General features: G+C 37.1%; 14 protein-coding genes and 3 pseudogenes across 26 annotated transcripts; 11 read left to right on the top strand and 6 right to left on the bottom strand.

The window, feature by feature from the left end:
- The first annotated feature begins 3392 nt into the window (after nucleotides 1–3392).
- On the top strand, nucleotides 3393–5522 carry LOC147522499 (Pyridine nucleotide-disulfide oxidoreductase family protein). The gene is made up of 2 exons (XM_086593894.1): nucleotides 3393–4612; nucleotides 4950–5522. The coding sequence occupies exons 1-2, from the start codon at nucleotides 3588–3590 to the stop codon at nucleotides 5383–5385; spliced, it is 1461 nt and encodes a 486-aa protein (XP_086450020.1). The 5' UTR covers nucleotides 3393–3587; the 3' UTR covers nucleotides 5386–5522.
- A 10103-nt stretch (nucleotides 5523–15625) lies between these two features.
- On the top strand, nucleotides 15626–15847 carry LOC147522500 (cytochrome b-c1 complex subunit 7-2, mitochondrial pseudogene; annotated as a pseudogene).
- Nucleotides 15848–25520: 9673 nt separating this feature from the next.
- LOC147522501 (Ribosomal L18p/L5e family protein) lies at nucleotides 25521–28141 on the top strand. Of its 3 annotated transcripts, none has more exons than XM_086593900.1 (4): nucleotides 25521–25824; nucleotides 25895–25986; nucleotides 26726–26878; nucleotides 27484–28141. In XM_086593900.1, the coding sequence occupies exons 1-4, from the start codon at nucleotides 25719–25721 to the stop codon at nucleotides 27640–27642; spliced, it is 510 nt and encodes a 169-aa protein (XP_086450026.1). In that variant the 5' UTR covers nucleotides 25521–25718; the 3' UTR covers nucleotides 27643–28141. The 3 variants fall into 3 exon arrangements, with proteins under 3 accessions (XP_086450026.1, XP_086450035.1, XP_086450031.1); XM_086593909.1 differs by having other exon boundaries at nucleotides 27499–28141; XM_086593905.1 differs by having other exon boundaries at nucleotides 25523–25824; nucleotides 27495–28141.
- A 12775-nt stretch (nucleotides 28142–40916) lies between these two features.
- LOC147522502 (protein DMP9 pseudogene) lies at nucleotides 40917–41909 on the top strand (annotated as a pseudogene). Its single transcript, XR_015195342.1, has one exon. The product of XR_015195342.1 is annotated as a protein DMP9 pseudogene (transcript).
- A 1097-nt stretch (nucleotides 41910–43006) lies between these two features.
- On the top strand, nucleotides 43007–45782 carry LOC147522503 (uncharacterized). 2 transcript variants are annotated; one of them, XM_086593919.1, is made up of 2 exons: nucleotides 43007–44502; nucleotides 45339–45782. In XM_086593919.1, exon 1 carries the CDS (start codon nucleotides 43301–43303, stop codon nucleotides 44483–44485), a length of 1185 nt encoding a protein of 394 aa, XP_086450045.1. In that variant the 5' UTR covers nucleotides 43007–43300; the 3' UTR covers nucleotides 44486–44502; nucleotides 45339–45782. The 2 variants fall into 2 exon arrangements, with proteins under 2 accessions (XP_086450045.1, XP_086450050.1); XM_086593924.1 differs by having other exon boundaries at nucleotides 45369–45782.
- A 1522-nt stretch (nucleotides 45783–47304) lies between these two features.
- On the top strand, nucleotides 47305–53209 carry LOC147522504 (3-isopropylmalate dehydrogenase 2, chloroplastic-like). The gene is made up of 11 exons (XM_086593913.1): nucleotides 47305–47575; nucleotides 47654–47783; nucleotides 47884–47995; nucleotides 48231–48306; nucleotides 48426–48514; nucleotides 50643–50729; nucleotides 50890–51006; nucleotides 51360–51467; nucleotides 51617–51670; nucleotides 51808–51960; nucleotides 52797–53209. Exons 1-11 carry the CDS (start codon nucleotides 47347–47349, stop codon nucleotides 52872–52874), a joined length of 1233 nt encoding a protein of 410 aa, XP_086450039.1. The 5' UTR covers nucleotides 47305–47346; the 3' UTR covers nucleotides 52875–53209.
- A 5830-nt stretch (nucleotides 53210–59039) lies between these two features.
- On the top strand, nucleotides 59040–64938 carry GALT1 (galactosyltransferase1). 6 transcript variants are annotated; one of them, XM_086593936.1, is made up of 10 exons: nucleotides 59040–59230; nucleotides 59305–59371; nucleotides 59556–59592; nucleotides 59748–60840; nucleotides 61048–61277; nucleotides 61378–61659; nucleotides 62752–62880; nucleotides 63507–63686; nucleotides 64175–64282; nucleotides 64405–64938. In XM_086593936.1, the coding sequence occupies exons 4-10, from the start codon at nucleotides 60096–60098 to the stop codon at nucleotides 64612–64614; spliced, it is 1884 nt and encodes a 627-aa protein (XP_086450062.1). In that variant the 5' UTR covers nucleotides 59040–59230; nucleotides 59305–59371; nucleotides 59556–59592; nucleotides 59748–60095; the 3' UTR covers nucleotides 64615–64938. The 6 variants fall into 6 exon arrangements, with proteins under 6 accessions (XP_086450062.1, XP_086450058.1, XP_086450054.1 ...); XM_086593932.1 differs by lacking the exon at nucleotides 59556–59592; XM_086593940.1 differs by lacking the exon at nucleotides 59556–59592 and having other exon boundaries at nucleotides 59090–59230; nucleotides 59760–60840.
- Nucleotides 64939–65641: 703 nt separating this feature from the next.
- On the top strand, nucleotides 65642–67993 carry LOC147522506 (malate dehydrogenase, chloroplastic pseudogene; annotated as a pseudogene). The gene is made up of 2 exons (XR_015213116.1): nucleotides 65642–66052; nucleotides 66363–67993. The product of XR_015213116.1 is annotated as a malate dehydrogenase, chloroplastic pseudogene (transcript).
- A 445-nt stretch (nucleotides 67994–68438) lies between these two features.
- Nucleotides 68439–70388, bottom strand: LOC147522507 (extracellular ribonuclease LE-like). Its single transcript, XM_086593960.1, has 4 exons — nucleotides 70203–70388; nucleotides 69958–70113; nucleotides 68949–69147; nucleotides 68439–68795 (listed from the first exon to the last, which is right to left on the bottom strand). The coding sequence occupies exons 1-4, from the start codon at nucleotides 70302–70304 to the stop codon at nucleotides 68572–68574; spliced, it is 681 nt and encodes a 226-aa protein (XP_086450086.1). The 5' UTR covers nucleotides 70305–70388; the 3' UTR covers nucleotides 68439–68571.
- Nucleotides 70389–71166: 778 nt separating this feature from the next.
- LOC147522508 (Pentatricopeptide repeat (PPR) superfamily protein) lies at nucleotides 71167–75615 on the bottom strand. Its single transcript, XM_086593963.1, has 3 exons — nucleotides 73338–75615; nucleotides 72461–72747; nucleotides 71167–71450 (listed from the first exon to the last, which is right to left on the bottom strand). Exon 1 carries the CDS (start codon nucleotides 75380–75382, stop codon nucleotides 73637–73639), a length of 1746 nt encoding a protein of 581 aa, XP_086450089.1. The 5' UTR covers nucleotides 75383–75615; the 3' UTR covers nucleotides 71167–71450; nucleotides 72461–72747; nucleotides 73338–73636.
- Nucleotides 75616–76227: 612 nt separating this feature from the next.
- On the bottom strand, nucleotides 76228–78203 carry LOC147522509 (uncharacterized). Its single transcript, XM_086567921.1, has 4 exons — nucleotides 78100–78203; nucleotides 77818–77954; nucleotides 77346–77731; nucleotides 76228–76677 (listed from the first exon to the last, which is right to left on the bottom strand). Exons 1-4 carry the CDS (start codon nucleotides 78201–78203, stop codon nucleotides 76318–76320), a joined length of 987 nt encoding a protein of 328 aa, XP_086424047.1. The 3' UTR covers nucleotides 76228–76317.
- A 2380-nt stretch (nucleotides 78204–80583) lies between these two features.
- On the top strand, nucleotides 80584–83325 carry LOC147522510 (uncharacterized). Of its 2 annotated transcripts, none has more exons than XM_086560212.1 (5): nucleotides 80584–80718; nucleotides 81688–82094; nucleotides 82302–82496; nucleotides 82646–82714; nucleotides 82785–83325. In XM_086560212.1, exons 2-5 carry the CDS (start codon nucleotides 81716–81718, stop codon nucleotides 82835–82837), a joined length of 696 nt encoding a protein of 231 aa, XP_086416338.1. In that variant the 5' UTR covers nucleotides 80584–80718; nucleotides 81688–81715; the 3' UTR covers nucleotides 82838–83325. The 2 variants fall into 2 exon arrangements, with proteins under 2 accessions (XP_086416338.1, XP_086416345.1); XM_086560219.1 differs by lacking the exon at nucleotides 80584–80718 and adding an exon at nucleotides 81332–81650.
- A 712-nt stretch (nucleotides 83326–84037) lies between these two features.
- Nucleotides 84038–84939, top strand: LOC147522511 (uncharacterized). 2 transcript variants are annotated; one of them, XR_015213119.1, is made up of 2 exons: nucleotides 84038–84411; nucleotides 84607–84939. XR_015213119.1 is itself a non-coding variant. In XM_086593975.1 (2 exons), the coding sequence occupies exons 1-2, from the start codon at nucleotides 84069–84071 to the stop codon at nucleotides 84789–84791; spliced, it is 534 nt and encodes a 177-aa protein (XP_086450101.1). In that variant the 5' UTR covers nucleotides 84038–84068; the 3' UTR covers nucleotides 84792–84939. The 2 variants fall into 2 exon arrangements, 1 of the variants encoding a protein (XP_086450101.1); XM_086593975.1 differs by having other exon boundaries at nucleotides 84601–84939.
- Nucleotides 84940–85023: 84 nt separating this feature from the next.
- Nucleotides 85024–86806, top strand: LOC147522512 (Pentatricopeptide repeat (PPR) superfamily protein). The gene has a single exon (XM_086593967.1). The coding sequence runs from the start codon at nucleotides 85179–85181 to the stop codon at nucleotides 86745–86747; it is 1569 nt and encodes a 522-aa protein (XP_086450093.1). The 5' UTR covers nucleotides 85024–85178; the 3' UTR covers nucleotides 86748–86806.
- A 923-nt stretch (nucleotides 86807–87729) lies between these two features.
- Nucleotides 87730–90144, bottom strand: LOC147522513 (amino acid transporter AVT1I-like). Its single transcript, XM_086593972.1, has 3 exons — nucleotides 89945–90144; nucleotides 88708–89315; nucleotides 87730–88246 (listed from the first exon to the last, which is right to left on the bottom strand). The coding sequence occupies exons 1-3, from the start codon at nucleotides 90054–90056 to the stop codon at nucleotides 87734–87736; spliced, it is 1233 nt and encodes a 410-aa protein (XP_086450098.1). The 5' UTR covers nucleotides 90057–90144; the 3' UTR covers nucleotides 87730–87733.
- A 461-nt stretch (nucleotides 90145–90605) lies between these two features.
- Nucleotides 90606–92391, bottom strand: LOC147522514 (protein EMBRYO DEFECTIVE 514-like). Its single transcript, XM_086593980.1, has 2 exons — nucleotides 91948–92391; nucleotides 90606–91287 (listed from the first exon to the last, which is right to left on the bottom strand). Exons 1-2 carry the CDS (start codon nucleotides 92203–92205, stop codon nucleotides 90952–90954), a joined length of 594 nt encoding a protein of 197 aa, XP_086450106.1. The 5' UTR covers nucleotides 92206–92391; the 3' UTR covers nucleotides 90606–90951.
- A 13641-nt stretch (nucleotides 92392–106032) lies between these two features.
- Nucleotides 106033–106917, bottom strand: LOC147522515 (protein FAR1-RELATED SEQUENCE 5-like). The gene has a single exon (XM_086567928.1). The coding sequence runs from the start codon at nucleotides 106915–106917 to the stop codon at nucleotides 106033–106035; it is 885 nt and encodes a 294-aa protein (XP_086424054.1).
- Nucleotides 106918–130839: the final 23922 nt, after the last annotated feature.

Genomic DNA, 130839 nt, shown 5'->3' on the forward strand with positions numbered 1-130839 from the left:
TCGACGGTGAAACCGTAGGAATCTAACTATTACTACTAGATCCTCCCCATAACCTTTGGTTATATGCAATTCTTTCTTCTCTAGACATTTTTCCTATTTTTAGCTTGGTTGTGGGGAAGAAGATGGTTGTGTTGTTTGTTTGATCTAAAAGAAAGAAGAGTAAAACGAAATATGAAAGGTAAGGTCACATATGATAAGGTCACATGTGATACTTCGATTTTGGTCCACTTACCAATTGACAACACATTTTATTAGATTTTTGTTCACTCTCCAAGTGACAACACATTGTATCCAAATGTCTATCCAAATGTACCCTCAATAATTCCAAATGGGCCACCATCCCCATCCATTATTCCATTGTTTGGGATAGTAAAATGTGCAGTGAGGAGGGATTAACAACCAGACGGGAATAGGTATTCTCATATCTTGTCCCTGAGAAGTAATCATGCTCCAGTGCCAAAGGTCATCATCATCAAATATCTGTGGAGTTCTTTGCGGCATCCGAATATCATGAAACACCCCTGGTGGGATCGTGGCAACTCCACTCCTCCCTGGAAATGAATGTCGGCCTCAATGCTCCGTATAACCCCTTCAAAATTGGTGCCCCGTATAATGCACCTAGCAAGAGACCTCGACCAACCCTCTTCCAATATAAGTCATAGTCGCCAGTAAAACTGAAAAGTCGATCGTCCCGCCACTCATTTGGGTTTGCTCTATAGTGTGAAAGAACAACAGGAAGAATATCGAGGTCATCATATCTATAGGTGGTGGGTAAGGTATAACAATCTCTTCGGATACTTGCGCCAACATCCGTCCCCTTAAGGTACCATCACGATTGGTGACGACCTATAAGTATCATTCGGCCGAGAAAGAAACCTTGCTCTATGACACATATATGATAGTCTACGGTACTCAGTGTTCTCTGGAACATCTGGAATATCCGCATAAGGGGTCTGAAAGATGAAGGACTCGGCCCAGGGTTGCCACTCAATTCGGGTAGCTCCTAAAAGCTCAATCTGCTGACGAGTGTTATGAATATTATGCGATAAGTCCCCATACCCCTCGCGCCACGATGAAGCCCCCATGCTTGAATACGTGGAATCAGGTCATGAGTCTCATCCTCTTCCAACCTCTTCAACACAGGATGCATCACACGAAAATGTTCATACCACCAATACTGCCATCAATAGATAAAATACAATATCAATATATATATAAACATGTCAACATTAATAATTAGATAAATAAATGAAATGAAACAATAACTTAATAAATAAGACTTACCGGTATAATCCAAACAAAGCCGCTGGAATTGCCTTTAGCGGCTTTTCGTCTCAACTCATGAGGTCTAGCCCGGTAAAGGTATGCCAAGATGGATTGACCCCGGTCATAATCCCACATCCTCTACGCCTAAGACAAATGCATCCATCCACCGATACGTAAATAACTATCGGCATATCTAAATAATACCGCACCAACAAAGTAGAAGAGGAAGGCACGCACATACTTTCGTGGATCGACTCCTCACCAATATGATAGTCTTTCGGCTTTTCCTCGAGTCTATTCAAATATCTCAAGTAAACCAACTCATATTTATAGCTCCTCCCTTAAACCGCTTTCGGCCGATAATCTCAAAACTTCGTCTTGCTCATCATCTTCAACCAAATCAAAACCTTCAAAGAAACTTCATCGCCAGTAGTAAAACCTCTAAAGTTTCATCAAAAGGAACGGCATCTCCATAACCAATTGGGATACTCGTGAGCATTGTGAAATCAAGAGGGTAATCCCAAGCTCACCCCATGGGAAATGGAATGTGTGGGTAGTTTGCCACCACCGCTCAACTATCCCAAAACAACAACGCTCATTTTGTCCCAAATTAGAATTCAAAAAGCTCCCAAATGGTGTGGCGGATATAATGTCGGAATCGTGACAAAATTAGGATCCGTTTTGATTTCATACAACGCCACCACGACACAACATTTGAAAGTGCACAACGCACTTTCCATAAGTGTACTTCCTACATTCAACAAACACGCACGCAATACGATATAATTACAAATATTTTTTTTAAAACAATGCGACAAATTCAAACTAATTACACAACAACAAACTTGATATAAACTAACATAAATAATAATAATTAACATAAAAAAAAAAATCAAAAACTTACTTGAGACTCCGCCACTCGATTTGCTACGTGTCGGACCGATGTACTTGCTAATGATGGGTGTTCCTCGATTTCACAACGCGGTAGAAAATTGAACCCAAGTTCAATTTCATCCTCCTCGCCCACATTACGCGTTCTCGACGACGATCCTTTTTGCCCCTTTTTTTTGGAAATTTTAACATTTTCAAACCATCGGGAATGCTCTTCATGTGGTGAGGTTGGTGGGGATGGATTGGGGGGTTGAGAAGTCATTATGAATGGAATTTTGTATGAAAAGGTTGTTAATGGAGGCTTCAAAATCGAATTTTGGGTTTGGAAAGGAAGTGAAAATGGAGCCCGCTTATCCTTTGGTATTGAGCCATCGACGGGATGTTACATCCCGCCTCGTTATAAAATATCGACGGGATGTTACATTCCGTCTCAGATCAAAACTCCGGACGGAATCTAACATCCCGTCCGAGATATTTTTTATCACCTTTGCATTGCACAGCTTCACCTTGTTTATCACCGGGTTGGTGAAAAGGGGGGTGAAAAGTGAGGAGGTGGCGGTGATAGAGGGGGAAAAACTATCACCTGCATTGCAAATGCTCTTAGCAGAATCCAGAATACAAATGATTTTGACATAGCAAAATTGGATGTACTCCGATCAAATTCTATGTTGCAAATTTGCAATCCCAAATCACAATCTCAAATGGAAGTGGGATCCGAGTGATTGCTTGCAATAATTTCGACAGATCACTAGCTCCAAAACGTCAGCGCATATTTTGATAACATTGTATGAGGAATTGGCATTGAAGTTTAGTCTAGCAAATGTCAAATTACAACGGCATCTAATTTTTTTTTTTCGTTTCAAAATCGTATGCCAACAGATAACAAACTTTGAGGGCACTTCGAGAGTTTTCCGACTCAGGTACGACTGTAAGAGGTGGTGCTCTCAAAGCCACTACTTGCCTACTTTCAAAGCTATTCTTGCACTGGGACGTTTCTTTGAGCAACGAAGTGATTAGAGTTGCTCACTCAGCAAAGTCACCTCGCACTGGTCACTGGAAATGCTCTTAAGTCTTAACACCATAGGCAGCTTTGGTCCACTTCCAATGCTCCTATGATTGACACGTGGCCAAATCTAAGTGGCTATTGGTACTTACAGTGACGTGGCTCAACAGCAATCACTAAAAACAACCCAAACAAAGTCTATTGAACGAAAAATCAGACTCAGTTCAGACTCAGTTCACTAACCTTTACTCAGAACGAAAAATTCTATCTCTTTATCCAATTCAAACTACAACCGTCAATTCTCACTATCCAACGGCCGAATTCACAAAAAAATCACACACCATATCCATCTAACTTCTAACAAAACAAGCCCAAAAACTAATACACTCCTCACTCCCTATCCCAATTCCAAACAATCACCAAAAAAATGGCGTCCATTGCCATCAATGCCCATTTCACCACCACCACATGTGACCGTAAAACATCAGAAATCAGTCGCGAATCACTTAAATCCTTTGTTGGTCTCCGTAAAAGGACTATCGAAAATAACCAATCCATCTCACTAACCAAATCACTCCCAATTCACTTAACCAATAGAAAACTTAACATTGTAGCTAGCAAAACAAGTCCAAAACTAACGGGCCGAAATCTTCGTGTTGCGATAATTGGTGGAGGCCCAGCTGGAGGTGCTGCTGCTGAAACTCTAGCTAAAGGTGGTATCGAGACTTACGTAATTGAACGTAAGCTCGATAACTGTAAACCATGCGGCGGTGCAATACCGCTTTGCATGGTAGGAGAATTCGATTTACCATTAGATATTATCGATAGACGTGTAACGAAAATGAAGATGATTTCACCATCAAATGTAGCTGTTGACATTGGCCAAACACTAAAACCACATGAGTACATTGGTATGGTTCGTCGCGAAGTACTAGACGCCTACTTACGCGAACGTGCAGCTAAAGCTGGTGCAAATATTCTCAATGGTCTTTTTCTAAAAATGGACATGCCACAAGAACAAAATGCACCTTATGTTCTTCACTACAGTTTATTTGATGGTAAAGCTGGATCAGTTGGCGAAAAGCGTACTTTAGAGGTGGACGCTGTGATTGGGGCGGATGGGGCGAATTCGCGTGTGGCTAAGGCGATTGGTGCTGGAGATTATGATTATGCTATTGCATTTCAAGAGAGGATTAAAATTCCAGATGATAAAATGGTTTATTATGAAAATCTTGCTGAGATGTATGTTGGTGATGATGTGTCGCCTGATTTCTATGGGTGGGTTTTTCCAAAATGCGACCACGTCGCGGTTGGGACAGGCACTGTGACGCATAAGGGTGATATTAAGAAATTCCAGTTGGCAACACGAAACCGCGCCAAGGATAAGATTTTGGGTGGGAAGATTATTCGCGTCGAGGCACATCCTATCCCTGAGCACCCTAGGCCGAAAAGGTTAGTATAGTAACAAAGTTCAGATTCAGTAATAATTTAGATAAGAATTTAGATTAAATGAATGAAGTGAATATAATTGCTATAAAGTTAAACAATTTGACATAATATTTAGAAAATTAGAACCGCATTGATGGTATTATAGCATCCAGTACAAGTTTATGGGACCATGGATTGTATGGTGCACTGTAAAAAATACAAACGTGCAGTACATAATTCGCAATTATCATTGTCAATAAGTAGATACGTAAATGTATTAATATTGGCTCGAGTTTATTTAATGCATTGATGGTTGAAGTTCAAGAATTGCTTAGAAGTGGAACATGTTTGTGTTATGCAGGTTGGCAGGGAGAGTAGCCCTTGTAGGTGATGCAGCAGGATATGTGACAAAGTGTTCTGGAGAGGGAATCTACTTTGCAGCAAAGAGTGGGAGAATGTGTGGTGAAGCAATTGTTGAAGGATCAGCAAATGGTACTAGATTAATTGATGAGTCTGATTTGAGGAAGTATTTGGAAAAATGGGACAAAACTTATTGGCCAACATATAAGGTGTTGGATGTGTTGCAAAAGGTGTTTTATAGATCAAATCCAGCAAGAGAAGCTTTTGTAGAGATGTGTGCAGATGAATATGTGCAGAAAATGACTTTTGATAGTTATTTGTATAAGACTGTTACACCTGGGAATCCTTTGGAGGATTTGAAGTTGGCTGTTAATACTATTGGGAGTTTGGTGAGAGCTAATGCACTTAGGAAAGAGATGGACAAGATTAATGTATGATGAATTGATGATGAAGCGGTAATTGCTACATGTGTAAGCTTAGTTCACTTCCTTTTTTTCTTGTGAATTGATTAAGAGAAGAAGGTATTGTACTTGATGAAATTTGTCTATTTTGAATCAATTCGTTTTGAATTTGATTTGTTATAGTCATTTGATCGATATTCACCTATACCTCTCTCTACAAGATGTAAAGAAACTAAAAAAGGCATTCAATGGTGAATCTATTTCATTCCCTTCTTGAAGGTTTGCTTTGATTCATTGATAAGGGTGGAAACTGGAAAGAGACGCACTCACCCTATTAATCATGGTATTTGTTACAGACGGACTATTTTGTGTTGGGCAGACTAAAAAAAAAAACAATTATTACAAGTGTGTCATTGGTCTCAAAAAGTCTAAAAAAAAAACAATTATTACAAGTGTGACATTGGTCCTAAAAAATTGAATTTGAAAACCCCAAACTTAAACGACCCGACTAGGTCGTTCATTGTGCAAACCAAACGGTCTGATCACACCGTCTAGACTAAGTCCAAAACAATGTGGTCATGTCGTTTGGGATTTGGACTTAGAAAAAAACTTACCGGTGTGGTCACATCATTTGGACTAAGTCCCAAACGACTTGGCCACACCGCGTTTAAGACTTAACCCGGCGGTGTTACGGTCAAGAGGCCAAAAATGTAACTTTATATTTTTCAAAGTTCAAATCCCAAACGGTGTGACCATTTTCGTTAGTGACTTAGTCCAAACGATGTGGCCATATATCGTTGGAGACTTAGTCCAAAACAAATGGCCATATCGTTGGGAATTTTTTCTATCGTTGAAATTTTCTAAGTCCAAATCCCAAACGACATGGCCACATCGTTTTGGACTTGACTCAGACGGTGTGACCCGCACCGTTTGGTGTGAACGAATCCACCCAGCCAGTCGTTTAAGCTTGGGGTTTTCGAATTTTCTCATTCAGCTACTGTACACATGCATATTCAACCCTAGTCACGTGCATATTTAGCCCTAGTGTTTAATGTTAGTGTTAGGATATAATTTTCATGGTTTAAGATTTAGGATGGTGGAAGAGAATAGAAGAGAAGGGCTGAAAAGGGAAATTCACGTTGGTTTGGGAGGTGCCCAACACAAAACAATTTTTTGGGACCAATGACATACTTGTAATAATTATTATTTTTTGGACTTTTTGGGACCAATGACACACTTGTAATAATTGTGTTTTTTTTTGGTATGCCCAACACAATATGGGGTTCGTCAGTAACAGGACCCTTAATCATTATACCTACTTAGGTTTTGTTAACTTGTTTTGTTGATCCGAGCAAAACAACAGCAGCGATGGTCTAATTGCCTAATTGCTCAAACACCTTTTTCAGATATATATAGACTTATAGCAAACCGCATTTCCCTTGGGTCGACTGATTCCATTTGTTGTTAAGGAGTTTTTAACAATAAAGGGAATAGCCCAGCGGATGAGGCCCTCATGAGTGGCAACGCTTAAGGAGGGGAGGGTGGGTGTAGGAAGCTTCTTCTGCAAGTAAGAACATTCCCAATGCAAGCAACAAGTTGTTACTGTTAGAACTTTTTCCTCTTCAGGTGTACCTACATAGATCATACACATTACACAATGTTAATTATCAAACTACGTAGTGTGACATTGAGAAGACTCACTAAACCGTGATCTTAAAGTAACATGACTGAGTCATTTACATGTCTCAAATCACATGTGTCAGGTCATGACACATATATAAAATGAGTATGGGCTTAACTGTATGTGCAGATACTTTTTGGGATTAAGCGTATTTCTATTATCATGATGGGCTATAATAGAAATACACCCATAATATATAAGTTGAGGTTCACACTCCAAATCCTATTTTGAGTCTCATAGTTTTCCATCTATTGTAAGAAAACACAAAAAAGGGTTTTAGAGTGGAAGACAACAATGTTCCACTGCTTATAGGACTTGCTTAATCAACGATATTGCTTCAGGTATGTCCTATTACAATTAGGTTTTCTTTATTGATTGGCATGCGATTCTGGGTTATGAAGAAATGTTAACAATTGGTATCAGAGCCTAAAATAGTTACTTATGCATTCAATAGTCGGCCCTAAGGAAGACTTATTGTTTGGCCAAGCCTAACTTTGTTTTACATATGTTGATTAGGCTTATGTGTTTAGAGAAAACCACTGCTTGTCCAAATACTTGAATTATAACGGTGTTAGGTTTCTCATTAAGGCCCACTACTAGAGTTTTATAATGTTTTATTTCTTGTCATTTGTCTATTTGATTATTATTTTTCATTTAGACTAATGCATGCATGATAATATTACAGTTTATTATTGTCTATGCATCAAAGTAAATGACATATGTATTAATGTGAGTTATCTTTTGTATTATGTTCAGTGAATACATCTTCTATATCTGCCAATTTAACTAGTATTCTAGTTCTTACTGGTTCCAACTTTACAAAATGGGAAGAGCATGTTCTAATCGTTCTTGGATGTATGGATTTGGATTATGCATTACGTGTTGATGAGCCTGCTAAACTTAAGGATGATAGTGGAGCTGAGGAAAAGGCTAACTACGAAAAGTGGGAGCGCTCCAATCGCCTTAGTCTTAGTATAATGAAGCACTCTATTTTTGAAACTTTTCGTGGTGCAATGCCTAAGGAAGAAAATGCCAAGAAATTCCTAAGCCAAGTTGCAGACCAATTTGTTGCATCGGAAAAGGTCGAGGCAAGTACGCTCCTTAGCAAACTTGTCACCATCGTTAGGTATCTTGGCAAAGGAAATGTTAGAGAGTACATTATGGAAATATCTAATCTTGTTGCCAAAATGAGGGCACTAAAGTTGGAGTTCTCTGATGATCTCCTTGTGCACCTCATTCTTATTCTCTTCCTGCACAATTTGGTCCCTTTAAGATCAATTATAATACTCAAAGGGAGAAATGGACTCTTAATGAGCTCATTGCTCAGTGTGTGCAAGAAGAGGAAAGGCTAAAACAAGAGAAGACTAAAAGTGCTCACTTAGCAACTTCCTCTAATGGCAATTCAGGCACTAAGAAAAGGAAATGGAATAATAAGGGTAAAGGAACTGCAGATAATGCGACACCACAGGTGAATGGACAAGATAAACAGGTTCAGACTACTTTCTATTACTTTTGCAAGAAACATGTAGGTCACATTAAGAAAGAATGTCCAAAGTATATAAAGTGGATAGCAAAGCAAGCAGGTAATGGATTTAGTTTTGTTTGTTCTGAATTAAATCTTGCCGAAGTACCTTCAAATTCATGGTGGATAGATACGGGAGCAACTATTCACATTAGTTTTTCTATGCAGGGTTGTCTAAGGAGTCGCAAGCCAAGTGATACCGAAAGGTTCATTTACATGGGTGATGGCAATAAGGCATGTGTTGAGGCCATTGGAGTCTTTAGATTAAAATTAAAGTCTGGTTTTTATTTGGATTTAGATGAGACTGTTTATGTACTGTCTTTCAAACGGAATTTAATTTCTATTTCCTGTTTGGACAAATCCGATTATACTTGTTCAGTTGGAAATTAAAAGGAATATTTAGTCTCTTTCAAAATTCAAATCTTATTGGTACAGGCTCTTTGATTGATAATCTATACAAGTTAGACTAGGATGCCTCTCACTTAAGGTTAAATGAAACTTTGCATGTTAATAACTATAGTACTAAGCATAGATTAATTAATGAGAACTCCTCTACATTGTGGCACAAGCGTTTGGGTCATATCTCTAAACAAAGAATTGAAAGGCTTGTGTCAAATGGAGTTCTTGGTGCCCTTGATTTTTCAGACTTTAAAGTTTGTATTGAATGTATAAAGGGTAAACAAACAAATATAAGGAAGTTTGGTGCCAGCAGGAGTTCAAGTGTCTTAGACATGATATATACTGGTATTTGTGGCCCATTTCCTACGGCTTCTTGGAATGGTCAATGCAGGTATTTCATCACGTTTACAGACGACTATTCTTGTTATGGGTATCTATACTTAATTCATGAAAAATCACAGTCACTGGATGTATTTAAGGCCTGTAAAGCTGAAGTTGAAAATCAACATTCTAAGAAAATTAAAGCTATCATATCTAACCGTGGTTGTGAATAGTATGGTAGGTATGATGGAAAAGGCCAACATCCAGGACCATTTGCAAGATACTTGGAGGAATGTGGCATCGTTCCTCAGTACACCATGCCAGGGACTCCAAGTCAAAATGGTGTATCTGAGAGACGAAATCGGACTCTAAAAGACATGGTTAGGAGTATGATTTGTCATTATACCTTACCAAAGTCTCTTTGGGGCGAAGCCTTAAAGACTGCAGTATATATCCTTAACCGAGTAACTAGTAAAGCAGTAATTAAAACCCCATATGAATTATGGACTGGAAAGAAACCCAGTATAAGACATTTACGTATTTGGGGTTGTCCAGCTGAGGCTAGGCCATATAGGCCTAATGAAAGAAAACTGGACTCAAGAATAGTTAGTTGCTACTTTATTGGTTATTCGGAAAGGTCAAGGGGTTTCAAGTTTTATTGCCCCTTTTCCAATACCCTAATTGAGACGGATAATGCCAAATATATTAAGGATGTTGAGGATAGTGGGAGCACACAACAAAGGAATATTGCTTTTGAAGAAGAGTATGTTGATATTCCTTTAGTGGATATCCATAGAGATGAGTTGATCACACCTGTCATTAGGCAGGATGCGGTTGTAGATCAACCAAATATTCCTAAGTTGGCCCCTACTATTATAGAAGAACCTCAACAAATTCAATTAGAAGTGCCAATAAGGAGATCAATTAGGGAGAGGAGAGCAGCTATAAATTCAGATGAATATATATATAGTCTATCTCCAAGAGCATGAGTTTGATATAGGAATGGAAAATGATCCTACTACTTTCATTTAAGCCAAACAAAGTGCTTACTCCTTAGATTGGATGAATGCCATGATAGAGGAGTTAAAGTCTATGAAAGACAATGATGTTTGGGATCTTGTCGAGTTGCCTAATGGACTCAAACCCATTGATAACAAATGGATTTTCATAACCAAAAGAGACTCAAAAGGCAGCATTGACAGATATAAAGCACGTCTTGTTGCAAAAAGCTTTACTCAAAAGGCAGGCATTGACTATAAAGAGACTTTACCTCCAGTTTCATCGGAAGACTCTTTTAGACTTATTATGGCACTTGTAGCTCATTATGATTTAGAGTTACACCAGATGGATGTTAAGACAACTTTTCTGAATGGTGACATTCAGGAGACTATCTATATGAGGCAACCTCATGGTTTTGAGTCCAAAGGCTTTGAACATTTGGTTTACAAATTAAAGAAATCCATCTATGGCTTAAAGCAAGCATCTCGTCAGTGGTATTTAAAGTTTGATCACACCATTTCCTCTTTTGGTTTTAAGGAAAATGATGTGGATCAATGTGTTTATCACAAGATCAGTGGGAGTAAATTTATTTTTCTAGTGCTATATGTTGATGACATCCTACTAGCGAGCAGTGGCATAGGCCTTTTGCATGAAACCAAGAGATTTCTTTCGAGGAATTTTGAGATGAAAGATCTTGGTGAAGCATCTTTTGTGCTTGGCATTGAAATTCATCGTGATAGATCACATGACATTCTGGGCTTATCACAAAAGGCTTATGTTGAAAGGGTGCTAAGTAGGTTTGGCATGCAAAATTGTGCACCAGGTGATGCATCCATTGCTAAGGGTGATAAATTGAGTTTGCTTCAATATCCAAAGAACGATTTAGAGAAAGAACAAATGAAAGATATTCCTTATGCATCAATAGTAGGGAGTCTTATGTATGCTCAAGTTTGTATGCGTCCAGATATTGCGTATGTAGTTGGAATGCTAGGCAAATACTTAAGTAATCCAGGCATGGATCATTGGAAAACGGCTAAAAAGGTGATGTAGTATTTGCAAAGAACAAAAGATTTTATGCTCACATACTGAAAAACCAATCATTTTGAGTTGATTGGGTATTCGGATTCAGATTTTGCTGGTTTCCTGGATAGTAGAAAATCCATGCCTGGTTATGTTTTCATGTTAGTTGGAGGTGATGTATCATGGAAAAGTGTCAAACAAACACTAGTAGCCTCCTCCACTATGGAAGCAGGATTTATTACTTGTTTTGAAGCATCAAATCAAGTAAAGTGGTATAGAAATTTCACTTTTGGGCTTCATGCTATGGGTTTCATTGAGAAACCATTAACGATTTATTGTGATAATAAAGCCGCTGAACTTTATTCCAAGAACAACAAGAGTTTGTCAAAGTCTAGGCACATTGACATAAAGTTTCTTGTCGTGAAAGAGAGGGTTAAAGATCATCATATGACAATTGAGTACGTTAATACAAATCTCCAGATAGCTGATCCGCTAACTAAGGGCTTACCACCTAAGGCATTTAAGGAGCATATAGCTCGTATGGGGGTGGTTAGTCCTTGTGATGTTTCCTTTTAGTGAGAGTTTGTATTAATTTTTTGTTTACTAAACTTTGGCTGTCACTTCAGTAATTGATGATTTTGAAATAAAGTTATCTACTTATTCATTTATGGTTGTGCATATAAAGTTTGATTAAGAAGAATAAAGAAAATCATTATCTCAATTAGTAGAGTACACCATAATTAACATGGACATTTAAATTGTACCAGCCTTTTTTCTTCCACTAAATACCCTTGATAAAATATTCAAACAAATTATTCAATGTCTTTAAGAATGACTATTTTGTCATTTCAAAATTTACTACCATTTATACCCTTAAGATGATATAGTACTCTTAAGGACGTATGTGTAAATTCAAGTCAGAAATCAACTACACGCCACTAATCAATTGTTCGCGACTAAGGCCTCACATTAATTGTCGAATTTATTACCATTTATACCGAATTTCAATGGGCTAGGTAACTAAACGGTCTTTCTCCCTTTTCCCCTCCGTCTCCGTCTCCCTCTCAATCCCCACTCCTACTCTGCATCTCCCACTTCTCAAAAAAATAAAAAAAAATAAAAAATTTCTCCCTCATTCTCTCTCTCTTTTCATATTGAGTTCTCTCATTACAACAAATTCGGTCCAGCCATTCAATCAAAGAGCAATTCAATGGAGGTAAAAAAACTCGAGAAAACTATATACTATTTGTTTGCAGGTCGACCTATCAAATTCTTAGTCACATACGTTATATCAGGAAACATGAAAGTTTTGCTTCTCTATTTACCTACTTTGCAATTTTGTTTGGTTAGATGAAGGTCTGCTAAAATAGCTTATATGTATAGAGTTATATATTTATAGTAATAAGTTTGTGGACATTTGACTAATAGGTAGCTAGGTTGGAAGCTATGGCGGTTGCTCACCTGATTACCTATGGTGTAATCCCATTAGAACAGAGGCTTCTATGGGTTGACTGTGTGGAGCTCATCTGGGTTACCTTTCTATCAACGTAAGTATCTAGCATAATTTACACATATTGAACCAAGAATCATGAAAAGGGCAAGTTGTCCGCACACTTCCCCACCTGGGAGTAATTGTTAATTCTTAACACCGACAACCGCTCTTTTTAGTGCCGCTTATTCAAATGAGAAATCAGAGGCAAGAACTTCTGAAGCATCAATAGAGACAGATTCTAAATCTCCATGAGTCAGCTCTCCTGAGTATAGCACATTGATAATGTTATAGATCGTGTTAATTCATACTTGTGGACCAGATATAAAGCACAAGTTCACAAGTTCAGAAAAGTTGTCACAAAGCTCTATGCTATTGGTGACTTTGAGGAATAGACGACCTTGGGCGTTGGACTGAGAGACATACAGATGGTGAAAAGAAAATGGCTCAACAGATTGGTTATATTGTTCAGCGTGCACTTGCACCCATGTATCTTTTTTGTTTATTGGATTAAAAGACAAACAAGGGAGTGATGAAGTTCTTAGTCGTGTGTCTTTTTAATTCAACTATGCAATGTTTAGGTAGTTTTTGGTTAATTATAGCTTTCACCTCCTCAAACTGTCGCTTCAATCCTTTTGATAAGTAAGCCTTGATGTTTGCTTCACGTTTCTATTTAATTTTTGGCCTGGTTGCAAATTGAATTATTTCGTCAAGACGTTGAGTATAGTAGTCAATGTCCATTGCATTTGCATCCCAATGTTTTTTTTTTTTTTTTTTTTTTTTTTTGAGTGGTGAAGCAGCTTAGTTTGCAACTATTTCAGCTAAGTGCGTGAGAATTAACAATTTCTTTCTGATGTTCAAATGTATGCATTATATTTCAGATACTTCTTACAACAACATCTAATGATGGGAAATGCATAATCTTCTCTACTTTTATTAAAGGTGTCGACTCTAGGTACATTTAAATAGATTAGAGGTTTGAAAATTTTCTATCACCTCTTTGAGTATCCTCAAGTCATCTATGTGGTTCTTGACAGGGAATCTCTATCAAGCTCTTCTTTGGATATGTAATTTGGGGAGGTAAATATGTGTTCCCTTATTTTTAAGATCAATGTTATGCCTGTGTGTGTGCGTGCCTTTCTCTTACTTCCCTTTTAGGTCTTTGTTCGCATATACTTCCAGTTTGGGGCTTATTAAAATGGGTTTTTTTTTTTTTTTTGAAACAACAAATTGTGCAACTTGATCTTTCCTTTAGCTGGGCATTTGGTGTTAAGTGGCCTTAGATCATAGCAAGTAATTTGGTTGATGTACTGACACAAACTCTCCTATTCTCAACAGATGGATGGGTAGCACCAAAACTCTCTAAGAAAGCCGACAGATTCATGCTTTATATGCTTATTGCTGGCAAGAAAGCCTTGGCGGATGGTGGGATCACAAATGAAGTAATGATTGAGTTAGATAAAGCTGATGTGCGGTGTTGATTGGATCTATAATGGGTGGTATGAATGTTAGTTTTGAGTTATTTGTTATTTCAAATGCGAACTATAATGTTGAAATGGGTCAATTTTGAAATTTTTTATTTTGGTTTTGAATGCTGAAATGACTTACATTGATTATCCATGATTTTCTATGGCTCTAACAATTTTTATTTGGGTTATCCATAAATTAAATGGTCATGGGGTTCTCAGTTACTCATCCAAAAGTGTGCTATTGTTCCCCTTTTGTTTTTTTTATGGTAGTAATGGTATATGACAGTTCAACCGAATGTTTAGTGTATGAGATTACTGCTCACTGCTAACTTATTGTTTTTCGTGATTTTGGGTAATCAAAGTTTCACTCTCTTGGTTTTTTTTTGTTTACACAAAGAGCATGATCATGTAACATTTTAGACATATATAGTTTACTTGAAAAAAGGAAGTAGTTCATTCATTTTATTTTATTTTTTCTTTTTAAGATTCAAACAAAATTTGTTAGCATAGTTTCTTAGACAACATACAAAGCAAAGAGAACCAAGAAATGACAATTATCACCATGAGAACAAGCTTAAGAGTGGGGAGAACAATTCATTATATTCTATGGTCAAGTAATTCTTGATGGAGGATCGAGTTATTGATTAGGTGTGGTTTAAAAGCTAATGAGATTTGTGTAAACAAAATCAGAATCGGGAATTGCATCAAAACTAATGTCTTTTGGTCATGTAGACGAAGAAAGGCTCATGGCGGTTATGCGTGACAAGGTCGTGGACGGATGAATACACTGGAGTTCTAGAGGTAGACCATTCAACTTTTCTATATTATTATGTATTTTTAGATGGACTGATGTGATTTAACAACTTTTCTATGTTATTATGTATTTTCAGATGAACTGATGTAAGTTATTGGTATGTGTTTATGGTTCTATTTCCATTTTTTTCTTGCACCTATTATCTGAAGAATTCCCATGTTTTATAGAGAAGGTAAGATACTTCAGTTCATATCCTTTTAGGTCTATAGATGGAACATTCACCAAACTATCTATCTTATAAATTTTGGGAGGTTTAACCACATATTCAAGTCTGTAGGAACAACAATTGTTTAATCAAAATAAGTTAAGAGTCCATTGTTGATTCTTCTCCCCAATCTTACATTTTCTTAAATTATATATAAATCATAGCCATGCACTCTTGTGTGTTGAATTCTAAGATATCATTTGTTCTTTTATTTTTTTTAATCTCAACCAATTTTGGAAGTAGTGATGAAGTGTGCATTTAACTTGCAAAGATTCCAAAAGATAAACCAAACCAAGTTCTGATTTGGCATCGTTACCTCATCATTTTTTGGGTATATAAGGTTGGTTTGTTTATGGTATGTTTACCGGGCTTCGATTTAAAGATCTGTGTGACCCTAAAGAGGATATGGACATTAAAGAAGCGCTTGCAAGGCTTCTTCGTGAAATTGTTGATGCTAGGAACGAGCGACTCAAGCATGCCATGGATCTTTCCATGAAGCACGAGTATCTTTATGATGATTTGCAAGTATGTATTTATTCACTTTTATCTGATTGTGTTTCTATTGATTGTTTTGTCTAATTTTTAATCAAGGAAATGGTGGTTTGATTAATTTTGTAAAAGATTAATTAGTTTGATTTATGGCATACCTTTTTTTTTCTAGAAAATTAATGTCTAACGTATTTTACAAATGGCAGTGTTCTTTGAATATGGAGTAGTGTGAAATTGCTTAACAACTGAGGAACAAATTAACTTATAGAGGTAACTTTGTCGTGCACCCTCAGAACATTTATGCATTTAATGTGTCATTTTGATTTAGGTGGTCTGCCATGGTCATTGTTTAGCAATACAATAGCAATTCCAATAACTTTTTGTGCTCAGGCAAACATCACCATATCCATTAACTAAATCAACTGCCATAGCAATAATAGCATTTACAGGTAGGGTTTTATACTTTTATAAAATAATAGTAGTTCTTTTGGAGTTTGTTTTTCCTAAGGTACCTAAAGACCTGATTCAATTCTTATTGGCTCCACTTAACAGCGAAAGCCATAAGCAGCAGACTACAAGCCATGCATAGCAAACATTAGGCTTCCACCAAAACTTGACAAAGAGTCAAAGACTCCTTCGCAGGTATTCTCTCTTTCTTGCAGTGTATAATTAAATCCAATAAGCGTATACACATCAAATAAAATATTACTTTGAGTTTCAAAGGAGGTGATGTTTTAGATGAGCATGGGAATAAACTGGTCGAAATTACTTACATAATTGAGGAAGCCGTTGATTGAGCAAGCTTTCAAGTTATAAAATCTGGCTATATATTTGAGAGGCGTTAAACGCAGTTGTGGGAAGCGGCTTAGCTATATGATTTGAATGTATAATTAATTTGATTAGCGCTTAACCTTCGTTTCAGTGAATTGGAATTAGTCTTAATTGTTCGGAAGTGATTGTGTTATGAATTCCACTTTCCTAGATATATGAATCGTGGGTTGAATTTGTTAGTAAGAAAAAATGTGGTGAACATCATAATGCCAATAGGCTGTGTGTTAAATTTGGGTCAGAAGTGGAAACAGTACGTTAAGCACCAATTGAACATGAAATCTCTTTAAATTTCACAGAGATTGAAGACACACCTCCACTCTACTATTCACAGAGTTTTTAATGAATTAACGTTTTTGAACTTTTGAATTTCTTTTCATATTAATGTCTTCCCCTTCATCTATGAACGAATTGATTCCTATCATTTTTCCGTTTAGTTATTTTTTGTGATAAGCACCTTCTGGTATTTCCTACAGTCATACTTTAAATATACATTGTCTCATGAAATTTAAATTTATAAGTGAAATAATAATTTTTTTTTCTTAGTATTGCATTTACCATTTTAACTTTACAGTGAAGAAAATCTAATCTCTACAGGCATGAAGCAATTCTTCTACGCATCCACGATCATAGGAGTTGAACAGGCAATAGGTAAGAGGGGTTTATGCATTGTTACTATAATATCACTATATCAATTTTAGAATTATATTGTTTGTACATTGACTGGCAAATGTCGTTGCACAAAAAATTGATTTCCTGATGTATTAATTTGATTAGATTTTTTGATAAAAAAAAATGTTTGATATTAAAAGCATATAGGTGACTTTGTCCTAATCATTTCCCTTTTTGGAGATGGCAACCCAAAAATGCACATATCTTAGATAAACATATTAGTTAAGCCTTCTTGAGTTGTATGTGAATTCTATAATTGTTGGTTTCTTATTTAGGTGCAATACCATTATTTGAGTGTTGTAGAATGTAGATTTCCCTGTTTGGCATATCTCATCTTTGGCGACCACTACTACAGAATGACACTTATACCACTGTTTTTAAGTGTGGTATAAATATATTTACCACTGTTATGCAACCGTGACAATAGGTGGTGTGGTATATAATAATAGCAAAACTGTGGTATATATGTTTAACGGATACCATGGTTGTTCAAAGAACCGTGGTTTGTATGCCCATGATATACCACGGTTGTCAATAGAACTGTGGCATATAAGCTATTGAAACCGTAGTTTATATTAGTGTATGTGTTATAATACCGTGATATATAGTTATACTAAACACTACGGTTTATGCCAAACCGTGGTATATATATATATATATATATATATATATATATATAATAATAATAATAATAATAATGCTAGTAACAGTCTTCCACTTAAAAACCGAACCTGCATAACAAAATTTACACAGCCTGCCTACATACAACATTTCCATCTTCCCAACAAATTCCAAAATGTACAATAAACTATCAAACATTGCAAAAAAAGATAATAATAATAATAAAAAAATTCCATTAATTTTTTGAGTGCACTAAGAAAACAAACTTCAAATTTCTTTTCATAAATTAAAAAGATAAGACTCATAAATTAAACTGGAGGGGTCTGAACATAGCTAAAACTCATCCTCATTCGCTTCCGGCTGAAACACCCCATTTTCCTGGATACCAACTCTACCACTATAGGATACCAACTCTAATACCATATAATCACACGAGTAATGATGTGCACTGAAGGCTCAGAAGCCCGAGCCATACATGTTCCCTTTTCACCAATTAAAAGAAACCAAAACTAGGTTGATTTTCTCCCTCACTCCAAAACATGCATGTGCTAAGCGTGAGGTGTCCATTAGAAAAGAGAAAAAATAGTAACAATTCTAGCAGAGTGCGGTATATATTGAGTTTCATAATATAACATATTGGAATTCTATATTAGACCACAAAAATTAAAAGGAATCCATAACAAAGTAATCTCTCATCTTAAGCAACAATGCTTAAATGCCCCCTCTTAAAAGAAAAGTTGAATCCGCTTCCCTCGGTCTGCAACCCTATGATCAACCTCCTGCAAAATATTTAATGACTCGTATTTGGATGGATTCTTCGAATAAAATGGCCAATGACATAGCCAAATTCAAATTGCAGTAGTTCAAAGTTTGATTTTCATTAGAAATTTCATAACAGAACTACCTTCGATTAAAAATGAATCAAACGGTTTGTCCCACTACTCTAGGAAAAAAGAATGATTCATTACATAGTACTGAATAATTCAACTTTACATTTAAACAATTGAGTTTTCTTTCACTACCTTCCTTTGTTATCACTTTCAATCCATTAGAATCGTCGTTTGTGAACTCGGCTTTGCAATGATACAAGTGAAATAACCTTGTCTAAGTTGAGAATGCAGATTCACAGTAGAAATGTGGCTTCTGATATTGAATTCACAGAAACATAAACAATATATTGCAAATAAAATTGACACCTTACCTAAAAGGTTCATCTCCAGTGTACTTAACTGCACCATTTGCATCCCGGTAGAGCACACGATTGAGCATCTCTGATCTTTCTATACCAATTGTGCATATGTATCTTTGAGTGTTAAGTGTCATCTGCACGATCAATACCATAAAATAATAACTTAATAATGAAGAATACCATAAAATAATAGAATTAATGCTAAAGAAATATAAGCACAAGCAGACATTTTAATAATATATAATGTGTAAACTACAATTTACCGGCCCTGAATCAATTGTTGCCCCCTAAATGACGCTTGACATTTGTTTTCTTATTTTTTTGTTTCCACAATCTAAAGTGTAAATCTTAGGACAATATAACATTTGAGTTATATATCACGTGTAAATAAAATACTTACATACACGTTTGCTTGATCTCCTGTTTTCTTATTTTGCATTGTTAATTTTAACTTGGGTGTTGATAGAGCGGTTGGGATGCTTTGGGATTTAATGTCCTATGAAAGCCATTAAACGTCAACAAAGAAAGTGAGTATACAATGCATACTTTACCATCAACATGATAACAACTAATATGAAACCATAAAAGTCAAAGGAGTATAGAAAATTCATTTCAAGGTAATTGTTTATTTTCACCAAAGACCCACCTTTTGTGAATGATTCGGACTCTCCATTGAGTTGTCCGATTTTTGAATTTAGGAACATTTGCAGCACCAACATCTTTCATCTCTACATCAGATTTAGCACCTTCCTTGGATGCTACGATAGCATTTGGGCTTTTACCTTCGTCCACCCCCGGAAAAGCGATGAAAGAAGGCGACAATCCATCACTTGTTGAGACATACAATTAGATGATGAGGTGCTAAGAGGACTGAACTTGCCACCAACCGAGGTCTTGTGGGAATCCTATGCTCTTGTTGACCGCTTCGTGTTGTTTGGATACTTGGCCTCGGGCTACAATATAGTCTTTTTTTCGAATGTAGTGTACATTAGGGCGAGAACCCGCAAGGCTAGTAAGCGCTGGCAATGACGTTTTGATCGGGGAACCTGATCCGTGTCTTATATGGAGAGCACTTTTTGATTGTGCGGCTTTTAAACAAAGAAGCCGGTGAAGGGAAGGAGGGCAATCGAGCACCGGATGCAAGTCGCGGTTAAGCAGATCATAGGATTTGGAGCCAAAGAGGACTTCGGTTGAACCGGTGGTCCTTTCGACATTTATTTTAGGTTTTGTTTGATGTTACTTTATTATGAGGAGCTTGTTGTATCCGAGATCCAGTGAAATATCTTCGTGAACCGAAGGCGAACTTGATGGAATTCACGCACCGGCGACCCTGCATCATTTGCATGTTGGATGAACTAGAAATCAAAAGACCCTTTGGTTTAGCAAACACCATTATCAGCTTTTTCTACATTCAACAACGGGGTATTGGCTGTGTGTGGCAGGAAAAAGTGAAAAACAGTTTGTTTCCCTTATTTTGTCATAAATATATGAAATTTAGAATGCATCGATATAGATTAATGGGTAGAATCTTGTACATATAATTCATTGGGCATTAAACCGAATGTATCAAGTATGTTAGTCGTATGTACATGCCATACAAATTGTCTTTCTCTTTTCTTTTGTGTGTGTGTGTGTTGTTGTGTGTGTGTGGTGGGGGGTAGTTAGTGGAATTTGGCTATGAGTCTATGGAACAATAGAAAACATTTGTAACATACCTACAGGACATGCAGCCGAAAATTTATCCACCATTGGCATATTAAGTGCATGTGAAACTGCCTGACGAGTTGCAAGCTGTGCTTCAATAAGCTATGGATTTGCTAGATTACCAGCCCCACCTGAATTCAAGCTAGCCTGACGCTTCCTTATGATTGTCCATCTCTACATATCTCACCTTAAACAAACAATTACTAGAATTAAAATGCAAAACCTTAATCCAGAAAAGCATCAAAAGTCAAAACAAACACATTAAGACCACACCAGCCAACCCACACATACATTCAATCAAACACATTAAGAGCAAGACAAGCTATTTAGAGAACAACCAACCCACTATAGTGAATCATCACAAAGAAACAAAACCTAAATCCTAAATCGTCAATTAGGTATCCAACTCTCTCAAATTTGATTGGCAAGAAGTCTAGTAATTAGATTTTTTCAGATGACAAACATAGATGAAACACCAGAAATTTCATGAAAATGAGAAATTCTAACCGTAGACTTTCTATATGTAATTTTTAAAAAACTTTGAATTTCAAAGTATAAACGAGAAATTCTTACCATATGAGAATGAAGAAAATTAAAAAAAGCGTTGCACCCTCTCTTAAAGTTCGGGTTCGAAATTGGCCATAAAGTTTTAATGGAAGTTGCGAGAAGAAAATTGTACTAACGGTTTAGAGCGAAACCTCATTTTTTTTTTTTTTTTTGTTTTTGATATAAATTCTTCTATCCCCACGGGATTTTAATTTGCCGAAATATAAACCACTGTTTGCCAGGAAACCGTGGGATACTCCCTAACTAAAAAATGGAAAACGAATGGGCCGTGGTATAAACTAACAAGATGTCACGGTTTGTGTAAATTAGTGGTATAAACTAACATCCAAAAAATTAGATGAATTTCGACCGTGGTATACAAATATTAGCCACTATAATTACAAAAACAGTGGTATATACATTCATACCTACCGTGGTATATGGGTCTTTCTGTAGTAGTGGACATTCAAAAACAATGCAATGGTGTTGTTATAGTTCTGTTTTTTGAAGATCATATTTAATTTGATTGCATTGATAGGTAGATTTCGTTGGCATGCTTAGTCATACTTTTATCGTTAGTATATTTTTTGGGCATACTTTGAATGGGAGAATGATTGATCAACGTTTTTCATTCTAAACGAGTGTTGGTTTTATTTTTAGTTCTTGGCCTTGATTTTGATTCCCCTCCTTTTAGTGGCTTTAAGATTATTTGACCGTAGGGTGTCAATTAGGTTTTAGGCTACTATTTCTTCAATTTGAACTCTGACAAATATACAACTCTTTTTACTGATCTTTTGAATACACTTTGGAGCTCCATTTTAAACCAAGAAAGTTTGCCACTAAAGTTCAGGCTCTCTTTAGGCTTTCTCTTTGAGACCTTGAATCCTTTTAGCTGTGTTCTCAATATTTGGTTCAGTGCTTTGAAACATAGAGACTATTGCATTGTCGCATTTGTTGAAATCTATTGGACAGGTCACAATAGCAAATTTTAGCTCATACTGTGAATGAACCTGGGCGAGCTAACATTGACATGTTCTCATGTATGCTCACAAAGAAGTAACCCATCCTTATTATCACTAAATGGAGTTTCTTGGAACCCCTTGGTTAACTAATATATGTGAAAGTTTGTCTCTTTTAGGTAGTAATGCAAGTAGTCCATGGACTTCAAGTAAGCAATGTCAACGACTCTAGGGCCGGGTTCGCTTTTTCTTTTTTCAATTAAATGAAGTAGATATTTTTTTTTGTCATTGTACATATTTTTTTTTAGCAATGAGTCTATAAGTAAACACTGTAGTCATGCATATTCAAAAATATTGTTGAACGTAAAATATTATTGAGCCATAAAAGTTGATTTCTCAACGTAATATTTGCTCATTTGCTCATAATTGGGTGAAAAGTTTTTAGGTGCCTTCAATTTAGAGTTGTAGCTACTTGTAGCTTACAATGTTTGAGGTGTTAAATGTTGTTATTTCTTATTTCGGCTTTTAGAACCACTTCATTTTGCAGCCAATGTATTGCTGCTTTGTTTGCTCTATCTCTAGGCATTCAACTTTTCAATTGCTTTAATCCTTATGGCTTATTTTATATCATTTTTGCTGTTGTTTAATAAATATTACTTTCGTTCCATTAAATTTGCAGTTTACTATGGCACAGGGTGTTTACTATGTCAGAAACCTTTTCTATTTAGTTTTTGTTAACTCCACTTTATTTTTCCGACACTAAATGGTTTTGGTGGTTCCACCTGTACATCACCACTTTTGGGACAATTCTATAACACGGGAGCTTTGGCAATGGTTTTGCATGGTGTTCCATTTCGACAAATATTTCAATAACTTCCAAGGAGCAGATACCAATGTCAAGCACTCGAGCCTTATTATTAGGGAATTTTGGACTTGCTATGGGTGTCACTCTAGCTAATGGTACATAGTAAGGGAAGGTTACATATTGGATCACTCACTGTGCAAACAAAGTAGCTAAGGGCATCATGAACAATGGGGACTCAACAACTCTCACAATGCTGGGGCTCAAAACCAAAGACTACAAACATGAAACTATCAGGTAGTGCAGGCGGCATCCTCCATCTCTAACTACAACCCAAGACAATTAGGGTGTGTTACTATGTTTCACGTTAAGATTTTTTTTGTTGGTAAGCGTCGTCCAATTCTTCATACCATTTTCAGGTTTCATTGATCAGACCATGTAACTCATTTGCGCGTAGGAGTCAATGTGGTTCATCATAGAATTTTTATACATAACTTTTTTTGTTCATCATTACAAAGTAAAAGAAGATAACTAAATAATGGTTCCACCTATGGATATTCTTTTTTAGTTGTTTTTGTTGCCACCTATTGATATTCTTTTTTAGTTGTTTTTGTTGCCACCTATGGATATTCTTTTTTAGTTGTTTTTGTTGCTTAACAAATATACACTTTCCTTGCAGCAGCCATTATACAGGTTGTTTGAAACTTATGCGATGACACTATTGCTTCAAAGTACCAAGCAAGGAAATATTTATGTGGGAGCATGTTTACAGTTTGATCATTCAAAGGACAGTTTTCTACAATATGTGGGCCAACTATCCACACATGTACAAAAGTATGCAATTTTATGCCAGTAGTAGATTATTCATTTCATTAACTTGATATAAACAGTTAACGCATTGCACTTTGTGTGCCAAGTACAATGTATTGCCCCTTCAGCTTTTGCTTAATTGTCTAACCTTAGTTTACCTTTCTTAGTAGTATACTTTTCCAAGGTAAAAGACAATCGTAACATACACCTCTATAAGATTTTTTTTTTTTTTTTTTTTCACCATGTGTAGAGCACGTGCATTATTGCTAGTATATCATAAAGTTGGACCAGTTGAAAGTGAACATGTTCAGAGATCACATTACATGTTATTTTCATGCTACACATCTATACTTAATCTATGTCGTTAGAGATATTAGTATTGTGACAACAGATGAGTCTAGTCATGCTAAATATGGCAAAGGCTGTTGTGATCCTATATTTTTATTTCTCAATATATGGACCAGATTGTTTTGAGACGTCACTCATAATTTCGACAATAGAATTTAGAACTCTTAAGGTTTACCATTGTCTAATATCAGGTTATGACATATGTGGTACAAGTGAGAGATTGTTAGAACTTTTCCTCTTCAGGTGTACCTACATAGATCATACACATTAAACAGATTTAATTGTCGAACTACGTACGTGTGACATTGGAAAGACTCACTAAACCGTGATCTTAAAGTAACATGACCGAGTCATTTACATGTCTCAAATCACACATGTCAGGTCATGACACGTGTATAAAGTGAGTATGGGCTTAACTATATGTGCAGATACTTTTTGGGCTTAAGCGTATTTCTATTATCATGATGAACTATAATAGAAATACACCCACAATATATATAAGTTGAGGTCCCCACCCCAAACCCTACTATGAGTCTCATAGTTTTCCATCTATTGTGAGAAAACACAAAGAAGGGTTTTGGAGTGGAAGACAACAACGTTCTGCTGCTTATAGGACTTGCTTGATCAACGCTATGACTTCAGGTATGTCCTATTACAATTAGGTACTTTTCTTTATTGATTGACATGCGATTCTGGGTTATGGAGAAATCTTAACAGTTATCTCCACATAAACTCCACATAGGACTATTTTCTCTCAAAATAACTTTGTTGGTGAGAAATTGCCAGAAGTTGGTGAGGTTTTCAAGTTTCGATGATGTTTTAATGTTGGAATTGAGGTTTTGTGAATGTTTATGTTAAATGATTTGATTAACAAGTTTGAGAATGTCAATTGTTTGGTGTATATTGGTGTGTCTCTCTCTTTTTTTTTCACCCACAACACTCTTTCTCCTTCGCCGCCCAACTCTCTCTCCTTCACCCCTCAATAACTACTCTCTCTCTCTCCACAGCTCGCTCACTCTCCACTGCCATATAGTATACTAGTATAAAAAAAATATTTAATGTATGGGTTGAGTCAACTCGGCCTGGTTGACTGAAAACCACCAAATTGAACTGGTTTTTGAACCGAGTTATGTTTTGAATCGGACAGTTCAAATCGGTGTTAAAACCGGTTCTATGTTGAAACAGTTTAACATGCAAAATTCGACCCGGAGAGCTCCGACTCCGGTTCAAATTTGAACCGGCCGAGTCGTAAAACCATGACTACTACTCTACTCTATTCGGACTCCCTACTTGGATTGGGGGTAACGTTGGTTAGCATTGATGAATTAGTAGTAGGTCCGTCAAGCGGTCTAGAATTATTGGATTGGATGAGAGCATTAACGTTTGTTCGGCCTTTGTCCATCAATTGTATGACAGATTGCCTTCGCTGCACATATTTCGTGCTCACAAAAAGTGACTACTGAAACATCTTCCAAATAGTGTATGGCGCTTACCACTGTTCCCTCACTACTACACCTGAAAACCTCACTTCTCTTCCAAACCCATTCTAATCCATTTCCATTCATTCCCCTTCCCCTGAGCTACACAAGTAAGTAAAACCTGAAAATTTTAGTACCCAGACTGAGAAATGTTATTTATTACTCTTGTTGTGTTTCTAGGTTTGTCTTATAAGCCCCTAGTAGTGGTACAAGCTAGAGCAAATACTCGAAAAGAAAGCGCCAAAGTTAGAAACCGAAGACTCCATAAGAAGGTACATACTCTTTTTTGTTGCATGCACACTCATATATTTACTTAAGTTTAATGAGTAAGTCAAATCTGCTCAATAGAATATAGGATTGAGCCAGTGAGGTGTATAAATCTGCTTGTTGCCGATGGTTGAGCAGTCAATTACCAACTTTTGGGACGGGGCATTTGACTAAAGTCAGTAATCAAACTGGTAAACAGTTGTGCATGTCATAGTCAACTAATTCTGTATGAGTGTGCATTTTCATCACATAATGAAATGTAATAGATCATGATAGTTCTCCACTTCTCTGGAACTGACCAGAAAGAACTCTGAACCAACACGAGTTTCATTGATTTGAATAGCTTTTCCTTTAACTTAAGGCCTCACACTTCAACTGAACTACCAAATTTGCGTGTTGATTTATAGCAAACTTGTGTACTATTAAAATGCTTCTGAGGTAAACATCTTTCATATAGGAAAGAAGCATCGTGTAAAGTTAGGTTTGAACCATTCAAAATGGTATTTTTGCGTTGAACGTGATTAGGAAAATACTAGGCTTTCTGCTTTCGGTCCAATGTCCCTTGTTTGGAATCAATATTATGTTTTTGCAGGCCGTTTTAGGACCCCTTGCCCGCTTACCGGTGCGCTGATATAATGTTAGTAACTTAGTACAGCCTTTACATTCTTCCAGACTGCTAGTTTGACCTGCGCTATTTGAAATCTTCGTCTTCTAATACTTGATTATTTACATTGCTTTCACCAGTTCAATGGTTCATCAGTTAGACCCCGGCTCTCTGTTTTCTGTTCAGACAAGCAGTTGTATGCTACTTTAGTTGATGATCAGAATAAGAAGTGTCTGTTTTATGGAAGCACCCTTCAGAAGTCTATTCGTGATAATCCTTCCTGCAGCACCATTGTAAGCATATCCTTTCATTTTCACATCCTTTATTCAAATTGCATCCTGACATCAGAACTATTGTTCACAAAATGAGGATCCACAAGTTTTGACTTGTATATCTCTGCTTTTAAAATTGTCAGGATCCTATTTCTGTCTTTTTTCCTCAGTGTGAGGATTTTTTCTAAATATCAGGATCATATATGGGAATCAATAATGATACCCTAGAATGCTTCCTTTTAAATTGGCTTTAGTGTATTTCAGCATATGTACCTGAGAGAACAACTTTATACTTTTATTTTTAAGCAAAATTGTATATCTTGTTGTTGATTAATCCTTGCTGTAATTAGCAACGAAAAGGCACTTGGAGACTGCATAATAGTCAAAACTCTCAGATTATAATTCACATTGGTTCTGATTTATCCTATAGGGGACATTTTCTTTCAGCATACAGTCATGGAACCTCATTTTTAGTTGTTGAATCTTGGATGTATGAATACTACTGTATTTGTCCACCATTATCCTCTTTGAAACCTTTGTTAAGTTCTAAGCTGAGATCAATATTTCCCCTTTTCCTTTTCTTACCTTGATTCTTCTATCATGCAACTGCTAATTTCGTTACTTAGTTTGAAATCAGGAAGCTGCTCAGAGAGTTGGGGAAGAGCTTGTTAAGGCATGTATTGACCTCAAGATTAATGAAATATCATCATATGATCGAAATGGATTTTCTCGAGGGGAAAAAATGCAAGCTTTTGAGGTTGCAATATCAAGACATGGGTTCTTAAAGTAGGAGCTGTGGCTGGAAATTGTGATTCATATCTTTGATTACTAACGCTGAGGACTTGACCAAATGATACTTACTTTAGTCCCAGGGTTTGTGATTAGGCTGCAGAGATGTAGTTTATAGTTTAGATGAAGTCGGAAGAAGACATTTTGAGATGGCTATTCTGCTTCTGGGAATAGGGACAAGAGAAGTCTGTGATGTATTTAAGGCAAGCAAGATATCATAGACATACGAATCATGTTTTGCAGTTAGTTTTGCCATCATAGTAAGTTATCTCTTCCATCTTTGTGCAGCATAGATTGAGATTAACCCTACAATTGTACTTTTCTAAAATGCTCTTCTTTGTAGCTTTATCGTTGTAGGTAATTGATCTGTTTCGATCATTTTTGCAAATACATTAGAGTAACTGAGTAAGTGCAGTGTTGCACTTTGCTAAAACGTTCTTGTTCGTAACCTTGTCATCAACAATAAATGGGTATTTTCTAGCTTTCTCTTCATAATGAGGTTATCTCTTTTTCCTTGCTGATTACATGAGACCACACTTTAACTGTGCTAGTAAACCGGAGTATTTGCTTGATTTTGCTATTGAATGGCTATAATTATATATCTTTGAAGTGGTTCCATGTCTAACTGTCTCTGCAGCCTGCAAACATATGCAACTAACCATGACTATAATGATATATATATATCTTTAATGGTTCCATACTTCCATCCATGTACTTTTGTTTCGGCTTCAACTTTCAAGTGAAGTAAGGCCGCTTATAAAGTTGGATCTTTGAAGCATATTCACAAATTCGGAATTCAGCATCAATTCTGCAAAGAAAAAATCGTTAATTCGTACAAATTCATTAAAAAAATCGGAAAAAATGGGGAAAGCCATAAATAATCTACTATTTATATACTAAAATAGAGACTTCTAAGAGAGATTTTTTTTTCTTCTAGGTGGCACTCTAATATAAGAGATAGACTTTTCTCTCTCATAGGTGGCCTCTCCTAATGGAGTTGTGGTGACGTGGATATCTGTTAGATATACAGATAAATTCCAAATCACAGAACCAACACACAACACAATAGGCTGAGGCGGACAATGTCGCTTTCTTTAAGGTTGTTTCGCGCCTCCAACTCTTTTCTCAAATAAATTGTAGCAAAGAGTGCGCAACCTCCAGGATACAACAGCCAATCAACTAATCTCCATTGAACCCCTGCACTAGATAACAATAGAGGAAGAGCACTACACACACTCACAATAAACTGAACAGATAGCCCAAGTGAAAAAAAATATAAAAACAATGAACTGGAGTAGAGAAAAATGCAATGCCAGTTCAGTTTTTTTCAGTGAGAAAGAAGATAGAAATTGGTTCTTCTTTTGTAACTGTTGATCCTTCAATAGTGGGTGCATTATAGGCTAATGACCTGTGGATATTGGACTCAACGTTACTGGATAAGAAAGACCATGTCAAAAAATAACCAACAGGAAATAATAGTCGTACCATAAGGAACCCAAGCCCATATGATCAACTCACATATTAAAATACATCAACAATCCCCCACTTATTTTAATAAATACATAAAATCAAATTGGGCAAAACAGATCAGTTTATAAGCATCATGCATAAATAAAGGTGTCTTTCGACTTAAACCTTTGCGTAGTGTAAAGTAATCTAGGTATAAGAATACTAAGTGACTAAGCTTGAACTTAGATTCTTGCATATACAACAAACACTATACACACATGATACCATATAGGTGTAGTCTCGCAAGCCATCACATTACGACCATGTACTTTATCCTGTTTCATGAGTGCTCTAGAGAATTAGCCCACATTCTCATAGGAAGTGGACACACTTCCACGCTCACTAAGGTGAATCTATCAAGAGTGCTCCTGTAGCTCTACACTTCGTCCAACAAGAGCCATAGATCTCATTAAGAGTTTTCCCATAAAACTCAACCTTCAATATTGCTATAGGATGGCATGCATCATATACTCATATGGGACTATAATAAATAGTGTGCATGATCAACAATCATCATGTGACTTGTTCTTCCTTTTAAACCTAGTTCTTGGGATCTCCAGTCCCTAGGTTGGGTTTCCATCACATATGACTCATCACTAAACATGCTTAAGTGCCATACCTTTCGAGGTATCCCATACCTTTTCTCTAGACAAAGCTTTGGTTAAAGGATCTGCAAGGTTATCTCCAGACCTTACAAAATCTATGGTTACCGAACCATTAATTAGAAATATAATCTCTCACAGTATTGTGCTTATGACGTATTTGTTGTGATTTCCCGTTATATTACTTACTACGCACTCTACCGATGGCAGCAGTACTATCACAATGAATCAACGTAGCCGGAACAGGTATATGCCAAACAGGAACATCACATAGAAGGTTTCTCAACCAACTAGTTTCCTCACTAGCAGTGGCTAATGAATGAGTTCAGACTCCATAGTACGTGGATTGTGCTATGATGGTCTGTTTTTTGGACTTCCATGAAACAGCACCACCACCAATACTAAATACATATCCACTAGTAGCTTTAGAGTCTTCCAATAAAGTATTCCAATCAGTATCACTATATCCTTCAAGTACAGTGGGAAACTTTTGATAATGTATACCTAAGTTGATAGTCCTTTTAAGATATCTCATAAGTCTACCAACTGCATACTAATGTTCATTGCTAGAGCAGTTTGTGACATATCTAAGGCTACCAATAATACTAGCATATCCATTTGATTAACTGGGTCACCCATATTAACAAGTAATTTAATACTTGGATCAAAAGGTGTACATACAGGCTTACAATCAAAATAACCATACATTTTCAAAACTTTTTCAATATAATGTGATTGATCCAAATATATGCCAGAAGAAGATCTAGTAACTTTGATACCTAATATAACATTAGCTTCACATAGATATTTCATATCAAAATTATGTGACAAAAAAAATTTGGTCTCATTAACTATTTCTAAGTTAGAACCAAAAATCAGCACATCCACATATAAGCATATCATGACACAAACTCCATCAAGGTATTTAAAATAAATACATTTGTCACTATCGTTAATTCTAAACCCATTAGAAATAACAACTTTGTCAAACTTTTTATGCCATTTTGGAGCTTGTTTTAAGCCATACAGTGACTTGACAAGTTTGCACACTTTGTTGGAATTTCTTGGTTCTACAAAATCGGTGGGCTGGTCCATATAGATTTCTTATTCTAAGGTACCATTTAAGAAGACCGTTTTAACGTCCATTTGATGCACAACTAAATTATGGACAACAGCTACAGCAAAGAGCAATGTAATAGAAGTAATGCGAGTAACAGGAGAATATGTGTCAAAAAAGTCTATGTTCTCTTTTTGTCCCCTTAGCTACAAGTCTGGCTTTATACTTTTCCACAGATCCGTTGGGTTTCAGTTTCCTTTTTAAAACCCACTTATAGCGTATGGTTTTAAACCCCGGAGGTAGGTCAACTAACTCCCAAGTTTTATTATTACTTATAAGTGAGTCCATTTCATCCTGAATGGCCTCTCTACAAAATTCAGATTCTGAGGAGTTAAGAGCTTCCTCTAAAGATGAAGGAACTCCTTCTAAAGTAAAGGTATAAAAATTGGGTCCTAAATTTTTAGCAACCCTTGCTCTTTTACTTCTCCTAGGTTCCAAGTCAGTTTCATTATCTCTAGAGTGTAAACGTGTCACTCCATTTTCAGGGGTCTTCAAAGTTTCATTGGTAGATAATAAACCCCCATTATTTGTAATAACAAAAGGAAAAACATGCTCATAAAAATCAACATCCATAGAATCAATGATAACATTATTTTTTTATGTCAAAGGAACCTATATGCCTTACTATTAACTAGCATTATGCACGTGCTAGAGCACGTGTACCAGACAGAAATAAAACATATTGAGAAGTTAACAAATATACTGTCATAGCAGTTATACACTTATACATGTCCGTGACGATTAACAACTTTATTTTGTATGTAGATATGCACATTAGGAACTTTTCATGTACTTAAAAAGATTATACAGAGCCACAGGTTCAATACCAACAGAAGGTAAAAACATAAAGAAACTTCAAAAACTTGCTCATTTTATATCAGAAGGTACTACAATATGCAGTCTCTGATCCAATGATTTAACAGCTACTAGTACACATGGTTTACACTTGTCAGTTAGGTACCTATATAGAAGTTTGCAACTGTATTAAAACTTGCACCTTTGACTCTTGAATAGCTCTTTAACTTCCTATCATAGACTGATAGCAAACGTACTTCAGGAGCTCATAACAAAATGTACATAACTTCCAATATCTCCATGGCTTTTACGGGGATTAAGATGGGCATTGGTTCTGAAAACAGGAACTCCCAGCATTTTCTACAGCACACATAGCATATTACCAAATGTTTTCTCTAGTGAGACGGGTCTGGAATTACTCTGGAATCTGGATTGAACTCCACTGTTTCCCACCAGATTAGCTCATTGATGTTCTCTTCAGTGAATGATGGCTGCTCAAAATCAAAACTGAATGGTCTTGGACAAACAGGCTCATCACTGACATCATGTAGAGACTTCAAGTATGGGTGCTACAATGCTTCATCAACTGCAGAGACAAAACGAAGATTGAGTTCACTTAATAAATCGGCTTCTAATAATACTAAATTGTAACACCACATTTTTTAACCAACCAACTCTACAACAAATTCCAATAAACTTGTCACTATTAGCTAACGCGGGAGCGTCGAATGTGGTAAAAGGAGAATAATATATGAATGAGTTAATACAACCTTAGCAATATGTAAAGCCCCCTCATAAAAAAAGACAACCAAGAACAATGAGTGTTGAATCTGTTGCAATCAATCTTGTGTCAAACCAATAATCAAAGTAGCGTAGTCAGCTAAAGCTTGCTTTGAGCTCAAACACCCGAGCATACTTGTGTTGCTATAGCCACTTTATTATAACCACCACAAAGAATTGTTTTGCCATCAATCCATCAACCTATGCTGGAAAACGTTAAAATTATACCGAAGATTGAAGACAAAGCAAAAACGGAAGACGAAGAAGGAGAACCACACACGGAGAGAAGAATATTCGAGAATGTAGAGATAATACCAAAAAGACCAAAATACCCCCCACAACAAAAAGAGAATTGACGGTTTTGCCCCTGTGATGGACACAATTGTGACACCAAATCACTATTCCTCAACCCCCATATTTTTCTAATATAGTAAGATTGCATAACCCAAAAAGGCACATTTTAGTGTCCTTGGACCAAGCTTATGTCTCTTTGAGGTCAGGCAGTCTAACAAATGCCAAACAACCCCAAACTCGAAAATAATTAAGGTTAGGTTTTCGGTTTTTCCAAAGTTTGAATGGTGTAACTTTGGATTTAACAGATGGAACTCGATTAAGAACATAGCAAACAGTAAAAAGAGCTTCTCCCCATAAATTGTTTGGAGCTCCAGAACTTATCAATATAGCATTAATAAGCTCGGTGTAAGTTCTATTTTTACGTTCCACAACTCCATTCATTCAGGGGAGTAAGGAGCTGTTGTTTCATATATAATACCAATGGACTCTAGAAAATTCAAAATTACCATATTCAGTCCCCATATCACTCCTTAGTCTCTTAATATTTCTACTATGCTGATTTTGAACCTCATCATGTAAACTTTAAAAGCATCAAAAGCATCATTCTTATTCTTTAACAAATAAGCATATGTATACTTAGAACAATCATCTATGAAGGTGATAAAATATCTTTTACCACCTCTAGTTAAATGCCTTCATATTCACATAAGTCGGTATGAATAAGGTCTAAAAGTTTTGTGTTTCTTTCAACACTTTTATGAGGAGTCTTTGTAGTCTTGGCTTGGCTACAAGAGATGCACTGGCTAAACTCCTCATTGCTAAGACTAGGCAAAAGACCTAAGCTACTCATATTGTTAACATACTTGCGATTAACATGACAAAGTCTAGCATGCCAAATATTAATAGAAGTAGAAAGCATGTAAACAGAACTAGAAGCTTTATTAAAATCAGAAATATTGAGTTTAAACATTCCATCACATGCATACCCCTTCCCTACAAACACTCCAGACTTGGTAATCACATATTGATCACCACCTATAGTTTGTTGAAAAGCAGCCTTATTAAGCAAAAACCCAAAAATTAAATTCTTCCTTATACTAGGAGTATGTAAAACAACATCTTTCAAAACCAGTTTCTTCCCAGAAGTGAACTCCAACTCTACATTACCAGTACCCAAAACCCCGGTGGTGTGAGAATCCCCAAGAAGAACTTTATGATTACTAGTTGGAGTATAACTTGTAAAAAAGTTCTTCTCATTACAAACGTGCCTAGAAACACCCGTATCTATCCACCACCCATTAGAAACCTTAATGGAATTAACCTTTGTACGTAATCATAGCCACATATGGCTCTTCGGTTACATTCGCCTGGTTTTCAGGACGATTTTTCCGGCAGTTTCTGGCATAATGCCCATAGTCCTTGCAGGTATAACACTGCACTTCAGAGAAGTCTATCTTAACATAAGGTTTTTGGTATCTATGAACATGGTTTTGGTTATGTGAGTTACTCTTATTCATATTTTGGCCCTTATAACTGTTATAAGGTACCTTTATGGTTTTCTTGGCGGTTTGAGGGAGGGGTTACTCTTAGTTGCTACTACAACAACCTTGGCAGAAGGTCCAGCAACCTCATCTTTTTGGTCTTCAATATGAGACTCCTCAATACGAAGTCTCGTAATTAAATTCTCCATAGAGAATTCCTTGCACTTATGCCTTAGAATGTTCCTGAAATCCTTCCAGGAGGGAGGCAACTTATCAATCATGACGACAACTTGAAATTGCTCATTGATTTTCATCCCTTTTGAAAGTACTTCATGAACTATCTTTTGGAGTTCATGGCACTGTGTAATAATGGGCTTAATATCTTCCATGTGAAATTTAAGATACCTACGTACGTCGTATTTTTTCGATCCAGCCTCTTTTGTATCATATTTCTTTTGCAGTGCGTTCCAGACCTCCAAAGCAATAGGCAACTCATAATCGAAGTCGTAAAGATCGTCAGTTAAGCCATTCAAAATATAATTCTTACACAAATCATCAGCCTGCTCCCATTTCCCAATAGCATGAGACCTTGCAGGTTCATGTAACTCAGTATCAGTAGGCTTTGGGTTATCAAGAACATGTGCAACTTTCATAAGTTTGAGATAAAAATGCATCTTTGCCTTCCATCGCTTAAAGTTTAGTCCTTCAAACTTAAACGGCCTACTGTGATTATTGTCATTTGGAATTTGAATCATCACATCCATGGTTTCAGCAAGACACGAGTTAACCTTAAAATTGTTAGATATACAGATAAATTCTAAATCACATAACCAACACGCAACACAATAGGCTGAGGCGCGGACAATGTCGCTTTTTTTAAGGTTGTTTCACACCTCCAACTCTTCTCTCAAACAAATTGCAGCAAATAGTGCGCAACCTCCAGGATACAACAGCCAATCAACTAATCTCCATTGAACCCCTGCACTAGATAACAATAGAGGAAGAACACTACACACACTCACAATAAACTGAACTAATTGCCCAAGTAAAAAAAATATGAAAACAATGAACTACATCAGAGAAAAATGCATTGCTAGTTCGGTTTTTTTCAGTGAGAAAGAAGATAGAAATTGGTTTTTCTTTTGTAACTGTTGATCCTTCAATAATGGGTACGTTATAGGCTAATGTGTAGGAACCGTTATTTCAGAACGAATATTTCTACAAACTGCGAGAACCCACGCGTAGCGAAATCAATGGGGTTCTCACGATTTTGGATAGAGAACATACCTTTTAGATCCGGTTTTGATAACTCTGAGAATCCAAGCTTTATGAATCCGAATCAACAATCAACCCCTTGATCTTCTGTTGTATTCCTTTAGAATAAATTGGACGTTGTATGGACAACGATCTATCAACCACCTTCTTTCTCACAAAGCTAAAGCTAGATCCAATTTTGGATCTATCTTTCCTTGCCTCTTTTTCTAATACAGTGAATAGTGAATAGGTTAATTTCGGCCAGAGAGAAGAAGGATTCTATTTATAGGCTACAACAGGGACCATGAGGAGAAATTAGGGTTTGGCCTCTTGACGGGCTTAGGCTTCCCATGTTCGCCCAGAACACACGGCCCAAGTCCGTCAACAAATGGCTTATTCCACTAAAGGTCATTGTTGCATTACCACCCTAATCCCAAATTACGTGTCAGCGTTTATGGGCTCTATATTATATGCTCGTTGATCTCCTCGTGTTTAAGATATCGAATGTCCGTTGATTAAGTCAAGTTCTTGACAACACTTACATTAATCAACTTCTTATGTCCTAATCAACTTCCTTATTGTCATGTGAATAAATCCACCTGGGGTTTACATGACTCATTTTCATGAGCTCCTCATGGGGACATCAAATCCGACTTCTTCTTGGGACGGGGTTTTTTTTTTTTTTTTTTTGCAATAAGTTTAAATTGTATTAAAAGAAAGGGGAAATCATCAAAATGATTAGTGTAGACAACGGGACCATTCCTTCTATAATCAACAGCATACCTTATATACAATGTCATTATCCAATCCATCGAGTTTGTTGATTCACAAATGAATCTCACTCAATGATGATTTAAAGCAATGTACAATGCATGTAAGTGCCCGTTATTATATCCGGTTTAGGAGGACAAACATCCATAATAACATAGGCGTTTGTTCTCTTATATAGTCAGAATAATGAGAAACAACCTCACTTGGTCCTGTTCAATACACACAAAATGTACTAGTGTAATTATATAGTCAAGATAGACTAATATCAGATTATACTACAACCGTACCAATGGTTTGTCCAAATCCATCTAGGTTGTGAACGATTACTTATACTTTATAAGGTACTGATGATATAATATTATGTGTGTCCACACCATATCATCTACAACATAAAGTATTAGACACATGCATATAACTAATATGCATAACATTTGCCCATATGATTCTCATTCAAAAAATAAAGAATTAGAATTAATACAAAAGTAATGTTTTTAGTATATAACCCTATCATAATGACCCGTGGATAATGGACTCAATGTTACTGGATAAGAAAGATCAAGTCAAAAAATAACCAACAGGAAATAATAGCCGAACCATAAGGAACCTAGGCCCATATGATCAACTCACATATTAAAATACATCAACAATATCTACTTGGCACTCTCTCATAAGAGTCCATCAATTGTGAATTGCTTAAAGCATTCCAATTCCTAATTTCTCAAAAATAGTAATCCTCTTTCAATTTGGATTATTTCCTAAAAAATAGGAAACATAATCTTATAAAATTGTGAATTGTTTAAAGCATTCCAATTCCTAATTCTTTAAAAATAGGAAAGAACTTCAAAAATAAGAATTCTCTTTCAATTTGGAATTTATATAAATTATTTCCTAAAAAATAGGAAACATAATCTTATAATTACCCCCACAAATTCTGTACGTATAGATTTCCCTTTAATGTTGGAATTAAATTAAGATCATCATAAGCATGTAAGTTTTTCATTAGCTGCGAGAAAGTAAATATAAAAATTAAAGAATCTAAAGTCTTTGCATTGAATCTAATTTGCGATCATACTAATTGGTCAGGTAATAACCATTACCTGATCGATTTACATTGATTTGTCCTAATACAAAGCATTGGGAAAACCCTATGCCGCAATAATATGCAGTGATGATACATATCTTTTTCTCTTCTCTTGGTTATATTGAAGGCATGGCATGGCCAGTAGAACTTACCTTAGTTGATCGATCAAAGTATAAACAAATTATATTATTTCTTATGACCTTTATATTCACTCCCATGAAAGGACATAAGCTCAATTTACTTACACTATAGTTTAATTTGATTTAACTACCTATACCTATTTATGACAGATCATTTTCTATACCTGTTTACACAATCAGACCCAAAAACTTCTAGATTCCTTTGTGCCACTTCGACCTTGATTAGGAACTTTTGAGAATTCACAACAAAATTTCTTTAATATTAGAAAACTATCTATAATTGCCTCAAGAGTGTACATGGTATGGACAACATGCAACTCGAGACTTAATTGAAGATGAAAACATTATAGATGAGTCTACTTTGATAAAGTATTCACCAAAATATAGAAGATCTACGTCTTCTCACGTCTAAATAATCCTTTGACGTTCTCATGTATTATGACTTGAGTGGTGACTTCATATTATTAAACTAAACTGCATTGTCGTGGGATTTTTGTCCACTGTTGATTGATTATTTCTTTTGGCTGGGAATAATCAGATGATGCTAAGCTATAGCAGTTGGCATTGGATACCAAAGAACAAGAGTAATATGGCAGACTTTCCTAGAATTATTAACCTATTAAATGGTACTGAGCAAGCACCCGCCCTTGGTACTCTTTCAAACACCTTGGTACGTAATGAGAAACTAGACGGAGATGTTCAACAAGAGTGAAAAGCCCAGAAGCTGGACTATTTCTGGAGCCATTTAAGGGAAGTGGAAGGTCTAGTCGATGATGCAAGCTAACCGATCTTGCATCCTTAACAGTCACCACTACACCATCAGCTACGATCACTTCCTTCAGTACATCGGCATCCACATCATGCTGGAAAAACAAAATAACGAACACCAACATTAGCATTATGTACCAATGCCTAACAGCTATATAAAAAAAAGGTGAAATTCCGTCAAGATACATCCACTAATAATATACCATAATAAGGTTAAAAGTTTAATGCTAAATGGAAAAAAAAAAAAAAAAAAAATGAGGTGTGCCATTTTGCGTAATGTTTAGGCAATAAGTATTCTCTAAAATGATTAAAAAGATTATAATCATTGGGTCATTGTTATACATGCAGCTTAGTATAGTATCAAGAGTTTTATAAGCTGATTAAAATTTAAGACTGGGAACTGATTGAATTGGTGTGGTTATGTTGATTTGGTTATGTTAATTTTTACCCAAACAACTCACGAGTTTAGGATGTGTTAATTATTATGAAAAGTTCATATATCACAGCCCAATGGGAACTATTAGCAGTCTTTTAAACTTCACGCCGAGAAAGAATGACGTGGAAAAGAGTTGTCATACGCACCTACTACTAATGCTTCACAAGTCAATTTTGCAAATCTTTGGGGTTTTATTTAATTACGGTTACATTCATATGATGCAATTAGGTATCTAATCTAGTTTGACCTCATGCAGGCAACATTTAGAAGGATAACACCTTTCGGCACTGAATTATGGAGAAAACTACTGGAGTATATATAAGAATATCGATCGTACTACTCATTCTCGAGTTTCTTTGTCTTGATCTGTAAATATCGATAAGTTTTGAAACTAGGTTCGTTCGGTTCGCTCCCCTTTCTCCACCTCTCCTGCAGATTTACAACCTGCCAAAAGGTTTGTTTGTGTTTCATAGGCTATGAGGGTGTGGTGACTCAATGGGGTGTTAGTCCCCTTCTTGACAAGACTCATAGGCTGGTATTTGTTGAAGGTAGCCTGTATTGGTGCTTGGCATCCAACTAGAGTTTCATTCTCTATAGCTAGCTAGGGCAGAGAAGAATGGGTATCATTATTATACGTAGATGAACAAGAAAATATACAAGCTTGAAAAGGCTTATCATGGGTCACATGCATACTACTGATAGTGAGTATGATAGGACTAAGAAGGACATTACTCCGATGGGAGGTTTAATTTCCCCCAAACTTAATAATAAAGGGATGTTGAATTGTGCGGGACCAAATAAACATGCATGTTGTTACTCTGAGACAATAAATGTTGAAGCAGACCTCAAGACCGGCCTTGGAGGAAATCAAGCTCAAATTTATACACTTAAAGTTTGACCATGATGGAGAAGTCCAAGTTCTATAGCCAAATCAAAGCTTAGAAATCATAGAATGTTGGCTGCCATTTTGTTTAATTCTAGTAGCAATTCTGCTTAGTTTGTTTTATATTCTATGCTTGGGCTTTGATCTTTAATGAACTTCTTTACTTTTTTCGTCATTTCTGTAAGGATCTAAATTTTTTTAGCACAATGTGACTTATGAGCATTGGTATCCAGAATACCTAATATCGAAAAGTTACATTGCATGTTCTAACTTTAATTAATTAAGAGATATCTAAACTATTAGAAAACTTATTTGAATTGACTTTGCCTTTCTAGCTATATACAACAATTATATAAATGTTATCGTCAACTCTAGATTTCTACATATAGAACAATCATAATCATTTCAAAGGATCTAATAAGGAGGATCCGTGAAGATATTGTTCTATACTTTGAGTAAGCATAGTATTAATAAAGAGATTAAGTAGTTCTATCATAATTACTATGAAAATCTTATAATGCATCCCCATCTTCAGAAGGTGCAATATAAGCATTTTTAGTATTGAGGCTTACATGAAGGACGAAGAAACGATGAAGGGGGAATGGAGCAAATGAATAAATGAATATGAAAAATTGATTGTGAAATGATAGGTCGGATAATAGTGGTGTACTTAAGAGCTGCTCGCTCAGAAGAGTTATTTTGCAATGGATGGCAAGTAATCAAGATTAAGTCAGCAATGTTCTCACGTTTTATCATAATTGATTGGTTTAATATTTACCAATTGATTTCCAATATATTCAAAAAATTGCACACCAAAAAAGAAGCTTTTTAACTTCAAGCAAAATATCTTAAAGATTTTGGGCGTATGCCCGGGTCCAAAATCTAGTTAAAACATAAAATAGTATGCAGTGTGATTATGCATCATGTGAGGGTTACTTCGAGCATATATCAAATTCAAAATTTACAAATATATATATGTAAAGTCTTGTTATATCTTACAATATCCTCAAAATAATTGCAATTTAAAAAGTTAAATATTAAAAAAAAAATTAATATAAAGTTATCCATCATAATAAAAAAAATGCTAAAAATTGGTAAACATCGAGAATTCGGAGACTTTTACTGTTTTTATTGTTTATTTATTTTGAAATTCGATAACTAGTAAATTCGGATTTTATTTTATTTTTTAAATCGGAGATTTTTGTGACTATGGTTTGAAGTACACCTTGGGCCAGGTTTAAGTTATTAAGTGGTAAAGTCCATGGGTCGTAGTCCGTTTGTCAACAGAAAAAGTTCGGATGTTATTGGAGATTTGGAGAGTCTCTCGTTCCCAAAGTTAGTTACTTAACCGCCGATTCGAAACATGGTAACCAACTCTATAAAACCCGCTCTGAGCACAAACTCATGATTTCTCTTGCAACCCATCCTTCTCCAATCCGTTTCTCACATTTTCATTTCTTTTGTCTGAAAATCACAAAGAAAATGGAGCAAAGTGACGGAGTTGGAATCAAAATCTACAATACTGCTCCTCCAGAACAACCGTCTCCATACCCCTCTTCTCCATCACAACAATTGCCTCCCATTGAAGATGGTAAACCTGGCGGCCGTAAAAGGCGAGCAGTTGCTAAGGGAGTACAAAAAACTTTGTCTAAAACATCAATGCTCGCAAACTTTCTTCCTACCGGAACCCTTCTCACTTTCTCGATGGTCCTTCCTTCGGTTTCTGGTGATGGAAAGTGCTCTCCAGTGAATACTATGATGATTTATGTTCTGATAGGGCTGTGCTCTCTATCGTGTTTCTTCTTCCATTTCACTGATAGTTTTAAGGATCTAGAAGGGAAGGTTTACTACGGATTTGTTACGCCGAGGGGATTAGCAGTCTTCAAGCCAGGTCTTGGCGTAGAAATTCCAAAAGATGAGCGTTATAAACTTGGGTTTCATGATCTGGTTCATGCTTTGATGTCTGTCATGGTGTTTATGGCAATTGCACTCTCAGATCATCGTATAACAAACTGTTTGTTCCCGGGCCATGTTGAGGATATGGATCAAGTTATGGAGAGTTTTCCTTTAATGGTGGGAATTATATGTAGTGGTTTGTTTCTCGTCTTCCCCACAACTCGTTATGGAATAGGGTGCATGGCTACGTGATGAACTCAGTGTGTCATTCTTTATAGGATTGTTATTGCATGTACCAGGGGAATAGTGTATGTAGGTTTTGTGTTGGTGTTTGGGTCTAGGATTATATATAGTTACTCATTGTCTTCTCGGTTCATTGAATTGAAGCAATGTGTCTCTTTGATGTATTATTACACAATAAATTAATATCAGGCAGTTGCCTGATCATTTGAATTATTATTTGGTTAATTGAGTTTGGGATTTTTATCTTTTTAGGCTTATATTAGAAGACAATTTTCATACTATTTTAAGTCGTGAAGTAGATAATACATCTTAGACACATCCTTATGTTTTGATTTTGTACTGAATTCCCAGGGTGCTCGCCTGCGCAGTAAAATGTAGTACTTTACAGTTTACACTAGAGTACTACACTGCTCGATATCTTGAAACACTATGCATTCATATGTAGTCTTATCACTCTTATGGCATTGATCCAATTCGAGCGAAACTTTGCACGATGATAAGTGATTACTACCCCACAAACAGACCACATAATGGCTAATTAGGCCCCATGCTTCAATGATGCTAGATTTGTGATAACAACAACACGAACTTCACATAGCCATATTCATTGTGAAAGTAGAAAAACACCAAAGAGAAGTTGTTGTCACGAATTCACGGTACTCTGTAGTCTGTACTCTCTTGTGTGGGATAGTTTTCCATCTTTGCTGGTTGCCTGGCTTTACAATTTTCTACTCAAAATATGTTCACATTTTGTTTCTATCTGATGTCGGAAGAAAAAAAAATGCGCAAACATTTAAAAGAAGTAATAAGAACCACATTTTGGCTTCCGAGTGGTCATGTTCTATTAGCAAAGAATTGAGACATGGCACCATATTGCCCTACCTAATAATAAAGCTCATTCTTTCTGTATCTTTTTTCACTTTTTTCCAAAGTTTCTTGGAAAAGACTGAAAATCAGTAGTTATCAGTAGAAAACACATGCTCAGGTACCAGAAAAATGTGGATATCTTGATATTTTGCTACAGAGAGAAGTGGTTATGAATAATTTCCACAAATTTATTACTAAAAACTATGAAACTCCATTATGTTTAAACCAAAAATAAGCAAGCAGCCAATAGCCCAATATAAGATATTTATTTTATTTTTAAAACATATTTTGCTTGGTGTATATTAATTGGGTATTAACTAATAACTAATTAATTGACATAAATCCATTGAATGCTATTAGAAATGTTTTTCATTACAATATTCAAACAACTAAAACTCCCACACCCATGTGACCATGTGTAGTTTGAATAAAATATCTGGATGCAAATAATAGGTATTATTACATACGGTTGCAAGAGTCAAACATACTGAAATATACTACTATACTATCAGTATTCTTTTGTATACATCTACAGATCTACACTACACTCTCCCACATTCTCTCTCTCTCCTCACTTCTCACTTCTCACTTCTCACTCTTGTGTGTGCAAACTGCAAAGCAAATGAACAGTGAGCAGCAATGGTGAAGCTTAAAACACTAACTAACTAAAAAGCAATCATTATATAAACAAAAAGAAGAGGAAAGTTAGCTATCATTAGCCAAGTTAAAAAAAAAAAATGGATAAAGGGCTAGTAGTAGATGACATAGGAGAAGGTATGCAGTGTAGTAATCATCCTTATAAGAATAACCCAGGTGGGATCTGTGCTTTTTGTCTTCAAGAAAAGTTGGGTAAGCTTCTTTCTTCTTCTTCTTCTTCTTCTTCTCATCAATCTAGTCCTTGTTCTTTTTTTCCTTCTTCTTCTTCACCTTCTTTCAGGTCTGATAGTAATAATAAGGTTGGTAGTGTTAAAACTTATGGAAGTTTGGGTTTCACTACCACTGGTGGTGCTACTAGTTCAATGATTCCATCTTCCAAGAAGAAGATGAAGAAGGTGGTAGGTTCTTCTACTGATGTTCATAGTAATAGTAGTAACTTGGCTTTGAAGAGGAGTAAGTCTTCTTCTTCAGGTGCAGTTGCTATAATACATCATCCCCACCTCTTTGATGGTGAGGAATATAGTCCCAGAAAGAATGGGTTTTGGTCATTTCTTCATTTTTCATCAAGGAGAAGTAGTAGAGACAAAATGAAGGGGGAATCTAGACCTTCAGTTCATCCCACTACTACCAATAACCATGCAATAGCTAAGGATAAGTGTGTGGGTGAGTCTTCGTCTTCAATGAGGAGAGGAGAATATGGAGATGAGAATGAAAGTCCTAATAGTAGCCATGCTTCTTCATCGTCGTTTGGACGAAAAGTGGCTAGATCTAGATCTGTTGGGTGTGGGAGTAGGAGTTTTTCTGGGGATTTATTGGAGAGGATATCTACTGGGTTTGGTGATTGCACATTGAGGAGAGTGGAGTCACAGAGAGAAGCTAAGCAGGCATCAAAGGGAATGGGTATGCGTGGTCGCGGAATGGGAATGGGAATGGGAATGGGAGAACACCATCACATAATCAAAGAGAGGGTCAAATGTGGTGGCATTTTTGGGGGATTCTCGTCTTCCTCATCGTCTTCTTCATATTGGGCATCGTCATCTGAAGAGGTTAACAACGATAATCGAAGGGGATTAGGGATTGGGAATCATATAACTTCACTTCCACCACATAGCCGAAGTAAAAGCTGGGGATGGGCTTTTGCAAGTCCCATGAGAGCATTCAGGTCTACGATGAAGCCTGAGGATAAAAATTCGGCTGCCACTCATAATGCCAATGCCACTACTCCCAATTTATCTGCAATTCCTTCCTTGCTGACTGTTCTTTAGCTCAATGCAGCGACTAGGTATGTTTATCTTTTGTCCTTGCTTGATATAGTGATTTGTATTTCATTTGTCATGATTAATATTGATTGGAATATCTTTTCAAACATGTCAATCTATTTGTCTTCCTTTTTCAAACTGTGACTACATAGTATAGGACCACACAAAAGCAAATTACCCACTTTAACTTTGGTCGTCATTCACTAAAAGGTAGGAATCAAAAGTCTAAATGCCTCAATCAAGTAGAATTGTGAAGGTATTTCAACGTTTTCGGGGTTGTGAATGAGTTTTAGATACGAATTATGTCTCAGATATTTTTCCCCTCACTGTGTGTAAAGGGCTTCGGGTTAAATTTGCAACAGTGAAGAGGAAAAGTTACTGAGCAGTCGGATAGGTGATGCAATATTGGACTCTGAAGTGTTATTTGTTCATGTAAAGAGGAGTTAAGGACATAGTGCATAACGCCTCAAATAATATACAAAAAAGGAGTAGTGTCTATTTTCTTATATTGCCTATTCAAGTATGGAGCTGGGAGGAACATTGCATATCTTTCTCTCCTGGCTCCTGCTAGTTGTTTCAAACCTGAAGCCTGACTGTTATACTTCAGAAAAACAATAAGCTGCCAACCAACATTGCTGTGTGATATCACTTAATGACTAATTTTAATCAACTCCATGACTACATTGTCTTTTTTGTGCATTAAAATAAGGTTTGATTAGCTTTTGATGGAGTTGCTAATGGCCATTCTTGACTTAATTGATTTCTATTTGGATCACATATTCAGTTTCTCATAGCTATGTTTGTTTTTGAAAGTTTTATCTGTTGATCCTAATTTCCCACGAATTTAATCATCAAATAGGGGGAGTTGAATTCGACTTATATATCACAGGTGGAGAGATGTTTGAACGATTGCGCGGACAACCTACATCGCAAGTAACTTGACTAGTAAAATCAGAACTTGTATCCGCTGGTGTGTGCGAGAAGTTCTTGTAAAATCAGAACGATTTGCGGAGGTCAAAGAAGCAATAGTGATCTCAACCAAGTGTTAGAGAAACAGAATGGGCACTATAATGGGTAGCAGCAATTTTCATTTATGTTTTTGATTGATATGGAAATATTTGATCATATTAGGGGATAGAGAGGTTCTTAGTGTGCTTAGTAGAGTTAAACATTGAGCTTTGTCCATTCAGTCGATTGCAAATTACCAAGGTTTAAATAATTTGCGTTGTGTTTATAATTAACCTCAAGGAAGTCGACACTTTATTTTCATTTGGAAAAAGGGTTATTTAGCTTTTATTGTGGATGTTCCATGTTCATTTGTTCTCTGAAAATGCGTTTGGGGTGCTCTTGAGGTGGTTGGTAATATTGGAGGAGAAACTTGAAATTTATCTGTAAAATTCGATTCAGTTTCGATCGTAGTTGTCTTTCCGTGTCATTGCCCAATCAAGCGTCAGAACTGTACGTAAGTAGAGACTCCAGATATGAAAGTGACTGATCTCTTAAATGTTATTGCTGAGAAACATATAGAGATTAGAGGTGAGTTTGATGAGAGAATAAATGAAGACTGAGCCCGAAACCCAGAAGAATGCATAAGTTGCGAAAGACTCGTTTTTCTTGGTTTTTTTTTTCTCATTTGTAGCTATTTGTTAAGATCTCATTCTTTATTATAGCGTATGTATATGGTATAAGGATTCCATTTCTTTGTCATGTGAATTATGCTATACGCCTATACACAACAAGTTTCAAGTTTCAAGTTATTTTGTCATTGCACTACCTGTTCCAGGCCTTCTGGAGGTCTCTAAGAAGAATTTGTGTTATGGTTTTTTCATAGCACATGCAGGGTAAATATTTTTTGGTCAGCACACATGCAGCAGGTTCTGGTAAGTGTATTGTTAATTAGAAAGAACATGGTGTACGTGTTTGGTTTATGTAAAGCCAAAGCATAGATATGGACCACACTTACAGATATTCGTGTGTGTGTTTTTTTTGGCTGGAGGCTTGTTTGTGGTGGATGGACATTTGGACTTGGTCAACCGATTTTGTCTCTAATGTTATCATGTACATATGTGTTCTTTTCTTTAACCTGAATGATTAGCTGTACATAATTCAATTTTATAATAAAGGTGTTGACTGTGACGAATAAGAAAATTTGCATAGAAAATTCTAGCTGCCGTTACATATTTACATATCATACGAAATCAATAAGCCCTGTATATATATTATATAATTAAATATATCATCTTAGAGATATTGTATTGTGTTTGAAGCCTTTGATAAATGGTAACAGCTACGTACTTGAATTATTCTCTCACTGAACCAGTTTCATGCAAGAATGATTATAAGCATAACTACAAGTCTACAGCAAGAGCTGCGTAATTCCAACCTCATAGCTTTTGGAAGTAAAGAATGGAATCTACCGAACTATTGGTATTGGTACTCCCCGTAGTCCCGTACAACCCAACCCAGCAGGAGTGCAGGACAAGTTAACCATGTTAAATGCTCATACTATACAATCCCATGAAACTTCCTGTCACTGTTTCCATCATATGGCCTTTGCGTGTGTTCATCTTCATACCAATTTATTACCAAGAGAATGCATTGATTTCTTAGTTTCCCATGTCTACACGTAGAAATCTCCGTTTTTTTTTAACTACACAGGGCTCAAGACCAAACTTTTGTCAGTTGAATCAATTTACCAAACAACTGTCGCACATTCAATCGAAAGTGACACTCTTTGAAATATCAGGACTAATGAAGTAATGGGCCTGTATTTGATCCGGTCCAAAACACAAAAAAGCCCATCATATCATCTTCTCCATCTGTTTTGTCGTCTTCACTCGAAATTGAGTGTTGTTAAAAGAAAAAAAATGATGTCGACTCTAAACACGATTAATAATAATCCACTGAAATTGAACACCAATATTGCAATTCATACAAAATCAGTCAGAACACTTACTACCAAGTGGTGTAGAATCCGGTGCTCCGCTTCATCAAAACGTAGGGAGTATAATATTACTTTGCTACCGGGTGATGGAATTGGCCCAGAAGTTATTTCTGTTGCTAAAAAAGTTCTCACTCTTGCTGGTTCTCAACAAGGTAATAATAAGTTCCTTCCTAAATTTTACCACTTAGCAGTTGGGTGTTCTTTAACTTTTTTGAATATGTTATATGTAGGTATTGAGTTTCAGTTTAAAGAGATGCCAGTTGGTGGAGCTGCATTGGATTTAGTTGGTGTTCCTTTGCCAGATGAAACCCTTTCTGTTGCTAAGCATTCTCATGCTGTTCTTCTTGGTGCCATTGGAGGGTAATACTGTTTTTATTTATTTATTTATTTATACAGAAACTAAATCAATGAACTAGAACATTATTATTTTTCATTCTTTTGATGTTAATTATATGAGTAGGTATAAGTGGGACAACAATGAGAAGCATTTGAAGCCGGAAACTGGGCTACTTCAGCTTCGAGCGGGTCTTGGTGTATTTGCGAATCTGCGTCCAGCAACAGTTTTGCCACAAGTAAGTTGTTGTACTTTTTTATATGTGCAAGAGTTATTATTATTTTTAGAAATCTGACAATAGTCCTCCCTGGAAAGAGGGAATGAGATTGTGAGACTATGTCCATGGTAGACTTATTAAGAATATTTGGAGCCAGCTGAAAAATCACTTCCTTTATACTCTTATTTGAAGTGTACTATATGCTCGTATTGTGGTTTCATTACTTATTTTATATTCTTATATTCACTTTTCTCAGTTAGTGGACTCCTCAACATTGAAGAAAGAAGTTGCCGAGGGGGTTGATCTCATGGTTGTTAGAGAGCTTACTGGAGGTTATCACAGTGCATCTCAACTTATTCTAAATGATTATCTAGAAGCAATTAGTTGTCTTTTGTTGAAATCTTAGTTTGTTGATCGGTGTGCTGTTTTTCTTTTTCTTTTTTGATGTTAGGAATCTATTTTGGACATCCAAGAGGTTTTAGCACAAATGAAAACGGAGAGGAGATTGGTTTCAATACTGAGGTGTATGCTACTTATGAGGTAATGCAAACTTCTGCCACGAGTTCTCTGTAAGCTTAATGTTTAGGCAATGTTTTCTAAATAATTTGGTAAAAACAATGTATGTTTTTGAGGGTTAGACAATTCTGTTATACTTTTATATGAAAGACTTATAAAGAATTTGGATGGAACTTCTGATAGGTTTCGTTGAGGTTTGTCAAGCTCTAACAAGAGGTAGGAGGTTATTTGTCTTTTCTTAAGTAAATACATGGGAGACACACAACTAGGATTTGCCCCTCTAAGGTTGTCTGTAAGCAGTTAAAGTACTGATCTGGGCCTTGATGGGCCTTGCGAACAGTAGGCCCCCTTAGACGTGAGTGTGTACAACCTTAAGCGCAAGGCAGGAGTGAGCTTAGTGTTTTGACGTTAGCATAGGTGCACCTTTACCACATGGGGTGGTTGTTTGTCAGTTCATATACAGTTTCCCTTCCCATATTCCCAATTAGACATTGTGGCATTAGCAATGGCAACAGGAGAAGAGATGCTTCAGGGTCTATTGAGTACTAACTAGGCCTGTTGATATTTGAAATGTGGCCACAATCCAACAAGATCAGTTTCAGGTTCCTACAATAATCACCGGATATGTTTTTAAATTTGATAGGAAACTCAGTACAAATGACTGAATAGGTCAAAACTAAGAAACAAGTGACGTTAGATTAGGGATGTCCATTTTGCCCGAAACCCGAACAAAAAACCCTGCTTGAACCCTACAAAACCCGAACATGAATCCAGACCGAAATATAGAGGGTAGGGTTTGGTGACTTTGGAGTTTGGTCACTCTCTAAACCCAGACCGACCCGATAATTTAGCTCTAAACCCGTTAAAAAGGCTAAAACCCGGACCGAAACCGAACCCAAATCCGATTTCAATTGCCTACTACTAATCTCATAGAAAAGAATGAGTTAGAGAAATATATAGATTATGATCTCATTCATTGTTTACAATGATGAGTTATTTAATATATTGGATTATGGAAAGACTATGTTGAAATTTCCAATTTTTTTGGCAATTGCACGTGATCTAATGTGTATTCAAGTGTCTATAGTACCTTCCGAGTCCATCCATTTTTAAAGCACATGAAAGAATTATGTCCAAGTATAAGTGATAATTACTTCTAAGTTCATTAGGGTATCTCCAATGGAGAGTGTATATATACACTTCCACATAAGTGCCACATAGGTGCCACTAGGATTTTATGGCCCCTCTTACACATTAATAGTTTCCACATCCAAAATAGTATCCAATGCAACAAAGTTTAAGAGTTTGTAAAATTAAAAAACTGAGAAAAAGGCCAAAGTCTGTCGCAAGGGGTTTAATAAAAAAAAAAAAAAAAACGCACGTCACTTTGAGTAACGTCCATAGTTTATTAAAACTGGGCCAACCAATAAATGACGGTCTTTACCCGTCGCAAACGTTATAATTCTAAAATAAAATAAAACAGACGTGAGTTTAAGTGACGTCCGAATTTCTTTTTAATTGGGACATTACTTCAAGTGACGCCCGAGATGTTTATTAACTAATAGCCGGATGGGGAATTCCCCACCCCCTTTATTAGCTATTAGCTTATCACATGGGATTTATATCCCCCATTGGAAACATGTTTTTGACATTTAGAGTGTAAATTTTAAACTTTAAACAATTTACACCCTCCATTAGAGATGCCCTTAGAAGTTTTATTTTGTTTGAAGGATTGGTGGATAGCCGAAGAAAGAATAAAATGTAAATATATATTTCAAATGGGGTTTCATATTGTTCTCTTTCTTCATTTATACCGGGTTTTACCCGAAATCCGAACCCGAGCCCGATGGGTACCCGAAATATAGGGTTAGAGTAGGGTTTGGTCACACTTCTCAACAAAATACCCAACCTGCGGAGAACTGGTCTGGGTCCGGGTAACCCGATATCCGTTCAAAACCCAAAAAGTCGGGTTTGGGCCAGGTTGGGTACCCATTTGGACATCCCTACGTTAGATGCCGTCTTTTGACACCTTATTCGATATCTATCTTACTGTTTTTCCTATTTAGTTTGCCAGTTCACTCAAGTCTATCTTCTTCATTGGTCCTGGTAGCTATTTAGATAGTAATTTCTTCTTATCTAAAATTTTATTCAGATTGATCGCATCGCTCGTATAGCCTTTGAGACTGCTCGGAAGCGGCGTGGAAAACTTTGTTCTGTCGACAAAGCAAATGTTTTGGAGGTACCTTGATTTCGACTTATGGTAGACAATTACTAACTCCAATTTATTCAAGTATCACTGGATGAAATAAAAAGCTCTAATCTGACATAGAAATAGAAGACCGAAGGATTTTAATAAATTGAGCAACTTTATTGGTTTATTGATTTTTAAAATTTACCAGGCATCAATGTTGTGGAGGAAAAGAGTGACGATGATGGCTTCAGATTATCCTGATGTTGAGCTCACGCACATGTATGTTGACAATGCAGCGATGCAGCTTATACGTGATCCAAAGCAGGTTTTCTCTTTTCTCTCCTTACACTAGAATTGAGACTAGGAGGCGTAGAGGGTAATATATTGTTTTTCTCATGTCTGTGTGTGTACCATGAAGATCATCCCCACCAAACATCAGCACATTCCATCATCTTGAACCTTGTCAATAGCTGATACCACTTTCAGAAATTTTGGATTGTTTATGTATCCTAGATCTGAACACAATTTCTGACAAGGTTGGGAATTTCTGAAGGAGCTTAAATGTATTGGGGATGAAACATAAGTTATTTAGCGATTTTGAATTAAAATTTTAATCCCATGGGTTAACAACTCAATGGTATTGAGGACTTCATCTTATTTAGCCCTTTTTTTTTGCAGTTTGATACAATTGTTACCAACAACATCTTTGGGGACATTCTGTCCGATGAGGCTTCAATGCTTACTGGAAGTATCGGAATGCTTCCATCCGCTTCTCTTGGCGAATCGGTAACGTCAAATCATAAGCTCTTAACGATATTGAAGTTAATTGATTACATTTTGAGCTTCAAGCATATTCATAATGCCAGTTTAGTAACCCTATAACAATTCCTCAAATGTTCTTGTTCTTTAATGATTATTAAAAGATTCTTTTGTAGGGGCCTGGACTGTTTGAACCTATCCATGGCTCTGCTCCTGATATTGCTGGACAGGTTGGTTCTTAAAAAAATCAATGTTCTTTTCACTTGAATGAAGGGATTTTGTTCCGTGAAAAGTAGTTTCATTAAACATTGTTTTTTCACTCAGATGAAAAATTATAATCATTTGTAAACTTGGGTTGCGTATGCAGGATAAAGCAAATCCGTTAGCGACAGTGCTCAGTGTTGCAATGCTTCTGAGGTATGGACTGCATGAAGAAAATGCGGCAAGGATAATTGAGAGTGCAGTGCTGGAGACTCTGAACAAAGGGTTCCGAACTGGTGATATTTTTTCAGCAGGAAAGGTACAAACAAAAATTGAACTTTTTTGCACCAATTTTTCTACTGTTATCGAAAGAGAGAACAGAATAAAAAAAACATGACAGGAAAGAACACTTTTTCTCTCTACATGACATTAGTACTCAATTAACTGTAGATTTAGGTTAAGCATCCAAGATTTAATCTCATAATCGAAGTACTACAAAGAATGGTTTGAACAATATTTTGAGCCACGAACTGACCAAATGTCATTTCTTATGTGTCATGTTAAGTGTCTCTATTATGTAATGAAATTTCTCTTGCTCCTTGGATCTCATTCTACAATGACTGCAACCTGCCCTCTCCTAAGCACATCAGCAAGTAAATCTGTATGTCCCTGCAGCCAGACACCTTGAAATTGGAAGTACGGGTTGTGAGATGAATAAGGGTACATTTGGATGGACAAAATAAAGAAAAAAAAACACTTGATAGTGGAGCAAGTTTAGTATTGATTAAGATCCTTACAAATATTCCAAAACGATACTCAGTAACCTGATATGCTGTGGAAATTTAAAATCCAATTTTTTGCTGTTTTACACAGATTTAATAGTCAGCACAGGATATTGCATAAGGTTCCAACTTCTAGTACGTCATTTATTTGTATCTATCAGAATTCATAGCTATTGCACTATAAAACATGTTACTGCAGATGAATTTTGTATATGTACAAGTGTACAACGCAGAGTTATTAAAATGTCGTAACTTTTAAAGTATTATTTTTTTTGGTCGGTAAAATGTGTGGGCAAGCCTGTTTTTAAAGAGATCAGTAACTCAAACTTTTAAAGTGTTATAGATCAGTGATGGAACTATTTTTCTTTGGCAGAAATTGGTAGGGTGCAAGGAAATCGGTGAAGAAGTGATGAAGTCTGTTGATTCCCAAAGTCCTGTTGTTTTGAGCTGAAACCGTATTATCTCTTCTGGGACATCTTGGCAGAAGGATTTGAAACTTGAAATTTTGATGTCACGAGTACGAGTAAAGACCATTCAGGAACCTGCATCCAGCAGTCTGACAAGCGTAAAAGCTTGAAAGAACCTCGTTTTGATCTGTTTTCAGTCGAATGAGGCCTCCTTCCCGTTAGATAATTCACTGTTGTATCATAGTTCCTATTGATTTTCATAATCATTTATTTAAGACTGTAAGAACTAGTCTTTCATTTTAAGTATAAAGTTTTCACTGTGAACCATTGTAGTTTGCTTTAAACTTTATGACATAGATTATTTCCACTGTTGCACACAGTATTTGATTGCCTGGCTTTTCAAATTAAGGTCTATAATATCTTAAATTGCTATAAACACGCTATCTGTTCATTATTGTAAAAACATTTTCAGTATCTTTTTTCAATTTCTTCCCCTAGACAATATTAGGATCTAATTTCGTTGTATCCCACTCTTCACAATTGAGTAAATGTCACTGCGGAGAAACCATGAATTGTCCATACATCTTATCGTGAGATCAGCATCGTGTATGCATGGTGGTCCGCCTAGAAAACCTTCCAATAGCTTGAATTTGTCAGATAACTCGAAGTATAGACCCTTAATCTGTCGTCCATGACTTGTAACTTGTAAGCAATTGAAATGAGTTGAAAATTTTCATTGAACCAAAACAACAAAATGGACAACACGCAAATAGAAGGGATTGTGAATTTTAGGAATAGAGAAACATTTGGCCATAATGAATTATTGGCACGTTTAGCAAATAAAGCAAGTGGCATATTTTTTTTGTTTCGGCCGGACTTTATTTTAAAAAGTGAGTGTTCCCCTGACTAATGGGAAAGTGAAAGTCTGCTATTGCAACATTCATCCGAACATGCTCCACAGTCCACTAACCATATGAGTAATGACCCTATGGCTTGTGAACTTCTATGGTGTAAGTATCCGTCTATCAAAGTACTGCGAATAGCGAACTGAAATATTGCACATTTATGCGCTAGTTACCTGAAAGCCATTATTGATAGTTTCAAATTGGAAAAAGACTAAGAAGAAAAATCCAAGGTGTATTATAAAAAAATATGTATGGTATTTATTTTGAGTTTTTACTAATAAGAAATTTTAATCCAATCAACCTATCCCTTTAAAAGTAGTGTTAAAAGTCGATAAAAATAAATTTAAAGATGATCGATAAAGTTTTAAAATAAAATTTAAAAGTAAAATTTCTTTTCGATAAATGGGTCTAAAAAAAGTCGAAATAAGACGTCAAAATAGAGATAGAAGTTACAAAAATATGTTGACCTTTTTAAATTTAAGGTGTTTTTTTTAATTTTTTATCAACATTATCCGATTTTCGTAAATATCAGCCACTTTTAACACTGATGATTTTAAAGGGATAGAGAACCATTTTCACTCAATAAGGCATTTTTAATCAATCAACCAGGTTCAAAGAGATTCAAATCACCGAGATTGGTCTACAAATCAATTGTATCGAAGATGATTTAGTCATGATAGAGAGTTGGTCCATTAGTAATAGCAGGCAGACTTTTTCTTTTCACGTGTAAGCGATGGGTCTACGTCGTCTTGGGACGTAGACACTCACAGCAGACGTCAATTTGGAGAAAAGTAAAAGTTACAAAAAATATATGTTCACCTTTTTTTATCAAGCTGATGTGTTAAGGTGTTATGTTGTAAAACAAATTGAGATCCACGAATTAAAGAATCAGATTCAAAGCAACATTATCCGATGATCGAAACGTAAATGCAGCCGCAGCCAGCTTTTGTTCAGTACGTTGATGATTGTATAGAACTAGGGTATGTCTGTGCCTACGACTCGTGAGACCTCAACGCGCCTGCCGCACTATCCCGACAATTCATTGTGCCTTCAATAACATCAATTGGGTCCCAAATCTGCGCGTCTGTTAAATTTGGACGACGAACAACATCGCCGTTATAGCCTTTGGTTTGGGCCAATTTTTTTTTACCCGGCCAGCGCCGCGAAAATATTCGAAACAATTAAATCCGCTTTTTGTCCTAAAAGTGTATGTGCATCTTCCCAAAAAACAGATTTTGAGTTTGACTTATAGTCCAAACCTAATTTGGGTGTGAAGTAACAGATTTTGATATACTATATTTGTTTGAGAACTAGGGTATGCGGGTCACCTACGACCCTACTAGTTCCAAGACCTCAACGCGTGCCGCTTACTTACCTAAGGTATATCCCTCACAACTCGTTGTGCCTTACGATGTGCAGTGGTATGCGATGCTATCTAAACTCACAAGAAAAGCGCTTACTAGTCCCAGTGTCTTCGCATGCGAAACAACGCGATCTTATCGGTCGCCCGACGCGAAACAACTTCGTTAAAACGCCTTTGGCGCAAGGTGTATGTGCATCTTCGACGAAACAACTTGTCGCTTTTCAAAACCAAAAAAGCCCAATTGCCCGATATGCCTACAACCCGTGCCTACAACCCATGAGACCTCAACGCTTTTAATCCGCCAATATCTATTCTTACCCGCATTAACTCGTTGTGCCTTCGACGGGCTTTCAAGGCGGTATCGTCTTAAAAACAAACGTGTCTTGCGGCGCGAAACAACAAGTTGCAACACTTTAACATTAACATAGTTCATCGCCGCATGCTTCATTGAGTTCATTCAAACAACTTATCAAAAATTTTCAACCTCACGGCCAAGGTGTATGTATGTGCATCTTCGGCATAGAAACAACTCGTCCTCTATTACGTAAGGCCGCCCATATTGCCTATTATCCATAAGCCCAATAACATCAATTCATTTAGGTATATAATTAAATTGTCAGCACATCATGTTAAATTTTGGAGGCCCAATAGTTTATAAGCCCTACATTTTTGAAACATGATTTTTGGATGCCTACCCCAAACTATTTACAATTTTTTTTAATTGAGCCCATTCAGCTCATGGTTCCGTAGTTCATAAAATAAAATATTGACCATAAAAAACCTTTGTCCAATATTGACTTTTTTGTCCGGGGGTGGGTGAGGTGAGAAAAATTGTTTAACTCATCCCATAAAAACTTTTTAATTCACCCTCCATGAGTTTTGAGTGGCTATGGTTAGGGGGTGTGTCAACTACGTCTCACCTTATGACGTGGAATCTGTCCTCCCACTCCTCCCTATTTTGTTAGATAAGAAAAAGAAGAAGAAGAAAATATAGATGTTGAGTTAGGAATTATGATAAACAGGTCAAAAATACTTGCATCACGCAAACTAAAATTCCTACTAGTTCCAAGTTCCAACTCTTGATCATACGGCTTTACGCCGCTTACTTACCTAAGGTATACCGTATACGCTTACTCACTAGAGCAATCGCGCTTTGAGTATTTAAATAAAAGGAGTGGAACGAATTACTGATGCTCGATCTAGTGGTATTTTTATGGGGATTCTATCTAAACTCACAAGAAAAGCTGAACTTACTAGTCCCAGACTCCCAGTCATCTCATGCTCGCATTTAAGTATCTAACCATTAGACCATAATTACAAATGTGTGGCATATATGATATATCGATCTTATTATCCACACACAAAACTTCATAACGATCTAAATATTTTTCGTTCAGAATGAGTGATGGCAGTTGAGACCATAGTTCGTGATTCCGAACGAAACTTCGGAATTCCACTTGATATTCCGGTTTTTCAAAAAACCAAAATTTCAAATATAGAGTTAAAATATCTAAATTTCGGAAATCATCTGAAATTCTGAATATAATAGGGGTTGAAATTTAATAAATTTCGGTTTTTGAATTCATCGGAATTCCGAAATTTTTGAAATTCTGAACTTGTATGAATCATAAATAGTCAGGCTCGGTATAGTTTTAAATTTTTATTAAAGAATCTCTACCTCTACGGGCTCTACCATTCCATTTAAGTTTTGAGTTCCTTTACAACAAGGTCCAAAATATTGATAGCGATGAATATATTGATGTACCCAAAAACTGATATATATCGGATATATATATTTTTTTGGTGACCAGTCCAAACTATTTAAAATATTTAAAATATTTAAAATATCGGATATATCAGAAATATAATATCGGAAATATTGGAAATATATCAGAAATATATTGTAAATATCAGATTTATATTAAAAATTGTCAAAAAATCAACCGATATATATCGTAAATATCAAATATATCGATTATATCGGCGATATAAAGTTTTATATTAAAAATTCGTTATATATCGGAAAAAAAAGTTCTATATTCGGTAGATATATATAAAAATATCGATATCGATGTACCAAAATACTGATATATCAGATATATCGGTGATATTTTGATCCATGCTTTACCGCATATCGATGCGACCTTTTCCGAAATCGCTGAGCACACATAGTTAACTGCATTCACAACAAACATAAATCTCAGAAATTAAATCAATCAACTTCTGTAAACTTTTTATTAACAAATTGAATACACTCCGGTACAACAGTATGGCATGTGGCAGTTCAAAATCTAACTTCTTTAACTTTTAAAAAAAAAAAAAAAGATGAATGAACCATGGACCAAAATATCGCCGATATATCCGATATATATATCGGTATTTTGGTACACCGACATCGATATTTTCGACATATATCCACCGAATATAGAACTCTTTTTTTTCGATATATATCGGAATTTCCGATATGAAACTTTATATCGCCGATATAATCGATATTTCCGATATAATCGATATATATCGGTTGACTTTTTGACCATTTTAAAATATAAATCCGATATTTCCAATATATTTCCGATATATATTTGATATTTCCGATATTATATTTCCGATATATCCGATATTTCTGATATTTTAAATAGTTTGGACTGGTTACCAAAAAAATGGATATATCCGAAATATCCGATATATCCGATATATATCGGTTTTTAGTACACCGATATATTCATCGATATCGATATTTTGGGCCTTGGAATGAACCATCATGCAATGAACATTACACACCCTCACGGCCTCACATTTGTTTCATGAGGAAGCATCCTCATGATAGAAACATATATGGGATCAAAAGTTGATAAGGTCTGAAAAAAGTAACAAGGTAGGTAAATGGACCACTAGAAACCATAAAACGTGGCGAGTATTTAGCGTCTTTAGCAAAAACAAATCTCAACCGTTCCCATAAACAGTCCATTAACATGAAACAATTTCCATTACGTGGATCCACTTCTTTCTTTAACAACACCAATAATTAAATGTTTCTTCATTGACATTGACGAACCACGCGTTGTTCATCGTCGTTAAGTCAAAATACAATGTCCCAAATAGTAATTTTCACCTACTACTCACTAGCAGCCAGCAGCATGTTACATTTTTGGGTCTAAACTGATAATTGTTCAAAGAAAACAAATTGACAAATTTCTCCTTTACCGGCATTGGCCAGCAATAATGGTAAAAACCTGGATATACAAAAAAGAATAAAAGTAAAGTTTGTTGGGGCAAAATAGCAAAGTTCAGAATATCCAAAACTGTTACCATTTTTATGAACAACGCTGAGAGTTTTCCAAAATCTAACTACCTTAAAGAGAAATGTTTGGTAAACAGTGGCATTTTCCAATTATATTTCTATATAGTTTTTAATTATTATGACCATAGTTAAAAGGGCATTAATTGAAAGAGGGTAAAACCGTCCATCTGTATAGTGAAATTTAGACGTTTCTTTTCTTACTTATCACAATGTCCTCTATTTTAAAAATAATTGTGAAATTACTACTAATTTAAAGTTGGATTTTTGTGATGCCCCGGTCCAAACCAGCGTAGACACCATTTAACTAATTAGCCAAAGCTTGAAATTGAAAATTTTGATAATTTCCGGTAAAACTGTGTAATAATTATAGGAAAAGTAAAACTCTATAGAAATTTCTTGAATTCGATTTTGGATAAACTAATAAACTGGATGACGCCCCACTCTACAAGTCAGAATAAAAGGAGCCTAAAACAGTAACTTTCCCACTAACAGCAGTCCTCTATACTTTTCGTTTTATTTATCGAAAGCAAAAGTGACAAGTTTGTCCTCAGCCGGCAAAAGAAGAAATTGTAGTGGCAAAATAGTAATCGAGCACAGTAATATTGACTGATGTTGGATGACTAGAAAAAAGAGTATAAAGTGGGGAAGGAAGGAAGGAAGGAAGGAAGAAGAAATTCCAACCGCCTTTGTATCTGGCGTAGACTTCAAGTTCAAACATACCACAATCTGTTTTTTTAAAAAATAATAATAAAAATTCCACAACCCCAAAAAACATTCTCTCTCCCTCTCTCTCTCTTCATTTTCTCTTGTTTGTTTATGAGATCTCGCGAGGTATGTTTTTTGTGGCTACCTGTTACTTACTTGATCTGTTTCACTACTTACATCAGCTCTCTTTGTGAGTGCAGCATTTGGTTTATGAGTTGAGTGTGTCAAGTGTTGTGATCTGCTTGAAAATTGTGTTTGGTTATGGAGGTGATTACTAGTGTACTAGTGTTTATTAGATTAGTTAAAAGTTGATTAGTGTTTAATTATGCAAACTGAGTTTTTGAGTTAATGAAGTTTGACTTGGTTGACTAATGATTATTTTTGATTATGAATGGATTTGGCTAAACTCTGTTTTCTTTTCTCTTGTTTATCTGGATATTTAATGAGCTAGTGAGGATTTGATAAGTCCACCAACAAAAACAATAAAAGTAAGACTTTGAGATGGAAATGCAATAACCAGAAAGAAAAAAATTTATTAACTTGGAAGAAAGTCTTGTTATAGCAATTTTTTTTTTGAGCTAGTAACTCTATGCATGTATTTCTTAGACAATGACTGGTAAAATGTTGTGCCTTCTGTTAACAGGAGTGTCCGTAGCAGAATCACCATTCTCATCGCGATCTATGTCTTTGAGTTGTGCTTGAGTTTGTCAAAAGTTTCCGGTCTATGGTGGAGAGTCTTGCACAGGCTGTGAACCAACTCAAAATGCTCCATCTGGGGGTACCTGTGGGAAGTGGATCAGTAATGCTCACAGAGACAGAATTTCATAGTCATTGTCCACGTCTCAAGTTGCTTAGTGTTAATCCATCCAACTACAAGCGGCGATTTTGAATGTTCTGCGTGCTGGGAGTAACATTGATCGTATCAAATAGATATTAGATCATTTGCCAGGTAATATAGGATCTGAATTGTACAAAAGGTACATAAGTGAAAATGAAGAGATGGTATGGAGGTGTAGTAGTTGCATCCTTGTTTGCATTGCTGGTTCTTAGGTATGGCTTGATGAATGATCCTATTGGGGAAGCTACACTAACAACTCCATTTCTAAATACAACTAATCCTCTTGAATGGGTGCATGACGGTACTCCTGAAACTCAAATTTCTGATAACTCCTCTCTAGTATTTTCGTCGGATATCTTAGTTTCCAGCCTCTTTACTCGAAAGAATTTCTCCAGTGAAGAGAATCGAACTTTGCAGACATGGAATCATTTAGAACACTTAATTGGTCATGCTAAGGTTTTGCCCAATGCAATAGAGGCTATCAAAGAAGCTGGAGTCGCCTGGAACAGCCTAGTGACCTCAGTTGAAGAGCAAAGACATGCTCCTGTAAATGGAAGTTCACGTCAGAAACAGTGTCCATATTTTCTTAATAAAATGAATGCTACAGAATTTGGTGATGGTGGCTACAACTTACAAATTCCTTGTGGCCTGATCCAAGGTTCTTCTGTTACTATCATAGGAATTCCAAATGGGCTTCTCGGAAATTTTCGTATTGACTTGACAGGTGCACCTATTCCAGGGGAGCCTGATCCTCCCATTATTTTGCATTATAATGTTCGTCTTCAAGGTGATAAGATAACTGAGGATCCTGTAGTAGTTCAAAATACATGGACTGCAGCTCATGATTGGGGTGACGAGGAGCGTTGCCCCATGCCAGCTCCCCAGACCAATAAGAAAGGTATAAACTTTTGCAGAAACACCACTTTAATCAGTTACAAATGATCGTTATTTTACGTATACATATTCATTGCTCCATGTTTTTTTCTTAAATCTATTGAGAGTCCCCTTATTTATTTATTATTTTTAGGTTATTTAATTGTTAATATATCAATGCTTTTTTTATACCATTGAAATCTGATATCACAAGGTAATCTCTCTGTTTCAGTGGATGAGTTGGATCAATGTAATCCGATGGTGGGTAGAAATGACAGTAGATTTCTGGCAAGAATATACAGTGGTTCTGGAGGCTCTTTAGCAGCACATGAAGGATCTAAACCAACTAGATACTTTCCTTTCAAGCAAGGGTACTTGGCTGTTACCACACTTAGAGTGGGGGCAGAAGGTATCCAAGTGACAGTCGATGGAAAACACACAACATCCTTCTCTTACCGTGAAGTAATCACTATTTCTTTTCATCTCAGTGACCGTGGAATCTTAGTAAACTACTTTGATTCGTTTGAACTTAATAGTATGTTCTGGCTGTTTTTGTCTCTAGACTTTGGAGCCATGGCTTGTTAGTGAAGTGAGGATTTCTGGAGATCTGAAGTTAATATCTGTCCTTGCTGGTGGCTTACCCACATCGGAGGATCTAGAGCATATTGTTGATCTAGAATCACTCAGAGCAGCCCCTCTACTCTTACACAAACCATTGGATCTCTTCATTGGTGTCTTCTCTACAGCTAACAATTTCAAGCGTCGTATGGCTCTTCGAAGAACATGGATGCAGTATTCTTCTGTGCGATCAGGAGCTGTTGCAGTGCGTTTCTTTGTTGGTTTGGTAAGCACTTATTTAACATCGAAACTCTAGATTTTCACAAAAATCCATGTCTGATACACGGATACATATCTTTGCTGGGAACGATAATAGACTTTGAAGTTAGTATATCTCAACTTTTAGTATTTCGCAGAGAGAGAGATTATGTAAGCGTACTTTATTACTGGATAATGCAGGGCTTGTACATATGGTAACTTAGATATTCCTTATTAGCATTGCATGAACCATCATGCTACTAGTCAAAATTTTGTTGTGGCTGCTAGTGTCCTGGGACTAAAGGTGTCCACCTATTTACTCTTTACTTATCTTACTTCAGCTGCCAAGTTATAGCTGTTTACGACACTCTGGAGAATTGAGAGTATATGTTTTTCTGTATTATATGCTGAGAAAAAAAAAATTACCATGTCAAGGAAGCATCTTGTCTTAAACATCTCCACTCACATCCATGTCATTATTTTATATATTTACTTTCTAGATTGTTTCCTGTTTACTCTTTACTTATCTTACTTCACCTGTCAAGTTATAGCCATTTATGACACTCTGGGGAAATGAAGCATCTTGTCTTAAACATCTCCACTCACATCCATGTCATTGTTTTTTCTAATTACTTTCTAGATTGTTTCTTAAAAACTCTTACCAATGACGATGACAACTAATGGGTTTTGATCTCCCGATGTATTTGATTATATCTTATATTGAGAAGTTGTCTGTGATCGATCGAATATGTTACTGTGGGTTGTCAGGTCATTATGAACATCCTATGAGGATTATTTTCACATAGCTCTGCTCTTTCTAAACCTTCTAGTATCCTACATAAGGGATGGATTGGAACTTTTCCAAATTTGTATTCTTCTTAATTTGATTAGAACTATTCCCGAGTGGTGAAGAAAAATGATTGAACTTACTTTTGAGAAAGGAGAGGGAAAGTACAATCTCTTGTGTGATTGTCTTAATAAAATGAGTTGTGTGTGGGCCATTATCTAAAATCATTAAAGTTTGGGCGTAATGCCCAAAATCATCCTTTTTGCAATAAATTAGACACCATCTTTTAATACTTGTATTAAGACAGTCTCTGATTTATGTTTTTCATGGCAGCATAAAAACCAGGTGGTAAATAAGGAACTATGGAATGAGGCTCAGACATATGGAGATACTCAGTTGATGCCTTTTGTTGATTATTATGGCCTCATCACTTGGAAGACTGTAGCCATCTGCATCTTTGGGGTACATTCTTGTCCATCTTTCTTTGTATGCTGGAGTAGATATGGTCACAAACTATTCCAAAAACCAGATTGTTGTTAGACTTACGAGTAATGTTTTCACCATGTGATGGTATCTTATACTTATCGTGCTTGAGTGTTTCGTATGCATAGCCTGGAGCGTCCCATGGAAAATATTACTCCCTCAATTTAGGCACCTAGTGGTGTATTAAAGCTTCACCATAGCTTACCGCTTACCAAAGTTTATCTAAGATAGGAACCATTTAAATAAATTGAACTATTGAAGAAGTAATGGAACACAATGAGCTTTTGATTGTCATACATCATTAACGTCCAAGTGCAAAGCAGCGAATTTGAGCACAAGTAGTGTGCACTAAATCAAGTGATGTTGATCTGCTGCTTATATTAATTTATGAAAGATGAACTGGATATGAAAATCTACTTCAATAAGCAATCCAAAGTATTTTGATATGGATAAGCATCAGAAAAATAGATCTTATGTGACGCATTATATTAGATCTTAAAATGTCTTTTTTCAAGGATTTGCAAATTGTAAGGGAGAATTCTAATAGGTGGTTGACTTCTTTCATCATTTCCCAAATTAATTAGGTTTTCTATTTGCATCAACAGACACAGGTTGTTTCAGCAAAGTATGTCATGAAGACTGATGATGATGCATTTGTGCGTGTCGACGAGGTGCTTCTTTCTTTAAATAGGATCAATGTGGCCCGTGGGTTACTGTATGGTCTCATCAATTCAGACTCCCGACCTCATCGAAATCCTGATAGCAAATGGTATATCAGCTCAGAGGTAACTCTTTCCATCATGATGTTTGACTCAATCCTTTTAAGATCTGTTTTGTTTCATCAGACCGAAATTGAGTTGCATGTCCATTTCAATATTTTGGATTTAGAATCCCAACCTGGCGGACTTTAGCAGAAATTTAAGATCCTATTTAGAGCTCAAGTTTCGTAGATCATACTCTCATTTACTGGACCACAGCATTGCAAATAATAACTGATTGACTATAAATTTTTTCTACAAAATTGCAACTTAAAGAAGGTATTACAAACTGGTGAAACATCTGAAAATAGAATCTGATTTTGAAAATATCAGGTGGATCCTACTTTGATTAACATGGAAGATTATTGGATATACATGGTTATTCAACATATGGAGTAATCACCTGTGTCACCTGTGTCCTAATTATGTTTTTGTGTCTTTATGTTATGTACTTGTGTTCTATATTAGCTGGTCTCCTGGTCTTAACATCTCTGTCTTTATATTTGTTCCTGAAGGAATATCCCGAAGAAACTTACCCCCCTTGGGCACATGGTCCTGGCTACGTTGTGTCACGTGACATAGCAAAGATGGTTTATGAAAAGTACAAACATGGGATTTTGAAGGTAAGGTTAACATTTGCCTCCTTTTCTTAATGTTTTGAATTACATGTGGTTCCCCACTTCCCCCATTAAGTACTTGAAATGCAAATATGTGGATATGAAAATGAAACGCTTGACATCTACAGATGTTTAAGCTGGAGGATGTGGCAATGGGCATCTGGATTGCAGAAATGAAGAAAAGTGGATTGGATGTAAGATACGAAAAAGAGGAGAAGATCCACAATGAGGGTTGCAAAGATGGTTACATCATTGCTCACTACCAAGGCCCTAGAGAGATGCTCTGCCTGTGGCAAAAGCTTCAAGAACAAAAGAGAGCTGTATGCTGTGGTGAATGATGACCGCTTGAGAGCCATATGGAGGATCTTACGAGGATTTTTCGGTAAAGAAGATATTAAAGTAATGTTGTTGCAGCTAACAAGTTGTAAGAAGACATAGGGTTGAGTAGTTGGGGAGTTCAATAGTGATAGATGCAGGGTTTTGTACTGGTAGATAGGCTTGGTTAGGTTTCGACAGTTAGATACTTGATATAGGTATTATACCAAATGAGCGATCTGTAATTTTGTATCATATAGGAGTGTGGGAGGGAGTAGTGAGTGATCTGTATAGGAGTACTATACATATATGCCAATTTTTTAGGCCGATGCCATGATTCAAGGTCACTGTGTTCGTCAATATTTTCCGCATTATTTGAGAAGCATCCGATTTTCCTCGACAATGGTGTGTTAACCCCAAGTGATTATCAGTCTGAGTTTGAGGAGGATGTCGTAAATGTATGTCATAAAATATCTTGGCGCGGTCAACTTCAATGGGATTCTTCTAACTTACCACAAGAATTATGTCAAGCAGCAATACAGCATCCTCATTGTTCTCCAGTTCCTCACGTTTATAAAACGGTATGTATATGGGCCCAACACTGCGCAAGTGGTTAACATTAATAAAATTAATATATCTACCCGTCTATGCAAATGGATCATAAATAAGAAAAAAGAAGATGATATATTTTCAAAGTTTTTGATGATTTTGATGATTTTATTGATCATTATTGAACTTTCTATATATTTCCACATCAAAGAAGTGCATAAAAACACTCAAACATGAGAGTAACTAAGTAACATTACATCAGGAGCAGGAGGAGGTGCTGCATTTTCACGGTTTCATCAACATAATTTGATTGTTGCAGACTCTCAAGGCATGCAAAACTTGCACTAAGCAGGGTTGCATTAGCAACTATAAGCCTCTCTCATAGGAAAATGAGTAAAGTTACAGCCACCAATTGGAAAAACACACATGTAGTTAGATCGCGTACGAATTTAAACCAGAAAGCACCCGAATCTGTATTCCTAGCTTGATTCAGACTTAACAGACTGTATATTGAGTTCTTTCTGAGCAATGAAATCTGATTCCGCAATCCTCATTTTTACAAATTAGGAAATATTTTTAGATTGGAACTTAATTTTCTTTCTCAAACCGACAAGATTAAAATCTCACCCACAATTAAAACGAACCAAAACAAATACGTATACACCCTGAACTGTAAAGTTATTACACATACGGTCGATTACATCAAAGCCGTCAACTTGATAATAAAAAAACCCAAACCGTTAGATCTAAACGAGATTCTTTAAAGACTAAAGAAGCATATTCTAAACGACTTTCTCACCAACCCCGAACCCAACCAAAATATAAAAAAAAAGGACGGAGAAAACGAACACATTTCTCTCTCTCTTAAAACCTTCCGCCAAACAGACCCGCCTCACTTTTTCCAATTTTAAGGTAAATTTCCTCTACTCACTTATTACATTCAGATTGTGATTTAGAGTTGTAAGCTGTTTATAACTCTATCTATCTATATAATAATAATGAAACTATTATTTGTTTCAACTCATTTTTTTTAAAAAAAAATCTGTTATTAGAGATCCGATCCATTTCCTTACAAGGCTAAGGAGTGTGGACCAAAACTAAGGAGCTAGAAGATAGATTAAGTTTATATATTATACTCAATTGGATGTTGTAAATTTCATTGTCTGGTTGATGTATTCTAAGTGTGTAAGCGTGGCAGTAATTTAAGTTTTGTTTCCTGCAGTCTTTTACGTTCAAATTATAAGATAGAAAGATGGCAGCAGCAGCAGCTACTTTTTCAATTGCTTCTGTTGCTTATAGTGGCACTCAAGGATCAAAAGCAAAGTCCTTTGGTGTGAGATTCAACTCTGGAAACTCTCTTAAGAGTTTCAGTGGTCTCAAGGCAGAATCATCGGTAAGATGTGAATCTGAAACTTCTTTCTTTGGCAAGGAAAGCACCGCTGCACTTCGAGCCTCATTTGCCCCAAGAGCTGAAAAGCAAGCCCAGAATTTTGAGAACCGTCTCCAACCTCGGGCTTCAACTTTCAAAGTTGCTGTTCTCGGAGCTGCTGGTGGGATTGGACAACCTCTTGCCCTTTTGATCAAAATGTCCCCACTTGTTTCAGCCCTGCATCTTTATGATGTTGCGAACGTAAAGGGAGTTGCCACTGATCTTAGCCACTGCAACACTCCCTCTGAAGTCCTGGAATTTACAGGCCCGTCTGAATTGAGCAACTGTTTGAAAGGTGTAGACGTGGTTGTCATACCAGCAGGTGTTCCAAGAAAACCAGGCATGACCCGTGATGACCTTTTCAACATCAATGCCAACATTGTGAAGACCCTGGTTGAGGCTGTTGCGGACAACTGTCCGGATGCTTTTATCCACATCATCAGCAACCCAGTCAACTCCACAGTACCAATTGCTGCGGAAATACTCAAGCAAAAGGGTGTCTACAATCCAAAGAAGCTATTTGGTGTTACAACTCTAGATGTTGTTAGGGCAAACACTTTTGTTGCACAGAAAAAGAACCTGCGGCTCATTGATGTAGATGTCCCAGTTGTGGGAGGACATGCTGGAATTACTATTCTACCTTTGTTGTCGAAGACAAGACCAGCTGCAAACTTTACAGGTCAAGAAATTGAAGAGCTAACAGTGAGGATCCAAAACGCTGGGACAGAAGTTGTAGAAGCAAAGGCAGGTGAGGGTTCTGCGACACTTTCTATGGCATATGCAGCTGCTAGATTTGTCGAATCATCTCTCCGTGCTCTGGATGGAGATACGGATGTCTATGAGTGCTCATTCGTCCAGTCAGAGCTTACTGAGCTGCCATTCTTTGCATCTAGGATTAAGCTCGGTAAAAATGGGGTGGAAGCAGTGATATCTTCAGATGTCCAAGGGTTGACTGAATATGAGGCAAAGGCTCTGGAAGCTCTCAAGCCAGAGCTTAAGTCAAGCATTGAGAAGGGTGTGGCATTTGCGCAGAAGCAGGCTGCCCCAGCATCGGTTTGAGCAGTGAAGAGTCAAATAATAGACTAGCAGTAATGACCTAATGGGTTTTAGTGAAAGAATAAGAAGAAGTTCAAAAAAATCTTGCATCCGCCATCGATTGATTGTCTCAGTTTTGTAGCATAGGAAGTTTGCTTGGTTCTCATGTGCAGCTCTGCATCGACTGAGAATCTTGGATGGGCAGTAGACAGTAGTGATTCTGATACCACAGGTTGCTAGTTTGCTTGTAAGCATAAGAGATTTTATTTTCCATTGTGGATGCATGCTTAAAATGTTTCACCATTTTAATTCAACGAAAACAGTAGCCATTGTTTTTTTTATGGAATAGTATCCTTAAAATAACGGCTCAGGGAATAAATTTTTTGAACGACGGTTGTGCTTGGTGCCTTGGTAACTAGGCAAGAGTTTACCAATTTGAGATGTGGTGTTTCTTCGTACCATCAAGAAATCTATGAAATAAGATTAAAAGACGATCCAAACTTTGCGGCCAATTCAAAACAAAATTGGGGCGGCGCCTATTTTATATAAAAAGCTTGGGGCCTATTTGCTATTTAAAACTGCATAAATGAAGGGTACACATAATTAGGTTTATCACAATTCCTCGCGTCATATATACAGTCTCTTACTTTCTTTGTATCAGATTTGGTTAGTGCCATCTAGAGCTCCGCCAAAATGCCCAGAGCTCTAGAATAACGTATCAATTGTATGTAAAACTGCAAAATTTTATTTTATCTCGGGCAAAATAAGCAGAGCCTTGGTTTTGTTTGATGTGGATAATCAGTTTTTGATGAATAGATATCAAAGACTGGAGAATTTAACTGAAGGTCAGATCCAATTTTATTAGCACTTCACCAGCAGAAATGTTAACTAGGTATAGGAACATAACAACACTCGGAACAATCCAATTGATAGACTAAAAATTCAAATGTAAACTTTCTTGATTTTCCTAAAACTCAGGGAATTCGATCCGCGAAGAGCATCTTCCCCTGGGAAGTACTGGACACTTGATAAGGTTGGCGCCAGAAGTATCAACGCAAATGTAAATCTGGTACAGTTGGCTATTGCCTGACTCATCTATGTTGCACTCTATACCAGGTGTAAATCCAGTTGCCTTACTTATTGCATTTGATATGCTGCTTAAGCTGTAGAACTGCCCATCCGGTTGAATTCCTACAAAAGCACCACAAATAAACAGTTACAAATCTAGGTGCATACCTCTATACCATTGTCTGCTGGGTGCTTCTGGGTTATGGATTTTATGGTTCACTGGTTTGGATATTAATGTAACTGCTGGATATTAATCCATATAACCATATTATTTACCTGCACTCTTAAGAGCGTTGAGGAGGTTTACTTTTTCCTTTAACTGAAGAGCAGTTTCAAAGTAACCGTGTTGGTTAAGAACAGATTCCGAGCAGGTCCCATGTTTTTCCCACTCATGTGCCCAAAATTTCATACCATCACCGCTGGGGCATGCAAGAGTAGGCCATTCCGATTGCATTTCACTTTTCAAGTCAGAAATCTGCATGAACACCATTAATTATTTAATTGCATACAAATTATATCAATTTCTTGTTTGAAAATTTAAAAAGAAATTTGCACCATTTTATAGGGTGCTACTGTGCATGTATGACCCATTAGACTTCTTGTTATACACTAATCTGAATGTGCAACAACTTTAACATAACAAAAACGAGTTGAAAAGGTGTACGAAAGGTGCTATAAAATGTGCAGATGAAAGGCAGAAAAGGAATTAAGTTGAGTGGTTTTGTTGTACACTCAACAAGATAGGGATGCATTTTGGCGTGAAAGATATTAGGTGCTTAAAAGTCTCGACGTATTCTCATGGAAGGCAAAAGACCGTTTTAGGTATGTATTGATATATGGCTTGTCGCCTTGTCAATCCCAAAAATCAAGGTCATAAACCAGTAAATGAATGATGTATAGATTTCATCCCATAACGGGTATCATTGCGTGCCATACTTTATTTTATAACGACTCTACAATGTGGCATTTTTTGTCCACTTCGTTAATCTTCTATCTAGCATAGTAAAACCAATCTTCAGTCTAATGCTAATTACATTTCAAAGATTTCAAAACAAGAACATCTTAAAGAAGAAACGGAAAAGCATTGGGCAGATATCAGAGTCCAACGGGTAGGGAAGAAACTGAAGGGAGTGAAGGGACCATTATTTTGTTTCCACTGGTATACGTTATTCCCCGTCTTGTATGTACTTTAACTAACTAAAGAAATAAAACCAAATTCCAGTTCCTGCAATATATCGATATAATTCATATATAGTGATTGGAAACAATGAGCTTAATCAATTACCTCAGATTCATCAAATGGACTATCAGGATCGCAGTTTGATGGATAAGAACCGCCCTTGTAATTTGGCCAGAGTCCATGAATACTAAAATCTGCATCAGGTTTTCCTGTACTTGGATAGCAACAACTTCTCTTTGTATCACAATAAGCTCCAGGCCACTACAAGAACAAATAAACCTTTTAATTTGTTAAAAAATAAATGAAGACTTTGAAGTTTAAAGAATCCATGAGTTCTACTCTCAACTTACCTGTTGAACAAAGTAGAAGAAATCAAAATCTTGGGAAACACAGACGGACACAAGAAGCTGTGTTAGAAATATGTGTAGAAGAACTAAAACACTTGACTTCATGGTTAAACTAGTCGTTTCTAAGGTTTCCTATGAAGGGTTGGAGTTCGGTGATGTATTGCACTGTGATTTTTAAGTTCCAAAGTTTTGAGTTCTAACACCTATATTTATAGGAAGAAATAACGGATATCTTGATAGGCATATTCGATATGGTAATACCATAACGTACGATATTAAACCATACAAGGTTGCTTGGTTGGTTGACATTTGTTCCATACTTCCATATCTCCATAATTCCATTAGACTCATCAAATTTTATAAGTTATCTTCACGTTTTTGCTTGTCCTTTCCTTAAAGATCGAACAGAGGATTCCAAAAATGAAACTTTAAGGATCTACAACTTATATAGTTCATACCTGATGGTTGGCTTATATGGAATTTCTTATGATTAAAATCGCATGTACACAAAATTTAGGAAATGGTTTTCATTTGATTCTGATTATATTATTGAATCATCTAAATATTTCGGTCTTTCCTTCCTTGCAATTGTTGCAAATCATATTTTTGATATTTCCCTCAAACTATAAATGCCATATTTTAGGCTAATCATATTCCGAATCTTGTCATTAATGGTGAATTCAACCTACTGATCAAATTTACTTAATTTGAGCATTTTTGAATGTTCTAGACTCAAAGACTGTTCCTAGTGCCATTGCCCAATTATGGCCTAGAGAAAATTGTACGCAGTTACAAGCCAATTATTATAGACGAAAATAAATTGTTAAGAAAAATGTCGGTTAGAATTTTCCAATACTGACTAGCATCGCTATCGTATGGTATATGGCCTGCAGGCTCATTTCCAAGCAAAATTGAATTCAATTCCACAGTCCACACTGTGCTGTCAAAATTTCAAATTCATCAAGATTGGACTCATACCGACAAGGGATATGTCGCCACTCGCCATGGTCCCAAACTTGCGAATTTTTGTCCCATTTAGGTACGTGAAATGTGAACTCAATAATTGGATGCATGTAAAGAACACGATTTTTTTTTGCTGAAGCATGTAGAGAACACGCTGATTCAATGGTTCATCACATATGGTCTTTCAAATCAAAATCAGGCTTGTACTTTCACACCTTCAGTTATATCTCAGTCACTATCATGTATTTACTCCTCGACCGGCTTCATATCAAGCGTTCAAGGAGTTAACTGAACACACAATTCATTCATAACAATTAACAAGAGTTAGATATCGGGCATTGATTGATCTTTGGAAATTAATAGAGCTTAGCTGTAAGTATTAATTCAGTAAATAATCCAACTTACCTGCAAGAAAGGCAGAAAGCTAGGCCACTAATGATTTGGCCTTTCATTAGAAAAGTATTAAACTTGTACAACGGATAAATTCTTTAACCTTCCAGCCTACATTAGCAGTTCACTTGTTCTAACTTTGAAAGTTTTTGTTTATTAAGGTTACAAATTATTGTGAATGGAAAAGATAGAGAGAATCACATTTGAAACGCTTCTTTACTCCAACTTCTTTTCCATTTACACCCCATTTTTCAAATCCATTATTGATTGTAGTGTTTTTAATAACTGACTTGATAATGCAATATTATTGCATCGATTATTGTACTCAAATCCACGCACCCGGGAGAAGAATTCTACTCAGAAGTGGGAGATATGCAAGGGATGAAGGGATACCCAAAAAGTTTGCAAGACAAAATAATAAATAAAGCGATGGAGAATCAAAGGTTGTTATTTTCATTGTCGCGCAACAGTATCAATATCGCATGGTAGACCCTATTCTAAATTTGCGACTGATATTTGCGTCCAATTTCTTCAAATTTGGAGGTGATACTACCACCACCTAGAGATGCTCTTTAACACTTTTAGTGTCTCCATTTTCTTTATCCTCAACCCTAAAAAGGATTACTATATCGAAGCTTAATGTTGGAAATACCACAAATATAACTGTGTAACTGCTTAAGTACCATCAGTTAAACAGACAAAATTTTCTTATGTTAGGAGTTATCAGATCCTGGTTTGGGCGGCAGAAGTACTGTCCCATTTTAACACCATCTGAACGCTGGTTCAGTGGCGAGACCTAAAATTCTGATATAAAAATGTTCTATTAATTCTTGGATCTTAAGTTCTTAACACATAAGAGGAGGTGCGAAATGAAAATAACGTAAACTGAAGGAACAAATGTACAATACCATGTTGAAGGAACATCCACCATAACCAATCTCGGAGACATAGCAAGCAATTGGAACATGCCATTTCGCACTTTGCTCAGCGATTACATTGCCTAAAATCACATCAGCTTCTTGAACTCCTGTATTCAGTCTTATGAGTAAGTAAATAAAGGTGTTTGTTGTGTATAATCAGAGAAACAAATCCAGAAGATCCCGCCATCATCTTATACGCCTAATCCCAAAATGTCAGGTTCACAGCACAAATCACCTCCCACTCGACCACTCTACCTTTGAGACAAGTAATTTATCTGCACCATCAAATTGGTTATATGAAGTTGCTTAAATTTCATCCAAGAACATAGGATCCTCAGCTATTATTTCACTGAAAAATGATGTTTTACTTGAAATATTTAAGCAGAAAAGATTTGACCAACAAAAATTAATTACATAATTCTAAATTACGGGACCAAACCCACTGGAACTACAAGTAACATAATGCAGTAAAGTAATCATGCGGCAAGGCTTAAAAATATAAATTACAATGTGATAAAACACCGAAAGCTGGAACAAGAGACAAGAAAATGACTACAGGGCAAGACAGCACAAGAAAAAACTCATATTTCTAGAAGATAAGCCTGTGGTGTTGCTCAGTCCTACCCGAGACACACGACAGGTAGGAGTTTACTGACAGTTGCTCAGTAACTTCAAATGAACTCAATTGTAAGTCTCACTCATCAACTGATAATTGATTTTACTGATAAATGTAGTCCTGAATTTGATAGATACATATTACAATCGTACACAAGTACAGAGCATGAATGTTAGCTAGACATACGTGAAAGCACTCATTTTTGGAACTCTAGACTTTCTTAATGTTTTTCTCAGGATCAGACATTACATCCATCTAGTCCTGGAATCGGGAGCTCTTAACATAACTGAGAGCCACTGCCTTTGTTGTAAATGAAGATTCCTCCAATCCATCTTAAAATGTGATTTTTCCATCCATGGATCTTCTATACCCCATTCAAGAAGGGCTTGATTCAACAACCAACAGGAGCCCAGACCACCTTATAGCACATGATGTCAACCATTGTCTTCCACTCAATGGTTCTACTTGCCCCATGGCGAAGCTGCTCACCACCCAGATGCTCTGCTCTGTGTTTTCTCCCGAAATTGGGTTGGGCTTCCTGCTTATGCTTACCAATAATCATTACAAGAGCAATAACCTTCCCGGAAATGGTGGAAGCGGCTACGATCTCTAATGACTAGCTCCCTATTGTAAACTGAGGACAGAATCTTCGCAAAATTGTGACAGTCAATACAGATGCGAAGGTTCTTGGCCACCCTTATTGTTGTGCCAGGAGGAGTTGCAAGAACTCCAAAAGCAATGGCCAACTTCTCACTGTGATAAGAGAGAACATTCCCCTTTTCTTCTGTGCCTAAATTATGCAGTTCAGATGATATTTCAGCAACATAACCTGCAATCTTCAGTTGCCTCTCAATCTCATCCAACATCACATAAATTTCCTTCATCCGTGGATGTGAATCATCGTCCACAACAAATTCATGAACTTCACCATGCAATTCAACTGTACTGCAACCCGGTTTGGTTTGGATTCCTTTTTCTTTCATCAACCTCCTTACATCTGCCACCTTCTCCCAGTTACCAACCGAAGCATAAATGTTCAAAAGCAAAACATAATCCCCAGCTTCTTGGGCCTTTAGCTCAATCAAATGCTCAACAACACTTTCTCCTAGTTCAATGTTCTTATGAATTCTGCAAGCTCCAAGTAAAGTCCGCCATATTGTTGCATCTGGTTTGACCCTCATCGAAGTTATAAGCTGGTAAGCCTTACTAAGCATACCCGCACGACCCAAAAGATCAACCATACATCCATAATGATGAACATTCGGAAATAATCCATATTCCGTCGTCATACTTTCAAAGAACATTAAACCTTGATCAACCAATCCACTATGGCTACATGCCGAAAGAACCCCAGTGAAAGTTTGCTCATCAGGCAAGACACCCATTCTCCGCATTTCTCTAAAAGCTTCAATAGCATCTCTACCATGCCCATTCATCGCCAACCCAGAAATCATCGCAGTCCAAGTAACCACATTCCTCTCAAACATCCCTTGAAACACCTCAAATGCCTTATCCACACACCCACATCTCGAATACATAGCAATAAGTGAATTTTGAAGCTTAAACTCACCACCATAACCATGTTCATCAACATAACAATGAATCCGCTCCCCAAACTCCAATGCCCCCAAATGAGCACAAGCCTGTAGAACCAACAAACAAGTAACATCATCCGGTTTACACCCATACCCATAACTCTGCATAAAATCGAATAAACTCAACGCATCCCTACTCCTCCCATTACGTGCATAACAAGAAATCAAGACATTCCAAGAAACAGTATCTTTCACAGACATCTCATCAAACACTTTCCTCGCCTCGGTCCCACACTCACAATTAGCATAAAAACCCATCAAAGTAGTAAGTAACATGCAATCTGAACAATGCCCATCTCTCAAAATCCTACCATGTATCTGTATACCACAAACTAATGAACTAATCCTAGTACACGACTTCAAAACAAAAGACGAAGACAACGGGTTTGGCCTAATACCTCGTTCGCGCATTTGGTTATATAAATTAAACCCTTGTATAGGTGAATCACTTAATGAATAGGATCTTATCATTGTATTGTAATGTGAACAAGTGGGTGTTTTTATTTGCGCGAAAAAATTACGCGAATAGTTTAAGTCGCGTAAGGGGGAGAAGGAAATGGAAGTTAGGAATGCGTTTGAGATGAAGGGGTTTTGTGAAAGTGTTGTGCTGATTAGTTGGGCGTGGATTTGAAGGAAATGTTTCTTGGCTGAACATGATTTTATTAGCGCTGTTATTGTTTCCAAGCGTTTCAAACCCATTAAACTATTCTATTTCGTTAGATTGTCTTTGCATTCGTATATCTATTTTATGCTCCCTTATCTCTAGATTCTGTTCTAGGTCGAGTTTATACACAATATAATAAGTAAAATCAAGTTTGCATAGCAGTGGGGCGTGAGCGTAGCAAGGGATGAGATGAGAGAAAGAAGATGAAATAGGGAGAAGAGAAAAAGACTATTAATGGGGCACACAGATAACAGCCAAGACACATTTTATGCCATCTCAAACAAAAAAAGCCAACTCTAAACGTTCATACGTTCACTTGATTATAACATTATGAACAATTCAAATCCACGAGCCAACTTAAACAATATTCGAGAAAATTTGAGCTCCACTCAAGGCACACAGGATCACCTAAGATAAAGTTCTGCACAGGTGACCTGGGCTAATTTCATCAGGTGGCTAGTACATATTCTCATGTAGTTTGGCATTTGGGCTTGGGCACCAAGTCAATTTTTTATTTTTTTTCCAATCATTATGTTGTTGTTTGATAGAATATGTAGAGAGAGACAGATGGAGAAACGTTACCGGCTAACTGCAAATCTGCAATGAACACGCTTACACGCCTCCCTTTTCTCCATAAAACAGTTCTACCAGGTAGTGGGCTATAATTGGCAGGGGGTTTGGGAGGCGACACTTTGGCAGCTGCCGCTGTATGTTCGCCAATGGTAAATTTGTTGTTATTTTGTCTTTTCCTCGAGTAGGGATTCTTTTGAGAGATACTATACATGTTCGGCTGTTCCTAATCAAACCAAGTTTCTAGGCGAAATTATTACTGTGTACAGGAAGAATGCAGGTTTGCAGAAAATCGAAATACTGGATTAGGATTCACCGTTCACGCATGAGACCAATGACTAATATAATTACCTACTTATATCCTCATTGATCAACAAGATGTTCAATCACATCACCAAACTCAAATTGAACACACCTTAGAAAGAAGCAATAGAGTTGAACTCGAATTTGTAGTAGCACTAGAAAACTTTAAAACTGTGCTATCTCCATTCTTAGCCCTTTGGGTACTTGCAGATGCTGAAGCTTCCATACTTTCAAAACTTCCATTGCTGCATGGTGATGAAGACTCTGGCCACTCCAACATCCCCACAAGTCTTCTTTTTTTGTAATTTGCTTTGAAACAAGCTTGTCTAAGCTTCTTTGTTTTCTCCTCTAGTTCAACTTCTGGCATCTCCTCAATTAATTTCTTTTGCTGCTCTAATAACTCGATGGCGTCTCTTAACTTCATATCGCTATCTTCTTCTCCGTCTACTACCATTTCCTACAAAATTAAACCAATTCGATATTTACATTCAGTTCAAACATTCTATTATTAGTGAGACTAAAGCAATTATGCGAAAAAGAGAACATTTTTTTTATATAAACCGAGGACGTGATCTGACCAACATACATATTGCTAATGAGTAATAAGAACGTCCAAAAATATTTCCTCATATTGAAATATCAATATGCTTCTAAATCAAGTAAAAGGAAATAGGCAATATCAACTTCAAGTTAGAAAAGTTTAGGTGTTGTTTGCCTATATAGTAGAAACATAATTTCGATTTTTTAAGATTCACACAAGTTCAACATACTTTAGACACTTGTAGACTCAGTCAAACCAATAATGTAAATAATTTTTTTTTACCTTTCACATTTTATCTTCAAAAATACTATTCTAGCATTATTGATTGATCAGTTTATTTGCATCACATCCTTTGCCAATGATATTATTGTTTTAATTTGAAGTTAGTAAATAAGAAAATCGAAAAACTACCCGATTAAAACACTTTAAAAAATTGTTTTAATTTTAATTTGAAGTTAGCAATATTAAAATATGAAGATATCTAACTGCACGTACCAGGAGTAGAACTAGGACTGTGTTCCTTGTAGAAAAATTATGAAAAGGATAAAATTGAAAATGAGGTGTGAGAACTGAGAAGTGCTTACTTGGACATTCTTGATTAGCGTTTGTAAACTCATCAACTTCCTATGCGGCCATCTAGATATGCCAAGCTCCCTACATCTCTTCTTTAGAAGTGTCAATCCCACATTCAATTCCTTAGCTGCTTGTGTTATTGGCATGTAGAAGTAGCGCGATATAGTCGATCGCGTGAGCTCACTGGAACTACCAGTTGTAGTAGTACTCTTCCCTTCTTTGCACCTATACACTTTCTTCTCTTTCATATCTTCTTCAACACTGAAACTCATCTCTCCATTATTATACAACACGATTTGCTTATCTGTCTCAAACTCGTTATCAACACCCACTTCTTCAAAACCTTCAAAACCTTCTCCCCAACCATTGCAAAAACCCCCTACTAGAAATGTGATAACTCAATTTAAGGAGCTGGACACTTTTAACCACTACTTCTAAGCAGAAAAAAGAACAATATGGAAATATAGTTTCATAGATAATTACCTTGGCATGTAGTTATGATATCCAAAGATTGACAAAAAGGGTCATATGGCAAGTTCTCCATCAAAGGTATAGCATCAAGCACACTCTCAGGTATGGGAAAATCCAATGGGCACCAATCGAAACCAGAGTGCCCAGTACTTCAAATAATTCAATGAAGAAAAAGAATGTTAATACATTTTGTATGTAGTACCACATAAGGTTCTTCACTGAAAAACACACACACACACACATACGCATTACGCAAGTGATCATAAGATAAAAAAAAATAACTCATATATTTACCTGAAATCAAGTGGATGAATTTTGTTAGATAAGAAAAAAGGTTCTTCTTCAAACTTCAAAGTTTCGATTTGAGAAATGTTTTGAAGTGAATGATGGTTGTCCATGTTTTGTGTTGTAGGTTGAAGATCAGATAGAGTAAATACTTGTGATATTTTGGAGTAAGTTTTCTGCAAGCTGTGCAAAAAGGGGAAGTTGGAGAGAATCCAAATTTAGAGGAGGAAGAAGCTAAGTGCATTAAATGCAAAGAAATGAATCCATTATGTACTTGAAGATAGTGCGCCGTCGCATGGATATAACCGGCCATGCATTAGTTGATATGTGTGTGAGAGTTACAAGATGATTAGAGGGAGTACTAATTGTGTGTTTTTAACGATGGTGAGAGAATGAATTGATTGTATTTACTCTTTTTCTTGTAAAATTGATTAGTGTTTACTTGAAACAGCTAATTTCATCATGATTTTACACTATTTATTGTGATTAATTTCAATTAATACTATCACCTACCGTTTAATCTCAAGTGAAGTGTCCATGATCATTTTTAATTTAGAATACTTATGATGTAGATATTTTGTGCATGATACATGAAATTATTGGTATTTTATGTACTTGCGACCATTACCAAATTCAGGTTCATCAATTAATTGGTGAGTGCCTGAGTGGTGAGTTAAAATAGAAAGTGTACGTTCTACCAACAGGGATTTTGTTTCTTCTGAAAATCTACAAAGATATATGAAATGCATCTGGTTTAAGTGGATATATATAATTGATCCAATCAGATGAATTTAAATTTGTTTGAAGTGGATAATGGATCCAATTGAATTATGCTCTGTTGCCAAAGTATAGCAGCATAATATGCATGCTAGCCACAATTTACATAACCACCTAGTTGCCCCTATCCGATCATCATCATTTCCTCTAGAAAGGGATCGGAGATCTTGGAAATTGTTACTAGTCCTAGTGAACCACACTACTGGTTGTAGTTGGTCTACACTTCACGCTGTATGAAGTAATTGGCTGGTCCCCTGGTTTAGAACTGGAACTTCAAAATTCTCAAAAGTTCACTAGCCTAAAGACTGAAATTCTTTTATGGATTTTGAATGTGTCCAGAAGTTCAAAACTTTTGTGAATTTTACGATTCGCAGTACTCAATCAATTTGATCTGTTCCTGTTTATCTCATGATCGATATTATCATTTCTTAAAGTTTCATTTTTCTTTCTTTTAGATCAAACTACACATTTAAGGTAGTCATTTAGGATTTTACACAAACTAACTATTTATAGTGATTTTCACCATCCATTGTATACATATAGTTCTTTTCCGTGAAGGAAAACTCAAATTTACAAAGTTGTGTTAAAATGTATATACTGAAATTCACTTTTACGCAACCTATATGTTGGAGATTTCATTTTATTAAATGCATTAAGCAGTTTAGTAGTGTTTTGTGGCGTATTTCTGATTGGTAGACTAATTTTTAAGGTGATTACAAATTGTAGTTTGCAAAATAAGAAAAGCAATTAAAATGGAAAGTAAAAAAATATAGTCCAAGCCCAGTCCCTTACCACCTTTGGTTGGGTTAATATGTTGAGCCCATAAAAAAATGGGACCCTATAAATCCAAAAGGACAAAAAGAATTCTCGATATCTAGGAAAAATACATATAAAAAAGGTGATTTTGGACACACTCATAAAAACACTTATGTACTCCAATTTTAAAATAAATAAATAAAATTATTTAAGACACCGTTCCTAAATTATCTTTTTTTTTATTAAGTATATATAATCAAGTGTTTATCCTTCTAGCAAACACAAACCCTTTGCACACTTTTTTTTTTTTTTTTTTCACTTTTTTGGCCCTTGCCAAAAGGAATTAGAAAGGGTAAAATTGTAGAATTTGGGAAAACAAATAAGTCTTCCTCCTCCTTCACTTATCAGCCATTAATCCATTTTTTTCCTTTCTCATTTTTTGCTTGAGAAATTTTCAATTGGATATATTTCTACTAAACTCTTTTAAACCTTCTACAATTATAAAGAAGAAGTAATTGCAATAAAAAAAAAAAATCAAAATTGAAGCAATTTATTGAAAGGGAAAAAGACAATTTGTTTTTTGGGCATTCTTTTACCTTTATTAGAAGTTCTATTATAGTGCAGCACAAGATGTTTTAAGGTCATCTTTCTAGAGTATTACTTTCACATTTTTTTATTTATTGTTTCCTTTTAGAATAAATTTTTTTGTTTTTTTTCTTTATTTACCCCTATTGTAAATACGCCAAATTAATTTGGGAGATATTAAATGGATTGAAGTAGTTATTGGGGTATGGCAAAAACTTAATTAGTAATGGGGTATGGGAATATTTTTATGGGTGTGTCCAAGATCACCCCTGTAAAAATAGACTTTAGATTATTTTTATGGGTGTGTCTAACATCACCCTGTAAAAATAGACTTTAGATTAGATAATCCAAAAAAATAATCTGAACTCAGAAAAAAAGACACGTGTACAACGGCGTAGCACTTGGCTTCCTAATAAAAAAGAAAGAGTTGTTTTGAGTTTTGAGGGCTTTACAGTCTACACTCTTTCTCTGCTTTCAGGTTTTACGTGAAAGCATCACATCACCTCTGCTGTATGTATCCTCTTTCCCTCATTGGTGGTGATCTTTTTATCAGCATTCAATTTATTATTCTTATTTTTCTCTTCATTCTATAAAAACTTTTGCTCCACTTTTTTTCTTTCTTTTTATATACTTTGCATTGCTGACTCTTGTATGCTGTCTTAGTTTTCATTTTAGAATCTGTTGTTTTTCTATGTTGTCAAGGATAAGATTAAAATGTTATAATGACAATGTGTATATACTTGGTGTGTTTTTTTGTCGATTGTATCTTTACGACGCATTCTTTTCTTGTGTACGCCACATCATTATCATCATCTTCTTCGAATAAGCTCACTACATTTTATTTTCTTTAGTTGTGTTCTTTTATTTATTTATTGTTTCATCATAGACAGGCTTAATATTTAAATGAGAGAAGGATGACACTAGCGTTAGAGTATTTAGCGTAGTATGCCTATGGGAAGTTGGGTACTTAGTAATTACCGAGTTCTTTAGATTGTGAAGTGGGTTGTTTCAGGCGAAACGGGCATGGGTGTCTGACCTACGGACTATGGGCCGGTTCCAGCACCTAGGGCTAGTTCATGCCCCCATATCTCGTACCTGTTGTGAGCTAAAAATTTATGTTGCCTCATAATTAATTTCTATTGATCATGGAGAGTATTAGTCTTTGAATTTGTGTCAATATTGTTCTAGGGTAGTTTGGAAGAAATAAGCCAACTATGAGAATTTGATATGATTTGAATAAGTAGAAAATTTAGCAAGTGTTAAATGAGCTTTCCTTGGGGTGGGTCATTTTTATTGGTGATTATCGTATCTACATTTGCATCTGTCCAAAATGCATGAGGCTATATACTTTTGAAGATATTTATAATATCATACAAATGAATCTATAATATAGGAAAAAAGTTAGTCATTTGTCTTCTCTGTTTTACCATAATGAACACAAAGTGAGGCAAATACCAGAATATTTCTTTTCATCTTCAGATGTGAGTGATCAAATTGGGACTGGAAGATGACTATTGGAAAGCGGAAACATAAGGGAAGTGTCACCGTGCTAAAAATCTTCATAATGTCCGATAAACAGACAGCAAAGATGCATGAAGCTGCGCAGAGGCAGTTTTTTCATATGTCTGATGTGCAGGAAGATCTACATAAGAAAATTCAACAAGCTGCTTCACGAAAACTGCGTGCTTCTATTTGGCCACAGCGTAACAAAGGCATTGAAGCGCTTGACCAGCCTCAGATCAGATGTAGACATAAGAATAGAAATTTAGAAGAAAACGCACGTGTAAATCACCCAAAGCTGGTAGGTAAGGAACTCATAAAAGATGGGAGTGAATTCGGGCATCTTTTGATACTTGCAAACTCAGCTGAATTGTTGCAATCTGAAGGTAACTACAATCGCTTATAAAGGAACGCCCTAGGTCAACTTGTAACCCCAAATTTCGTAGTTAGTTTTAGTTGACCAACTCTGTTTTGCTGGTTAGTTTCACCTTCAATCTCAATATCTAACACTATCTCACAGTCTAGACTATGAATATCATCTATTACCATTTACCAATGACGCCTGAGCTCATTCTTTGTTATACTTTTCCCAGGTCAGAGTCTTAGGGAGGAATCACTAGGAGAAAAAGAAGAGAATGACAATGTGAAAATAGAAAAGGACTTCTGTGTGCTAGGGAGAACCCGTTTGACCCAGATCCGGCACCAAGCTCGGTTAGAAAATCATCAAAGAGTAGAAGAGACACATGTCAGCCATGCACATCAGCACAAAAATCTTATAAGCATTGAAGGTTTGTTAAAGCCTTGATGGTAATTAACTAATTACAGATAACGTGTAATTAATAAGTAATTGTGTGCCACTGTTGACTGTCAAGTGGATCAAACCTTGCTTTACTACTAACAGTAATCAGCTTTCTGTCTAATCTACCTTTGCTACCAGATAGCGATAACAGTAAAAATGTGTACGCTGAACAACTTCAAGGAGTTTCGGGCCACCGAGATACTGAAGGTACTATATTCACATATGACATGTATGTGTCTTTCATACTGTTGGACATCTACCCTTTATATTTATGCAGAATTAGGCCCTGCTCGGCATGAATTAATGGACTGCAGAGTGCATTGTGACTAAGTTATATACATGCATTCTGGGAGTATCTGCCTTTCTCCCGCTGGAAATTCCCACTACAAAATCATTATTGAATGTTGGAATGACATTCCATCAAATTTATGCGCCAGCTTACTGCTGGTGGAGTTCCCATTCATCATCCCAAGATTTCATAAAGACCTTTTTCGCATAGCACAGGACACCTCCCCCCAAACAAAAAACACACACACACACAAACACAAACACAAACAACAAACCATTAGTCAATAATACACCGTTGAAAGAAAATTTCAAAAACTAGATAAGAATGTTAATCTTAGAAATTTTTTGTTGTTTTGGGGAATATGCAATTGTCGAGTTGGGCAAACACTGCATAAATCTTTTTGGTGTAAAGTGTCAGTGGAGTGTTGAGTTTAAAACTGCCATTGTTCACCATTCAGCTTTGTCTTCCCCTGCTCTGTTGAAATTGAGATTATTTCTCATGCATATATCAGCAGCTTATTTTCTGTACTATAGTAACATGAATTATGTGCTTGTATTATATTGGGCTGTGCCAACTGTTATCAATGTGTGTGGGCTCTTAGATAATCTTTGTCCAGTGTGATTCTCTCATTTTATAAAATTATAGCTTTCGTTTGAAATATCAGTTCTCTTTGTGATTGTAATCGAAGAAAATATTAATTGTTTAGGTAGTTTACATTATACTTATTATGGGTAAAAGTTATGAATTTTTTTCAAACAGAGTTCTATAAATTCCCCCAAATTTATATTGCTAAATTGTGGCGTACTTCATCCAACGTTGCAAATCCATTTTTTGTTGCAAAAAGGTCCAAAGGAACAGAAAAAGCAAGTATACAAGCATGCTTGGCTGAGTCCCTGAAAGTAAATAATGAAGAGTTAAACCAACATTCTGTGGAAAGCAATGTAATTGTTCACCAGCCAGTGCATATGACCCAAGAACTTAAAAACCTTACAGGTAATATGGTGAAATAGTATAATGCGATCAACAGAGACAAGTTAAAAGCGCACAAAAGGAGACAAGTTCGAAAGGGCAAATGGAATTTCCAAATCAAGAGAACGTAAGTGTAGTTCACAATACGTACATGTGCATGCACCATTTAATAATCGGCGACAAAGACAATCACCATCATCATTCGGTTGCCCGAGGCACCGAAGATCGTCATTCTATTGCACGCCAACGGCGAATCTTTGAGACTTGTGAACGGGAACGTTATCTTTGCCAAAGTTCCGATGGATGGCTAATGTACAAATGAGGCAGATGCATGAGGCTCATCAGTGGTGGCTGTGGCATGTCATGAATGCCCAGAATATCACCGAGCAGCAATGGTCATTGTATATGTCTTATCTGGAGAAGGAGCAAAGTCGGGGTGATTCACAACAAAGAAGAGCACAAAAATTTGAGGAAAGGGCTTCAAAGAAAGTGCATCCACAGTTCACCAGTATCGAGCCCATGGAACAAAGCAGATTTGAGGAAAAGCCTCATGGTCGAGATGTGAGCACAGGAGCAGCAGAAGACCTGGTACAGACTGAAATCATTCAAATCTCCCGGCATTCAGCCATGAATGAAGTTTGTGAAGGTGAGCTCCGCAAACATTGGCATATGGTCAAGTAACATGCAAAATAAAGAAGCAGCATAGCTTTGTTTTACCAATATTTTGTCCAACTCTTTCCGTGGTTTCGTTTCTTCTTCCCAACTTTTCCATTGTTTGTTAGTATTTGTGTTGCTCTTTGGCTGCTTCTCCATTATGATGTTTGCTTATTATTAGTTTCAGACCAAAATGTGGAACTACAACATGATAGACAAGTGACAATCAATGTGGAAGAAGAGAAAAGTAGAATTGTAGAAGGACGCATGCGGTTAACTCAGTTAAAACGTGAAGCTAGATTGAAAAAAATTTATAGACTAGAGAGGGAAAACGAGAAGAAGTTACGTAGAGCAAGGAATAAAGGTAAATGATGGTGGGGCATTACTGTGAATTCTTGAGCCCTGTAAAAATGCAACTTATTATACTTTGTTTTTCCTTAACCGTATACTTGAGAGTTTGATGTGGAGTAACTTTTAAAATATATATTTTAATTATTTAGAGTGCCTAGACCCTCTAATATTCTTCACTGTTTGATTTCTGAATTTCATACTGCAAAATAAATATTGACGTAGTCAATTGGAGAAAATCCATGAGGGAAATGAATTTTGTCCCATGCATTGTGAGAGTGTAAACAAAACAATCTCAATTATTATTATAGGTTCAAGAGAAAGGGAAGAAATCAAATAAATCTCGACCAAAACCCGCAAATCCGAATTAGTTTATAATTAAATCTTCTTTTTAATCAAACTGGATGGCACATGGCTCGAAGACTCACCAAGCCAACGGCTATTTTTCCATTCCCTCCAAAAAACTGCAATTCAAATCTCTTCTCCACAAAAAAAAAATGTCTCTCTCTTCTCAACACTTGTTCTTCCATAAAACATTTAAACCAAATACACGCTCAAATCCTCACTTACGGACTTTACGCAGACGCATTTCTCGTCAGCGAAGTTCTCCGTATTTGCTCATTATCGCCTTTTAAGAGTTTAACTTACGCGCGATCGCTTCTTTTTTATTCACTTGATCCTATAACCCCATCATGGAATCATGTTATTAGAGGGTATTCTGGAACCCCAACACCAAAAGAAGCTATACTAGTTTTTCTTGAAATGAAAAGAAGAGGAGTTATAGGTAATGAACATACTTACCCGTTTTTATTCAAGGCGTGTGCTACACTTTCGGCGTTGAAAATAGGGAAACAAATACAAGTTGTGGTTATGAAAAATGGAGTTGATTCAAATGTTTATGTTGGTAATACCATGATAAGTTTTTATGCTTCTTGTGGAGAGTTGCGCGATGCGAGGAGAGTGTTTGTTTCCATGTCTTGGAGAACTGTTGTGTCGTGGAATGGGGTTATGACTGCTTGTGTGGAGAATTCGGTTTTAGATGAGTGTGTTGAGGTTTTTGCGGAAATGAGAAAATGTAGGCTTGAGCCGGATGAGACGACGTTGGTGATTGTGCTTTCGGCTTGTGCTGAACTTGGGAATCTAAGTTTGGGAAGATGGATTCATTCTCAAGTTATAGAAAAAGGGTTGGTCATGAATTGTAAATTAGGTACTGCTCTTGTCGACATGTATGCTAAGAGTGGGGAATTACATTATGCTAGGTTGGTTTTTAACAGAATGGTTGAGAGGAATGTATGGACTTGGAGTGCAATGATTTTGGGATTAGCCCAACATGGGTCGGCTAAGGAAGCGCTAAAACTTTTCGCGGATATGAATTTTTTTGGGATTAAGCCAAACCATGTCACTTTTCTTGGAGTTCTGTGTGCATGTAGTCATGCCCAAATAGTGGACGAGGGGTATAGGGTGTTTCATGACATGATACATATTCACGGTATCAAGCCTATAATGATGCATTATGGTGCCATGGTGGATATCCTAAGTCGTTCGGGCAGATTGGAAGAAGCTTATAGTTTTATTGTAGACATGCCTATTGAGCCAGATCCAGTTGTATGGAGAACACTGCTAAGTGCATGCAACATCCATGATGTTAATAACAATACTGGGGTTCTGTTGAAGGTGAGGAAAAGGTTGCTTGAGTTGGAACCTAAAAGGGGTGGAAATCTTGTGATGGTTGCTAACATGTACGCTGAGGTTGGCTCCTGGGAGGAAGCAGCAATTGTGCGGAGGGAGATGAAAGATAGAGGGTTGAAGAAGATGGCGGGAGAGAGTTGTGTTGAGGTGGGTGGTTTAGTCCATAAGTTCTTTTCCGGGGTTGATAACCAAGTTGATTGTGAAGGAATGATCTATGAGTCGCTAGATGGATTGAACTTGCACATGAAGACTATTCACTGTGATCTGATTTGTTTCATTTGTACCTTGTGAAATTCTTGATCTTGCACAGGTCAGGAGAGTGGTAATAGTGATCCTTTTTTAAATTGTCCTTTTTATTTGTATAATCTTTTTGGGCTGCATGAGACTGACGACCGCTGCAGATCGAAATAGAACTCAACTAAAACTATTTAGATTCAAATACTTATATTGAAAGAGGGAACCCATAGTGATGAAGGTGGTCTTTATTCAGAATATACTGGGACTGGAAATGTTAAATTGAATTTTAATGTTAACTGAGATTGCACACAGATACTTCACTAGGACGTTATTTGCTCTATTGTTCGAGTAGCAGCACTGCAGCAAAACAAAAAAAGTAGCAGCAATACCAGGCATGCAATCTCTCTCTCTTACAGCTGTAATTTGTCATTTGTCGTTATGGATCACTGGGAAACAATTAATATGTTCCGTATTGTAATTTGCTCATGCTTGCATTGTCTCCAATATCTATAAGCTGATCTTCAATGTGGAGTCTTCACTATATCTTCATTTCGTTTATAAGCCATCAGTGTAAATAGCAGGATGGTATACAGACTTGACATACTTTGTAAATATGAATACTTGCAGCAGTATAGAAAGATCTTTTTACCTTTCAGATTTTGAATAAATAGACCTTGTTTCATTCACCAGAAATAATACTGCAGGTTTCCAATTGAAATATCTTTTTTAGTAGAGTACAGCCTTTGACGAGTTCTAGTCATAACAAAAACTTTAAAATTGAAGAACTAAGAAGATAAAGTGATGCCCAACAGAACGAATTCCTTGGTATTTGATTCTAGCATAGTGGCAATTAATATGTTGCTGCTACTTCACCTAGACGCCTACATCTTCTTAGTGAATCCCTGCGCCAAAGTAATATTATAGCGAGATCCTTTATGTAGCACTTGCATCTTTTGCTGTGAACCAATCAAATAGGCAATGTACATTTGAAATTTATTTACTTTCATTTACACATGGAGGTAGTAGACAGATACCCTTAGTCATAAGTGATTTATAATCTGTCTCACAGAAGAGTAAGTGCCCGAGATTGCAACCAGTGACCCAGTCACCAATATGCTCACAATAACTGCTAATTCGAACCCTAGGCTACAAAGGTCCTTTGAAATTTTGAGGTAGCATACACATGGTAGCAACACTGAAACTGTGATACTCAAGAATGCACCTATTAAGGCCATTAGGTAGCCAAAAAATGGTACAACTAGTGCCATGACAACTGTGCTGATGACTAGTACAGTTCTAATGAGGATGCTAATTGATCTATTGTTACGGAAGGGAAACCAATCCTCTAATGCCGCAGCAATTGGAGTGATCATTATCGCATACTTCGTGAAGGGATTGATTAATGTGGTGTAAATTGCAATATTTGAGCTAAATTTCCCCACTGGAAGATTCAATGTCACTTGAGACTTCAAACCTTCTCCATACATTAAGTAGCCTAGAACTGCCATTGATCCGTAGTTAAACGTGCAAAGAACGAAGCAGACCAGCAATACCTGTAATTAAACGAGCAAGTACTTCTATATCAAACAAACAAAAAACGACTAAAAATTAAGAGTATCAAACTTTGCACGTTTTGACAATATGGGGACCAAATTTTTTTTCCTAACAATTTGGGAGCCAAACTGTTTGATTTTTGCAATGTAAGAACTTCCGTCAAAATTCTCATATACCGTTTCTAATTTGTATTATTATTTTTTTTTTTTTTTCGAAAAATAAAAGACATGCTGACATGGCAAAAAACGGCGTGTGAGAAATTTAAAGAAAGTTCCAACATTACAAAAATCAAACAGTTGGTCCCCAAATTGAACCAAACTGTCATGAAAAAAAGTTTGGTTTCCATATTGTCAAAAAGTGTAAAGTTGATACCTTTTTAGTTGTTTTTTCGTCAAACAAATGAAATATGAGATACCCAAAATTTTAATGACAAATTCGTGAAGAGGTTTTATAATCTTACCTTAGAGAACTTACTTCTCTCTTTCATGGAAGTGCATAATGTGGGGAATACTGCATGGCCACAGTAACAAAAGGCATACAAGCTAATAGCAGTGGGCATTCCACTCCAATTTACAAGTCTTCCTCTTTCATGAAATCCAACACCATCCACTGCACCAGCCCAAAACACTGATGCCACAACAATAGCAGAAGCCAAGACACCACCAGCAGAAACATAGGCAAACAGGCCCAAATTCCTCAACCATGTAGTAGGCAGTATTATAACACTGGCAAGTACAGTAAATCCTTGTTTTCCCCCAATCTTCATCCCTCCTACCTTAAAACCCATGTTCGGAAATAGTTTATTTAAGTTATCGCCTTCCAATATCAAAAACTCAACTGCAACCAGGTACAACTCGAGGTACATGAAAAGGGCTACTAAAACTCTTCCTTTGTAGCCAAAAGCGAGCTCGCCTATGTCAGGATAGGTTCTGATTTGTGAGTGAGCATCCATACATCGTCGTAAAAGTAGTCCTGTGTAGCAGAGGACGATCGCGGTGACTAATAGAAATATCAAGCTTAACCACCCTCCTTCAGAAAGCGCATATGGAATAGATAATATTCCAACTCCTGAGGACAAAAGAAGGAAAATGATCTGAGCTTTTAGTACCTAGCTCTGTTACTAAGACTATCCTATGCTTAACTGAACAATTAGTTTAATGTTTTAATATTATTATTTATTCCTCGAGAACACTCGGTTAGGAACTTATGATCATATTGTGTTAACACATATTTAAGAGGGAATAAAATGAAGGTAGTATTCAAAATGAAGGTTTTAAGGAAATAATAACACACACTATTTTAATGTTTCAAAATGAAGGTAGTAACATGAATTGGAATTAAATGAACAATTTGATTCTGTCATTAATTATTCTGAGAGAGTTTTTCATTTGGCTTAAGTGGTAAGACCATGGATATTATACTCGGGACGGAAGGACGTGCAGATGATCGCAAGAAGCATGGAGTACAACCATAACGACCAAGGTAAGTGTAACACCAGACCAAGACCATGTCCTGTTCAGTTCAAAAATAACGATCCATTTCATACGAACAAGTAAGCTGTTAGTTACAAAAAATGAAAATGCTTCCCTCTTATAGTTAATTTGAACCATAAAATAACATTTATTTCCTGCTCTCCTATCTATTGTATCCTCAAGGCACCACCTCACCAAAACTGGCAAGTGTTCAGAGACAATTACCTGACAAAGCATTTAGACCATTTACACAAGTCCTGAGAAAAGTGGTACCCTTGTGTACCTCTAGTTGCTGGTGTTGTTGGCTCTCTATTTTTTCAACCTTTTGGGTCTCCATATTTTTATGCCAACCATGTTTGAGGAGGCCTTTCTTAAATATGAAATTCCATATTCAGTAATGCTTTCTGCGTGGCTTCAGTGGTTCGTGGAGGTAGATACTTGATAGTGAGGTAGGTGACTGGATACCCATCTTGTGCTCTAGAAAGCAGAAAGAAAAGGAACTTCAAAAGAGAACCTACTGTCTCCCACATAATTTATGTTGCTTTTCCTTCTGGAATATGAATCTCACTCTACAGCTGAATATTCATAAAATGCTTTGACTATTGTCCATGTTGAAAACAATCTTGTTTCATAGCATCTTTATCCTCTTCCTATCTAAATTACCTTTTAAAAATTATGGAAATACATATATGAATAATAAGTAGCTACGACAATGACGAAAGTATAAGAAATGTATATCATCAAAAACAAAAGTTAAACCTACTAAAGCTTACTTTCCAAAATTTCCACAATATTGATCGATCAGAGGGGGATGAACTCGACATTGGTGAGATTCTCAAGCAAGGCAAGTGTAAAGGTGATACAAATACCCAAACGAATCACGGCATCCACAGAAAGAAAATTAAATAAACAATGAGAGGCACTGTGTGCTGTTTCATAGCACTATCACTGCTCCCACATCCTGGAGTTTATCAACACTCAAAAATACAAATTGCAAAATTCTGAAACAGTAAAAAATTTAAAAATAAAAACTTCCATTCGCAGAGGTTGGATACTTGGAACAAAACTGAAAAGAACAACCACAATTAAAATGTCTAAACGTACGAATAATATATAACTTTAACTTTGGAAGACATTTGACAAAAACAAAAATTCCACTCAAAATGATCTAACGTCTAGCTTCCTTTCAAGTTCAGAGTAAATCAATGACTCACGCTCCACTGAGATTCTAATTAGTTTCTAGAGCCTCTTCCTCGTCCACGTCCACGTCCACCTCTTCTTCCACCGCCACCTCTTCCTCCATGGCCGCCTCCTCTTCCCCCAGGGCCTCCCAGAGCCTTATTGGCATCTGAATTTACTCTCATTTCTTCAGGTAATGGCAGTATGCAATCAATACACTTCCTGAAGCTGAAGTCATCCACAGTTTCATCTTCCCTGATGACGAAGAAGCACCTACTTTTCCACATTGGATGGACACGAATTTGGAAGGCGCTGATTCCTGCACCAATCTTCTTGTCTGGCTCTGGGTGCCCTTTCCTCAGCAAGTCCAGTAAAATCATGTGCTCATACTGCAGAAAATAACAGTAAAATTGAGACATACCAAAGATATATAACAATATCTTAATTCAGAATGGTAACAACAAACTAGCATGACTGGATAAAGGACTCCTAATTATAGAAATCTTGTCATGATATCTATCTCTATTTATAATCCAGTGACGTCAAATTTTTTATTTTCTTCAAAAAGTAGCCATAAGTACAGCATTCTAAATGCTATATGAAAATCAATGACTATAATATATTTTCAATGCCGCTTTGCTCTATAAGGAAGCTCCAATGCCAAACATGTAACAAAGGTCGCAACTAATGGAGGACACTGAGTTCCTCTCAGAAAGGAAACTAAAAACAATGATGTAGCATGCAAGTTACAATCGAAACGCCCAGTTTCAACTACAAAGATATTTCCAATGCAAAGCATCAAAAGTTAATCATTTTTTTTTTTTTTATGTCAACGTCAAGCATTTTAGCCAAGAGTTATTTGCAGTGAAAGTATTTGGAAGTAAAATTCCAGAAACAAACCCAAATTCTAAATTATCGATACAAAGTCCATCAGATTACTGACAATCATGGTATGCCTACATTTTTAAACTTTCTAATTCATATAAACTTAACATATAAGAATTTCATACTAATAAAACCATTTCCAAATAAAATGAAAAAGATGGTACCTTGTTGATGTCAAAGTTCATTGGCCAATAATGAACAAACTTGAAAAAGTAATTAAACATCTCAACTGATGACGCAAACTTCTTTGGCCCCAAACTTACTTCCTTCTCTCCTTCTTCTTCAACCTTTTGTTTCTTTGCATCATTCTCTCCTTCTTTTCCATTCACTTCTTCTTCTTCCACTTCTTCTCTTGCCCTTTTCTGGGCTTCTGATGTTTCTTCCTCTACTAGTGTAATTTCCTCTGTGATTTCTTCTGCCATGTTTACTACTAGAGTGTGTGAACAAGTGAAGGCGGAGAGACAGTAAAACCCTAATAAGTTTATATTGGTTTTATAGTGTTTAAAAACATGGGTTAATAATAATAATAATTAGTTTAAAGTTTAAACAGGAAAGTCTTCTAATTTCATTGGCATTTTCTCGGTTGAAATTCTATTGGCATCTTTTCTGGCAAAGTTTTTTATCTACCACAACATCTAACTATTTTGAAATTTCATTAGGTGGAAAAAGCATTGTTCCACCCTGGCCAGTTTAGGCGCCTATTAATCGCCGCATAACGGCATAAGTGTTATGCACCATTGGACCGATCCGATAAAAAAAAAATTAGAGGCCTGAGCAGAGCCTATTTCTCCCGCAAAAAAGCCCAAAACAGAAAAAACCCACGAATCAATATTGAAAACGTTTCGCTCACTGAGGAAAATTGGAAAACACAATCAAAACCGTAAAAAGAAGTGAAAAACCACAAAAAAAACCCTCCACCACTCCAGCACTCCATTGCTCAAGCGAGTCTTTCTACTTCTTCTTTTCTTTTTTCTTATTCTTCTATACAAAATTTAGATTTTGGTATTTTTTGTTAACACTTTAACTTATGCAGACATAAGACAATATTCAAATGAGGCTATACTTATTTTTTTGGTTAAAAGCTATACTTGATTGTTTGTAGGTTTTTTTTTTTTTTTTACTTTCTTTTGTTCTAGTTTGCTATATGGGACATATGTATTATAGATTAACTAAGGCGATTAATTCCGATTAATCCCCAATTAATCGCTATAAGCTCTTAGAGCGACTTGCTCCCGATTAACGTTTAACCTGCACAGGTTCCACCTAACATCTAACTACCACCTAACATCTAACTACTGCCAGCAAAATTTCATTAGGTGGAAAAACATTGTTTTTGGAAATTCAGAAAAAAAAAATACAGGAAATTGAAGAGATACTTGCGGACATCCACCAACTCCCACCTTCAACCAGAACTAGAGCAATTGATCAAAGAGAAAAAAGCATTGTCAAAGCTCCTTGCAAACTTGATATTATGTTAAGAAAGTCATCGGGCACAAAGAGCAAATACCAACTGGCACCAAGAAGGGGATGACAATACCAAATTTTTCCACATGTCTATCATCATCAACAGACAAGCCAAAGGTATCACTACAGTCAAAGACAAGGATGACATATGGCAAAAGGATCAAGAAGCCATCTCAAAGGTCTTTGTGGAACATTTCCAAAGAAACTTTGAAAGTTCAGATGATGATTCGACAAGCCAAATTTTCAACTCCTATACACCAAGAATCACTGCTCTGGACAACATCGACATGAACAAAATCCCAAAGGAGAAAGAAATCAGAAGAGCAGCTTTTCAGATTGGAGTGAACAAATCCGCATGGCTAGATAGATTTACACGAAAGTTCTTTCATACCTACTGGGATATCATTGGAAGGGAAATCACAAACTTCATTCAACAATTCTACATCAATGCCCATTTCACAAAACCTCCTAACCACACAAACATCGTCCTAATCCCAAAAACAGAAAATCCTGAAGATCCTACTCATTTTTGCCGAATTAGCCTTTGTAATGTGGCCTATAAAATCCTGTCAAAAGTTATAGTGAATCGTTTACGTCCACTACTGAATAAGATAATAGGACCTTTCCAAAGTGCTTTCATCCCATCTCGGTGCATCCATGACAACATTCTTATAGCCAACGAACTTTTTCACCACATCAACACCAAGAACAAAAAAGCCAAACAAAAATGGGGAGCAAAAATAGATCTATCTAAAGCATATGATTGTATTGGCTAGAATTTCCTGAGGAAAGCACTTTCTTCATTTGGTTTCAATGAACACTGGTGCAACATGCTGATATTTTGTGTGCAGTCTGTCTCCTACTCTATTATCGTCAGTGGAAAATCGTGTGGCTACTTCAATCCAAAAAGAGGTATACGTCAAGGTGATCCGCTTTCACCATACCTCTTCATTCTAAGCATGGAGGTCCTATCCACCCATCTCCTACATATCCAACAGTCTAAGCTCATAAAGGGAATCTCTATTGGTCGTGGTGCCCCCTCGATACACCACCTACTATATGCAGATGATCTTGTACTCTTTGGTAATAATGAGCTCAAAGAAGTTAATGAAATGGTCGGGGGTTTGAAGTTGCTTTGTCAAGCATCAGGTCATCAAATCAATTTTGAAAAATCTAATTTGCTCTTCAGTCCTCATGCGGCGGTAGACTTCAAGCAAAACTCTCGCACAGTTTTTGACATCAAAAGACAGTAGCCAATTTCAATCTAGCCCAACTTGCCTCAGCAGAAAGTAATAAGCAAGTCCTTCATCCCGCTACTTCTGAGACTGCAAAACATACTCAGGTTATGGAAGGCATCTACCCTCTCTCAAGTGGGTAGACTGACACTCATAAATGCGGTTTGCTCCGCAATTCCTAATCATCAGATGGGGGTTTTTAAACTACCAGAAATGATTACTCACCCCCATTGATATACATCAGCGTGCATTTCTCTAGGGACATGAAGTAAACACTAAAAAAGTTCACTCGGTTAACTGGGAAACGATCGAAAAACCAAAGCTATATGGCGGTTTAGGAGTCCGAAATCTTCAACATACAAATCTAGCCCTCCTAGCCAAAAAAGGTTGGGAAGTCATTGCAAGCGACAGGTCTCTATGGGTCAATATTGTCAAGGAAAAATACTTGCGAAATCAAGATTTCTTGATTGTGTGTCCCAAACCACTTGACTCTAGATTCTAGAGAGACATCTTAAAGTCTCGTACAGTCCTCACTAAAGGATTGGGATGAGAAATAGGAAATGATTCAGCAATCAACCTTTTCACCGAGAGATGGATCCTAAGCAATGAAGGTATCACTGTTCCAATATACTCCAATCCCTCCATCAAACTGCTCTTCGTCTTGGACCTCATTGATAGTACCACAAGGAAATGACGCTCAAATATCATCTACCACTGCTGGCCGGAAGAAATTGCAAAACAAATTATCTCCATTCCATTTTCCCATAGTGAAAAACCTGACAGAATAATTTGGACTCTATCAATCAATGGGAAATACACGATTAAATCGGGGTATCAAGCAATACACTTCGACCACAACACCCCTCTCTTTGAGTGGAGAATCATTTGGAAACTCCGATGTTCTCCGTGAGTGAAAGTATTCATGTGGAAACTTTCGCTTGATGCTCTAAACTCATCCTCTAACCTATTCAATATAGGTTTAAACTTTAACCCAGACTGCATTTTCTGTAAAAGCCACCCAGATACCTCACAACACCTATTTCTTGAATGCCCTTTCACTCAGACATATATGGAGAATCAGCCCAATCCCCCAAATTGCACACGCACCCTTCAATGATACACCACAGAGATGGATAACAAAGACTCAAATATTATTGAGAAATCAATAGAGCGATATACCCTTTGTTATGGAACTCTTCGCAATCATCTGCTGGAACAACTGGAAGAGTAGAAATGAAATGCTTTTTGAACAAAAAAGAGTGACACCTCAAGGCACACTCAGAGCTCGTTTTATTTTCTGGAGAAGCACAAAGGATGCCTAGACACTACTTCTTAAATCCAAGAGACCAATACAACTCATCCATCTTTGCTGGAAGCCTCATTCAGCTCCATACATTACTTTAAACACAGATGGTGAGTGTCACATAAATCCAGGTCCTGCGGGTTTGGGATGTGTATTAAGGAATTATGACGGGGGTTTCATTGTTGCATCAGTAGATTATGTCCCTACCGGAACATCCTTCCTTGCCGAAGCTTTGTCCATGAAACTAGGCCTCTATTTAGCTATCTCCTATATCATCATCCACATACATATCCAAAGTGACTCGCAGGCTTTGATCAATTGCATTAAGAGAGAAGACAAGGATAGTTCATGGGAGGCAGCTGGGATCATAGAGGATATTCGTCAACTTTTCTCTTTTTTCGAAAACATATCCCTCATCCACATATACAGAGAAGAAACGCTATATATATACAAAAAATTAGCCCTTAATTCACTTTTAAGTCCATAATTTTGCATGGATTCATTTACAATGTGGCTATAATGTGTGCATAAGAATATGCCTCTATCCCTCCCCTATATATATAGGGATAGAGCCACAAGCACTGTAGGTCTGCAGAGCCACATTATAGGCACAGTGAATCCCGGCCTTTCATCTGGTGCAATCCAATGGATGTGACTAAAACTTGACCGAAGCAATCGCGAGTTCTAAATGACGAAATATGGGAGGGTATTTTCGGAAACAAAATTTGACCGAAGCGAAAATAGAATTTGCTCTCCAATTTCACCGATCTCTCTCCTCTCTCTTTCTCTCTAGTTATTCTGACTCTCTCCAAAATCTATCAACACCTCCACTCCAAAACTTTATAACCGATTGATCTAAAACATTGCGACGTAAAACATGAATATTTGTTTAACTTTTTCAGTAATTTCCGTGCTATAAAGCCGATGTCTTTGTAATTTTTTGAGAAAGCCAAGACAAAATTTTTTGTGTGCAATCCATAAAGGAGATTCATTTGGCATTTTGGGTCTTAAAGGTAAATGCTTAAAGAGAGTGATGTTAGTTGTTTTGTCTTATCAGAATAGTTCAGTTTTCAATTTTTTTCAGCTTCATCATCCCTGTTTATGAGCTCAGTGATTTTATAAGTTATGAAGACTCAACTTAAAAATTCAGATTCTTTCATTTGAGTTTTCGTGTAGATATTGTTAGTTTTAGGATTTTAATTCAAATTCAGGTTCTTTCGATCTATGTTATGTTATCTGTGGGATTTTAATATTTTTGTTTGTTCAAGGCATTACACTGTTAGTTTAAGTCATGCATTACTATAAATATTATCTTGGGTATCAAAGTAACGTAGTTTCTAGTTATGAAATTTTCAATAATTTTAGTACATTGTAGAATATAGGTTATGATGGTTGTAAATGCTGCAAAATTTTGATTGAAACTTTATCATTTTATAAGTAACCCACTGGCCTGAACACCTAGCAAGACAACTGAAACTTTTAAAACATTTTGATTGCCTACTACACTTAAATGACAACTGACAAGCACTTCCCCGACTGACGATAGAGCTCTATTAGCTTTAGGTAACAGTTCATGTTTTACTGTAGATGGATATAACTATTTTTTAGCTCTCAATGAACTATTTTTTTAGCTAACTGGATGTTTGGTTCGTTGAATTTGTGTTACTATAGATGGAAATAACTATGTGCAATAGGTGTGGTGATAACACTCATTCATCAGATAAATGTGGTTGGTTGTCCACACCTTGTTGCTTTTGAAACTGTTGTGGAAGTAGGACCCTGAAACAATCGGGCCAAACTCAATCTCTTGGGAAATTTTTTTTGACCTGCCACGTTTGCAGAGACTTCCAATGGTTGGAAGATGCTAGAGCATCGTCAGTAATACCTCTAGAGTATCTAAGATGCAGACAAGTGAATTGCGCAGGGTTTAGAAAGGTCAACATGACAATGAAGAAGAATGAAAATGAAGGTAAATTTTTTTTGAATTGCACCGAGTGTGGGAAGGATTTCCAATGGTTGGAAGAGTTGTTAGCTATGTTCAGGAACAACATTGAGTCGACAGCGAGTTCAAGCTCTTCCCCAGTCGCCTCTTCCTCATTTTCCAAAAGAGATAAAAAAGTGAAAATTACAGTTGAAATTGACGATGATGGTTTGTCGAAAGAGTTTGAGTTTCATTGTAAAATTAGATGAGTGGTAGTAATGAAGGGGGTGGTTTCCAGTTTTATTGTAATGGAAAGTTCTTTGTATCTTTGTATTTCGTTGCATTTTTTGTGAACTTGCATGCAATAGAGACTTGCGTTCTGTTATGTTAACTTACGCTTTTTTCAATCGGCGTTCTCGTTGTCTTTTTTCTATACTACTTGCGGTTTTTTTTTGTATGTTTCTGTGAAATACCAATGCTCTGATAGGTTTAAGAATGGCAATGATATGCTTTAAGAATGGCAATGCTATGACAGGTTTAAGAATGAGTCATGTCTTAAACTTATTGGCAATGTTCTATTGATTGGAAGGTAAAATTGTTGGTGATCAAGCAGTTTTTCTCTTGCAATCACGGTTGTTAAGTTTGCTATGAAGAGAATATCACAAGATTACCAAATAAACCAATATTGCTCGACAGTTTTACTTATAAGTGCTCGGCTGTGTTTTGAGCTGCAAAATATATACAAGCTCTGACAGGTTAAGAGATCAGATTCCTACTCATATCAATAACCGCACACACTCCCAAAGTAAATGGCAGATTCCCTAATAACACATTCGATGAAAGATTCAAAACCTTAAGAGATGTGGAGTTGATACTGTCAATTGAACTTGTGTGCATAAAAGAAGTATATCATAATCATTGGATAGACTTAGTGACTTACCATGCTACCAACAACAATCCTTTTCCAAGGTCAAAAGTAAATGTGCATATCAGAACAATCATAGCAGGCAAAAGGAAACACACACACACACACACACACACTATGGGCATCTCACATTATACAGTTGACTCATAGTTTGCAGTTTCAAGATCTATAACTTCTCACAATCAAGTCTTAGCAAATATTACAAACAAAACATGGAATGACAAACAAAAACATGAGAAATTGGAACATCTAAGTAAGAAACAAGGGAAAAAAAACAATTGAAAGGCATGTCTAATGTTCAAGCGATAATAAGAAGGATGTAAAAAACCTATTACCTGAAAATCCATTGTGACTGAGATCCACTTCTTCCACCAGAATGGAACCAGCAAAAAACTCTTCAGGCATAGCTCCATACAACTGATTACTTCCAACCCTTAAAACTCTAAACGCCGATAATGAACCAAATGAAGGTAGTTGTCCTCTAATCCCATTATTCCCCAAGTCTAAGACCTCCAAGTTCCTAAACAACTTGATAAAATCTTCAGAAAAGAAATCCCCATCAATTTTATTATGACTCAAATTCAGATACTGAACTGTATTCGCCAATCCCAAGATATTCTCCAAATCAATCAAAAGCTCGCCATAAAACCCATTATAGCTCAAGTCAACCTGTTCCACATAAACCAATAACAAACCTGTTCCACAACATTCAGCTTCAAAATGCAAGCTCTAACAGGTTAAAATTAATGCTCTAACAAATATAAACTTATCACATCAGAATATCCACAAGCTCAAACACAAGATTGTTTTGAGCTGCAAAGTATATACAAGCTCGACAAAGTTAAAACCAATGCTCTAACAAATACAAACTTCCCCATAACACTATAATAGCCACAAGCTCAAACACAAGATTTCATTGCCATAAAAAACAAGTGAACTACAAACACAAGCTCCAACACTCAACACTCTAATACAAAAACATACAAGCTTCAAACAATTTCAATCATCTTCGCTTCGTCCTCGTCTTCGTTCTCCTCCTCATCCTCGTCCTCGTCTTCGTCCTCATCCTCTAACTCTACATCTACTACTGTAATGCAAAACGAATGGAAAATGTCAAGTTTTAAAGGCAATTGCGATAAGATAGGAGACTACAAATTAAGCTTAAGGAGGCAATATTATACTTACTTAGGCCCTTCTTTCTGTTTGGATTTTCATGACAATTTCGTCTGTCATGGTTAACACCAACTTTGTTACAACATGTACATCTCCTCTCTGTCATTGATTTGGCTTTTGCGCATGCTTGTTCAAGACCCCCTTTTATTCTACCACTGGCCTTAGTTTTCTTATAAATCTTCACAACTTTTTTTCTTCATTTTGTTTGAGAGATGTTAGGATTCTGAAGTAAAACTTGGGATGGGTCGTCAAGTGGCGGTGCTGAAATATCACCAACGATGCATGAATTAACAACAGAAACACCAGGGTCAACTTCCTTCTTTTTCTTGAGCTTCACTGATAGTTCTTGTAGTCTTTGCAGCATTAATTGGTAAGTCTTATCAGTTTCCACAGCTTCATAAACCAACTGATTAGTAACCATTTGAAGTTGAGTAGTTCTCTGTATCTCAAAGTTCTCATGACCACTTACTAGTCCACGGTCATACTCAGCTTTATACTTATTTGCCCCTTTCATCCACCTCTTAAGAATAAAGTGCTCGGGAATCTCAATATCACGACTCTGAAATACCTTTATGAGGTGTCCACAAGGTATCCCATAAACTCAAAAGTTTTGCATTCACAATTACCTTCTTTTGTCGCTAGGTTGACCTTCACCTTCCATTCATGCTCGTCACCTATAACGAAGGAAAGTTACATTGTAGTAATGAAGGTTAAGTTTCATTGTAAAATTAGATGAGATGTAGTAATGAAGGGAAGTCACCTATAACTCGCGACTTATAAGTGTAGGTTATGTTGCCGTCATTGCCTTTTTCATCATCATGTATGTAAAGCCCTAATTATTATTAAGGGTATTTTTGTAAATTTCATAATAAATCTAGGGTCATTTATGTAAATTGGTCGTCGGGTTTATATTTCAAACGTGCGTAACTTACTGAAACTTAACTCCGACTCCTAAGCCCCGTTAGATGAGCAAATCTTATACGAAAATTTGACCAAAATGGCGGTTAGCGGTTTTCTACGCGAAAGCCGCACGAAGTTAACAAACTTACACGCATGATTGGGTCATCATTATAGCCTGCGGTGAGATAGAATATAGAAGATTAAATTTAACGGGATGGGCCGGAAAAATAATTATGACGCGACGTCAAACGAGTTGGCGGTTAGGAGTGTGAGGACCTTAAGCCCAATTGTAATATATTGGGCTTGGGCCTAAATATATCGGCCCAAATAGGAAAAACGAAATCGCGAAATAAAAAAAAATAAAATAAATAAATAAAAAAAATAAAATAAAATCGCACCTAACTTCTTCTTCCCCAATTTTCGCACCTTTTAAAACCCTAGGAGAGAGAAACCGAAATTCTCTCAATTCCCATCGATCCAACCATAAATTCTTCACACCCAAACCTAGGAACACTAAACCGGCGAGAGAATTCAAAATCTCTTGAAATTCGAAAGCATACCGCAGCCCAAATCAAGCTGGCGACAGTGAGTGAATTCTCTCCGACCGATTAAACCCAAGAATTCGAACAACCAATCCCTAACAACACTCAAAGCAAGTGCGGGAATTCAAAATTTTTTTGGAATTTGCGTCGGGATTCGCAAAAGGTTAGTGAATTTCGTCGTACCGCCGCTGCCGGGTGAGTTTAATCTGCCTCAATCAACAAGTTTAAACTCGATGTTGATAGCTTGTGATGTATTGATGGAAATATTGAACGGGAGTGCGGTATTTCGGCAGTAGCAGTTGGAGAAGCTAGTGAATTTCGAGCGTACCAAGTGAAATCGCAGAGAAAGGTGAGTGCGATTCCGTCTCTATTAGATAATTAGCTTTAAATTTCGATGAAATTGGATATATCGGTTGTAACTGATTGTATTGGGGGTGTTGAAGGTCGGCAGTGGCAGTTTGGAGGAGCTAGAGTGGAGTGAAATAGTGGTGGAGCCGAAAACTGAGGAGGGATCGGCTGACTCTGTAAGAATTTTAAATATTCAATCTATTTTAGAGCATTGATGCTAGTTCACACTTGTTTAAGATCACGTTGAGTATCGAATAAGTGAGAAAGAACACCCACTTAGTAGTATTGGATTAAATGTGAATTGAAGAGTGGAATTTGTGGTAGTTAGAGTTGGGAAAAATCATAATAGTTAGGGGGATTGATAGATATGATTGGCATTGACGCGGGTCCTACAAAGGTGGTGTAAATGACTACAGAGCCCCTCGTCGAGGAACAATGCCGAAAATGGCCTCAGAGCTGCTTAATCCGGTAGTTAGATGAAAATTTATCCGAAACCAAATTCTTAACGTCGAGATTTCTTCTTGGCTTACACTAGTTAAGAATTCCTCGTTGTTCGATCAATTCTAACAACCGACGTATATGTATATGCTGTATAGGATTGAATTCGAGTTGATTCGGGTAAGCGGGCTCGATTTGGTTAAGTGGGCTTGAGGAGAAGGAGCTTGCTAAGGTAGGAACCTACATACCAATATATAGCCTGCTTATTTTCATGCATGATTGAATTTTTTAAATAGGAAATAGATAGTTGCGTATCAACCATGCATGTATATATGATATTCATGTTTTGCATTGTATTTCCTCGCTATAAACTATATATATATATAGCTTTAAATTATGAAATGGGTTTTCTGTAAAAATCGGGTAGCGAGGGATTGTTTTCTTTGTTAAAAGTGAAAAACTGGTTTTGGGGAAAGGTTCGCGTCTCTTGTTTCAGTAAGGAGACAGAGAGATGGATTTTGTAATGCGGGGAAGGATTTCCCGGTTGTTTGTAATTAGGTGCGAGGTTCTGGATTTTTCCCGGAATGGTTGTTGTTATTTACGATGATTCGCCGTTTGGGAATCATCGGTTGTTATTTACTATGACCGCCCGCTTTGGGAGTCATAGGTTGTTCTACTCGACACAGAAATCCAAGAACTCACACCTACATAATCAACAGTTTTAAAAGAAAAACTAAATATGTAACTAGAGTATTTGAAAACAATCGGTAATACGAGTATATATATAGATATTACTATGTTTATCACGAGGGGATTTAGAAAAGGAATTGTGAATTCCTATAAAGAAGGAACTGTTGTCGCATTTCCGGAGACGGCAGTTCGCTCTAGGATTCCAACTGTGGTGTACACCTTTCGAGGTGGTGGGCCACCTTTAAAGGGATGCATCACTGGATGTAGTCCGGGCAGTGGCGGAGCCAGGAATTTAAGTGAGGGTGAGCCACCCAGAAACCAAGCATAAAAAAAAATACACTAATTTTTTTTAACTAAAAATTCAAATCTGATCACAAAACAAATATATTTCGAACATAAAAAAATTATATAAAATGATTGCAATAAATGTAATATAAAAAATAAAAAAAATAAAAATAATTCAATCTAAACAAGTACTTATTCATAGTTGTCCTTGGCGGCTTTCTTTTTGTCATTCTTCCTCATCGCTTTGAAAGCGTTGCAAGATTAACTCGGTATCAATGTTATCAAAACTTCTTTTTTCATGTATGTTATTAAACAATCATTCAACCATTCATCCGCCATCCGATTGCACGCACGATTTTTTTATGATATTCATAGCATAAAATACATTTTCTACTGTAGAGAGCAACAGTAAAATCAGCACCAACTTAATTAACCAATATACAAGTGGGTAGTCTTTCTTCGTCTCAACCATTTTTTTTTGCTAGGCACTAATTCCATTTACTTTACCAATCTTAGTATCAAAACGCACATCAATGATATAATTCTTAAGCTGATCCGCTAATTCCATCCGATCTATCTATGAAAAATCATCGGGTAATTGTGGCTTGATTTATACCCGCATGATGATGACAAGTTATTATCGAAAATTGGTAAATCGGGGAGCCGAATCCCCGGTTTTTTAGTCCCATAAGTTTCCCCTATCCTATCGTTGTTCTTTCTTGAGGGCTCTCGCTCAACATTTCGCCACTAACTCCTTATGGGGATAACGGGCATCCTTGCCCCGTGCTCTTGGTAGCATGGATGAATCTCGCCCCCCAAAAAAAAGGGTTCATTAGATTGATTAGCTATGCATGCTCGATCCATTTTCGCGATAGGTTCAAAAAAGCTTATTTCTTTTCTCGCTCATTTTTAAAAAGGTCGACTTTCGAATGCCGCGCCATGTCGTTTGATTAACATGGCTGGTTCTCCCATAAAGTGAAAAGACTCCAAATGGTGAATTGTAATAAACGGATAATTAAATTAACTATATATAGTCGCATTCTTAGCCATGGTTCTCGTGGTAGTTGCCGACGCCGCCTAACTATTAGTGAGAGCTAGACTCCGCTTGCTTACAATCCATCCAAAGAGGCACTTACTTATGCCTTCGCTTGAAGTTCTTCCTTTTCCCCTTTTCAATATCGAAAGGAGAAAATCGGTACTGAAAGGTCACTTTCGGTTCACCAAATACATGATAAATTTTTTTTTTTGTTTTGGAAGTTGGTGGCACGCCAAGGTGTACCACAGGCCCCTCGGCTCCCTAATCGAGTCCGAATTCATTTTCTACTTTTCTAGATAACCATGCTTTGTAACGTGTCACACCGTATGGTGATTAGCTTGTGTGGGGTTACATGCTACCTCGATGAGGTTTAGACGCCGAGGAGTGAGAGTTTAGTCCACTCGGATGTGTGTCGATCCCGAAAGCAGCGATCTGCGCGTCGTCGAACGGTTGACCACCGTAAGTTAGGTGACGACCCGTATGGGGGTCGGTGGTCACAGGCCCACCTCGAGCCCTAAAAGCTTTGGGGATTTTGTGTGTACGAACACAACAACAAAGATTTCAGCTCCCCGCCGTAAAATCGGAAAACAACGGTGCATGGTTCACACTGGGAAGTACTTAACCGAGATTGCCTGTGGATCAATGCCGAAACCCGGTCCGCACCCTCACCATTCTAATAGGATGCAAATGCCACAATAGTTGTATGATGACTGTGAAAACTATATTTTGAATATTAAAGAAGCATGCCGATATGATTTAGGCTAGCTAGTGATTTATTGTATAGTCACGATATTTGATATTATTATAAAACCGCATGTTTTTAAATGTTTTGTATAAGTAGTCTAGTATTGGTTATGTGCTTCTTTCATGGGCATAGTTGTTTGCTCATCCTACTTAACATTTCGACGAGCGATTCTATGGATGAGGTTTTCCCTAACCCTAGTGATGACGGTTATGGTGATTTGGGAGGATTTCCTTATGCTTGACGAGGACGAGTCAAAGCGCGTACTTTTGATGTATAGAGATAGTTTAGCCATTTTGGTTGTATATATATAGAGCTCCGCTCATTTTGAGGTAATATTTGATGTATTTAAGTAGCAGTTACACTTACATAGTTGGTGGATGGGATGTGATGTTGTTTAGAAGGTTGGTTTGTATATATATGGTTGTTGGAAGGTTGTAGATTAGGATTTCCAGGTTATGACAGGTTTATGACAGGTTTTAGGGTTTACGAATGTCGATTAAACAAAGGAAACTCTGCCGAAATTTCGGTAGAATCGGGGTGGTGTCGGCCTCGAGATTCATTCCACGTCCTCGGGATGTGTGTGTTGGGTCTCGGGCGTGACAATGTAGGACATACTCGGTTTCAGCTACCTCGAATTCTTCCTTTAACCTATCATACGCATTCCTTGTATACACACTTGCTGCACTCTTCAAGAGAAAGGAATTACCTCCTACAATCTGATTCAAGTGTTCAGTAATATAATCCGTTTTTTTTTTCTCTTTCAACAATCCTTATCAAACACTTATCATTCTTCACTACAAACTCTCTAAGAGTTGTCGTAGATGTGAAAAAATTCTTGTAAAAAGAATTCATGCTTTCAGAACGCCCGGTAGTCGGAAGTGCCATAAAAAAGTATCCAAGTGATAAACTGGAGCCCATTTGTGTCGAATCTTGTACATCTCTTGAAGCCATTCATTCTCCTCTAACTTAAAACTAGACATCAATTCTACCCACCTCATTTCAAACACATCAGGAATAAATATTTTTCGAATATATTGTTTGAATTCTTTTTTGAATTTTGACATCCTGTAATAATAATTCGGAAGCTTTTTAGGGAACTTCTTCATAATGTGCCATAAACAGAATCTATGTCGAGTATTAGGGAATACCATACCAATAGCTAGAGTCATAGCTCTATCTTGATCTGTGATAATTGCAAATGGGGCACGTCCGCCCATAGCTCCAAGCCAAGTCTCAAAAACCCACTAAAAAGAATCTTCTGTTTCATCCAAAAGCAGTGCACAACCAAATTGAATTGATTGCATATGGTGGTTAACTCCAGTAAATGGGGTGAATGACATTTCATATACATTCTTACGATATGTGATGTCAAAGAAAACCTCGTCACCAAAATATTGATACTGTGTATGTGACCGACCATCTACCCAGAAAAAATTAATGGCCCTTGCTTCATGATCTATCTGTACTACATAAAAGAAATTAGGATCCTCTATACTTTTCTTCTTGAAAAAATTAAGCACCGCGGTGACATCACCTCTCACCGGTTTCTTGTATTCTTTCGAGGGGCCCAAATGGTTCCAACAATCTCTATCATCAAAACCATTTTGTATTCCGTCAAGTATATCAACAACTTTATTCACAAGTACACTACCATCACGAAATGAGTCAATCAACATCTTAGCTGCAACAGACATATTTCTATTAACTGGCATACACATCTTTTTTGCCGGCCTAACCAGATTGTGATTGTGCTCGTAACTAAATTTCACCACTTTCCACATTCCACTATTTTGCTTTGTCACCCTCATTGAAGCAAGACACCCACATTTAGCAGTATTTGTGTTTCTTTTTCTCACTTCCTTCTCAGTTCCATGCACATTCTTATTTTTGCCTCCTCGATCTCTATAAACCCCAAAACGCGAGCAAGTCATTTGAATACTACTAACTTCATCCGAACGAGAATATGATTTTTCCGAGCTTCGAATTACGAGACTAAATCCAAACGATTTTCTGTAATCTATATAGAATTGTTTTGCAGCCTCAAGAGTTTCAAAACACATTCCCAAACATGGTGGCTTCACAATTTCCACTCCCACTTCAAACTCCGGAGGTTGAACAGAGAAGAACATGTCGTATAAGGCTCGGGTACTGCAAATAAATGTGTCTATGTTAATTACAAAAAAAAAACTAACACAGTACAATAATAGAGGATTGAATTTGTTGGTAGAAATCAAAAATAAAATTGAAACATTAGTTGCTTGCCTGAACCATATTCTTCTTGCTCTCCAACTTCATCAATCAATATAGAGTCGTCTATACTTCAAAATGTTTCAAGAGTTTCAGTTGTCTTGCTAGGTGTTCATGCCAGTGGGTTACAACACATCAGCTTTATAGCACAAAAATTACAGAAAAGTTAAACAAATATTCATGTTTCTGTCCGCAATGTTTCGTCCAATCGGTTATAAAGTTTTGGAGTGGAGGTGTTGATAGATTTTAGAGAGAGTCAGAATAACAAGAGAGAAAGAGAGAGGAGAGAGATCGGTGAAATTGGAGAGCAAATTCTATTTTTCGCTTCGGTCAAATTTTGTTTTTGAAAATACCCTCCCATATTTCATCATTTAGAACCCGTGATTGCTTCGGTCAAGTTTTTGTCACATCTGTTGGATTGCACCAGATGAAAGGCTGGGATTCACTGTGCCAATAATGTGGCTACAGTGCCTGTGGCTTTATCCCTCCCCATTATAAAATTTTGGAGTGGAGGTGTTGATAGATTTTGGAGAGAGTCAGAATAACCAGAGAGAAAGAGAGAGGAGAGAGATCGGTGAAATTGGAGAGCAAATTATATTTTTCGCTTCGGTCAAATTTTATTTCTGAAAATACCCTCCCATATTTTGTCATTTAGAACTCGCGATTGCTTTGGTCAAGTTTTTGTCACATCCGTTGGATTGCATCAGATGAAAGAGCGGGATTCACTATGCCTATAATGTGGCTACAGTGCCTGTGGCTCTATCCCTCCCCATTATAAAGTTTTGGAGTGGAGGTATTGATAGATTTTGGAGAGAGTTAGAATAACCAGAGAGAAAGAGAGAGGAAAGATATCGGTGAAATTGGAGAGCAAATTCTATTTTTCGCTTCGGTCAAATTTTATTTTCGAAAATATCCTCCCATATTTCGTCATTTAGAACTCGCGATTGCTTCGGTCAAGTTTTTGTCACATCCGTTGGATTGCACGAGATGAAAGGCCGGGATTCACTGTGCCTATAATGTGGCTACAGTGCTTGTGGCTATATCCCTCCCCATATATATATATATTGGATTGGCAAGCCTGTTTTAAATTAGATCAGTAACTCTTTGATGCTGGCGGAGTTCGAGCCCTAGACCTCTGGTATCATCACCCAAAGGTTTTACCGACTTTGCTAGTCGGCACTTGCAAACGACCTCCAAATATCATCTATAAAGATCTCTATTTCGACTGTATGGGTGTTTCAACGTCCCGTTTAGTTTAAATAATATGCAAAATATCTGAGAAAAAAAAAACTACTTTGAAGAGAATGGTTCGGTGAACAGTAGCTATTTCTGATCCAGTTTAGAGGAGTGTTAATTGGAGTGTTTAACAATGGGGACCAGTTTAGAGGAGACTTGCAGCGAGATAACTTAGGTTGCATTTCTGATCCAGTGCTCTATTCTCTTTCCCTAAACAGCAAAAAATATTAGGTAGAATCTCCTTATCCATAACCCTTACATGTTTCCTTCTACTTTTGGTAAAATCCTCCATTGTCAACAGTGTGAGTTCATAAGTGGAAGCAAACAAGTAAAACTCTAGTGTGTCTTGAGATCTATTAGATGGCGACTACACCATTTGGATTCGAGAAAGGCAGGCATCAGTGCTGCTACTCTAGTGAGACGTCTTTAAGAGTGGAAACTAATCAACAACCAGCGCAGGCTACACGGTCTTATGCCATGGCAGCTCAGACCAAGGTGGGTAGAGATATTGATAGCGCAACTCTACCTGCACCAGGTTGGCATGGTGAGTTTCCCACTATCAAGCTACCTAAAGCAGAAGTTCAGAAAGGCTTGGACTACTGCAAGTTAGCATTAGTGGGCAGAATCGATCTTCAACTTCTAAAGTTTGACAGAGTATGTGAGCTGGTTTCGCAAAAATGGCCAACTAAAGGGGAGGTAAAAATCACACCCTTAGGAAGAGGCTACCTAATGTTTAAATTTTCAGAGGAGGAAGATTTCAAGCTCATTTGGGGACAAGGCTCTTGGCTTTTTGACAAACAGGTGTTGCATACTCAACAAATGGAGCCCAAATTTTTCTCTGAGACAAAAGCAAACCCAGTCTAATGCCTTAGTATGGGTTAAATTCCCCGGCTAAGCATGGAGTATTGGGAGGTCAAAACTCTGATGGCTCTGGGCAAAACGGTGGGTAGACCATTGCATATCGATGATACCACTGCAAATAGAACTAATGGGTTCTACGCCATGGTCCTTTGTGACATGGATCTATCAAAGCCGGTACCTGAGAGAATCTGGGTGGAAGTAGAGGACTCTGACATCCAGTTCTGGCAAAAAGTGGAAGTCAAAAAGATGCCCAAATTTTGTTCTCATTGTAAGGGTATTGGGCATCTCGTCTCGGAGTGCAGACATCTTAAAGTTGCACTGGGTAAAGAGAAAACCAACAATACCAATCCACCTGTCCAAGCTCAGGTTCCCGACAAAGGAAAATCAGCTAAGGAGGCGTCAACTCGGGGTGAGGGGGCTGAGTTTACCCAGCATATCTCAAAAAGCCAGAGGAAAAAACTAAAGAGAAAACAGAGGCAACAAGGAACAAAGGAACATGGTGAGACGTCAGGAGAGCATGAGGAGGTACAAGAAGTTCATCAGGTGCCTGACTCTGAGAGGGATAACGAATAGCAAGAGACGACTCCGGAACACGATGAGGATTCTACTAAACTCTTTGAAGATGCACAGCCAGAGCCACAACATCAGTTTGACGGGGAAGCTTCAGAGGATCTAGATCACCAGGAATCGAGAGTTAACGAAGAGTTAGTAACTGCCATTGTACCTTTTGTCGCAGAGGTACCGCTAAGGTGTGAAGTGAACATTAGTAACAACTTCAGTACTCTTGATACTGAGGACAACGTTCCCAAGATGCAGGATGAGTTGGTTAGAGAAGCTGGCCTCGTGTCAGGGAGGTTGGGTGATCAAGTTGAAACTGACCCAGTCCAGCTACCAGTGAAAAGAGGTAGGGGAAGACCAAAAAAAGGGGAAGGTACGAGTTCACAAGCTTGTTCTTTACCGAAAGTACAGGTGCAAAAATCTAAACCAGCCCATTAATGACGCCACTCTATTGGAACATTAGGGGAGTTATAAAGGATCAAGCCATGGAGAGGATCCGTAGCATGGTGAAAAAAATTCAGTTTGATGTTATTTGTCTGGCGGAACCTTTGGTAAAGCCGAAGACAGATTCAGTTTTGAAAATGGGGTTGCCTGACTATGATGAGTGCTTCTTCCACAATGATGAAGTCGACGTGCAACAGGCAACCTTTGATATTGTATAAGAGAGGACTGCAAATAAACCTTGTACACGCCTCAAGGCAAAGAAATAACGATTGAGGTAGAAGGAGTTGTCATGTCTTTTGTTCATGCCCACAGCCTAATGCTCCCGACGAAGACAACTCGGGCTGAATTGGTGGCTATGAAGACGGATTTGCCATGGTTGGTTGTAGGCGACTTCAACTGTGTCCTAAGCTACTCAGAGAAAGGGGAGGGAGACTTCCGATAAGACTGGCAATGGAAGAATTCCACAATATGATCAATGATTGTTGCCTTATGCAAGCCAATTCCCAGGGCCAAACTTTCACTTGGTGTAATAATCAAGCGGGAGCTGGTAGAATAGTGTCTATGCTTGACCGCATTCTGGTTAACAATGCTTGGAACTGTAAGTTCACGGGCTGGAGGTACAAAGTGCTCAAAGAGTGGCGCCCGATCCACTCCCCTTTGCGGTGATTTTGTACAGATTCCCGCACTGTAACGCCCTTTAGATTCAATAAATTTTGGATTTCTCACCCAACCTTCCTGCAGCAGATCGCTTCACCACCGAATCGCCTTTGCATGGAACCCCGATGGTAGTGCTCATGAAAAAGCTTCAAAGACTCAAAAAAGATCTTAAAATTTGGAACCTTGAAGTGTTCGGGAATGTTGAAATAAATCTCGCCAAAGCCCAGGAGGAACTGAGTCAGGCTCAACAAGAAGTGGATATGAATTTGGAGGATAGCCAAGCAGTGAACCAAGTTATACTTAAAGAAGCCCAACTCTGTCAAGCTATGTCTGACCACCAGCAACTGTGGAGAACTAAAAGCAAAGACAAATGGGTGGGAGAAGGCGAAAGAAATTCGGCCTACTTTCACGCCCTGTATAAATCTCGACAGAGTAAAGCTATGATTCACGAGTGCAAAACGAGGAAGGGGGTGCTAATGTCTACACAAACTCAAATTCAAGAATATGCGGTTGAAATCGTGATACACAAAAATTCTTGAAAAATCCGGTGATTCAGGATGATGCTCTCTCGAACCCATCCACCTTCTCTTCGGCTATGGATGCAATGCTCTTGTCCCAAACCCCCACTTACGAAGAAATTCAACAAGTGGTGTTTATGATGAACCCGGACACTCTCCAGGGCGGATGGATTCTCAGGGGGCTTCTATCATGCTTGTTGGTCTATTATTAGGATCGATGTGTGTTTTGCTATACAGTCCTTTTTTGTTGATCCAAGAATCCCACAAGGTTTCAACTCTAATTTCTTGTCACTCATCCCGGCGAGAGAAACGCGGTCAAACCGATCCATTTCGAGCCAATATGTTTGAGTAACTTCAACATGAAGATTATTTCTAAGATCCTCCAAGTTAGACTAAATAAGTTCATTGGGGGGATCATATCTCCACAGCAAGCAGGTTTTATTCCAGGGAGAAATGTGCACTCCAATATAGGGCTTGCATCAGAAATGGTGAATGAGCTGGATATAAACAGATTTGGAGGGAATGTGGTGATGAAGATTGATATCTCTCAAGCCTTCGATACTCTAAGTTGGGAATTCTTATTTCAAGTTCTCGCCAGATTTGGTTTCCCAATTAGATTCATCAACTGGATTCACTGTATTCTAAAGTCAGCTAAAATGTCGGTCCTTATCAATGGTGGGCCTTGCGGCTTCTTTTCAGTGGAAAGGGGTCTAAGGCAAGGAGATCCCTTATCACCGCTCCTCTTTGCATTAGCTGAAGAGGTTCTGAGTAGAAATATCCTAGAATTGAGAAACAAGAGACTGGTAGGATCGATGGTGATTAACAGGGGCAAATGGGGCCTTCACACCTACTCTTTATGGGACGACATAATCATCTTTGCGAATGGTAAGATCCGAGGGTCTGAGACATATTTCAGATTTGCTTTTAGATACCAACATACACAACAGGCGGTTTCAACAAGGCTAAATGCAAACTTATCTTGGGTGGCATCACACTTGCGCCGAGAAGGGCCATATCGAGGAGTTTGGTATAGCGGAAGGGGGCTCTTCCAGAAATATTTGGGTGTACCGTTGTCGAAAGGAAGAGTCACTAGAGCAGGGTTCACATACCGCTTGACAAAATCAGATCGAAAATGGCCAATTGGAGGGGAAGGCTATCGTCCTTTCAAGGGAGAAGCATCATGATCAAGGCGGTGCTTTCTAGTATACCTATACATAACATGGCTTTGTACAAATGGCCAGCGAAAGTATCATTAAAGAAGCGGAGCGGGCTATGAGAAACTTCTTGTGGTCGGGGGATTCGAGTAAAAAGATGGCAATCACAAGAAATGGGAACAGTTTGTAAACCAAAATTTGAGGAAGGAGGCTTGGGGATAAAAAAAGCTTAAATAAATTAACCTTGCCATGTTGATGAAACTTGCCCGAACTTTAAATGTGGTTTGATGATTTTGCAAAGTTCATGCGACTCAAGTACCTAACGACGGATGGAGCCCAAATTGGTTACCACAAGTATTCTTCCATTTGGCCTGTATCGAGAGAGCCGAATGATATCGATTCAAGAAGCTAATGGGTAGTGGGGTCGCAAAGAGGATTGATTTTGGAGGGACAGATGGGCAGCAGCACGCCGATCCAGAAGCACTCCAACTTACCGACAGGAACTCGAGGTCGCTCCTCTGAGTAAGCGCTTATCATTGGTAACGGTCACATATATTGCCCACCGCTATCCCGGAGCCGATACAAAAAGCTGGTCTAAGCATTAACGCGATATGAAGAGGGCTGAGGAGGATACACTAATATGGCTACCCTGAAGTTAAAGGGTGATTTCTCTACCTCGCTTTTTGAAGCTATTAGAAATAAGGGAGTAAGGGTTCATTGGCATGGAGCTATTTGGAATCGCTTTACTCATCCCAAGCTAGCGGCTAACGCTTGGAAACTTTATAGTGGAAGAGCAGCTGACAGATTTAGCAGCTAAAAAAGGGCATCCAAATCAAAATGTAAATGTAAGCTATGTGGACGAAGAAGAAGAGGACTGAACCATCTCTTGTGGCGGTGTGATTTTGCCGATAAGACTTGGAATTAGGCTGGCGGAAAGTTCAAATTCAGAGCAGGCTTTAGAAACAAAGAGATGATGATGAGTCGGTCCCAACAAGTGAGTCCCTTTCAAACAGTTGTGGATGGTGGCGCTTAGTTAGTGGTGGCATGGTTGCTATTTGGAAAGTCGAAAGAGGGCGACTTTGAAGGAAGAACTCCCACACTTCAAGATTGTTTCAATCAGATTCAAAAAGAGATTCATATTGCGGCTACTCTCTCGACAGCTCACACCCATAACTCTTTACAAGAACCGAGATTACTCAACTTGGGGATTGAGCATGAGACCCACAAAGACCGGTGGGTCCAAATAGGGCATTTGGCTGCCGCCGCTTATGGTCGATCATCAAAATTAATACCGATGGTGCCGCTAAAGGTAATCCAGTCGAGGGGTATGGGTCAGCCTTTAGGGGATCGATGGGAATTTTCTGCTAATTAAATGGGAAAAGGGTCAGTGAAGCTACAAGTTTTGGGCGAGAGCATTGGTATCTTGGAAAGTGTGGAAATCGCTATTGAAAAGGATGGCTGAATGTGTGGGTGGAATCGATATGCGGCTATCGCGGTTTCGCTTTACACTTCCAATTCAATGCCGTGGCAGATGAAGTACAGATGGCAGAATTGCATGAAGAGACTACATTTCTTTTACCTCTCTCACATATGGAGGGAAGGGAATACCATGGCGGATGTCATAGCCAAAAAAGCCTCAAACCTAGAGAAAGATCAGTTAATTGTTTGTAATGAGAAACCCCCATGGACTCATAAATGGGAGGTGCCTTACCAAACCTTTACGCGATTTGCTTGAACCAAGTAGATTAGGGGGAGTGATGTCCTGTTAATGTACTTGTATAATCCTTTTCTTTAATAGAATTCTTAACTTACTTAGCAAAAAAAAAAAGAAAAAAAAAAGAACATTAGCTATTTCCAATTATACCCCTATTTGGTTTCATTACTATGGTCATGTTAGAAATGAGATTTGTAATAACATATGTGAGCGAGGGGTAAAACCGTCTATTTGTATAATGAAATTCATACGCTTCTCCCTTCATTTATCACACTGCCCTCAATTTTCCAAACAATTACGAGCTTGCCACAGATTGAAAGTTGATTTTTTGTACTGCCCAACCCAAACCAACTAACCGCACACATGGCGTAGACACGTGCCAGTTAACTAGTAAGCATTTAATAGAAATATTTGACTTTGGAGTGTTTTGTCATTTTTGTGTGAGGGTAATAAATCGTAATTTTGTAATCCATTTAGCACATTCCCTCCTAAGTACCAAATAAAGTCATTGGTAAAGTTGTAGTTTTTGTTGGATTCAACTTTCCTAGAGGGTGTAAACGATACTCTATAAATATATGACTTAGGGCATCACCAATGCAGGCCCTCATAATAGAGGGCCACATTAGCGTTTTGAAGACATGTATAGAGGAGAGAAGGGACATAGATGACCTTTATATTTTGTGTCATACAATGTTGATTTTTAAAATTAATTTTAAATGTTGTATTAACTTTCAATTCTTATAAAATTGGCATGGTGCAAGTGTAGATAGCCCAAGACTAGTAGGTTTTGGGTTCGAGTCCCATTATATCATTTCATTGTGATTTATTTTGGTACTCACTAGGGGCACAACCCATTTTGTGTTCGGCAAACCTAAAAAAAAACAAAAAAAAAAATACAAGTTTGCCATTATCCTAAAAATCATGTTTTGAGTTGGGCACCCCCATAACTACATCAAAGTAACCTATTACAGCCTCCTCTCGCCCTTCACCATACACCCACTAAACTCTAACTAGTGATAATTAAACTTGCGATTGATAAGAGCCAAAAATTATAGTTTTAACCCCTTAATAATACTACTTTTAGACCAATTATGCGAGTAATAAATAAGAGTTAATGCTAATTACGTGCTTTTATGTATTTCAGGCATGAAACTCAATTATGTGCAGAAATGTGCTACTTTGGTGATATAAAGGAGCAAAGGGTTGGTTGCTAAGAAGTTCTGTGATAAAGGCCAAGATTCAAGGAGACAAAGCCTTTATAAATCCCGGTCAAAAGCTGAAAAGTCAACACGGGCAGAAACAGTACACAAGTCAGCAGAACTTCCGAAGACCATATCTTTGGACTCAGGCCTCAGATTTGGGCCTACCTTACGTCAAAACGACCGGCTCGGAAAGATCTTTCCAATGGTCCAAGTCTTGACCCAATCAAAGGAGCATAAGTGGACAAAAAGTTTGCTAAAGTCAAAGCCAGCTGAAATGGGCTCTGTGGACTTAAGAAATTGGGCTTTGAGCTTGATTTTCCGGCCCAAAACATGGCTCCTCAGCCCATGCACAAAATTGTGGATCTGGTCTCCTCCAACAAAAAACAAGACTTAGCTCTTAAGAAGGATATAGTTAGATAGCTTAGAATAGAAAGTAACCATTAGAATAGCTTGTAGATCTAGTTTTTGAATTTCAATGAGTAATTAATTAGTTTCATTCCTTGTTTTAGATTAATTATTTGAATCATTGTTTTTCATTTCATTAGATAAATAAAATAGTAGTTCTTGTTAATTTTGATTTTGTCAATTAAATTTGTTTAGATCTAATTTCAATTAGTGTTTGTTATTCATTTCCTAGTTATTAAATTGGATTTCAATTCTTGAGTAGTTAAATTAGTAAAGTTCAAATCTTTATATTATGTCTAGTTTTAATTCAATTGGAAATGATAGTTTGATGAATCAAGGCTAAACCTCCATTAGAGGGGTTTGATGAAGCCCTGATGAAAACTTGATTGTGTAGTATAGAATCATTGTAAGAATCTATTCCACTCTAGAATGTCGTTGATTCGCCATGAGAATGGGTGGACGACCTCACATGCTAGTTATGAATTGGTAGAAATGCCATGTATAATTAGGGATTAGAACGACCAATTAGAACGTAAGAATTGGTTTACAACAAATCTATGCTAGTTTATTAAGTTGGATTCAAGGTGGAATCAAATTCCCCTAATTATTTATCTAGATTCAACTCTTAGCATTCTGTCATTCCGTTATTTGTATCTTGTTATTTGAATTCACCAGTAGTATAAATTCCCTTCGTAAATCTCTCATTGAACTTGGATAGACCATCAATTATAGAAAACTTGAATGCTAAAGGACTAAGAGTGGAACGAATCTTCTATTCCAACTCTACGTCAATAGATTCGAGAGTAGAAAACAAATATCTTTGATAAGTCTAGTAAAAGCCTTAGTTTATAGTTTTACTTGCATTTAGAGTTTCAACGCTTTATTTGTGAGTAAGACTATCTTTTTACGTTTATCAAATGGCGCCGCTGCCATCTTAGTAATCTTTAGTATTGTTTTCTTTAGAATTGATAGTTTTTCAAAGTCCCATAACCCACCCACCCACCCTTGTTTGATTCTCACTGTGGTTGTCTGTTTCCAGAGATTGAAATTTCCTCGAAAAAATTACTTTCGAGCTCGACCCGCCTACCGGTAAGCCAACTTAGACTTAGACGACGACTTCCACCACACCGAATTCCATCTTTTGGCCGAGTCGCGACTGCTACCGCCAAGGCAAAACACGAAACACCCAGCCCCACACGTCTGAATTCAACTTTTGCTGAAGCGACCTGCGCCTTCCCAAGGCTAACTTGGAGCGCGACCTGCACCCACACGCCTGGAACTCCAGCTTGACCTGAGCGCGACCTGCACCGAGCCTAGGCCTATTCTGAGCGCGACCGCGCCCTCTGCTGAAACTGCCCGATTTCCACAGGTTTGATTCAAACTGCCATTTCTTCAAGATTTTCAATGTTCTAACTTGTTATATACACTGAGCACGCGTAAACAAGACGCTATTCATAAGCGAAGCAAGGAGGCTTTCAGGTACTCTTTTTTTCCACACATTGCATCTTCTGTTAGAGGTTCATACTAGCATATCAGGGTTGTTTGGAGTGTTGTTGTGTTTCATTAAGATTGGCTTAACCTTTCATGAGATTAAGGTCATGAAAAACGCCTAACATAATTAACCGACAACGGCAACAAACACGCCTTTCTAGTATACCATCGACTACACCTCTAACTAATATACCACGCACACCACCTGAAGCAATGGCTGAAGAAAGAGAGTCTCCTCTCTCTAACTTTTACAAAGCCTTGAATGATAGCCCTAAATCTTGCATCGTTCTATCGTCGGACCCGATTGGGGATTTCGAATTCCCCGAATATATTTAATTTGTTACCCGCTTTTCATGGGTTAGACCATGAAAAGCCCTATCGCTGCATCGTGGGATTGACCAAGTCCTTACTACATTCCACCATCCTACGGTTGGTGTTGAACAAATTAAACTAAGGGGTATTTCCCTTCACTTTAGCCGATAAAGGCGTCTTTGTTAACTTGCCAAGCGCTAATTCTGGGACTCATGGGCTAAACTTGTTCAACTATTTATGGAACATTTTTACCCACCATCGAAGACCGATGAAATGCTTTCCAAGATTCATTTCTTTTCGGCGGAATCCTCATGAATCATTTTCAGAGGCTTTGAATCATTTCACCGATCTACTTATAGAGTGTCCACACCATAACCTCACGAAAGACACGCTAGTTCGTGCCTTTTTCAAGGGATTGTTACACCACCACAAAGAGGTGCTTGACATAATGAATGAGGGTAGTTTCCTAAGTAAGGGAGCCTCAGAGGCTTATAAATTTTTAGAAGATCAAACTAAGCGTAATAATAACTAGGGGGGGGGTAGTGATGATATCTCCCGTTCCGCTAGTTCTTCTACAACAGTTAAAGCCGCCAGTATGTTTGAGATGAAACCCGATCCGGAACTGAAAAATTTAATCGAATCTCTAACTAAAAAGGTAGAGGCTATTTCTGTTCAACAAATGCCGATCCCCGTCATGAATGTCAACTCCAATCCATGTAATTTATGTTTGAGCCCAGAGCATCCCGACTCCTATTGTCCTCTCAAACATGAACAACAACAACAAACAACAAGATAATGTTTGCTCGATTAATAGTTTTCCTATTCCTAACCCTTGAGAGAAACATCCCAACTTCAGTTGGAGAAATAATCAACAAGTAACACCTCCAGGGTTTAATAATCAAAATGTTAGGCAAGCAAACAATTATAACCAAGCTCCACCACGACAAAGACAAGGTCAGAGTAATTATAATAATTATAACAACCAAGCGCAACCACAGCAATGTCAAGCACAAGGTCAGGGTAATTATAATAATTATAACAATAATAATTATAATGCTAATAGAGGTATCGTTCCGGTAAATAATAACTATCAAAATCCACCCATTAATAATCAATGTGACATAGTTCCTGTCACACACCCTAAAGCTAACACTCTTCCACAACCGGATCATTTTGATACCTTTATGCAATCTCAACAATAGATTTTACAAGTCATCTAACTTTCCTTACAACAATTAGCTCAAGAGAAAGTGCAACCCAAAGGTGTGTTTCCAGGACAAGTGATAGCTAATCCTAAAACAACAAACACAGCCTTTGAGATAAATGGTAATACTAGTACGGAAAATGAAAATGTAGGTGAACTAAATGCCATCTCCACTCTCCGTTCTGGGAGAGTGGTTGATAACAAAGTAACTATGCCTATAGTTACCCCACCAGTTGTCCCTACACCGGAGATTGTACTAGATACCGTAATAGAAACTGAAAAGCATACCACTGTAGAGGTACCAGTTAAACCACAACCTAAGAAACAGAAAGCAAAGGTTAGGCATCCAGTTGATCCATACGCTAAATATAGAGAGAAACCACCGTTTCTCCAGAAATTAGCTATGTTAAATAGGGATACAAACTTCGACGAGATTAGGGAAGTTTTTAAAAATCTAACGATAAACTTACCTTTTTTGGACGCAATTAAAAAATTACCTCACCATGCTAAGTTTCTCAAAGAGTTGTGCACTAAAAGGCGTAAGACACATATTCCTAAATACGCCTTTTTAACTGAACAATTTCCAACTTTAACGGAACACAATGGAATCGTTAAGTACAAGGACCCTGGTCGTCCTATTGTACAATGCACCTTAGGAGATTCTCACACGACGACCGCTTTACTAGACCTGGGGGCGAGTGTTAACTTACTCTCGTATTATCTATACAACAAATAGGTCTACAAGAGATGCAACCTACTAAAATGACGTTGCAATTAGCGGATCGATCAATTAAGTACCCTAAGGGTGTGGTTGAAAATATGCTTGTTAAGGTCCAGGATTTCTACTATCCTGCTGATTTTGTTATCCTCGATACAGAAGTCGCTAACGACTCTGTTCTGATTATTTTAGGGCGTCCCTTCTTGGCGACTGCCAACGCGCTTATAAACTTCCGCGATGGGTCGATGTCCTTGTCTTTTGGCCATCTTTCGGTGAGGTAAATATTTTTAAACTGATGAAACAATTACCAGATTCATCTATAGATGGAAAGGTTAGCATGATAGAGAGCTTAGCTCAAGATTACTTTAATAACACATTTCTAAAAAACCATATGTATAAATTCATTTCTTTTGGAAGTTCAGATTTTGTCGATGACTCCTACATAGAGGAAGTCAAGACCATCTTCGAGTCTACACAAATCATAGACCCTTCGGTTGCTCCATATACAGAGTTTGAAGACCTGCTGCCTAAGCAAGTATTTATTACTCAAGATGAGGACCCTCCAGAAGCATTTATCGATATTCCTCCCATCCCGGTGCTTAAACCTCTTCCTCCCCGAAGTTAACGATATTTCAACTTGATCCGGATGGTAGTCATCCGGTAATTATATCTTCTCAGTTATCTAAGGAGGAAGAGACAAGGTTGATCAGGGTGATTAGGGAATATCGTTCTACGATTGGTTGGTCCCTAGCCGACATTAAGGGAATTGACCCTAATGTGTGCACTCATCGTATCCATTTAGAGAATAACGCAAAGACTTCCCGCGAACCTCAGCGTCGTTTAAACCCTGCCATGAAAGAAGTGGTCAGGGAAAAGGTCTTACAGTTACTCGATGCGGGTATCATATACCCAATCTCTGATAGCGAATGGGTAAGTCCCATTCATGTAGTTCCAAAGAAATCAGGGATTACCATGGTACGTAACGCCAAGGGTGAATATGTTTCCACGCATGGTCCTATGAAATGGAGGATCTGTATTGATTATAGACGTTTAAATGCCATGACACGAAAGGATCATTTTTCTTTACCCTTTATAGATCAGATGCTTAAACGTTTAGTTAGTCATGTTTTTTATTGTTTTTTGGATGGCTACTCTGGCTATTTCCAAATTATTATTGATATTAATGACCAAGAAAAGACTACCTTCACATGTCCTTTTGGAACATACGCCTATAAACGAATGCCTTTTGGCCTTTGTAATGCTCCTGGTACATTCCAGTGGTGTATGCTTCATATATTTAGTGACATGGTATAGCGTTTCATGAAAGTGTTCATGGATGATTTTTCTATCTATGGAGACTCTTTCACTAAACGCCTGACTAACCTGTCTAAAGTTTTAACACGAGGTGAAGAGAAGAGTCTCGTTTTAAATTGGGAAAAATGTTACTTCATAGTGAAAAAAGGCATAGTACTAGGTCACATCGTATCTAGTGATGGAATCGAAGTAGATTAGGCCAAACTAGATAAAATAGCGACTCTACCTATACCACGGACTGTCCGTGATATTAGAGCCTTTCTAGGCCATGCAGGTTTCTATAGGCGTTTTATCAAAGATTTTTCAAAAATAGCTAGACCCTTAACTAATTTGCTTTTAAAGGAGGCCATCTTTGATTTTAATTTTAACTGTAAATAGGCTTTTGAAACTTTGAAAGCTGCCTTAACTTCCGCACCCATTATACAGCCTCCCGATTGGTCTAAACCTTTTGAACTTATGTGTGATGCTAGTGATTATGTAGTTGGTGCTGTCTTGGGATAGAAATTAGATAATAAATCCACCATTATTTATTATGCTAGTAAAACTCTAAATAATGCTCAAAGGAATTATACAACTACTGAAAAAAAATTCTTAATTGTCGTTTATGCTTTAGATAAGTTTCGTCCTTATTTGGTTGGTTCTAAGACTCTAGTTTACACGTACCATGCAGCCCTTAGGTACCTTCTCTCAAAGAAGGATGCTAAGCAGAGATTGATCCGATGGATTCTTCTCCTGCAAGAATTCACATTAGAAATAAAGGACAAACGAGGGGTCGAAAATGTAGTTGCCGATCACTTATCTAGACTTACAAACGACGAGGATAGTGATTCTGACTCCATACCGGACTCTTTTCTGGATGAGCATCTGTATGCTATATTTTTGCACCATGGTATGCTGACATCGTGAATTATTTAGTGTCTGATGTTATTCCTTATGACTGGTTAAGAAATGAATGTAAGAAGTTTTTGGCCAAAGTTAAGCTATACGTACTACTGGGATGAACCCTACCTTTTTAAGTATTGTGCGGATAATATTATTCGTCGTTGTATTCCCCAGTGGGAATATAATGAGGTACTCTCATTCTGCCATGAAAAAAAGTGTACGTGGTGGCCATTTTAGTGGTATGAAAATAGCTGCTAAAATTCTACAATGTGGGTTTTATTGGCCTACTCTCTTTAAAGATGCCCAAGTGTATTGCAAGGCGTGCATTCGTTGCCAACAACTTGGGCGAATCACGAAGCGTAATATGATGTCATTGAATCCAATCATGGTGGTAGAAATTTTTGACGTATGGAGCATTGATTTCATGGGTCCCTTTCCAGTTTCCCACGGTTTTATTTATATTCTAGTTGTCGTGGACTACGTGTCTAAATGGATAGAGGTCATGACTTTCCGTAGCAATGACCATAAGACAGTTGTGTTTTTTCGTAAAAGAGTATATTTTTTGTCGATTTGGCATTCCCAAGGCCATCATTAGTGATGGAGGAACATATTTTTGCAATAGAGTTGTTGCATCACTAGTAAAGAAGTATAGAGTTACACATAAGGTAGCAACTCCGTATCATCCACAAACTAGCGGACAAGTAGAAGTTTTTAATAGGGAAATCAAAAAGATCTTAGAAACAACTATAAATCCTGATGATAGGAAAGAGATTCAAACGAAGCGTCTATCTGATGCCTTATGGGCATATAGGACTGCTTTCAAAACTCCTATAGGTATGTCTCCCTTTAGACTTGTATTTGGGAAACCTTTTCATTTGCCCGTTGAATTAGAGTACATGAGTGCTATGTGGGCTATAAAAGCCTTAACTTCAATTTTGATGAAGGGTGTCAAAGCATGAAGGGTTGCAATTGAATGAGCTTGAAAAAATCCGTAGCGACTCTTATGATCTCGCAAAGGATTATAAAGCTAACATGAAATGTGTTCATGATAAGCAAATCTTACGCAAAGAGTTTGTGGTAGGTCAAAAGGTCTTACTGTACAATTCCTGTCTACATATTTTTCCAGGGAAATTAAAAACCCGTTGGTCTGGTCCTTTTTTGGTTACTGAAGTCACCCCTTACGGGGCAATCACCTTGGTAAATCCCAAGGATAACAGTACCTTTCAAGTTAATGGCCAACGGTTGAAACATTTTCACGAGCTATTGTCCCCTGATGTAGAGGAAGTCCTTTTATCGGACCCTGTCTATGAGGATTGACCTTTTTCATTGGTGTACTTCCTTTCATTTCCATATATTGGTAAGTGCACCACTCAGGTAACTAGGCCCTCCCTATGGAGTGTGTGGCTGTAAGTACCGGATCCTAAGTCCACGGTTAACATAATTCACCTTTTCCACTCTTGCATGTTTTCTCGGTTTTTGAGTCATGTTCTTCTATAGTGTGAATTATGCATTTATTGCCTTCTTGTTTTTCTTATATTAAATTTTATTCATAAAAAAAATAAAAAATTGTTAAAATCATAAAAATAGTAAGTTAGGAAGTCTCAGGAATCTGACTTTAAAAGACCACTTTTTAAAAACAAATTTTCTAAACTCTGTTGTCAAAATTTTGTTTGGGGGTGGGGTGTCCGGTTTCCATCCTGGATTGTTCAACTATCCATTTGTGTTGTTTAGGCCGTTTAATCGTATTCCGATCCGGGTTGACATTATCTATGAAATTAGATTTCATTCGTTCGCATAACTTACGTCATGCATGCACTTCGAGGCGTTTTCCATCTTCTTACATGTCACCAATGGTCGGACTAGAGCGTTTTATGGATCATTGGATTGGAAATTTTCTCCTGGTCATTTCCATACCTCATTCGTAAAAATCGGCCCGGTAACGAAGCGGCAATTTAAGTTTGAAGTTGCGCGAAATATCAAAAAACAAAACAAAACAAAAACAAAATCGGAAAATCAAGTGGGCTTGGCCCCAACCTCGTGCTCACGTGCGTCTCCTTCTTCCACCAACAGTCGCGTTTCATTCTCCAAACTGCCATTAACAAACAACAAAGCTTAAAAACCTAACCTAAATAAAAAGAAAAAGAAAAAAAAAAAGAAACCTAAATACACCCACGCCCAAAGTTAAAACTCACCCCAAATCTTCTCCTAACTACACCCACCACCACCTCCACCAATTTAAACAACCAAAACCCACCAAAAATTCAAGAATTTCGAACTGCCACCACCACCACCGTGCCTCCTACCATTATTTTTAGTTAAGGTGTTTCAAAACAAGTCTCCCTACCTTATTCAAACCCACAAATCTTATAAAAACTCCAATGGCTCAAAGACGTCGGATATTGCCGGAGCACGCTTTTATCTTGCCGACCACTTCGCTTTTGTTTTTCTTATATTAAATTTTATTTTTACGGTGACGAGATGGTTAGGAGAGACTGGAGTGGCTTATGGTACTCGACAGACGATTTTTACCACGAAGATTTGGTCCGAGAGTTTTATAGGACGAGGGAGTTGAATGAGAATCGAATTTTTGTTAAGGTGGCTGGGAGGAGGAGAGAGGTTACTACTGGGTTGTTGGCTGAGATTTTAGGCATTCCGCCTAGACACCATCTCGATGCCACATTACAGGATTTGCCTGAAGGAGCACCGAAATCATCATATTTATACGAAGTGTACGTATCTAGAGAGTTTGGAGGTTGCCTGAAGAGAGGGTAGTCGAGGAGACTGACTCGGAGGATGAGGATGACATGACATGTTTTGATGCCGATGCCTTGGAGAGGTGTAGGTCGGATGCATAACGCATGGCTGTGATTTACCGTGGCATGCGTTCTCTCAATACTATTTGTGAAGACCTTCGAACTCTGCAGGCGGTTGCATCATAACTTCGAGACTCGTGCCCGACGCGAGGATGAGCGGTGAGAATAGACGAGGGCCGAAATAGAAGCTCAGCGCCAATTCCGAGACGACATGATTGCACGCTTCCCACCCCAGGGGGGTTCTTCTTCAAAGGAGCAGTCTGTGCGGCACGAGCATCGTCGCTGCAAGACGGATGGTTCTGGCCCATCAAAAGCCCAAGAGCCATCTCCTTCTTGAGTGCATTCCACTACTAGCAGCGAGTGGTTTAGAGATCTAATGAGTTGATTTGTTTTATTGTATTTGTTTTTATTTAGTACGGATGTAAAAAAGATTAGTCCAGTAATTAAATTTGAATTTGGTTGTTGTATGTTATTTGAATTCAATTTTAATATAAGTTGGTTAATTTCGAATTATGTGTTGTTTTTATCATTAATCCCACCTTCCCGAATTGTTTGGGGGTGATATTATTTAGCCTAGCATAATTCGTTATAGGATCATCTATTTTAAGAAGTTGTTTTGGAGTGAGGGTTGAGAATATTGCCGATATGGGCATCGCTATCAATAGATATTGTGGTAGGATGAAATCTCGATGAGTTAGGTAGTTTCTATCCTAAATTCAACCTAAAAGATATTAGGGTTGTTTTAGAATCAAGAATATGAGTTGTTTTCCATTTTCGGTTTTGAAAATTTTATTATTTCCGGAAATTACGTTAAAGCTTTTTGGCAAATTCCCTATTCGGTTTAGCAATTTAAACCCTATAAAAACTGCATTCATTCTACACTCACAACCCCAACTACATCTCACATTCATCTCTCACGTTTCATTCCCACTTTATCTTATTTTTCCTTCAGATTCCGGCCTAACAGCCTCCTCTCCGAGAAGACTCCGGCGCCCTCGCCCTCGCTGTCGAGAAAATTCTACCCCCGAAGCGACTGTGCCCTCTCCAGCCCAAACCTAAGCGCACCCTGTGCCCAAGTGCCTGGAACTGGAAATTCAACAGAGCACACCCACGCCCATCCCAGGCATACCTTGAGCGCACCCTGCGCCCTGACCACTGTGGGCACAAAAAATTTCCAGTTTTCCGAAGATTGTTCTAGGATAGTTGCAGTTGCTCTAGAGAGTAGTTTTGTGATGACTTCTCCTATAGTAATACCGGAGCATTTTTTCGAACACTTGTTGGGGAGCGAGTCTTATAGACATTGGTTCCGCGAGAAGATCATGCAGTTCGGATGGAGGCATCTTCTGGTAAGTGAAGACGACTCGTATTCACCTAAGCTTACTGAATTTTTTTACAATAATGTTAAGTTCTATTGTAACCAGGATGGAGAACAAGAATTCTCCGTCACGGTTGATGACACACCCCTAGAATTCAATAAGTATGTGGTAACATTAGTTTTGGGAATACCAATACTTGATCCTATTCACACGTGGGGATATATGACCGATAATTCATACCTCTATGACTATACATATTTCCATGAGTACTATGGGGGAGGGGTATTTCGTATAATGGACCAAGGGCGTTACAACATAGCCCTTGGTAGCCTGTCCCTAAATGTAGGCACCACCATGTTATTCATCCTGATGAATATTCTAGGGGAGTGGTAGTTTACTTCTGCGAATAGTACCGCTGGTGACGTCTTCCTTGCTTTAGCTGAGGGACGTCATTGATATGACATTCCCCGAGTATTAGTGGCTAGTCTTAAGAGAGCCCAAAACATGTGACATAAGTATTTTCTTATGTCTATTTTGGTTTGCCGCATCATGCTCAGTTGTCTACCTGAATTATGTACCCAGTTCACGGATTGGAAAAGGGTTGAAGTCATGAGACCCACCAATTGGGTGGTTCGCTCATTTCGAGTAATGACTTGGCCGGGATGGCAGGTGCAACCTCATTTGGTTGCTCCTTACACCCCATCAGACATAGTAACACTAGACAGGTTATCACAAGTTGGCGACACACGGCGGCAGGCTTAGCAAGTTATCATGGCATGGCAGGATGCGAAGGAACCTTATCTCTTTGAATAGGGAAATGAGGAGGAAAATGTTTAAACGGGAGTTAATGTTAGTTTTTATTTCAGTTAGTGTCTGCTTATGTCCCAAGCAATCTATTTCTCATAAACCCCATTACGGGTGGAACTCTTATAGAGTTGCGTCAGTTTTCTTTTCTATATTAGTATGTTATAACCTTATTTTGCAGATATTTTGGAATTTCACGAGTTTCAATGGTATTTTTTACCATCTTTATTTAAAATACTTTGAGCACAAAGCATGCTTCTTGTTTGGGGGCATAGAAACACGTGTAATTAAGGCATCTGTTAGGATATAGATATGTATAATATGCACTTGTTTTCTAGCTAAAAAATTCAAAAATTTTAAAAATATAAATAAAAAGTATGCTATACACTTAGGAATATTGGTATTGTTTTCTTTCTCTATGCTCTCAATAATCTAGAAGTCTCACATAGCTTTTGCATTAGAATAGTTTTTAGAAACTTAGGTTAATATGTAGGTAATAATCCTTGCATCTATCTATAAATATGTTACATGAGTATCTATGATTGTTGGCAGTAAGTTTCTAAAATCTAGGCTAGAGTACTTATTCTACAAATCCTGTGAGAATATATAGCCTAAAGCCTTATATGAGTGAACATTTGAGAAATGACACAAGGGAGAAGTAAAATCCGATAGAGAAATCCCACGTCCACTTGCTTGATTACTATATCATATCCTAAGCGAGAATTTAGGCCCTTTTGGATTGATTTAGCTAGAAATTCAAACCTATGAATTATTTTCCACTAGTTGCCCCTTTGAGCCTTTCTTTAGCCGTTCATAAACCACAAATCCTTTACCCTTTTACAAAACAAAACAAAATAAAAAAAAAATCAACCTACCCAATTCTTTGAATAAGTCTGAGAATAGAGATGAAGAATAGAAAAGAGAAGAACCTTTGAAATCAAGAATTCGTTAGTCTCTTTAGATAAGAAAATGAAGTTTCCATCCATATAAAAAAAAAAAAATAAATAAAAGAAAATAAAGAGTTAGAACTCCAAAAAAAAATATAATCAAAAGAGTCAAAAGCCAAAGAAAAAAAAGAAAAATATGGCTAAGGATGGAAACAAAGTGTAGAAGCAAAAGTAAAGAACAAGAGTTTCTCTAGTTACATAATATGAAGCCTCTATTATCTCAGACTTGTCCTTTTTGAATATCCATTTTCTTCCTTCTTAAAACCATCTCCTAATCCCCGCAACACCTAATAAAGACCTCTAGCTCAATTAAAAATAGGTTAGTGTGATAGTAAGTGGCAGATATGTTTGATCGACTCCGGCTTCCTTGTGTGTCATAGAGATTGTAAGGTAAAGTGTGCTCACTGCACACTGGAGTAGCGAAACTTGAGCGGAAAAATCAGAGTGGTTTTTGTCTTGACATTTATGTGAGGACCTACTTAAGGACGCTATTCCGAGTTTTTAGAAACGGACCTGCTAGTTCATCTCATAGTATTACTAATTGTATATATGTTTATTCATAGATGATATATTATTATGCATATATTAGCTTAGGTTTCGACTTGATTATTATGTATTAATTGCTAGTGAGATGTATAGATAATTGAGACATAGATAAGGAAACAATAGTTACTTCTGAGTCGTTGTAGTATAGATGAAGTTTGTGAGTACCTTCACTAGAAAACTCTCACGAGGCTATAACTCGTCCACTAGGGAATTCCTAGTGGGTTAAGGCCTTGTTGCATATGGTCAATGCAATCGCACTCGGCGAAACGAGATTAGTTAGAACTCCATTTTTGGTCACTTATGCTAATTTCTCATATTTGCTTGAGGATAAGCAAAATGCTGTTTGGGGGTGGTTTGATAAGAGCCCAAAACTGTAGTTTTAATCCCTTAATAATACTACTTTTAGACCAATTATGCGAGTAATAAATAAGAGTTAATGCTAATTACGTGCTTTTATGTATTTCAGGCATGGAACTCAATTATGTGCAGAAATATGCCACTTTAGCAATATAAAGGAGCAAATGGTTGGTTGCTAAGAAGTTCTGTGATAAAGCCTAGATTCAAGGAGACAAAGCCTTTATAAAGCCCGGTCAAAAGCTGAAAAGTCAACACGGGCAGAAATAGTGCACAAGTCAGCAAAACTTCCGAAGACCATATCTTTGGACTCAGGCCTCGGATTTGGGCCTACCTTACGTCAAAACGACCGGCTCGGAAAGATATTTCCAATGGTCCAAGCTTTGACCTAATCAGAGGAGCATAACTGGACGAAAAGTCTGATAAAGTCAAAGCCAGCTGAAACGAGCTCTGTGGACTGAAAAAATTGGGCTTTGGGATCGATTTCCGGCCCAAAACATGGCTCCTCAGCTCATGCACGAAATTGTGGATCTGGTCTCCTTTTTAAAAAAAAAACAAGACTTAGCTCTTAAGAAGGATATAGTTAGATAGCTTAGAATAGAAAGTAGCCATTAGAATAGCTTGTAGATCTAGTTTTTGAATTTCAATGAGTAATTAATTAGTTTCATTCCTTGTTTTAGATTAATTATTTGAATCATTATTCTTCATTTCATTAAATAAATAAAATAGTAGTCCTTGTTAATTTCGATTTTGTCAATTAAATTTGTGTAGATCTAATTTCAATTAGTGTTTGTTATTCATTTCCTAGTTATTAAATTGGATTTCAATTCTTGAGTAGTTAATTAGTAAAGTTCAAATCTTTATATTATATCTAGTTTTAATTCAATTGGAAATGATAGTTTGATGAATCAAGGCTAAACTTCCATTAGAGGGGTTTGATGAAGCCTTGATGAAAACTTGATTATGTAGTATAGAATCGTTGTAAGAATCTATTCCACTCTAGAAGGTCGTTGATTCGCCATGAGAATGGGTGGACGACCTCACATGCTAGTTATGAATTGGTAGAAATGTTATGTATAATTAGGGATTAGAACGACCAATTCTTACCGTAAGAACGTAAGAATTGGTTTATAACAAATCTATGCTAGTTTATTAAGTTTGATTCAAGGTGGAATCAAATTCCCTTAATTCTTTATCTAGATTCAACTCTTAGCATTCTGTCATTCCGTTATTTGTATCTTGTTATTTGAATTACCAGTAGTATAAATTCCCTTCGTAAATCTCTTATTGACCTTGGATAGACCATAAATTATAGAAAACTTGAATGCTAAAGGACTAGGAGTGGAACGAATCTTCTATTCCAACTCTACGTTAATAGATTCGAGAGTAGAAAACAAATATCTTTGATAAGTCTAGTATAAGCCTTAGTTTATAGTTTTACTTGAGTTTAGAGTTTCATCGCTTTATTTTTGAGTAAGACTATCTTTTTATGTTTTATCAACGATTTTTTTTGCCTTTTCGAATGTATTCAATTTCTCTAACTTTGATGTAATTTATCTTCCTTCTCATCAATATTATTCTTATACTTCTTTCGAGCCGAGCTTCTAGAAAATGGGTTATTCATGTCGTCATCATCGTAAGCGGTGAATTTTTTTGCTCTCTGCATGGATTCCAAAGTTTCTTTGACTTAATATTCTATAATCATCAAAATTAGACTGAAGATAAGTGACACTTTCAACAACTTTGTATGAACTAGTTTATCTCGCTGGACTCAATTCAATGACGTAGTACCCAATCCAATCTTCCCATCTTTCTATAACAAATCACTCCAACCAACACAAATTACAAATCATTCCATTTCCGTTGGGGGACATCGTGTATTGAATCCAATTCCCAAACGACCCAGCTGGGTCGTAGAAGCTAGGCTCGAACGACTTCACCACATTGGTGGAAGCAATTCCCACCGACTTCACCACATCGCTGGAAGCAATTCCCACCAACGACTTCACCACATCACTGGAAGCAATTCCACCGACTTCACCACATCGCTGGAAGCAATTCATTCCCAACTTTGGTTGACCGAGTTAGGGGGGATTAAGTGTCTACATTTAAAGAAAATTGTTGTCTCCTAATCTTTTTCCTGACATCCAATTCATATTTTGGGCTTTGTTCTATTAATAGATTGATGTTCTTGGAAGCGTTCTGAGTGGTAGACTAGTTCGGGAGAGAGTTGGTGCAATGATGTTGTGTCTCAATATTAGTCAGGTGAATTCGCGGAGACGAAGGGTGGTAACTGGTTATCTTAGGGTTTTTTTTGTTCGAGTTTGGTCACGGGGTCTGTCCCAAAACTCTCT

The sequence above is a fragment of the Coptis chinensis genome, chromosome 1 (genome assembly GCF_015680905.1).
Source record: "Coptis chinensis isolate HL-2020 chromosome 1, ASM1568090v1, whole genome shotgun sequence".
Taxonomy (NCBI): Eukaryota; Viridiplantae; Streptophyta; class Magnoliopsida; order Ranunculales; family Ranunculaceae; genus Coptis; species Coptis chinensis.

Coding starts and splice junctions, on each gene's coding strand:
- LOC147522499 (XM_086593894.1), top strand. CDS start 3,588: ATGGCGTCCATTGCCATCAATGCCCATTTCACCACCACCACATGTGAC. Junction 4,613..4,949: donor GAGCACCCTAGGCCGAAAAG/GTTAGTATAGTA, acceptor TGTGTTATGCAG/GTTGGCAGGGAGAGTAGCCC.
- LOC147522501 (XM_086593900.1), top strand. CDS start 25,719: ATGGCGCTTACCACTGTTCCCTCACTACTACACCTGAAAACCTCACTT. Junction 25,825..25,894: donor CCTTCCCCTGAGCTACACAA/GTAAGTAAAACC, acceptor TTGTGTTTCTAG/GTTTGTCTTATAAGCCCCTA. Junction 25,987..26,725: donor ACCGAAGACTCCATAAGAAG/GTACATACTCTT, acceptor TGCTTTCACCAG/TTCAATGGTTCATCAGTTAG.
- LOC147522503 (XM_086593919.1), top strand. CDS start 43,301: ATGGATAAAGGGCTAGTAGTAGATGACATAGGAGAAGGTATGCAGTGT.
- LOC147522504 (XM_086593913.1), top strand. CDS start 47,347: ATGATGTCGACTCTAAACACGATTAATAATAATCCACTGAAATTGAAC. Junction 47,996..48,230: donor CAGCAACAGTTTTGCCACAA/GTAAGTTGTTGT, acceptor CACTTTTCTCAG/TTAGTGGACTCCTCAACATT. Junction 51,007..51,359: donor TTATACGTGATCCAAAGCAG/GTTTTCTCTTTT, acceptor TTTTTTTTGCAG/TTTGATACAATTGTTACCAA.
- GALT1 (XM_086593936.1), top strand. CDS start 60,096: ATGAAGAGATGGTATGGAGGTGTAGTAGTTGCATCCTTGTTTGCATTG. Junction 62,881..63,506: donor TAGCCATCTGCATCTTTGGG/GTACATTCTTGT, acceptor TTGCATCAACAG/ACACAGGTTGTTTCAGCAAA. Junction 63,687..64,174: donor AATGGTATATCAGCTCAGAG/GTAACTCTTTCC, acceptor TTGTTCCTGAAG/GAATATCCCGAAGAAACTTA.
- LOC147522507 (XM_086593960.1), bottom strand. CDS start 70,304: ATGAAGTCAAGTGTTTTAGTTCTTCTACACATATTTCTAACACAGCTT. Junction 69,148..69,957: donor GTCCATTTGATGAATCTGAG/GTAATTGATTAA, acceptor GTGTTCATGCAG/ATTTCTGACTTGAAAAGTGA. Junction 68,796..68,948: donor CAACGCTCTTAAGAGTGCAG/GTAAATAATATG, acceptor GTGCTTTTGTAG/GAATTCAACCGGATGGGCAG.
- LOC147522508 (XM_086593963.1), bottom strand. CDS start 75,382: ATGGGTTTGAAACGCTTGGAAACAATAACAGCGCTAATAAAATCATGT.
- LOC147522509 (XM_086567921.1), bottom strand. CDS start 78,203: ATGGACAACCATCATTCACTTCAAAACATTTCTCAAATCGAAACTTTG. Junction 77,732..77,817: donor TATCATAACTACATGCCAAG/GTAATTATCTAT, acceptor CCTTAAATTGAG/TTATCACATTTCTAGTAGGG. Junction 76,678..77,345: donor CGCTAATCAAGAATGTCCAA/GTAAGCACTTCT, acceptor TTAATTTTGTAG/GAAATGGTAGTAGACGGAGA.
- LOC147522510 (XM_086560212.1), top strand. CDS start 81,716: ATGACTATTGGAAAGCGGAAACATAAGGGAAGTGTCACCGTGCTAAAA. Junction 82,095..82,301: donor TGAATTGTTGCAATCTGAAG/GTAACTACAATC, acceptor TACTTTTCCCAG/GTCAGAGTCTTAGGGAGGAA. Junction 82,497..82,645: donor AAATCTTATAAGCATTGAAG/GTTTGTTAAAGC, acceptor CTTTGCTACCAG/ATAGCGATAACAGTAAAAAT.
- LOC147522511 (XM_086593975.1), top strand. CDS start 84,069: ATGGCTAATGTACAAATGAGGCAGATGCATGAGGCTCATCAGTGGTGG. Junction 84,412..84,600: donor CATGAATGAAGTTTGTGAAG/GTGAGCTCCGCA, acceptor GCTTATTATTAG/TTTCAGACCAAAATGTGGAA.
- LOC147522512 (XM_086593967.1), top strand. CDS start 85,179: ATGGCTCGAAGACTCACCAAGCCAACGGCTATTTTTCCATTCCCTCCA.
- LOC147522513 (XM_086593972.1), bottom strand. CDS start 90,056: ATGGAGACCCAAAAGGTTGAAAAAATAGAGAGCCAACAACACCAGCAA. Junction 89,316..89,944: donor TGGTCTAAATGCTTTGTCAG/GTAATTGTCTCT, acceptor TTTTGTCCTCAG/GAGTTGGAATATTATCTATT. Junction 88,247..88,707: donor AGAGAAGTAAGTTCTCTAAG/GTAAGATTATAA, acceptor GTTTAATTACAG/GTATTGCTGGTCTGCTTCGT.
- LOC147522514 (XM_086593980.1), bottom strand. CDS start 92,205: ATGGCAGAAGAAATCACAGAGGAAATTACACTAGTAGAGGAAGAAACA. Junction 91,288..91,947: donor TGAACTTTGACATCAACAAG/GTACCATCTTTT, acceptor TATTTTCTGCAG/TATGAGCACATGATTTTACT.
- LOC147522515 (XM_086567928.1), bottom strand. CDS start 106,917: ATGTTCTTCTCTGTTCAACCTCCGGAGTTTGAAGTGGGAGTGGAAATT.